Here is a 144,179-nt window from a genome sequence, read left to right as displayed (position 1 = left end):
CTGAAAAACAATCTGAGGGTTTTGAGGGGTGGGGGGGTGGAAGGTTGGATGAGCCTGGTGGTGGTTATTATGGAGGGCATGTATTGCATGGAGCATTGGGTATGGTGCATAAACAATGAATTCTGGTACACTGAAAAGAAATTAAAAAAAAAAAATGTACCTAACATTGAATCTGTTACTGCAATGGTAGTTTCCATACCTTTCCGTCTGAAAATGAGGGCAAAGGTCCATTATGAATCAATATTATTTATTCCTCTTTATGGAAAATTCTAAAAAGATAACAGATTGTGTAGTATAATGATTAAAATGTTTTGTAATCAGACATATTTGAAAATTTAATAATGTCTAACATATAGCCCTCATTAGCTCACAGTGTTCTAAGTACTTTACATATATTAGCCCATTTAATTCTTACCTATTTAAACTTACCTATAAGGTAGCTTAGTACTGTTATCTTCCTCTTACAAAGGAAAATGAGTCACGAAGAGAGAAACTAATTTTCCAAAGATTCTACCTTAGACCAGCCTTCAAATTTTTAAAGCTTCAGTTTCTGCCTCTGAGCTAGGTATAATAACATGCCAACATTTAGGTGAAGATTAAATGTGAAACAGTACCTAAACTATGGGGCATATGGTAATAATTTAATAGTACTAACTCAAAACATTGTTTTTGTTTTACAAATAATGTGATAATTCTCAATTCTAAAATATTGTCAACGAATTAGAAATCCTTTCTATTTTTTAATAATCATTGAGCAGATGAATCCTGTGCAGACCAAGGAAAAATTGTATGGGTTAAATTCAATATGTATACTCTCTGAATACCCATGTATAAGTCAATACTCATGGATACATGTTTTGGGGAAAAAAAATTACAATTCTAATTATAAATCCAGGCACATGCATGTCAAGGAGACAATCACATCCTTGTCTTTAAGAAAACCTGCAGCATGTGTCTTCCTGAGATCTGCATAACAAGGCTGTTTCTTGCCAAAGGAATATTTTTATTATCCGATCTTGCATTGTGATTTGTTTATAAGTGCCTTGTTGTTAGATGTTTGCTTAAGACTTTTCTTTCACAACTGTGGTTTGATATTAAAATGAGGTACATGGATCAGCCTGGGTGCTGTTAAAGTGACTCTGAGGGTCTTTTTTTTTTTTTTTTTTTTTTTTTACACTTTATATATTTGTTTGGTTAAACAATGCTATTGTCAAGCCGCTGGGACTGAGCACAAGACCAAAGTCATAAACAAGTCTTCCTTTCACATCCTACCAAGTTACAAATTCTATTCAGGGTCTCATTGATGACATATTTTCCTTTGATTAGTCAACCTCAATTTTGGTGGTATAAACCGTCTCCAAAATCTTGCAATAAAATTCCTTAGAGTCTTTGGGAAAGTGCTAGGTACTATTTTAAGTTCCCTGAAGAAGTGAAGGAGAAAACAAAACTCTTCAAACTTTAGAAATTAGGGTACCCTCTAATCCTTGTGCCAGGTGTTAAAAAGACAAAGCATTCAACTCTGCGATCCATCAACAAGGTTTTTAATGAGTGATTAATCTGTGGTCAGCTTGTGCTAGGATCAAAGACACCATTTTTGTTTTTAACTCTCTTGAACCCTTGAAAAGGGGCTTTAGAATTTCCTTAGCGGATGATATATATCTCAGGGGTCTCTACACCCATCCACTCTCATTCTTACTGTAGAAATCAATGTGCTGACCATACTAACGCTCTAACTCAAAACTCTTATAAATACTGGGATTCTACCCATAGACCTACAGATCGTGATAGGGTCCATTAATAATCCCAAACTGATGGTGCCAGAAACTTTTTAGAAGTTTTGAAATATGGGCCGCCTAGGTGGCTCAGTGGGTTGAGCCTCTACCTTCGGCTCAGGTCATGGTCTCAGGGTCCTGGGATCGAACCCCGCATCAGGCTCTCTGCTCAACGGGGAGGCTGCTTTCCCCTCTCTCTCTGCCTACTTGTGATCTCTGTCAAATAAATAAAATCTTTTAAAATAAAAAAAAAATTAAAAAAATAAAATATATATGCACATAGATGACATGAAAGTATTTTATTTTATTTATCTATTTATTTATTTTTAAAAGATTTTATTTATTTATGTGACAGACAGAGATCACAAGTAGGCAGAGAGGCAGGCAGAGAGAGAGAGGGAAGCCGGATCCCTGCTGAGCAGAGAGCCTGATGCGGGGCTTGATCCCAGGACCCTGGGATCATGACCTGAGCCAAAGGCAGAGGCTTTAACCCACTGAGCCACCCAGGTGCCCCGATGAAAGTATTTTAAAGAAGAAACAAATATAATAGGACTCCACTGTAACATTTACTTACGGGACAGGAGGGTTATCCTTATTGCAGAAGGAAAGTTGAGATTGGGATATTGTTGGAATATACTACGGTAAGGAAGCCAGAAGTTCTAGATTCTTGCCTTGGGCTGTTTTGCTCCTCAGCCTCACAAGGTTCTCAAAAAACAGAAAGCACAGAAATTAGAGCAAAAGAAATTTTTAAAAAGTTTTATTTATTTATTTGAGACAGAGAGAAAGTGCATATGCTTGACCAGGGGGAGGAGCAGATGGAGAGGGAGAGAGAGAGAATCTCAAGCAGTATCTCCACTGAGCTCAGAGCTCATGATCTGAGCCAAAATCAAGAGTCGGACGCCTAAACAACTGAGCCACTCAGGTGCCCCCAAATTAGACCAAATTAATGCCAATTGTGTTATTGAACCTCAAGAATCAACAAAAATCTCAGGTGAGCCAGATTAGACTAAATAAATGAGTCTAGGGGATAAATCTAAAATCTAAATTAGAATCTAGCTGCACACGGCCTGCCAGCTCCAACAGAGAAAGAGGCAGAAACAGATATCCACTGCTATGTGCTGACCCTTTGCAGCCCAGGGGTTCCACCCTTTCATAAACACAGCCCGATCAATATTCTGAGTCTCCCCAATCAAGACAGTGCTTCCTCAACTTGGAGAGAAGTGAAGACAGGAGCATACACACAAGGTCTGGAAAGCATGCCCTTTCTTAGATGCAAACACCACTTCATAAACCCTCTAAGCTACAGGAATACATCATCCATATTTTATGAGACAGTCCCAATATCATGCAAGTATACTTTTTAATAAGAATGAATCATGAAATGGGTAACAATGTGATTTCATATTTATAGCCTATACCTTTTTCAAGGAATCAAATGTGCAAATCTAAAAACAATGTGTCTTTTGTTAGAACACATATAGACCTTAGGGGAAAAGCCCTCAGTTTTCCCCCATTGAGAATGATACTCGCTGGGGGCTTTTGTAGATGGCTTTTATGATATTGATGTATGTTCCCTCTACTCCTACACTTTGAAGAGTTTTAATCAAGAAAGGATGCTGTATTTTGTCAAATGCTTTTCCTGCATCAATTAAGAGGATCATATGGTTTTTGTCTTTTCTTTTAGTAATGTGACCTATCATGTTGACTGATTTACAAATGCTGAACCACCCTTGCATCCCAGGAATAAATCTCACTTGGTGAATAACCCTTTTAATGTACTGTTGGATCCTATTGGCTAGTCTCTTGATGAGTATTTTGGCATTCATGTTCATCAGGGATATTGGTCTATAATTCTTTTTGATGGGATCTTTGTCTGGTTTTGGGATCAAGGTAATGCTGGCCTTATAGAATGAGTCTGACCAGTTACAATGGCTAAAATTAACTAGACAGGAAACAACAAATGTTGGCGAGTATGTGGAGAAAGGGGAACCCTCTTACACTGTTGGTGGAAATGCAAATTGGTGCAGCCACTCTGGAAAACAGTATGGAGGTTCTTCAAGAGGTTAAAAATAGAACTACCCTACAACCCAGCAATTGTACTACTGGGTATTTACCCTAAAGATACAGATGTAGTGAAATGAAGGGGCACCTGCACCCCTATGTTAATAGCAGCAATGTCCACAAAAGCCAGACTGGAAGGAGCCGAGACGTCCTTCAACAGATGAATGAGTAAAGACGATGTGGAATATTACTCAGCCATCAGAAAGGATGAATACCTACCATTTACATCAACGTGGATGGAAATGGAGGTTATTATGCTAAGTGAAATAAGTCATTCAGAGAAGAACAATTATCATATGGTTTTACTCATATGTGGAATATAAGAAATAGTGCAGAGGATCATAGGGGAAGGGAGGGAAAACTGAAAGAGAAGAAATCAGAGAGGGAAACAAAGCATGGTTTGCATCTACCCGAAAGGCTATTTATTGATAGGCTCAGGGAATCAAGAGGTATCTTGCCCTTTTCTGGGTTTGCTCCCTCCTCTGGTGATCCTTTATATCCTGGGAAGCCCCCAAACCTGTCTGGACTTGCCCAAGTCCAATATTCTGTTGGCATGAGAGATTCTCGACTCCGGGAAACAAATTAGGGGAAACAAATTCTTGACTCTGGGAAACAAATTAAGCAGAAGGGGAAGTAGGTGGGGGGATGGGGCAACTTGGTGATGGGCATTAAGGAGGGCATGTGACATGATGAGCGCTGCATGTTACATGAAACTGATGGATCACTGACCACTACATCAGAAACTGATGGTGTACCATATGTCGGCTAACTGAATTTAAATAAAAGAAAAAAAAAAGGAACACATACAGAGATTTAAGAAAATGCCTTCTCTAGGTATGTGAACAAATAATTTCAACAGTTGGCCATCACTGCAGGATCACGGGTATGTCCAGACAGCAAGAGCATTGATGAAGGAGGAATTAAATTGTACGGGAGACACAGAGAGCCAGCCCTGTGAGGTGTCACTGAGAAGGTCCCATCTATTTTGAAGGAGAAGTTAGGAGTTCTGAAGGCAGATATGGGGAGAAAGGCTTGCCTGTCAGAGAAAACATAATGCTCAAAGGCTCAGAAAGGTAAAACAGCATGGTAAGTCTCACTGAGAGAAGAGCTGCTCTGTATAAACGCACATCTTGATAAATGTGAGAGGGAAGGTGGGGGTTTACATAGTTCTGTAAGGGAATAAACCCAAGACTCTATACAGCACCTTCACAAAAGCCTATTTATTATATCATCTCTGCTCTGTGTTTCGATTTGTTTCTCCAAATCCTCCGAAATGATTAGGAAGCAAATTTTTTTCTCCAGTGAGACTCTAGTATTTCTGTCTGGATTAACAACCTGCATTCTCTATGCAGAATATTCTTACGGGAAGCCAGTGACGGCTAATCACCAGCAGGAGGGTATTCTGTGGGTGGCCCACCCCTGCAGCTTGCCATACTGAGAAGTGACCAAGCTGGAAAGTTAATTACTAGAGGGAAGGGAAGGGCCAAGAAGCCCTGAGGCATAAAATAGAAGGAACCATGTTTAGGTTCTTTGGGACAGTGGGAGTCTCTCATTATTCATGCAGTTTATTCCACCAAAATTTGCCCAGCACTGCTTGGTAGTTCAAACACTGAACAGTGGAGGAACCAAACAAGCAAAACAGATTAAGACAGCTATGTTCATTACCATTCAGGACAAGTGTAAAGTCATCCCAGAACATTTTGCAATGTGTACCTACTCCATACACAAGATTAAAACAAATACCTTGCATAGTTTCAACATTAAACGTAAGTTAAAGGAATTATGGCATTGGCTTTAGCAGACTACAGATTGGCAACCAGAATATTATTCTAGAACTTTTCCATTCCGATCCAATATCACTGAATGTTACAATGGTTTTCTTGTTATTGCTGTGGGACATCATCCTTTTGTTGCTATTACTTTTAAATTGAATTTCTCTTTGAATGTTTCTAAAACCAAAAAGTAAATTAGAATATAAATAAAGATTCTCATCTTCATCCATATTTTTTCCCCACATGCTTTTGTTTCTCATGTATCCTTCCAGGTATCACATATCTGCATCTATATATGGGGCATACAAGTAGTATGTATGTGTGTGTGTACATATATAAATACACACACACATGCATGTGTGTGTGTATATATATATATATATATATATATGCATCTAAAATGACACACTTTCCTCTTTTTAGAAAAATAGTGGTATGCAAAATATACTTTTTGAAACCTTATTATTTTTCACTTGAATATAGAAACAGGCAAAAAAAGGCAGCTGTACATAATGAACCTTATTATTGAATATGGCTATACAGTATTATTTTAGCATACTAAAATTTACTTAACCGGTTCTTATTTATAGTCATTTAGGATGTTTCTACATCTTTGTCTTTACAAAAAAACACTCTAATGAATAACTTTTTCACATGTAATTTGAACCTATTTAAGAACAACTCTAGGATCAATTTAAGAAGTCTAAGTGTTGGGTGCCTGGGTGGCTCAGTTATTAAGTGGCTGCCTTCAGCTCAGGTCATGGGTCCTGGGATTGAGCCCCAGATTGAGCCCCACATGGAGCCCCTCATTGGGCTCCCTGCTCAGCGGGAAGCCTGCTTCTCCCTCTCCCACTCCCCTGCTTGTGTTCCCTCTCTTGCTGTCTCTCTCTCTGTCAAATAAATAAATAGAACCTTAAAAAAAAAAAAAGAAGAAGTCTAAGTATCATGTCGAAAGATACTTGCAATTATAAATTTAGTAAGTATTTTCAAATTGAATCCATTTTTTTGGGTACAAATTTGCAGGTCAACTAGGAGTGAGTGAGACTGTCTTTTTCCCAACATTTGGGTCTCCAAACCAACAGGTAAAAACGGTGAGGTTTTCATTCTTTATCTAAATGTGTTTGTTTCTTAGCCAGAAGACAAAGGACAACTCTCCCATGTTCCCAATTAAAACAAAGACATACAACTTCAATAACAAAAATAGAGTAAGTTTCATCTTCTATTGGAAAAAAGATAATTTCAAATAAAGACAGATAAAATGGAGTCAAAATTCTACTTCCAGCAAAAAAATATATGTTAATCTTTCACTGTGTAAGAATTTTGCTGATGACCAACCTTATTTAAGGTGAATCTGTGGGTAACAAAGGTAGATTCATGTAGCTAGAAGTTCCTTTGTTTTGTTTTTGTTTCATTGGCATCATTTTTAATAGTTTCCATTTCTCTATTGAGAATGTCATAATACCCATATTTTATAGCAACAAGCTGAATTTATGTCACATATGTCTTCCTTACCATATGGCAATGGTAAGACAAAAGGCTCTTCCTAGCCTTGAGAGCCCATTTATTAGCATCCAAGTAACAAGTAGGCAGGAAAAAGTTACAGTGAAATAATTAAGAGCAATTATCACATTATTGAGTTTTGAGAGGCATTTCAGCTTCAGGTAATTGATTTCAAACCAGCTGTGAATCAAACAGATATACTTATGACCTCCTAAACATTTCTCGTGCCTCCAAAAATCTAGCTCAGCAATCTAAAACCACTTCAGGCGTCTCAGAAAATAAAAAGAAAGATAAGCTCTACCAGGGTTTTGTTTGTTTGTGTGCCTGTTTTACCTAGTAGACAATGAGGTCATCTTGTGTCCAGGGTTCTGAATGTTAATGTGCATATTAGTCACCTACGGATTTTATTAAAATGGAGGTTCTGAATCAGTAAATCTGGAACAAGGACTGAAATTCTGCCTCTGTAACCAGCTCCAGGTGAAGTGGATGCCACAGGTTTACGGACCACATTTACAATAGCTAAGGCACAGAGAGGAGGAAGAGGTAAAAATTCAATCCTTACACCAGACTCTGAGTTTACTTGGTGTTACAACCTCTTGCTTCCTACATATTTCCAGCCCGTCCAACTGTAATCTGGGCCATTTTTACAAGAAGAACAGAAAAGTAAGGCAACTTTGCTGTCTTTCTGCATTATGAGAAAACACATCAGAAAAGAAAATTCAACAGCATCTTCTTATAAAAAGACAATACTTGTTAGTAATTATATTAGTTTGCTGCCATAACAAAGTATCACAGACTGGGGAGCTCAAACGCCAGAAACTTATTATCTTTCAGTTCTATGAGGCTATATGTCCAAAACTAAGGTGTTGCAGGGTTGATTCCTTCTGTGGGTTATAAGGGAAGAATTTCCCAGGCCTGTTGCTATGGCTTATAACTGGTTGTCTCCTTACACCACTTTCCTTTATGTAAAATTTTTGTTCCTCAATGTCCTCTTTTATTAAAGACACCAGCAGTATTAGGCTATGGCCTGTTCTAACAACCTCACATTAATCTGATCACCTCTTTAAAGGCACTATCAACAAATAAGGCTACATTTTGAGGGATCGGACTTTATCATGTAAAATTTGAGGTGGACATAATCCAAACCATAATAGTACATTCCCCCCAACAGTTGTTTCTTTCTGCCCAAATCTTCTACCTGTAAAACGGGGAAATTGTTCTATTGAAACAATGAACTAATCACATTGAATAGGCATGAACAGAGAAGGGGCATCACTCCACCAGCTGATAATTTCAAAGTTTATTAATTACTTGGAGAAAATGTTGAAATTTTCTCCCATTTAGTGGCTGGAAAGATAGTTGGGTCAATGAAATCAGAAGCATGGGTCAAATTTTTGCATCAAGCCTCTATTACTCACTAGGTCTATGCCTTTTCACTTATTATGTGAACTCCTTCAGGCTCAGATTCTTTATCTGTAAAATGGGATAAAATCTTTCCTCACGGGATAGGACCATTAAATTATTTTATGTGGCAGACTGTATTATTGTCTCTAGTCTGTGAGTCAGTCTTGCCAGGGCCGAGAAATCACCCCAATAATTAAGAATTTCAATATAAATAACTATAAACTAGTAAAAGGTGGTTAACTATGAAACAGGATAAACAGGGACTCTAAGGGGCATACCAGTAGCAAGCACAGGGAGCATTTGCTACCTTTTAGGCTGGCGGAGAGTGATCAAACTGTGTAGACGAGAGGCATCCCCACCCCCTCCCGCCTTGCCCCACCTCAAGGCTGAGATTCAAATGCTTTGGAGAGGGGGAGGCTGGCAGCACAGGAACAGGAATCTTTTTTTTTTTTTTTGAAGATTTTATTTATTTCTTTGACACAGAGAGAGACAGATCACAAATAGGCAGACAGGCAGGCAGAGAGAGAGGGAGAAGCAGGCTCCCCGCTGAGCAGAGAGCCTGATGTGGGGCTCAATCCCAGGACCCCGAGATCATGACCTGAGCTGAAGGCAGAGGCTTAACCCACTGAGCCACCCGGCGCCCCAGGAACAGGCATCTTAACTGTGGTGCAGAAGCCTGTCTGAAGGTCTGATCTGCAGCCAGTATGCAGAGAAACTTGCTGGAGGATAAAGGCTGTAGACGACCTGTGGGCCTCTGATGTGACTGCTGCCCTGTCTCCCACATACCGGATCCTCTGTCTGCTGTGTCAAAAAACAGCACCCTGGAACCAGGATCTGGTTCCCAAAATACGGTTGTCAGATAAAATTCAAATTTCTCTTGCAATCTGTGGCATATCCTTATGCTACAAAAAATTCATTATTCATCTGAAATGCAAGTTTACCTGACATCCTTTATTTTCTTTGCTGAATCTGGCCACAGTACCTAAGAAAGAAAACCTCTTGCCCCTGCTAGGGCTTTGCAATATCCTTCCAGCGCCTTCTATTGACAAAGCCTAAGGTTGAGTCCATTGGCCAAATAGATGTTTGTTTACACGGTTCAGCAGCAATATCTTAAGTCAGTCAATAAAATGCAGATTTGGAACTAAGTCAATGCACTGATAATAGTAACATTAATAATTCCTCTCCCACAACCTGTTAAAGGTGTGTAACAACCTCAACTGTTTAGGTGTAATTTGCCACGATGCCAATAGTGCACATCTCATCCCACTGATGCTGGGCTTGGTCATGTGACTTGCGCTGGCCAATGAAACACAAGCAGATGTAATGTATGCATGATTAGCGCAAAAGCTTTCAGAAGCCTCCTGAGTTTCCGCAAGTCATTATTCTTTTTATCTGCCAGAAATATAATACACCTCAAATAGTGACTGTTTCTTCGATTTAGATCCCAAAGTGAGTAAATTCATGGGTCAGAGTTTCCGCATCTCACCCACAACTGCTGACAAGTAATGTACGAGAAAAGAAATTTTTATTCTTAGAAGCAACTGAGATTTTTGTTTCTTCCTCTTATTTATTTTTTTTTTAACTGCAACAAAGTAGACTAATATACTTAACATATATAAAGTGTTGGTTGTATAGCCCACCATATTGTTCAGCTTTGGGTAAGATAAACAACACGGCTATAAATAATAACATGTATTTTGAAAGCAGAAAGATCTGCTTTCCAAACAAAATTTTATTATATACTAGTCAATGTCATTGTAATAACACATCTTAAGGGGGCAGATAACCACTGCAGGACGGTGGGCAGGAAAGTGGGATTGTCAGACTAAGCTCTAGGAAGATCACTTTATAATAGAGTGTTCAGCGAACTTTTCCTGAGAATGGTCAAATAGTAAATATTTAAGGTTTTGCAGGACATATGGTGTCTGTCGTAATTACTAAAATCTGTTACAGATGGGCGAAAGAGCCACAGACAATATGGAAATGAATACGTATGGCTGTGTTCCAGTAACACTTCATTTCCAAAAACAGGAGCTGGGCAGGATTTAACCCATGGGTCATAGTTTGCTGACTACGGCTCCAGTTCAATCTTCCTCCTTGACAGGAAATTCTCCACATGCAAGCCAGAGACATCTAGTTAAAATATAAAACAGAGTATATCGTAACCCCGATTAGTAACTTCCAGTGTCTTTCCAACATACTTAGGATAAACTCTATACTTTGTGCCAAGACTTCTGAGACCTCCAAGACTTTGTACCATGCCCCCTAGGTTGCTGGCCCTTGATGAATTTTCCTAAGTTATTGTTAACGTCACTCTGCAATGAATGGTTTATACACCATTTCTGCTCCTTTTAGATCTAGTTCTGGCCACCATTGTCAAAACCAGCTCTTGGTGGGCCCTGACTGAATTCACACAGCTACAACTTGACAGCAACTTCCATCAGGCCCCATGGTGTGTGTCACACCTCCTGCCCCATGGTTTCTCTAATGATGCTGAAGTGTGAAAAAACAGGATTCCCTCCCTGAAGCATGTACATCCCAGAAATCTAGGGAGTCATACCATGTGGTACAAACCCTTCATCAACTGGCAAGGGTAGCTGGTGGAAAATTCTCCCTTTCTCTCCCTGAGTTCCAGTTTTTCAAGTGACTTTTCAGAGGATGGCTTTTAAGGTGAAGCAAACAGTCAACTCCCAGCACAAGTTTGAACATGCATCCTCAGGGCGCCTGGGTGGCTCAGTCAGTTAAGTGACCTCCATCAGCTCAGGTCATGATCCCAGGGTTTTGGGATTGAGTCCCACATCGGGCTCCCTGCTTGGTGGGGAGTTTACTTCTCCCTCTCCCTCTGCCTGCTGCTTCCCCTCCTTGTGCCCTCTCTGTCAAATATATAAATAAAATCTTTAAAAATATATATTAAAAAAAAAAAAAAAGAAAATGCATCTTCATATTGGCTCTCCTGCCTTCTAGGTTCCACTCCCCCTGTGCCTCACTTCTCCCTGGGTTTTCACTTTCTACCAGAGGCATGCACACAGCCCTTGGCTCAGGGCCTGGTATCTGGGGACAGAGACCGAGGGCCTCCATCTCACTCATATTGTGCCAGCCACACTGCCCTGCGGCTTGTAACTGAACCTTGCAGGTTTGTGCCTACCCCAGGGCATCGGCACTTGCTCTTCTATCTGCTCCCAGGTCTCTGTATTAATGGCTCTTTCCCATCAATCAGACTTCAGCACGATGTATCAGTACCCCAGAAGAGCTTCCCCTTCTGCTAAATCTGAACAAAAGCCTTTGCACGCCGCACTACACTTTCTGCTTTAATTATTTTCATACCATTTATAACTCTATGAATAATTCTAATTGCTGTGTCTGATTGCTGTGTTTGTTATCTCTTTTCCTCCTGTGCTTCTAGCCAACTCCCAGTGGATTATAATCTCCATAAGAATGGAACCTTTCTCCTCCATGCTTACTGATGCTTCCCTGTGCCTAGACCCGTATCTGGCACCTAAAAGAACCAAGCACATATAGCTTAAAGAATAAGTATAAATCCAAACCAAGGGAGGGGGTGTGATTTGAAATCCTGCTTCACTAGAAGTTGTGAGGATTGTAGTCAAAGAATGTAAAATAGGTCGCAGATAAAGGTTATCTTTGGAAAGCAGACCCATTATTTCTGAAACGGGCACAGGTGCTAGTAGACCTAAACCAAGTCTCCCCCCACAAGTGTTCAGAGAATATCTGGAACCCTAAAAAACAAAACAAATTTTAAAAAATGGCTGTGGGAACTTGAGTCATCAGATGGGAGTATCCAGGTGGTAATCGTCACAAGAGAAGACTAAGCAAATACGTTAATTAACTCTTTAAACTAAAGTGGAAAAATGAATGCAGGATGCAGGAGAAGTAGCTTCAAATGTCACGTATTAAAGCTCTCAGAATCCATTAAACGCATCTTGAGTCATGCCTGGGAATATTAAATAAATGGTTGTGAAACTAATCTAAGCATTTGATCACTTTCAGGGAATCACTGTAAGAGCTTAAGGCATTCCAAGAAACATTTCCCTCTCATACTATCCAAGGCTTAGGTAGTGTAGGGTAAGATTACCTATGATTTCCTAAATCTCACAAAATAAAAATCCAGCAAATATCAACGTCTTCAAATACTGTCTCATTTTGGAATAGTTTATATTTTAACACTGGAGAATTGTCACAAGGAGTCTGTCCCATTTTAATGAAATTATTCCTTGATTTCCCTTTCTTCCTTATTCCCATGATATCATATTGTTTTTATCACAAAACTTGAAGTCTAACATTGTGACTGGTACATAGTAGTTATTCAATAAATGGTTCTAAAATCGGAAATTCCTTATCCAGCCTTGGATCTGATCTATCACTGCTATAGTTTAGGGGCAGTTTGGGGATGTGCACCCTAATCCCCTTCCATAATATCATCTTTATATATCAGGATGCTATTTGAACTTTTTCCCAAAGACACACAAATGATGCTCTATACCAAGGAACAGGCATATGACTATTTATGCACCAGAACATAAGCTTCTTGATTGTAGCTGTTACTGTGAATTTTAAATACCCTGGGATACTAAGAAGTCCTCTTTATTGCATACCAAGGCTCAAGTCCATCTGTTCTCAAAGACAGTAGCAACCTGACCTAAATCAAAACCCAGTCTTATTAGATGAGCCATACACAGGACACAAATCCATTAGAGAAAGTATGGAGACCATCCTTACTTAGAATAGCCGTTTTTTTCGTCCTCTCTCTCCCTACTTTTTCTGCCATCACCTCATTAGAAAGAAATTAAAGGGCTCTAAATTATGCAGGTAGGATAGTCTATAATGAAAAGACTGTTTAGGTCCTGAAAGGAAGAAACAGGTGACGCCTCAGCTGAGAGTTCCTACTTCTGTAGCACTGTGAACAGGAAAAAAACTTAGAACGAGAATTGGAGAAAAGCCCATCCTTTCCTGATATTTGGCCCTAATCTGAGTAGGAAGATTCAGAAGAACTAGAGAGAAGGAGAATAAATCATTCATAAAGCCTTTAAAAAATTCAGCCAACTCTACCTGAAAGGGGGGAAAATGTCACCTGAACATAAAGCTCTTGAATAAAACTTGGCTGAGCTATAATGACCCAGCACAGCATGGGGAATGCAAGAGCCTAATATGGTTTCACACTCGAAATCAAGAAAGTGCTCCTGGAGAATGTGTGAGTCCTTTCTTGGTATCACATACCCTCTAAGAAATTCATATTAACCCTGGAAGCAGAGCCTTCACTTTTTTCATTATCTTAGGCATCCTATCCCTAGCTAATCATGTCAACTACATTTCAATTTCAAAAAGTTAAAAAACAAAAACAAAACAAACAAACAAAATAAAACAAAAACTAGCCCCCAGCTAGTTAAATAGCTGTTTTTTAAAAATTAAAACTCTGTGACACTGTGGGATCTGGTGGTTATCGTAGTCATTGAGATCAGTAGAGAAGTTTAATCAGTTCTTAAATAATAAATCAACTTTTTGTGCCCTTAGTAATCTCATTGTAACACATTGCAATTCAAGGCCATTTCACCACATTTATCTTTAATGAATAATAAATGCTACATTGGTATTGACTGAACAAGCGATTAACCATTCCATCAGTAGCAGAACACAGCAATATTTTTAATTATTAATAAACCACAAGCTTTGCTTGTCAGGTACAATCATCTTTTGGTAAGAACAACTTATTTTCTTTCTTATTATCATACAGAAGTGTAATCAAATGTCATCTGAAACCACTTCTGGTCATTCTCCAGCATATGACTGACAACTTCTAGCCTCACTTCTTACCAGCTGAAAAGGGCAATCGGTTTGGCAAAAGAACAAAAAAATGTGAAAAAAGGTGTTCAAGTAAAAACCCAAGGAAGAGAGTTGGAAACAAAATCATGCTCTCAAATTTTTCTATACTGATTTCAAAGGATGACTATAGAAAGGTACTTGTGAAAGGTTATAAGACAAATACATAAAATTGCCAAGACTTTAAAGAAAGGCTTATACTATGTCTAGAAATGAGAGAGAGGAAGGGAAGGAGAGAGAGACAGACAGAGGAAAGGAGATAAGGAGACAGAGAGAAATTGAAACTATGTATGGAAAACAGTGGCAAGCTTGTAAGCGGATTTTAAAGGAGAGAAAATATGAAAATAAAATATTGGGAAGTATAATAAAAGTAACCCAAATAGACCATAAGGGCAATTTCCCAAGGTAATTACCACAGATATAATAATAGTGTTGGGAAGTTATAAAAATATGTATTTGACATTTTTTGAATTTCATTGAATTTTAAGACCTTAGAGATAGAAGACCATTTGTTAAGAATTCTATGATCTAAAATTTAAAAAATAAATAAATAAAACAGACATAAAACCTCAGAGTTTTTTTATAATATTTTGGAAAGGCAAAAAAGTGCAGATATAATCTAAACCATGAAATACATCAGCATACTATATTCATACTGTGTCTGGAATTTAACACAATGTCTGGCACACACTAAGAAAAATTTAAGTTAATTCAAGAATTCTTCATTCAAAAAGAATTCATTGAATATTTATTACAGGTTTCATAAAAATACTGCACATGCAAAGATAAATAAAACATCATCCTTGAATAACACACAGTCTAATGGAGGAGTGAGATAGCAAACATTTGTTGAATTAAATTTTAAAATGGGTGGTCAATGCCCATCAGGAAACCTCAATCTGAAGAATTCTAAAATGGAAAATATCACAAGAGTCATGGGAGATGGTAAGGAAACAGCGTAATGACTGTATAACTAACCACACATCATCCATTAACCATCATGTGGTTTGGCTCTCAGTAACATAAAGTATCACCAAGATGGCTTAAAAATAGTGTTTTCTTTTTCTCATCTAACAAAACATTTGGAGGTTGATAATTGTTTGTGAAGTTCCGTTGGGTCATCAAGTTTCCCTCATGATAGCAAGATGATAAGAATAGCATCATCTGAACATTCTGTTTGCATACAGTATTCAAAGTCAGAATGTAGAGAATGTTCAAAATATAGACAGAATCACCTCCTTCTTCTCACTTTCTTGAAGTTCTTCCTAAGGCACTCCCCATTAGACAGTTAGTATGTCTCACTGGTTACAATGGCTATATTCCTGCCTTTAGATAAGACCAATAACTAAGCCACTCTCTTTTGAGAAAAAATAGCAGGTTATTGTTTTAAAAGAAGAAGACAGAAGGGAGATTTTTGAGCAATACGAAATTAGTACTGGTCACAGACCCTTAGTAAACCAAAGAAGAGTCATGTATGTACACAACAACTTGAAAATGACAAGGGGGGGAAACACCGTACAATACAGATGTGTGGTCCATACCTGCAGACATCTGTAATGTGCCAGGGCCAATGTGAAGGGTATTTACCATTCTACCCTTACAGAAAGGGGAAAAGAAAAAGACAGGAAACCACTAGGGCAAATGGTGTACTTTAAGTCAACCAGTATTTATTGAGCATCCATTGTCTATAAAGATTTTTGCTAGACATTGGGCACCATTCAGAAATTTGTCTTCCTCTAACATTTTGGCTCCTCCAGTGCTCTTGCTTTCTGGAAACTCGCTATTAGTAGGAAAGGATTTGTCTGAATTATGGGACTAGATATTCTTTAAAGGTGGCTAAACAATAGTCCCGGATTTAAACAAAAAATTGAGAAGGCAGGATTCTAAATTATCCATAGCATAATTAAAGTCCTCAACTGGATGCTCAGCATGCTTGGACAGTGGGAGATCAGTGCACTGATATAATGTTTGTCTCATCCCCGGGGGTAACTACCATCAACACATTCTTCTGTATACCCCAGTGTGCCTTATGGGTATTACTGTGATGTTCCATGTGGGGGAAAGCTTCAGATAATCCTGCACAAATGACAGTCTGGTATTAGTCCCTGGAATGGATTATTAGTGCCACAGTTTGCATGCAACTGTGGAAAATAATGATCATTAAAGGTCAGCATGCATTCACTAGGACACAAACTACCAAACAAATGTTGTTTTCCTTCCACTTTAACATTTAAATAAGAAGAATACCAAAGTTAGATTCTCTAATCAGGTAATAGAAGATGAAACAATGCTCTCTAAATCCTACCAAAACACATTAAGATAAATTAACCAAACCAAACCAAGATGTTGCACTCACTCAATTATTTCTATCCACATTTTTTTTTTTTTTTCAGTTCCTGAGCTATTCTGGTCCTTGTCCCAAGACTCTGAGAATGCAGACCATGCTGCCTTGCACTGCGTACAGTCCTCTTCTGTGGAAGAGAAAGATGATGCACTGTGTCTTCATCTTCCGGCAGAGGTGGCACTGGAGTGGAGTCATAAGTGAGCCATGAGATTCCTATATGCGAGCTGGGAGGCCGGTCCAGATTGCTCTACTCATACCAATTATGATGTTTGCCTTCCATAGGAGGGGGATACTTACCTGCTAAATACTGGAATCTACAGGCCTAAGAACCAAATGACAAGGTCTGGCCAATACTAGAAGCTGGAAGAAAAGACAGATGTTCAAGGAGGGTTTCAATTTTGCTCTAGTTCCTTCAGTAAACCCCAGTTAGAGAACTGGGAGCTGTCCCACTCTGGGATCATCAGCAGCTTCCCAGAGCTTGTAGAACCAATGAGTCCTAGACCCCACCTCAAAGGCTTATCAATAGGCATTTAGGTGACCCATGAGGTGGCCTGTTTAAAAAGGGTCCTCCAAATTGTGATGACAGAAAGGAGAATTTGCATATGTCTCTGGCTCCCCCTGAGAACTAGTTTAGAAAATATACAAGAATGTACCAAAATAGAGGGAGAACAGTGGTGGATACGGGGAACAAAAGAGAGGCAGAGATGAAGGAGGTTTGATTAATAGTGGCTTTTCCATTTTACCCAACGTTGAACTGAATCCATCCAATTAGCCTCTTTTTCATAAGATGGCTAAAATAGGTGGTTGATTTCTGTACAGGAAAGAGACATCTAACTCAAAAAGAAGGACAGAGTACAGCTCAGCCTAAACAGCCAGTAGGAATGTAGTATTTCTGCTATGTTCACACACACACACTCAATCGATATCTATTAAGGTTAGACTTAGTGCTGAGCTTAATTAGCCAAACATACAATATTGTTGGAAGCAGAGTCTACAAATGCCAGGGCAGAATTTGATAAATCTCAGGAAAGCTTCCCTCATTTTCAAGTTCCAAATGGAGAAGTAGCTGCTTGTGACACCATCCAGGAAAGGTAAGACCTTGTCATTCCAGAACTATTCAATACTTTCTGTGGCCCTGTTCTTTTACACCAAGGGATGATATCACATTCTGGAAAATACGTAGTGATTAAGAGCATAAGCTACAGTAGCCCTTATTAGCTGAATGACTGCTATTTACATGTGCCTCAGTTTCACTGTCCAGAGAATAAGGAAGGCACCATTTGTCATTTAAAAATCATTTTAAAAGTATGAATGTGTACACAGAAAAACTTAGAATAACACCTGGACTATAATAAAGTCTGCTATTAACATTTACATGATAATTACACCAAAAAAATCTATAAATTTCCATCTAAGAAAAAATGTACTAACATTGGGTTCTCCTGGTTTGTGAACCAAAAACATCCTCTTAGCAAGGACATATCAGTCTCCAAAAGGACAAAGAGAGTCCATTTCCCGGAGTTTCTGAAGAATATTTCCGCCCCTGTCTTTATATCCTCATGAGAACCTACTCCCCAGCAACACTGACCTTTTCCCAAAGCATGATTCACACAGCCCTGTCTCCACTGTACACCCAGTAGAAACGTATATAAGCAATTCTGCTACCCTTTCACTCTTCTCTCTTTATGTTAAAATCTCTTCCAAATCAACAGCAGATTCTTAAAGGCAGAAACCATGTTTAATTTATCTCTGTATGTCTGGTGCCTCAAACATAATAGGCACTGCTTCAGTATTAGCTGGGTGGCATATTGAAGAATGAATGGCGAGTAACAAAAAAGTAACAAACAAATGGAGATTAACAGCAGAGAGAAACAAATAAAACAAGATGACAGATTCGGAAAAGCCGGCTGCAGGTTCTTATGGCTTTGTAGTCAGACAAAAGGATGGAATTTCAATTTCCCAACTATTTTGCTATGTGATTTGGACAAGTTACTTTATCTGGGGGAACCTCAGTATCCTCATCTGTCAAATTAGGATTCTAGAAGAATCTACATTATAGGACTGGAGTGAGGATTAAATGTGAAATCCACTGTAAGTGCCTGGAATAAGATTAGCACATAATAAATGTCAATTATTATTCTTCTGATCCTTGTTATTACCATTACTCTATCAGTGAGTGGAAAGCAGAATCTATTAGGGGATATGAAAGTATTTTAAAATATGATGAGATACGATGAAGAAAATTTACAAGCCTAAAATAAAAACTACAGATCCTATGAAAGTGCAGAATCTTAATACATTCAAAGGGATTCTGGGGAAAAAAAAAAAAAAAAGATACACATTTAAGCACCAGGCATTATAATTAGCTACTCAGTTCCACGACCTTCGTATCAGTTAGGATCCATTCAAGAAAACTGAAACCATACAATGCATTTCAATAGATATAATTTAATATAGGTAATTCCTTATGCATATGTCAGAGGACTGACAAACCAAAAAAAGCATGAAATTAACCAGCAATGGTAACTGAAGGAAATAATCTAACATCCGTTAAGGCTGGGAAATGAAGGGTAGGGGCCAAAGTTAATGAAACGTGGAAAGGCAATGAAAAAAAGAAGAAGAAGAAGAAGCTGGAGTCTGAAACAACGGCTGATACTCAGGTGAAGGGTATCTCTGAGATGCTGAGAAGACGCTGACAGGAGAAAAAAAAAAAAAAAAAAAAAAAAAGAACAAACCAGTCTCTTCTGCCCTTTCTGCCTTCCAATTTCCTACTAGTGCTCCCCAATGGCAGAAACAAAGAACAAGACGGCTGGCAAAGGAAGAGCCCCAGCATCCAGAGATTCAGAGCTGAAAGAGGACAGTTGACTACCTTAAGCTCATCCCCGTTCTAGCTTTTCTTTTCTTTTCTTTTCTTTTTTAATGGAGACAAACTTAGTTCGCCTTTACTTTGCTCTCCATTGCTAATTTCAATTCTGGCTTTTCCCCTCCTTAAATTGAAAAGGCACTTTCACATATTTGACCATACCGTCACTCATAAGCATCCTGCAATAAAGATATTATCTCCACCATAAGGCTCAAGAATATGCAACTCAGGGGCGTCTGGGTGGCTCAGTGGGTTAAAGCCTCTGCCTTTGGCTCAGGTCATGATCCCAGGGTCCTGGGATTGAGCCCGGGTATTGGGCTCTCTGCTCAGTGGAGAGCCTGCTTCTCCCCACCTCTCTCTGCCTGCCTCTCTGCCTACTTGTGATCTCTGTCTGTCAAGTAAATAAATAAAATCTTAAAAAAAAAAAAAAAGATTAAAAAAAAAGGATATGCAACTCAAAGCAGGGCCCTTCAACTTCAGGGGCAGACTAAGCACCTGGAGATCTTGTTAATATGCAGATTCTGATTCAGTAGGTCCGAGGCTGGGTCTGAGAATTTGCATTTCTAACACACTGCCAGACACATTGAGGCTGCTGGTCCAGGGACAACAATTTGAATGTAATATACAGTAAGATGGGGATCCACAAATCATATCCAGGTATTCTGATCATATAGACCAACTATACCCCACAGCAAGTCACCATTTAGTTCATTTATTTACACATACCATAACTTTCCATTAGAGTAATACTTCTCTACTATTCTACTATTACTTTCTTAGACCCTAGTTTATATTTTACATTTATTATAAATACAACTGAATATATATATACAGATGTATATGTATGCAATTCCAAAGGTCCTCTCTCATAGATAAATAACATTTAATTTAAAGTTTATTGTCAGGTAAGCATGAGATTTATGGATGCCGCCATCTTTTCTCCTAATATTTCCCTCCGGTTTTGATTCTCCGATTTGACCTATGCTTAGAGAGCAGAAAGTTATGTCATTAAAATGCAGTTATGGTCTCAGAAGTGCCACTCTCCTATTGTTCCAAAGTGCAGTTTAGTGCTGCAATTGCTGACTTTACCTACAAAAATACAATGTGCTCCTGCTAGCATTGCAAATTCTAAAGAGCAATGGGCTGGCTGCACCGAATTCAATTCTGCATTAGAATTGTCAGCACAGTCTGATGGCGGCATCTCTGCCATCTAACCAGAGGTACCTCACTGGCCAGCTTCTCTGTGAAGTAAGGAGCCATGTAGCTTAGGAAGACTAATTTTTGTACTGCAAACTCAGCTCATTAAGGGTGGATGGAATGCTTCTGTTTAGATATAGACAAGAGTCAACATCATCATTTTAATTTGGACTTGTAAAGCCAGAAAATGCATTTAAAAGCAACATTTTAAGAAGTCATCACTCACCATCTTTTTTTTTTTTAATCACAATTTAGTCTAAACAAATTAGTCCATCCTTCTTATGCACCATTAATTTAACTGTTATCATCAGAAGGAGGTTAGATAATTGGTTCATACACTATCTCATGGTTCAGAATGATATCAAAATGGTATATAATTTGTGTAGCTTTCAATAATAAACAAAGAAGACTAAACATTGATTTGAGCACAGCAGGGTTTACCAACAGTCAATCATTCGAAGATTAATCAATTTGAAGGCTATCAAGATAATGCCAGAACACTTTATTGGCCTTATTTTAATTTTCAGGTTTGTGACTTCTAAACAAAACTAACTTGGATATCAAAGTTATTTCTCCTAGTTCTGCTACTCTGCCCACTGCTAGCTGCTGTATAATTTCAGAGAAGAAACCATGCTGCACCTTCCCAATTTTCATCTGAAATCACTCTCCCATAACATATACTAAAGCAATGATCTCACTGTTTATTCCACCATGACTTTCAAACCCTTTCTAAACTGTTAACTTTTGTTTTATCTCTTTTGAAAGGTCCTCTGCCAGACGTGTTTTTCTTTTTTTTTAAACTTTTTCAAATTAATCTTTATATTTTGACATAACTATAGCTTTACAAGCAGTTGTATGAAATAACACAGAGATACCATGTACCTTTTACCAACTTCTCCCAACAGCATCATACTGCAAAACACCCCATTTCCATTACCATAAGGATCCCTCATGTTACCTTTTATAGAAAAACCATTTTGTTCCCTTTCTTCCTTCTTTAAAGGTTACTTTCTCATCTTCCTAAACTGAAACTCCATACCTGTTCAACAGTAACTCCCCATTCTCCCTCCACTAGCCTCTGATAATCACCATATTACTTTCTTTGCTCTGAATCTGACTACTGTAGGTATCTCATACAATTGAAACATACACTATCCTTTTGTGATTGGCTTACTTCACTTAGCATAGCATCTTCAAGGTTCATTCTTATTGTTAATATGTGTCATAATTTTCAGCCTTGTTGATTTCTGCTCTTATCTGCATTATTTCCTTCTGCTTACTTTATGTTTTCCTCTTTTTCTAGGGTTTGGAGATGGGAACTTAAATACAGATTTGAGTCAATAATGTAAGCATTCAGTGCTGAATATTTTCCTGTCTGCACTGATTAGCTCTGTCCCACAAATTTGGTTATGCTGTATTTTCATTTTCATACGATTTAATGTCTGTTTTATTTTTACTTTTCCTTGAGACTCCCTGCTTGACTCACAAATAATTTAAAAGTTATTGGGAAGGGGGCACCTGGGTGCCTCAGTGGGTTAAAGCCTCTGCCTTCAACTCAGGTCATGATCCCAGGGTCCTGGGATTGAGCCCCACATTGGGCTCTCTGGGCAGCGGGGAGCCTGCTTCCCCTTCTCTCTCTCTCTGCCTGCCTCTCTGCCTACTTGTGATTTCTGTCAAATAAATAAATAAAATCTTTAAAAAAAAAAAAGTTATTGGGAAGCTTCCAAGTATTGGGAGATTTTTCTGTTATTTTCTGTCATTGCTTTTTGGTTTAATTCCACTGTGGTCAGAGAATATACTCTGTATGATCTTACAATTTTTAACTTGTCAAACTTTGTTTTATGGCCCATTAGATAGTCTATCTTGGTATATGTTGTATGGGGACTTTACAAGAATGTATATTCTCTTACTGTTAGGTGAGTTTTCTATAAGTGTCAATTTGATTCAACGGTTTGAAGGATTTTGCATATTCTTATTGATTTCTTAATTTCTCTATCAATTATCATGAAAGTAATATTAGAGCTCTCACCCATAATTGTAGGTTTGTCTATTTCTCCTTTGAGTTTCATCAATTTTTGCTTTGTATATTTTGTAGCTCTGTTGTTCAGTGCATGCATATTTAGAATATGTTTTTTGTGTTAGATTGACCCTTTTAATACTAAGGAATGGTCTTATCTGACTCTAATAATTTTCTTTTGCTCTCTTTTATCTTATATCAATAGTGCTACTTTTCCTTCCTTTTAATTAATGGTTGCATGAAACATCTCCTCCCATCTTTTTCTTTCAATTTTTCTACATTGTTTTATTTGAAAAAAAATTCTTATAGTCTTCATATAGTTGGGTTAAATACTTTAATCACTTTGCCAATCCCTATTTCTCATTTACTGCATGTAGACCTTTTACATGTAATGTAATTATTAATAGATTAGTGTTTAAGTCTTCCATTTTATTGTTTTTCCTATTTTTAATCTGCTTTTATGTATCTCTTTCCTCCTATCTTCTTGCAGTTTACTTAAACTGCATATCGCTTTTCTAGAGTGTTTTTGACTATATGTTTTTATATAGATCTATTAGTGTTATACTATTACATTGTAAATATAAAACTTGTTAGTCTTCTCGTGTTGATGCTTTACCAAAGAGAAGTACTGAAACCTTATCTCCTTTTATGTACCTCATATCTACCATTTATAAGATTCTTAAATATTTTTGCCACATTGAGAATCACAATAAAAAGTGTTATGATTTTTGCTTCAAGTACCAAACATAATTTAGAAAACTCAAGAGAAGAAACATGATGTAGTTACATTTTTAGCCCTTTTTGTTATTCTTCCTTTTTGCTATCCCAAGCTTCCTTCTTTCCTTTCTGCTTAGTAAACTTTCTACAGTCATTCCTTAATGTAAGCCTGCTAATGATAGAGTCCCTTAGTTTTTCTTCACCTGAGAAAATCTTAATTTCTTCTGCATTCCTGAAAGATATTTTTGCTAGCTATAGAATTCTGGGTTGGTAGTTCTTTTCATTGGGTACTTGAAAAATGTGCTACTTCCTTCTGACCTCTGTAGTTTATGGTGAGAAATCCACTGTTATTCAAACTGTTTTTTTCCCCATAATTAAAATGTCATTTTTCTCTTACTGCTTTTAAGACTTTTGCTTTAATAGTCAAGAAGTCTGTCTATGTTGTGCTGTGGCATGAACTTCTTTGGATTTACCATTTTAAGCATAAGCTCAGCTTCTTTATAATTTTTTTAAAGATTTATTTATTTGGGGTGCCTGGTTGGCTCAGTGGGTTAAAGCCTCTACCTTCGGCTCAGGTCATGGTCTCAGGGTCCTGGGATCGAGCCCCACACCAGGCTCTCTGCTCGGTAGGGAGCCTGCTTCCTCCTCTCTCTTTCTGGGCATGTCTCTCTGCCTACTTGTAATCTCTGTCTGCCAAATAAATAAATAAAATCTTTAAAAAAAAGATTTATTTATTTAAGAGAGAGAGAGAGCGAGAGAGAGCACTCGTGCATGCATGGTTAAGTAGACTCCCCACTAAGCATGGAGCCCAATCTCGGGACCCATGAGATCATGACCTGAGCTGACACCAAGAGTTAGATGCTTAACCAAGTGAACCACCCAGGCAATGCTGAATCTTTAGGTTTGTTTATTTATTTATCAGCCCAACACTCTTTCTCATCTCCTTCTAGAATTCCAATGACATGACCATTAGATTTTTTGTCATAGTCCCACATGTCCTTGACGGTCTATTTCTTTTTGTTTATTTTCTTCCTAACTTTCAAGTGTTTTATCTTCAAGTTGACTGATTTGTTTTTCCCCTGTTCCATCCATTCTTTCATCCCCATCCATAGTTATTTATTGTGGTTATTGATTATCTTTCAGTTCTAAATTTTGCATTCCATTCTTCTTTATATCTTTTCTTTCTTTGCTGAAGCTTTCTATTTTTTTCATTTTCTTTGAAGAATATTTATTATTACTCATTGATGCAGTATGCTATAAAGGGTTAAAGATCACCTCTATAAATTCGCCCAATGTTGTTTACTTCTTCAGAGCAGCCTGGGTCCTGTTCACTTGAAAATCTGCCAGCACCAATCTTAAATATTTAAATATTTAATTATTTAAAATATAGCCCTAATAAGCAGACTGTTAGCCATTTAGAGCCTGTCTGCTTTGCATACTCCATGAAACTGTACCATTGGCTTCTTCTAATATTGTTCCAGCAGAGGAGGGAAGAGTCACAGCTATGGGAGGTCAAAGCCAAGATTCTCCACTCAACTTTTGTTCATGTTCAAAGGCTAGCTCTTCCTTACTGCTGGAAGAGTACCTCACCAGACCGTCTCTGCTTAGAGGAGAGCGCTTGCGAGGGGCATGAGTGCTTCATTACTGTTACCCTTTGGTCTTCACTGACACAATCGAAGTGGCCTTGTTATTGCTGGGTGGTGGTAAAAGACCTGACTCTACATTAGGCTTCCTTTGACATCCAGCAGGGAGAGTAGGGTTAAATGTCTCAGTTCTCTATTTAGCCTCCTCTGACACTACCTTGGTTTGTGGGGGTTAGAGCACCTTGTTAGGACTTGAGGAGTGTGGAGCTCTTGGCTTGCTCCATTCTCACACGTCACTGGTGTGGAGGATGGGAAACATAACAGTTTCCTCTGGGGTGTTTGACTGGAATAAGGCACTTACTGTCAAAACGATTCTGGTTTTACTAATATGCTTTTATTAGGTTTTTTAAATTTTATTTTAAATTTATTATTATTGTATTTAACCAATACCATTGTTATTTCTGAGTTGCCACTTTCTTTAGCCCCAAGTACGGGATGCATGAGGAAGAAAGAAAACTCAATGATTTCACCACCATGTCATTTCTCAGAGCCTGAGGTCCCTAGCCTGTCTGCATTTTTCTCTACTTTCAGTGTATGTTTGTTTTATATATCATGTGCAAGGTTTTTAACAGTACATAAGGGGATAAATATAGAAGACATTTACTCCATCCTTTCATCTTTCCAGAATGAAAACTCTCTGTTTTCTTTATCCTTTAAGACTCAAATATAAGGACCTTTCCTTTGTAAATCTTCCCAAACACTACATTTCCCTTGATATGATACTCTTTTCTCTGTAGGTTTACAGGCACTTTTATTGTAATTTATTTTCCTCTCATGACTGTCTCCATAAACTAGGCATATTAGGCTATGAAACTCCTCAGGGTACATGCTTTGCTTTATTCTCTCCTATGTTCACCTGAGACTAGCACAATAGTTTGAACATAGCAGCCAATGTTTATTAATGAAAAGGTGAATGTATGGTATAGTCTCTTAAGATTTTTTCAAGATACAGACCACCTCTTCCAGAGATCCTTCAGAATCCAAACTGAATAAGTGTCCTATGATAACTCTCACATGATCTCTTATATCCCTCTAATACTGCATCACATGATCATTATTGTTTTTGCTTCCCCTGCTACACAGAGAGGACCATATACATGACTTTCTTTTTTAAGGTTTTAGTGAAGACTCTGTAAATTGTAAGAAATCAGGGACCATTTCGGTCTTGGTTTATGGCCAACAGATATTCCAGAACTTACCACAGTCCTTAAGTACAAAGGAGATCTGCAAAAAATTTGTTGAATTAATGAATAAAATAAAATAAATGGATGAAAAGATAATAGGAACTCAACTCATTATGAATGACTCCATGTATCTATTAAATATATTACATGAAAAAGCTAACCAATTTTCCTTCCCAGAAATGTCCAATTTGTCTCTTTGGATCGCAACACTATGAGTTACATGTGTTTCTAATTATATAACTGTAACTTGTTACATAAGCTCCTTTAATCTGAACCATTTCAGAAACTAAATGATGAACTTGTTTGTGAGTTACCTATGTGGGTTTTTCACAAATGCCTTAAATGAACTTTATTGTATACATGCAACAGCTGATGAGACAGCAAGAAATGGAAAGGGAAATAGCTTTTTCATGTAATCAGTGTTAGTAAACTACACCTGAATGGCTCTGTTGGAGGCCAATCGAGATACATGGCTTCACTTACTAGTCTCATAAATGGCCAAACCTACTGTTATTCCCTTAGTAACTCAATAATGCTTCGTAAATGATTTCTTTGTATTTTATTTCCAAGCCTAAAATTCATATCTAAATCTCCAAAACCCACATCAGTAAAACTCTTCTGGAAGAGTTATTTTAAGTGTTGTAATATCCCCACATGAACACTCATCTAGCACAGTTAAATTATTTAACCTCTCCTCTCCATGCCAGTTTGTTAAGTGTTGCTGAGAATGAGTCAAATGAAAAGAGCTGTAAGGCAAGAGTATTGCTTCTTTACACACAGCTCTAAGGAGAGACAGTGGATGACAAAATGTTACAGGAGAAGAAAAAGATTCCTCTGAAATCACAATGTCACAAAAATAGAGACAGATTCTGTTCCCCTAACATAATGCATTGACAGTCATTCCATTATATGAAATTGAGGTTAGGACTTGGTGTTTGACATCTGCTCTGGAGGTTATATTTTAAAAGCTCAATCTTAAACTCATAGGATGGGAGAAATATAGATGTTTTGATACTGCCATAATCTTTATAAAGTAGACATCCTATGGGGTTCCACGAAGTTGGAACATATGAATCATATGTGATAAAATACAGATGACATTCCCCTAAAGACTCATTTATACAGATCTAACACTCTACACCAAACAGAGAAAAATAGTAGGGAAAGGAACAAAAAAACAGGAATTAGTTTAAAATTTGTATTTTACGAGGACTGATTTGTAAAAGAATTAATGAAGACTGTTAAGCATTTAACAATCAGACATTATGGGCATACTCTGTATTAGATAATTAAGAAAATGTGATCAAATAGTAACAACTTATCTTCAGACAAAATTTTCATGCCAATCACTTCTTTTTAATTGAATCACAACTGCACCTACTTGAAAGTACTGAGTAGCTGCTAAGAAGCCCTAAAGGTGTAACAAACACTCTTTATATGATTCATATTATAACATGGCCGTGTCTATTGATAACCACCCATTTGAAGATAGCTGTGCTTTTCTGCAAATAAGTACACTGAATACTCATGAGTGGCTTAAATATATTCATCGCATGTTTACTATTTTGAGAATGTAGCAAAAGTTAAGTCAGGAACAATCCGGTACATACTCCGGTAAAGGTACTGGCACTACACCACACCCTAAGCTCCTTGGGATCAAGAGCCCTACTTTCCTCATTCATAGAATCCCTGTCTTCTGATTCAGAACCAACTGAAAAGGTGGTGCTCAGTGAGAGAGATCTGTTTAGTTAACCAAATTGCCACATATGGCTCCCCAAATCTGACATGGGCCTACAAAGCCATCTGCAAAATTAAAAAAACATCTGCAATTCAACAAAATATCTTTTCACTCAATTCATAGAGAATGTCTTGTCTCCACTTCCCTTGCTGTGTTTCTGAAGGAAATTTTCTGCCTTATCTGGTAAATGATCACAGTGGTCAGCAAATCTGTTACCTTATACATTTGAGGAGTCTGAGACTTGGAAAACTAGCTCTTTGAGTAACAGCTGAGACATAGGTATAAAATGAGTAACTGCCACCCAGTAGATCCATTTATGCAATTCTCTTCCCAGTCATCATACCACCACACTCTGGTAGTTTCAAGTTGAATGATAGGCATTAACTAGAAAAAAAATAAAATCTTAGTATCGCCCCATCAATCACAAAACCTATTGAAACTACTTTTTACCACTTACTATTCAGTTCTCTACTCTAAATTGCAAATTCTTTCTGATTATATGAAAAGCCTTATTTTCTGTTCCTTTTTTTTTTTTTTTAATTACCTAGGGACCATCATTTCTTAGCTTCCTCTTGATTTTTCAGTGATTAGACTCTCATGGCTAAGTACACAGTCTCTAATGTAGAAACTATGCAGTAAAAATCATCTGACACACTTCCCCCTGCAAGAAAATGTTTCAGAAAGACCACTGTTCATGCCGTATCATCTCAGTCATTATTTTAGGTATAGTGTGCTTGGAAAGAAAAGATGCCTTTTATTGCTTAAGGAATGAACCAATTATTTAAGTGTTCACTGCCAAAAAGGAAAGCATTGAGGCCTCAAAACTAAGCCTGACAATAACTATATCTGTGAGCCACCAACATGAAAAAAATCTATGTCAAAAAAAAAAAACAAAAAAACTATGTCATAATTAAATCTTACCACAGCAAAGGACTCTGTTCCACAAAAGAAAACTGGAACAGAATGATCTAACAATGTCTGTTCAATGAGATTCGTTCTTACTGAACTTTCTAATATTCATCCTCTTCTATTAAAAACTGAGCACCCCACTCAGACAGAACTGAAGAGAACATGAAAACAGCCAATTACGTTGGGACTATATGAATTTAACCACTGGTAGAAGACACTTCCGTGGAGCTGCACGTGATTTAGCCCTCACCCGCACAACTAAAATTCCTCCTTGGGATTTCACTTAAGTCTCATCAATGCAAAGTCTCTCTTTCAGGGAGATGCCTAACTAGAGGAGCACAGGATTCCTTCAGGGGAGGTTCTCAGGAGGTTTCTCTCAAAGTATTACCACCAGGGGTGCCTCAGTTGGTTAAGTGTCTGACTCTTGATTTCAGCTCAGGTCACCATCTCAGGGTGGTGAGATCAAGCCCCACATCATGGTTGGTGCTGGACATGGGGCCTGCTTGAGTGCCCCTCCCTCCCACCCCCTCTGCAACCCCCTCTCTAAAACAAAACAAAACAAAAACAAAAACAAAAAAAAAAAGTATAGTCACCAAAACACAATCACCCCATCAAAATATTTTTGCCTAAGTTCCTAAGAAATGGAGGAAATTCAGCCAAGATTTTTGTCCAGAATTAGATGACATTCAGTTCTCAGCTCCTTCTTTCTCACCTAGGGTACAGGCTGGACTCCAGCTACACAGGGCTGACAACCACTTAAGTCCTAGAACAGTGATTTATGCTTCTAAAATACATAGAATATTTATGTGACTATTTTTGAGAGAAGTTCTGTATTTGCTCTTGAGTCCTGGCTCTCTAATTGGGTACCAAGTCAGTCCTCTGTCTAGATGTGACTTACAAAGTGTTAATTTATTACAGTGACTTCTATCTTAAAAAAGGACAGTGCAAATCAGGGGATTAGCTCTTAACTGTGTGCCCAGGAGTTATTTGAGAAGCCTAAAATATTTTAACTAGTTAGTATCAAAACACAGTCTGATCTTTCTCTGTGGTTGCAGAGGAATTGGCAATAAACATTTTTATTCCTACACATTAAAAGCAATGATTTTTCACTTGTTCCCCTTGTTTTTATTATCATTGTAATACATGCTTATCATAGAAATTTAGGAAGTACAGAAAAGCCAAAAGATGCTGAAAAAAAATTTCCCTCTACAATCACACCACACAAAACATTCGGTGTGTCTCCTTCAGCCTATTCCACTGTACATATGCTTTACATATGCTCAAATTGTATATACATTTTGTCCTGCATTTTTCATTCAACATTTTATTTTTAGTATTTGCCTTGTTTTTAAAGACTCTATATAAACATCATTTCAAGTGTTTCTTTTTTTTAATCCAGTACTATATTAGTATTCTAGTACCCTTTGCCATGCCAAACCCTGTCGGTTGTGTTGTCTCATTCGCTGGTGTGTTTCAAATGAAACAACATAGAAGAAATGAGACACTAAGGTGCCAGAGACTAAGGGTAGAAAGTGCAGGGCTTGGGTACAGACAGGTAGAAGGAAAGGAGGCCAGGGGGATTTTCTGGAATCTTAGGGAAATTAATCAAGGCGGGTTTGTTCATAGTTCCTTGGGGCGTTGGCATCATACCCAGGGAGCTACTAACATGTTAACAAGAAGAGCCCTCAAATAATCTGTGGGTTATCTCTATCATCACACCTAGACTAAACCTTGACTAAGAACGGTCTTCACAAGGCAAAGGAGGCATTTAAAAGGACAAAGAGACCAGAAAGAGATGAGCTGACTAAATCTGGCAGAAATCAGAACACATCAGGATGAAACAGAATTTGAGGCACGTTACATAAATTTGACGTAGTGAAAATGCACGTAAGGGAATAACACTTTAATTGGGTTGTTCCCAAACAATAGTTTACAACCCTACTGGTGTATCACAGAAGTAGTAACTTCATGACTGTTTAGCACACAAACTACCATCTATAGAAGACAGAGAATAATGGGTGGAAAGCATTTCACCCTGGTAATGATGAACCAACAAAGCGATCTTGTGAATATTAGCGGTTTTCTCCCTCACAAATCAATTTGTTTTTTTCTGCATTGGAAATCATATTGTACGCAGAATGTAAAAGGTGAGGTTTTGGGGAGGGGGAAGTTGCAGACTCAACTCTCCTACAATTGCGTGGCAAAACACTATTTTCCATGGCAAAACACAGAACGCTGTGCAACTCTCCCTCAGCACTGCCGGTCACAGAGTATGGACGGACCAAACAAGTGGGAGGTCCGCCGTACGGTCTAGGTGCAGGGGGGCACTCCTGGAAATCAAACCGGGTGTTGATTCAAAGCATTCCTCTGCTCCTTTTCCTATTTTCCACCTTGCTCCACTTAACAGTTCTGCATCTCAGTTTTAAAATCAATACCACTGAAAAAACATGAAAAGAAGAAAGGCTCTTCTTTAAAGATGTTCTTGGAGTACAAGATTCGTGAGGAAAAGCGCATGTATTCAACTGTACCACTCAACAAATATTTACAAACTGACAACATCTCTGTAACCAGCATCCAGTTCGAGACATAGACAGCTACCAGCACCCTAGAAGCACCTTTCAACCTGCCCCCAGTCCAAAGGAAATCCTTTCACGGACTTCTCACAGAATAAACTAGTTTTTACTCTAATTGAACTTCATGTAAATGGAATCACACATTATGTGCTGTTTTTTTATTGGGTTTCTTCTGCTCAAATTATGTTTAGCAAACGTCTCCATATTGTCACAATTGTGAAGATTTTTAATAAAGGAATTAGAAAATAGGGCAATGCTTGGTATGGAGGGGGAAAAAGCTGAATTAAAAGTTATTGCTATTGCTACAGGTATTAGATTATCATGAGTAATAATAAATGCAATAATTTTTTAGAATTGCAGTAGTAACAATAGCTCAACAGAACTTGTGAAGAATGCCAGGCTACTGAGGACAGCCCCGCCAACATACTGTAACTTCTAATCAGGGTGGTCTAAAAGTACAAGTCACCCTCTAAGAATAGATTCTGAGTATGATGAGTGTGCTTCCTCACACAGGTAATGGAAGTGGGGCAGCCTTCGTATCCAAGCTAGGCTCAGTCTCCACACGACAGGAACCCTGACATTTAAAGATATAGAACACATTTATCACAATTGTCACTTGCCATTTATTTACATTCCCTTTATGCATCTGTTCAAAAAATAATTAGGATTTTATGCTGCAGTAAATATGCTTGTTCATCCATTAGTGCAAAGCAAAAGATTAATTGCATTACAATGGGAATCAGGACGACAGCACTCGGAGCCACAGTGATAACAGTGACAGCTGGGCTGCTCACAGTACTTTGCTCTGATAAGCTTCAAAAACAAGTGTAGATGGGAAAATAATTAAATCACTGACAAGATGGCACCAGCCTTATTTTCCCTCTTCTTGCATTCTGCTAACAATCACCAAACAAAAAGATTCTCCATGTGAATTAGAAAAGGACCTTTATTTTTTTTTCTCCCTATCTCCAAATGCCCTAGTTGAATGCTGGTAATGAGCTGAACTGCTAAGAGATCTCACTTATGTTTAACCTCCTATCATTTATCTCAGCAAGCTGAAGAGGAGGTCAGGGTTGCCCTGAACCAGTCTTTCTAACTAGTCTCTACTGAGAGCCCAACAGACAGGGCTGGCCCTGGACATGTATCCAGTGCAGTCGCACACAGGGCATGGTGCTTAGCTCAAAGCTCTGCTGTCACCATGCTAAATTCTTAATTCTTTAACAAGAGGCCTTGCATTTTAATTTTCTCTTGGGCCTCACAAATGATGCAGTAAGTCCTGCCTATAGATGTATAAAGTAGTAATATAATCTCTAATATGTGTATGTCATTATTATGCAGATAATGTATCTATAATGCATGTCAAGCGGACATATGTAGACTATACACCTATTATATATATCACATATATATATATATTATTATTATGTATATATTACATGTGTATCAGTGAATACATCCACACTCAGACTTATTGATACAGCGCCCCCAAAGGAAACAAAACAAAGAGCAAACAAATTCATTCTCCCTTTCTTTTCTCTAGTCACATAGAGAAGAAAGTGGTGTTAGTGAGTAGAAACAGAACGTGTTTGAGGAAACACCTGAGAAGGAAGAGATGTGCCACACTTGTACTCCAATTGTCTCCTGACTAGGGACACTTTTTAATGGTTCAAAATATACTGATCATTGTTTTAGGGACAATGGGTGTTAACAAGCGTTTAACCTTGGGCAGGAGTTTACCATCCTTCAAGAAAACATCTGTGCAATGATCTGAATAATGATCTCGTCTTCGTCCCCTTACCCCACCCTACAACCCCCCCACCACCAAGAAAATAAAAAGAAATGGTTATAGAATAGCTCAGTTTAAAACTTCATTCTTTGATGTTTAATCAAGGTGACAACAACAGCCAGATAACTAATCTCTCTCTGACATTCCCATAGTAAGAAATAACTAACAGATGGTCATGATTGTAACCCAAATGTTTGGATAATCATCTTTGACAAATCATGTATCATGGCAGCTCCTCAGATGACAGTGACTTCTTTGGAGTCCCCTAAAAACCTGGCACATTAAAGAATTGCTTGATGACATAATGTATTTACTACTCAGCTAGAAAATAGCCGGAGTTTATCGTTCTCCATGATTTTTTAAATCTTATTTTTAAAAGTCCCTTGGATTTGTTAAATTTATTAATCGCAATTTTTCTTCAAGTTGGAGAACAAGAGAGGGACTTTTGTTATTGATAGGGGATGAGGGCTTCGAAAATAGGACAGGTACAAGACGACAGTGCTTAAAGGGAAGGAAAATGCAAATTAACTACTGTAGATGTGGGTGTTTTTGCCCTGGTAGCAGCTGCTGAATAATTAGGGCCCAAAGGCCTTCATAAAGGTTGTAAGTCTTGTTACTGTGGCTAACCAAATTTGCTTGAGTAATTTTCCTTTCACTATTGCAATTATGGGGTTTTAACTCACTAGGTAGCTGATTTTGTGGCATGTACATATTCGATGTGTCAGGGAAAATGAGCTTCCAGGGCTCCCCTCTGGACCACTTTAGAGCAATGATCATAAATCCTCACTAAAGGGAAACTGGTTCTTAAGAGAAGCAATTCTAGGGGTGGGAGTAGAGGGAAAAAAATGGGAAGAAGTAGGCAAACATTTTATAAGCAATAGGGCTGAAACTGCATTGTAGCACAACACGATAACATAATATAACATGATAGAGTATACTAGAATATGTTGTACTTTGGTGATATAATACACATTTTATGTCTCATTATTCTAATTACAGATAAGCATTCATCCTAGACTTTCCTAGACAATTTTGATAATACTTAGATCCACTTTTCCCCATAAGTCACCTTCACTTTCTAGTGTCCCCTCTTAAGAGTTGTGAAACCATGGTCCTTACATCTTTTACCTTTTCGTGTGTAACCCTGGGCATTAACTCTGTCTCATTTGTCTCATCATCAAGTCTGTCTCCTCCTATCCTGACATAATATCTGGTATTAAGATGGGATAGAGCAGTCAGTAGTGTGAGAGAAGAAACGAGCCTGATTTCTGGTGGCAAATATCAGTTCTGTAAACTGGGTAATGTGACTAATTTATCTGGACTATAATTTCCTTACTTTTGAAATGGAAAATTACTGCTTCTAGAGATTTTAGATAGACAGCAAATATAAAAATTTATGGAAAGTCCTTTTTTAATCTCAAATATATTTGTCTATCATCTTTCTCCCCCCACACCTCTTTCTCTCTCTCCCTCTCTCTGTCTCGGTCTCATTTCTCTCTCCATAAATCCTCCATCCACATATACACATTTCAATATATTTTACCTTGTCCTTAAAGTGAAGACAAACATGTCAACAGAGCTTAAACATTTCAATTCACATCTCACACAAAATACAAGGTTTATCAATAAATATTTGATAAAACTTCGAAGTACTTTTGACATTCAACAGGAAAAAAAAAATGGTTATAGAACATTGTTTTCATGTGGCCAAAGAAGGTGTTCTATCCAGAGCTAAGCATATCATGAGCCGAAGAATCGGTGCTAGGTTGGTCCTTAGACCATCAAAGGGCCACCGGTACATGAAAATGTATTTGCATCTCCACCAATTTTATATTCCATATCAAAGATCCCAGTTCAGCAAGTTCTTTTTCACTACAGGAAGAACTTTCAACAAATAATATTCTTAGATACACATATTTAGATACAAGTCTAGAATTCATGAATGCATTAATAACTTTCCCTAGCAAAATACAGTTTTAATAATGTTTTTCAGGGTACAAGTGCCTCCTACACGGTGCTTTTTTAGTTGCTGAGGCTTAAAGCACTTTGTGTTGATTAACAGTGGCTCGTTGGTAAGAGCCCTGGCCCAGTACTGTGTTAGGTTCTGAGGAATCATAGGCAGGACATGGATAGACATCTGTGGGAAGAAGGGTGCTGGGACTCAAAAGAGAGTCAGTGTCGGGGACAATTTATAATTGTGAAACCATCAGGCTTCTCCATTGTAACCTAACATAAAAGAATAACAATAAGCTTTGATGTGAACATTTGTGAAATCTTATGTAATGTGTACATTTAAAAAGTCTAAAATTACTTTCACTCTGTGCAAATGTACATGCTGTGTAAATGCAGATTTTTTTTCTTTTTCTCTTTTTTTTTTTTTTTTTAAGATTTTATTTATTTGACAGAGAGAGAGACAGCAAGAGAGGGAACACGAGCAGGGGGAGAGGGAGAAGCGGAGCAGGGAGCCTGATGCAGGACTCGATCCCAGGTCCCTAGGAATACGACCTGAGCTGAAGGCATACACTTAATGACTGAGCCACCCAGACACTCCATAAATGTAGATTATTAATCTAGAACCTCTAATCCCTGTTCCCTCCAACACACCCATGGACCAGAATATCACTCAGTGCTTCCTATATAGAGTTTCAGAAGCCAACAATCATGACAAGCCAGAATAAAATCTCCATGATAAACACAAGTTATTCATTCCATAGAGAGCTCTTACGAGGACCACATCTTAAAGGCTCAAGGAAAGGAAGATAGCAAGGTAGGGAGGGGGTGAGGGTCTTACATTACAACATCAAACAGTATCCAGCACAGAAATCTGATCTCAACCTGTTAGCTTATCTGTGATTAAGCCAGGTTGACTGAAAGAGTCATATTTGGGGTAGAGACAAGTAGAACATCTGCATCATGTGACTCTCCTCCTACCTTCTCCTGATCTAATATAGGATTGATTTCCTGTCCCCATCATCATGATAGTCCCAAAAAAGTGGAAAGGCAATATAAAATATTAGAGTTCAAATGTCAGTAGAGGACAAATGGGAACTCTGACCACTCATGAGTTTATTAACTTGAACAAGTAATTTCTTTGAAACTCAGATAAAATTAACTCTATAATGGAAATAATAATAGTACCTACTTTGAAGGATATTGTAAGGAGGGAGAAAATGTGTGCAACATTATTTGCATAGCATTTAATACAAAATAGTACTCCATAATGTCAATTATTATGATTATTATCATACAGAGAGGAAAAATCTTAAATATGGTACATAATCACATAGATTCCAAAGCCCTAAAATTGGGGCAGAATATTTTTAGCATAACTTCCCACAAATGTTTTGATCTGAAATGGCACAGACCAAGGCTCAAAGACCATTCTTGGACTTCTATCTTCTCCCTTTTCCCAGCTAAAACAAATGGATACGTGTGTGGACACATTAGTATCTACTTCCCTATGAAACCTTTCCTGATAACTCTATTCAACCCTAATTTCTCATTTTGTTGACTGCCCATGGTGTTAATTGTACAGAATATGTTAGCATACTTAATTTATTTCTGCATCACAGTTTCTCCTCGGTCTCGTGTGCATATTGCCTTATTAACACATCTGTTAAATTCTTAAAAGTCAGGGATTATGCCTTATGTTTCCCATAGGCCTCCCATGCCACATAACCAGCACATTCCGGAAAGATTCTAAGTCATATTGAATCCTAATTCTTTTAAACCTCCCATATTCACCTTATTTTTGGTACAATTCCCAGTTGAATTTCAACTACTTGCTTTCAAAAATGCAATTTCCATAATAGTATATAGTGTTCTAATAATGTCCTGATCAACGCTACTACAGGGTTACTGCTGATTATACACCTGTTTCTAAATCCCAGAGTCATCAAGTGTTTTTCTTTTGTCTTTTTTAATTTTTAAACTATTATCACTTCCCAAATATTCTGCATTATTCAGTTTATGGTCTAGTTTGATATGTGGGTTTTGGTTTATCACAATGCAGTCATTCCATAAAAATCCCTTCTTTTATCACTTGGGAACAGATACAATTATTATTCAAGGAATATCATGGTAAATTTTTCAAGAATGATCACATTTTTAAATTAATCAAAGTTTTAAATTTGTATTTCCTGTTCCATAAACCTCAAATCAAACTTGATTAATCATTTGACCAGGCAATTATTTGGAAAATCAGAGAGTGAGTGCACAAGATGCCTATGTCTGGGTGGAACTTTTTTATTTTGACTTTAAATATCTCTTTCAAAACAATTAAATGGTGACTGAAGAAAATTTGGAAAATACAGAGAAATACATATAAATCAATAAAATCCTAAAGAATCTCCTACCTATAAACATCCACTATGAACATTTTTTTAAGTTTTCATTTTGAAGTAATTTTCAACGTACAGAAAAATACAAAAACAGTTGGAAGAGTTTTCATACATCCCTCATCCAGCTCTTTCAAATGATAGCATTTTGCACAATCACACTACCAGGATCAGAAGGAATTACCATGGGTAGAATACTACTAACTTGTTGGCTACTTTTCTTCTTCCTAGTTACCACTGTCTTTACCATCCTTGCACAAATTTCCCCAAGCCATAACAGACTGGAAAGCGCACATGTGCCAAAGTAATAGTAACAAAACAGTGTTTCTCTAAATACAAACTCATCTACAGAGCTGAGAGAACTCCTGGACCTTCTCCTTCATTCATTAACTATTTGCTTCCAACTTGCTATGAACTGGGCATTATTTTAGGCTCTGGAGATACCACTACGGACAAAGTCTTTCCCTGGATGGAGCTTGCAATCTACTGTCGGGGACAAGCAATAAAAATGCATTTATACTACAATGGTAGGAGGTAGTATGGAAATAATAGAGCAGGAAATAATTGGGATAGCAATGGGTAAGGAGGCAGAATATGATTTTACATATGTGGGCAGGGAAGACCCTTCTGATGATGCAGCATTTGAGCAACGTTCTGAGTCAGCCCTTAAATAGGGAAAAGGGTTTCCAAGCAGAAACTGCAAAGCCCTGATAGAGGAACATACCTGGCATGTTCTAGAAGCAGCAAGGATGTCCTTGTGCATAGACTGAGCTAAGGGGAAGCGAGGGAAGAAATTAAGTCTATGATGTGGCTAGGCATCAGATCAAGTGTAATATGCCCAACCCAATAAACTCCTCTTGAATTTTTATGGAAACTCCCTGTGCACTTCTAAATACATTCCTCTAGGCTGCAGCAGAAATTCTACCAGGTCCTCCCCTGGGTTATAGCAATGATTTTTTTGTCAATTCTCATGACCCACTACCTTGGCTAGATGGATGTGTTCCAGGAGTCCACACTAGCGGGTGTGCAGGCTTTTACTCTAGACAGAGCTCTCAAGAGGTGTCCTGCCTCCCTGAATATCACCTGAGAGACTGAATAGATAGACAATGGCTAGATCTTCTATAAAAGAAGAACTCTGACTCACCGCTTGCAACAATCTGCCCAGGAAACCAATTCTTTACCTATAATTAAGAACCCAGGAACCCAGCCTATTATAGGTCAGACTCTCAGGAGGTCAAGTTGGTATCTCCAGGAACAATTCAAGGTAAACAGTAACTTCTGTAACAACTGGCCCAAAACGGCCAGGACTTGATTAATAACTGACAGATACCCTATTTTTGTTCCCACTTCCAACTTAGAAACAGCCAGAAAAAAATTAAATATACTCCCCTAACCTATCACGTGGGATGCTCCAATTCTGGTTAGCCTGCTTCCGGCTTTCCCATGTTCACAGCTTCCAACCAGGGCACACTTGAAGACTTCTCTTTTCCACTCTAAAGTTTTCCCACTCCTCTGCTTGCTTTTGAGTCTCTGCCAAAACATAAATGCAGTGGCTGACTCTCTTGCTAGCAAGTTCTTAAGAAATAGCTTTAGCCTTAGCTTTAGCCATGTGGCTGATTTTATTTATTTCTGCACACCTTCCTGCAACAGGGAAAACCCCTCAGCCTTCAACTTCCACAGTAATAAATTCATATACATATATATGTCTACACTGTACATGATGTGACTAGACAGTTGAACTATCTATGGGAGAAGTATGAAATGTGTGTGTATGTGTATTATACGGTCAAGCTTTATCCTTAAGATTCGGTAGAGTTTGGATGACATATACACACTTTTGCATGTAACCATTAATGGTTTATATTCCTCAAGGATTCGGTCCTAGCTATCTTCTCTTTTCCTCTCTGTATTTCCGTCCTCCATCACTCTGCTTCTGTGATGACAAGCAGTTTATAGTTCTTGCCCTTCGAGCTTCAGACCTTATTTCCCACTACTTCTTAGGTTTCCTAAAGATACTGCCTACTCAATACGAGTAGGTCGTCTTCTTCCACTGACCTGCTACTTTTCCAAGTCAGTGAATGGCACTGCCATTTACCTGGTTGGATTATCTAGAATCCCAGGTGTCATCATTGATACCTTCTTCTTCCTTTATCTTTTACCCTCCGTATCTCATCCAGTCATCTACTCCTCTCAATTTTACCTTTTAAGTATATATCACTGGACATCTGAGAGTTAGGAACTATTTCTCTGCTTTATTGCCATTTCCATCTTAGTCTGAGCTACCTTCACCTTTTACATGGTGTCCTGCAATAATATCTGTATTGGGTTCCTAGGGGGCTAATGTACAAAGTACCAAAAACTGGGTAGCTTAAAAGCACGTAAGTTTATTGTCTCATCATTTTAGAGGCCAGAAATTCAGTAACTAGCTATTGGCAGTACCATGCTCTCTGTGAGGGCTCTGGGGTGAGTCCTCCCTTGCTCTTCTAGCTTTGGTGTTTGTTAGTTATCCTAGGCATTTCTTGGCTTATAGATGCATCACTCTGGTCACATGGTTGTCTTCTCTTTGGGTCTTCATCTTATCACCTCTCTTCACATGTCTGTGTCTGTGTCTAAATTTCCCTCTTTTAGCAGCACACCAGTATGGATTTAGGGCCACTCTAACGACCTCTTTTTAACTTGATTACTTTGTAAAGCCTTAGATCCAAATAAGGACACTTTTTAAAGTACACATTCTGGAGGCTAGGACCTCAACATATCATTCTGGAGGGCACAATTCAGGACCTAAACCGGTCTCCTTGATTCTCTCAGGTTACCCAATTCCATTTCCTACTCAGTAACTAGAGTAAACTTTTCAAAGTTCAATCTGATTAATTCATTTATCAACTTAAAATCCTCCCATGTTATTCTACTAGTCTTAGGATACAAATAAAACTTTGATATGGCCCGCAAGGAACTTCTGAGTCTGGTCCAGTATACTTCCTGTACCACAACATGTTCCCTCTCAGTTCTGTGTTTAATAAAAACAAATATATATATTATATATCTATATATATATAATATATATATGTGCACATATTTGTGTTTAATAAAAAATGTATATTTTTTCTCTTCTTATTGTCTGTCATGTTCCCTCTTTCCCCAGGACTCTTTTATATACTGCTCCTTCTGTCTGGAATGCTCTTTTCTTCCTTCTTTTACCTAGTATCCTTATATGTGTTCTCAGATTCTTTTTTTAAAAAAAGGAAATCCTTTCCCAACACGTTTCCTCTCCAAAATTACAATTTTCTATCTGAATGAAAAATGTGATTAATATCTACCCCTTCAATTAGACTGAGCTTTATTGAGAGCAAGGAATAATGGTTGGATTTATTCATCAATCTATCTCTAGTTTCTAGTAAAATGACTGGTGTATCATGAATGTTCAAAGTAGTTTTTTGATTTGAAGAATACATGATTAAATGAATCAGATGTAATCAAGAGCTGTTTTCCTTAAAACTCTCTATGGCAATAGATTAGTTGATTTTTTCTCAATCTTTTGTGAAATAGAAAACTATACTTATGTCATCAGAAGCCAATGATCAACCATTTGGTGACTGGTGCCAGTACAAGGACCACACTTTGAGTAGCAATGATCTGTACATCTTCTCTAGTTGGATCATTCATTCTGAGATTTTGGAATCAAACTGACCTCTTTGTAGGACAAGGGACTTAAATAACTGATTTTTCAAAGTAAAAACATGTACACTAAAGTGCTGTTATTTAACTTATCCATTTGCCTAGAACACTGTAACTTGAACAGTGAACACGGTTTAGAGATAACTGCTAAGCTGTTCATCATTTTCCCACTCTTTCCATGGCCTTTTTAAGTGGGACCACCTCAACCATAAAGTAAGCCTAGAGATCTTCCATGCTATGAACTTAGCCTCTTAATTCTTGTCTGCTCAGCTCTCATGAGTTAAAATGGGTACTCTCTTTCTCAAAGTGGTGACAATAGATGACCTGTCTCCCAGCTTGTCAAAGGTACCAATTGGTAACCTAAGAGTAATGACTGGTAGTCTTTTTTCAGGAAGATATCTAACTAGAAAATCAAACTAGATACAGACTAAACTCTTTAAGCAGGGAATCATTTATCAGCCAACACTTCAAATTACCAATAAACTATATGACGGTTTTTCAAAACTTCAGACTCTGTATCTTAAGAATAGTCATATATATTTATTTTTTCTAACCTTGCTCTGTTTGTCAGGGTTTCTCTGAAACCAAAGTGAGTTTACCAGCCAGCTGAGTAGATGTTCTCTCTTTGTCACCTGGAATCCTGGCAAAGTTTCTGGCAGAATTTTTCTATCTCAGGGAGACCTACTCATCTGGAATAGATTAGAATTATCTGTCTGGCACAAGATTACTATTGCAGCAAGTGGTGCATTATCCAAGACATCTATGGTGATAGCTATTAGCTAAACTCTCAAACTCAAAGAGAATAAAAGGAAAATTTCTGTGTCTATACCAACTTTTAAGTCTTAAACTTTCTTCCCAGAAAATCTGGATGTCACATCAACCATAACTTTGCCAATAAATATTAACTGCATTCTTGGGCTATAAGACCCACTAAATGAGATGTAATACATTAGCCAGGGTAATGAAAGGGAAGGGATAACCTATTCTTTCCAAAACTATCAAACAGGGGTCCCTTGTTTTAGAGAATTCTGCTTAGTCCTTTTCCAGCCCATATCTCTCCCCATATGAAAAAAACTTTGTAGTCCAAGGAGTTAGGCCCTCCAGGAACCATGTCTCACTTCCAGATCATAATTCAGGTATTGGATACTCCTGAAATTTCCTACCCATATGGCTTGTATCCACTTGGAAGTTCTGCAAGGACCTCTTCAAAAGACTCAACTTGCCAAAGTACACCACCAGTATACAAACCCATAAGCTCATTCAATGAGAGGCTATATGTCTACAAATGGAGCTGGAAATACATGGGCTGGGGTGTCTACACATATGCGCATGAGGCCCCTCAAGGTGCAACATAGTGTCCACATGGAACAGATGACATCTCCATGCTTCAGCTTGGAACTCTAAGGTTCCAATAATCCTGTATTCAAACTTGGTCTTTCTGGTTATTTGTAATGAAACACTGTCAAGATAGGAGAATGGAACAATCTTTAAGCAATCTGATAGAATGATTTAAATCTTCTAAATATTTAGTCATATGGTATGTATGTCTCAATTTTTCCCTGCCCTTACCCACATATGTTAGAGAAGATCTGCAGATGGCACCCAGAGGGATGGGTAAACAGAGTTTAATGAAAGAATATTAACAAAAGTGTTACAGAAATGAAAAGAGGGCACCTGGGTGGCTCAGTTGATTAAGTGTCCAACTCTTGATTTCGGCTCAGGTCATGATTTCAGGGTCGTGAGATTGAGCCCCCATATCAGGCTCTGTGCTGAGTGTGGAGCCTGCTTAGGATTCTCTCTTTGCTTCTCTCTGCCCTTCCCTCCTGCTCTCTCACATGCTCTCGCTCTAGAAAGAGAGAAAGAAATAAAGAAAGAAAGAAAGAAAGAAAGAAAGAAAGAAAGAAAGAAAGAAAGAAAGAAAGAAAGAAATCAGTTGCTAGTAATAGTGGGAATCTACTATCTAAGGGCAAGAAAGGGATCTGTTAATGGAACCGGAGAGAAATCAGCTAAAAAGAACACTTTCCTCCAAAAGTTGAAGCCTTCAATAGAGAAATGTAGTTACTGACAACCCACAGTCTGACAGAGAGAGGCTAAATGAACACCACAAACCCATCTCTTCTGTTCTCTCATCTCCTGGTGGTATCTTCTATTGGATAAAACCAATCAGAAGCCAGATGGAAAGAGATGTTAGTAGATTCAATCCAGAGTATAGCCTCCCAGCTTTATACTGCAGAACAGAAGGGTAGAGAAAAAGAAGCAAATGGAGAATATCCAGCATATGCTGAGGACAAATTTCAAATCCAAATTCAAATTCAAGGTTTGAGCATGTTAGAAATGCACAAGCTTTGGAAACAGGTATAGCTGGGATTTTAAGCCCCAATTCTGTCACTTATAAACTGTTACTCCAAGAAAGTCATTTTACTTCATTGCACTTCTTTTCTTTTCTTTACATTAATAATAATAATAATAATAATATCTATCTTACATGAATTAGGCATATTGTTGACTATTAGGTCAATTTATACACACATAAAAATAAGTAACCAGGTATCAAGTTACAATATATACTTCCTAGAGAAAGTTTGCTTCCCTCAGAGCAACTTTTCCTCCCTTTTCTGACATTTTGTTGGCAGCTAAGCCCCTACAATCAGGAACTCTACTAAGTACATCAGGATCCAAAAGGTTGAGGATTCCAACTCTGCCTTGAGAGCAATGTGTCGAAGTAGTAAGAGAACACTGTATAGAAATACAAAATGTAATGAATTTTTAATTTAGTGAGAATGTAATAATCTTTAATAAGATCATAAGACTGAAAATTGAAAATAAAATTTCATTTTAGGAAGTGCAGTATGATACAAAATCAATACTACCCTGGAACTCACTTACAGGAATGCTTTAGAATAAACCTACTAAAAGAAAAAGTGTAAGATACACCCTGTCTTCTATTTCTCTTTCAAAATAAATTCACTTTTAAATGAATACAGAATGTTATTCAAAATCTGCCCCAGATAAAATGTCAAAAAACCTTAAAGGATAACAGGAATTTTTTAATTGGAGACAGCAGGAAAGAACAAGGAACCTGGGACTTAGCGGTAAAGCTTGACAAATCCAAATGTTAGCATGTGTTTTTTAAAAGTACCTTCTTGGGGCGCCTGGGTGGCTCAGTCACTAAGCGTCTGCGTTCGGCTCAGGTCATGATCCCAGGGTCCTGGGATCCAGTGATCTAGCCCCACATCGGGCTCCCTGCTCAGCAGGAAGCCTGCTTCTCCCTCTCCCACTCCCCCTGCTTGTGTTCCCTCTCTTGCTGTGTGTCTCCCTGTCAAATAAAGTCTTTAAAAAAATTTAAAAAATAATAAAAGTACGTTCTTCAGTATTTAGTGAGATTGTCATCCCTCAGCATTAATGGCTGTAAATGAAGCTACAGGAGAAGAGTACTTCACATGTTTAACATCTGACCTATATTCTCTAGGCCAATGTAGCAATGAGAATATCTATTTTTCCTTAGGTAACTTCTCTGTAGTACAACATTTAAATTTAACCTAATAAACATTATTGTATGAATGTTACATGAATAATACAGGCTAGATGGATACTGGGGGAAATAAGCAAATAAAACACCAGGACTTCTTGGTCTTACAATATCAAGGGAGTTAGACCACAGACACATATTGAGAAATTCTTCTAAGGTTGACTTTGGTTTTATTTTAAAATGCAACAAAAATTGAAATCAGACACTTTTTTTTTTTTTTTTTGTAAATAAAAACGTTTTGGAAAATGTGCTATAATGAGCTGATGGAAGAAGATACTAATCTTATGGTATGTGGTAGTGAAAGAGGTTCTTTGGAAGAGAGCATTCAATGCTAGCTTGGGGACAAATACAGGAGGACCTCAGGACCAGAGGTAGCACAACTGTCAGAGAGTAAACACCGCAATAAAAGCAAGAATGAATAAGGGGAAATGGATCTTCAGGGAGAAATAAGTAGTCCTCTGTGCTAATACATAGTACACTATGTATATTGGGATAAGGATTGGTAAATGATTTTTAAGAAAAAAAAATATATGAAAAAGGAGATTTTTTTTGAAATAAGAATTTTACTGAGATACTGAGATATAATTCACTACCATAAAATTAAACCATCTAAAATATATATTTAATGTGGGGTAAAAAGGAGATGTGTTTTGAAATAAGAATTGTACTGAGATATAATTCAGTACCATAAAATTAACACATCTAAAATATATATTTTCATATGGGGTATTTGGGGTTTTTTAATTTTTCTACCATATTTATAGAGTTGTTTAACCATCAACACAATCAATTTTAGGGCATTTTCTGGGTCCATGGATAATTCCTTTTTATTTCCCCCAAGCCAGTAAAAGGAATTTGATCTATTCTGTGAAGCACTGATTTACTAGGTTATCAGTGCAAAATTCTGAACTTTTTTAGTAATAGGGTGACATGATCACCATTGCGCTCATGGAAAACACCCTGGTAGCAATGTGTGGTATGTAAAGGAACCACTTAAATCTGAGGAATCAAAATTTACTTTCACATATTCTCTACTACTTTCACATATTCTCATTTCACATATCTACACTAATTCTGTATACCCGTGGAAACATCTTTCCACGAATCTGTGGATTACATCCCACAGAAATCCCTTCATGTATAACACTTCAAGCAAACTGGTAAATATTTCCTGAATAATAATGTGCTTACAACTAGGCTCCTCTCTTCCTTTGGTTTGTGTTCCCCCTTAGAACCTGACTTTAAAGCACATCAATAAGTTTTGTTTTGTTTTTAATATTTCTCAAAACTACCTGGTCGATTGACTTATACGGTAGAGTTACTGTCCCTGTTTTAAAATAAGAAAGATCAGGGCGCCTGGGTGGCTCAGTGGGTTAAAGCCTCTGCCTTCAGCTCAGGTCATGGTCTCAGGGTCCTGGGATCGAGCCCCGCATTGGGTTCTCTCTGCTCAGCAGGGAGCCTGCTTCCCCCTCTCTCTCTGCCTGCCTCTCTACTTGTGATCTCTCTCTGTCAAATAAATAAATAAAATCTTTTAAAATAAGAAAGATCACAATCAGGAGCCCCTGGGTAGTGCAGTCTGTTAAGCCTCCAACTCTCGGTTTTGGCTCAGGTCATGATCTCAGGGTCGTGAGGGCTTGGTTTCAGTGTAGAGTCTGCTTGAGATTCTCTCTCCCCCTCCCCCTGCTTCCCCCCACCCCATGCTCACACACTCTCTCTCTAAAACAAATAAATCTTTAAAAAAAAAAAAAGCTTACAATCTGAATGTTAGAGCTTTCTCGGGAGACACACAATTACCAAATGCCAAAAACATGATTGAATTCCTGGCCTTCTGAATTCACTATCAGGCCTTTTCCCACCATAGCACAGCTGTCCCCACAGCTGTTAACCATGACCTGCCCTTATTCTGAGTCAGCAGAAAAACTCTTCTCCACCCAGAAGTATGTTCGATCTAAATAATTTGGGAGGAGTTAGGATATGTGGTCTTCAAACTTGTTTTAAAAAGTTTTAGAAACCCAAATGTAGAATTAGCAAATGCATTTTGTTAAAGAACCTCAGAATATTGAATTTTCTTAGGATGAATTTGACAAGAAAAGTATATAGCACATGAGCAACAAAACCTCTTGTTAGGACAATTTAAGTCCCAGAGTAAGACTAACTAGTAGATGGACAAGCACCAATCTAGGAGCTGAAAGGCTTAAAAAGACTATTTTTAATTACTAACTTTTCACTAATAACCAATTCTGTTATTCATGTGGCCACCAACTATTAAGCATTCGAAGGCTGCCAAAGTCACCATCTGAGAGCAATTCTCCCAGCACTTCTATAAGGTAGAAAGCTAAGGCTAAGAGAAGCGGCAAAGATTTGCCCATGTCATTAAAGTAACAAGTCTTCTGACTCCAGATAACAACAGTATTTGCACAGGCTAAACACAGAATGCACATTTTCTTATTCTCCTGGACTTCCATGGGAAGGCCCTTTCATTGAACAAGGTTGAGACTAAGTTCAATGCCCAGTTCAAGCCCCTGGCATTCTGTCCTGGTCTGGTACAAGCTGAAATTCCCAGAGGTGGGTTTTCTCTCTGTTCCATGCCAGGTATAAAGAACATGAAGACAAATCATCCTTCCCTACTCAAGCCCTCCACCTTAACACCAGCCTCCAAACTGCATCAATAATATTCTGGCCTTCTGGCCTTCTTAATGAATGACTCTTTAGGAGACTTACTATCCTGAGTACTAATTACTCATTCTTTTGAACATTCATAGGAGGGTTATATGAAGAGGTGGAGATCTCTGGACTTTGAGTGGCTTTCTCACTCTTTGACACTTCCTTATTTTAGTGCTGGCTACAAAGTTTTGACCTATGGAGTAGACCACGGTGTTTCACTGGCTATTTTTGAAAGTGCTGGCAAGCATTTCTTAGGAAACATAAAAGCCACTCTAAAGAGAAAGGCCCAAAGTAAACACACAGGATCAAAACACAGGGGAATAACCTCTTTGAAGCGAGATGATGCCTCCAAAAAGATTATCAGAGTGATTTGGAAATTATCACCCAATGTTATATAATGCAGCTTCCTACCTTTGTCTCGAAAAGGAGGATGGCAGGAATGGTTTTCTCCAGGAATACCCCTAACACTGGCAAGAAAACAAAGGGAGAGTTGTTTGCCATATGTCTAAATATTTAAGAAATGGAAATCAAACTGTTTCTAAAATGTTCTATCCATGACCTTTATAATGACCTTGAAGGTTAGGTTTGAATTTAGAATTCTCAAACTCCTCAGAATTCTGTGCCAGAACCTGGCTACATGGGAGGCCTGCCCCGGACTCAGCTATCTTCCTTCTCCATACCTTGCTGAATGCCATTTGAGGACCTCTGCTGCATTTAAGCGAGACAGCTCAGCCTATAGTCCCTGGCCCTATACACATACACCCTCTTAAACAACCTCCCTTGAGGCCTAGAAGTCAACATATCACCAGTGAAGTAGAGCTTCTGGGGCAGATCCAGCCTTGGAAGATGTATTAGGATCAATGGAGGCAGGGAATTCTTGTGTTCTGATATCCACTGTATCATCTAGAAAAGGGCAAGATACAAGTATGGGCACATTTCTGGGGCCCTGAGGAACTACTACGTAAGTGGGAAAGGGTGTGACTGGAGGAAAGTCAGAACAGACCCTTTAAGGAGTAGGACAAAAGGCTTGAGCCCCTCTTGTCCAGGTCTAAAAGAGGTACAGCCCTCCCTATAAACTCCAAGCAGAAAATCAAAAATATCCATTAGCTGTCCACCCTGAAAGTCATCACGTAACTGCCTTCAGCTTCTTGTGGAAATGGAGGGGTAATGATACTGATTGAGCAGAAATTTAAGATGTCACCAGGGCCCTCAAAGCGCACAGTTAACCAGAGTACATAAGCGTAGGAAAAGGAAATCCCAAACAAATTTAATAGTGACCAAAGGCATAAAATAGTGAGCGCAGTCAAGTGAATCCCTAAAATGAATAAGTGGAGAAATAACATACATAACGACAGACGCGGAGCCACTGACTTAGAGAAGTTAAATAACTAGCCAAAAGTCACACTTACAGGGGCTGGGAGAGACTCAGTCCCGGGTCTGTCCATCACCAAAGCACAGATTTCGTCTGCTTCTTGGAAACTGTCTTTGGAGGTCTGAAGTTCGAACAGAGAGATCTGCTGGCATTTTCTTTTCTTTTTTTCTTTTTTTTCTGCAGAAATATTTTAAACAGCATCTTTTTAATAGACAGCTGTCCCTCACACGCACGCTTTACTTCCTTTCCACTGGTTCCTTTCAAACACCGCCAGGATGATTTGTTTTAGTTTTTGTTCATCTTAAAAATAAAACTGCTAGTTATTTTACCAGCAAAAGATCGGTTTATCGGGAATGACGCAGAATCACAACCCGACAAAAACAAACAGCACGGAAAACCAAAAGCACAATCGCCAGAGCCAAAGCGGAGGACGGCTCTTTTATATGGCAGGAGGAGGGTGGTGTAGAAAAGGCTGTTGTAAACAAAAAGGCCATTGGAGCAAACTGGGAATTGGAAGTATAGCGGCTTCTCATTGGCTGAACTGTGACTGTCTCCCATTGGCTGGGCTGTTACCAGGGCAGAGGAAAGCCTTTCTTGTACCTGCGAGGTCCCCTCTCTATCAGTCGGATTTGTACTGACAAGGAGTGGCGTGATGTGGGATCTCCCTCTGTCCAATATCTAGACTCCATTTTAGCGAGGCTTCTCATTATTAATTTTCATATTTTGCTCATTTTTACCTTTTTCACAACCTGTCTTCTTATTTCACTTCTTATCCCTTTTTCTCTGTCTCTAGGAATTCACTGGACTTCTAAAATTCCAATCTGTGAAGCTCAGCAGGGAATACTGCTTATCTGGGCATTTCATAGGAAAGGAGAAACTTACATTTGAATAGCCAACTCTATCTCCCCTTCATGCCTCACTTGGCTCATTACCCATTTAAAAAAAAGTTCTTCCTTGCAAGTTTTGCACTAGGTGATTATGAAAAGAATTAAGTGATGTGAATTTCTTAATCAATTTCATGCTGAGAGGATCAGCAAGTTATAACAGAAAGAGAATTTTAAGGGAATTAATACCCTATCTAGTTCGAACCTTTCTCCTCTGTTTCCACCAAGCAGTCCTAGATACTCAACATTGTCAGCAAAAATAAACAATAAATCAATGGATAAATAAAAAAGAGTCGTCCTCAGCTGTAAGACACCTTTTTGAACACTAGTTATCAGAGGTAAGACACCTTTTCGAACACTAGTTTTCAGAGGCTGTGTGTAGAATGGTAGGGACATTTACAACTATTCTGGAATGTTATTTCTTCAAGAAGGTAATATAAAATAGCTCCAGTTTGTAAAGCATTACTGGGATTCAGGTGTTTTATATTTACATTTCTAATCTCCCCATTTCTTTCAGTCATTTTTATCTTCATATAAAAGACGAGAATAAAAGATACTGCAGGTAGAGAAACTGTCCCACAATCCCACAGCTGATGAGAGGGGAAGCTGTGACTCAAAGCCATCTGCGTATGAATCCAGCTGCCACTAAGCCATCCCCCTCCTCCAAGGTAAGCCAGACTTAACTTTTAGGATGACAGAATGCTAAAGCTTAGGGTCCAGCACTTTTTCCCAACTCTGGAATAGTCCAGATTGTTCTTTTTTCATGGGTAAGGAGCCTCAGTAGTTCCTGGAGACATAGCCTACTATGGTAGAAAAGATGGAGTTCTTGGATTGAGACGGATCTGTGTTAGAACCTTAGTTCACCAATTACCTGTAAGATCTTACCAAAGTCACAAGACCTAACCTCAGTTTACTCTTCTGTGAAATGTGTATCACAGATATGAAATCAGTCCGTAAAAAAAAAAAAAAAAAAGAGCAAGAATATGACTTTCGTTTTCTCCACTTAGTTGTTTCTGTTTTTAGCTTTCATTTCGCTAAGTAGGTAGAAACACATCTGTTATTTGTCCCATCCCACTCCCTTCCTTATGTAATCTGAGAAGGCTTACAAAGGCGTCAGTGGTGAACAGTAAAGAGGAATATCCAAATATCCGTGTGTGCCAGCATCCGCTGAGGTCAGCATCATCTTGTGCTGTGATTAGACTTAGGTTCCTGGAAGTCACCACAGAGCCATCTAGAAAGGTACACAGAGGTATTATTACCTCTACGGGGCACATAGAAATTATTCTCCTGATTCCCAAAGATGCTGAGACAGGAGATCCTCTGTGACACTACAACCTCGTCCATCCCAGTAGAGTACTTGTCATTTCTCCTGTACGATCTTGCCCTTCCACTGGGCTCTAATAAGACTAAAGGCCAGCAGTGGGCATGCCTAGCATATTTGAATCCCAGAGAACTTATTTTCAAAATTCATCCCTTTTACAACAAACATATAGGATATCTTCATTTTGTAATGCCCTACTAGGATCCAGATGTTTTATATTTGCAATTTCTAAGCTCTGCATTTCTCTGAGTTATTTCTCTCCTCATATAAGAGGTGAGAATAAAATATATCGAGATGTAAAGAAATTTCCCTAAGAGTCCCCAGAATTATTGTCAGAAATAATCATACAATGACACGAATAATAACTATGGTCAGAAAAAAATGCTTTCCGTGAAAATTATCTTTTATTAAGTTTGTACATATATCATTACAAAACAGTAAATATAACAATACAAAAAAGGGGGGGAATGAAATGAATGTATACCCTTTAATTGCATTAATGTTTCCTTGGAGGAAATTTAAAATAAGTAGTGCTCTATTGCTGTGATAATATTATACTTTAATAATTATAATAAAAAGACAAAAAATTCCATGTTAAAGATAGTTACATTCAGTAAAATATTTCATGCATGAACTAAAATATATATGCAACTAACAAAAATATTATACCTCACAGTTCACGCTCTGCTTAACATTTTAAAATTTTAAGCACAAAGGAAAATTTCATTAGCCATACATTGTGACAGAAGCGAAATAATTCAAGTTTTGTTCCCTTGTCTTTACAGTTATTGCATCATCATTGTTTATTTCGAATATTCTGCATAAACGCAGTGTATAGAGGCATTAACTCTGCAGAAGGAAGCTGGGAGGACTCTGAACCTTCAGCAGTTACTCTAGGAATGAGTTTGCTTACAGTGGAGCATGTGGATGAAGCCTCTTTTCATTTCCTCGGGCTCCTGTGTCAAATTACTTGGTAGTTTAAAACAACAGAAATGTGTTCTCTCATAGTTCTAAAGGCCAGACATCCAAACCCAGAGTGGTGGCAGGACCATGCTCTCTCACAGACCCTAGGGAAGATTCTGTCCCTTGTCTTCCGGCTTCAGTGATCATCATAGTCCTGGGTTAATGGCTGCATCACTGTCATCTCTGCCTCTGTCTTCGAATGGCCTCTCCTTTGTATCTCTCTCTCCGGTGTGTCTCCAAAAAGTCTTCTTGTCATTGGACTTAGTGTCCCCTTCCCTCAATAATCCAGGATGGTCCCATTTCAAGAATGCTAATTACATCTGCAGAGACCAGTTTTCAAGATTCACACAGGTTCTGAGAATGAGGATATGGGCATATATTTTTTGGGGGGGGAGGGGAGCATTATTAACTCTCTACAGAGGTCAATTGAAATACAGGCAGCTCTCTCAATAAATTTTATGTAGAATATGATATTTATTAAAGGATAACTTTTTTTAAAAAAGCATGAACTATGGTGAGTGCTGTGAAGTGTGTAAACCCGGCAATTCACAGACCTGTACCCCTGGGGATAAAAATATATGTTTATAAAAAATAAAAAATAAATTTAAAAATTAAAAAAAAGCATGAACTAATTATAAGCTTATATAGATCATTAAAATTCAACATTAACAGCAAAAATTATTTAGAACTTAGACTAAAAAATATCTTTATCTGGGAGAAGCATTTTATTATTGACATTGTTTACAATAGCCTGCACATGGGGATAATAAAAAGCAGACTTGTAGTTGGTTTTATTGTTGCTGTTAAATTCTTGTCAATGAACCCCTTTACTGCCTGTGCCCAGGACATGCCTGGCTCCCTCCTACTCCCACAAGGACCTTTGCTACCCACTGCAGAGCACAGCCTCCCTGCCTCCTAATCCTATAAATGTATCCCATAGCTCACCACTTCCTAGGACTTGGCCCAGGGAGTGGATACAGAACCCTTTTCTTCGGGACTTAACTCCAGTTCCACTCTCCTCCCCTCAATTTCATTTTTCTCTGATCCTAGAGAATTCTTTCCTAGTGAAGGATATAGAGTGATGAGTAAACGGAAGCAAGTAAACTTGAACTTCTCATTTCATTTCTCCCCAAGTTTTCTCTCTATGCCAATAGTTAGAGTCTCTTAGGATTCTGAGCATTATAAACCATAGAGTCAAAAAAGTCATTCTCCCTGGCTTTATGTCTCACATCCTTTCCCTAAGGCATAACCCACTTTGGAGACACAGCCATAGAAAAGAGAAATCTTTATCTACAGCTCTTTTGGGTTCAGTACTATGCTTCCCCACTAGCAGAAGCAGAGACATCAGTTTAAAGCTCACTTATTTTCCCAAGGGCCTCACTTGACCAGAAGTTTACAATATTTTTCCTTGGACCTTAAACTTTAGAATCTGCTTACTTCAATTAGCCTGAGCAAGACAGGGATATGGATGTTGTTTAGATTGTAGGTTAGATTCCTGTATCCATGGTAATCACCATATATGTCTATGATGTCATGAATATGTATGATGTATTACCATGCATGTATATGACAGCTAAGTTGCAGGTTCGATTTCTATATACTAATCACCATGTGAGGGGAAGGACGTTATGATGTACAGGAACCCAGGGTTGCTTCTTCTTCCCCCACCAGGTGTCTTCTAAATGCATGGCCCCTCAGGGGCACCTGGGTGGCTCAGGCAGTTAAGGAGTCAAATCTTGCTTTGGATCAGGTCATGATCTCAGGGTCCTGAGGTTGAGCCTTAAGTCTTCAGGCAATGTGCTCAGCTGGGAGTCTGCTTCAGGATTCTCTCTCTCCCTCTTCCCCTCCTTCCCTTTGCATGTGCACTGTCTCTCTCAAATAAATAAATCTTTAAAAACAAATAAAAAAATGCATATCCCCTCAGATGGTATGTCTCCATTGGAAGTATAAGGTATAAAAGTACAAGCACAGTTCTTAAATAGGAAGGGTCAACAACAAGGAGCATGATTTCACCTCAGTTCTTCACACACCAAAGAACACTCAATGGCCTCATCTTTCCAAGCTCTACTCGGTGGGTGGCATCAGTATCTTATCTGCGTTTCCATATTGTAACTGTTAGACCAACATGACAGGGGTCTTATGCTATTTCAAAATTAAAAGTGTGAAGGAGCTTTTAAAAGGCAAGTTTTTCTATTCTGGCACCTTCCCAAGGAACATCTGTGAATGCTTAAGAAGGGAGTTATTAAACTTCTTCATTCACTTGTGTTTCATTATTCATTCACCTCAAACAGAATCTCGGTGAGGCCTACATGAGAATTCTGTGTCCACCACTGTTTCCGTTCATCTTTCCCAATTTTATTTCTTCAGTTTTCCACACACTTGCAACTTCCCTCTTTTTTTTTTTTTTTAAGATTATTTATTTATTTATTTGACAGATAGAGATCACAAGTAGGCAGAGAGGCAGGCAGCGAGAGAAAGAGGAGGAAGCAGGCTCCCGGCTGGGCAGAGAGCCCAATGTGGGGCTCGATCCCAGGACCCTGGGATCATGACCTGAGCCGAAGGCAGAGGCTTTAACCCACTGAGCCACCCAGGCGCCCCTTGCAACTTCCCTCTTTTATACTGAATTTTATTATATGGTTTCTGTAGTCTTTTGGATATTTTATTTGTAAAATATATTTGTGACAAATTTCATTGGCGGTTTCCTTGATGTCGCAATATGTGTGTTCAGGCAAGATTTGAATGGTGCTTTATGGGGAAGATGGGGAAAGGAATTTGCCTGATGGCAGCCCTCTGGAAAAAGCACAGTTTGGGGGAGAGGGGAGGAGACAGCTGCAAGTATTGTGACCAGTGAAGAGTACGTAGGGCAGTGTGTAAAGCAAACATGACCGTTAGCATTTCCTTCCAATAAAGACTGTTTGTGATACTTCAGATACAGCAGTAAGAAGAAAAAAATATTTGAAAATCAATGCCCTGCATTAAGATGTACTTAGAAGTCTAATGAAAACAGTAAGGAGGAAATAAATGTATGCCATCCTTATTTTACATCCACAGCTTAAATATAGTGTCTCCTAAGGTTTATAATAGTGTTGGGAGACAGGTGTCAGTGTCGTTTCCTATTTTACAGAGAAAAGTCTAATTAGGTCAGTTTCTCCCATAATATTATCCGTGGTGATGTTTATCGCAGTTGAGACTGTCCATTTATTTGTGGATTCTTTGATTGCCATTATCTCCCCTGTCTGTAAGCTTAGTGAAAGCAGGAACCGTGCCTCTTACATATTTGTCTATGTAAATTCCAGACAAATAAGCAAGTATTCCCAAAGTATTCCCAGAGTTCCAGACAAATAAGCAAGTATTCCCAAAGTATTCCCAGAGTTCCAGACAAATAAGCAAGTATTCCCAAAGTATTCCCAGAGTTCCACAAAGTATTCCCAGAGCCTGAGGGGAAAAAAAAGTCATACATAGTAGGTGCTTAATAAATATTTGTTAAAAGAATGAACTACTTTCATGCCTTCGTGCTAGAAAATGACAGCATTGAGATCGGGACCTCTGCCTGAGATGGGAAAATTCACCATAATAATTAATCTATTGTTGTTTTGCTCATTTACTTCTAACAATCACTTTAACTTCACAAGATGGGTTTTTAGATAGTGTTGTAAACAGATGTGATAGTATACATATGGTCTCTGGGCTGTTTGACAGTCCCTTAATATAGATGTTTTCCACCAATCCCAGGAATTCTGTCGTTAATCATGTAGCATGTTCCAAAGCTCACCTGCTAAATCTACAGTTTGTCATTATTACTCATTAAATGCCTGATTTGGGTCACAATATTGAAGCCTTGGGAGCCTTAAAAGAGACCTGTTTCTGCAGTAATGCATATGCAGATTTCCCCCTTGGCATCTACAAATATAAAACTGTGGTAACAGATGCCTTCTAAGTTTGACAGCAAAATATATATATATACATATATATATAGCTGTTTAAATATTTCACTAGGTGACTACACAAATTAAAAGGGAACTCCCATTATCTGAGGTCAAATAGCACAGGAGCTTCATAAATTTTATCTTGCTGATCGATTCATGTTAAAGGGCATATCAAAAAAAAAAAAAAAAGGCACATCTTACTTTGCACACATGCATACTCCTTCCTGCACAAAGATATGCTAGTGCTCTAAACATTTCTGGAGTTAAGAAATGTGAACCCTTACTAGTTATATTATCACTCTTCTCTTAGTCTACCTCACCATGTTTATATCCCAGCTAGGGCTGTCTCTCTAAGGATCCTCCCATCAAAGACTAACCACTGAAGAAGGAAAAGAATGGCTCCTAGCTACCTTAACTCATTACTTATTATAGGTTAAATGTATAAACAAGTTAAATATCAGAGCAGTTTAAAGTATGTTGAAAAATTATATTGTAAGGGAATTTGTAGAGAAAAATGTAAAATAAAGTCCTAAGATGGCATTCAGAAGCTGATGGAAGATGGGTAATACTAGGAACCCATCCACACTCATTCTGCAATAAACATAAATATTCTATAACACTTTCATTCACCCTCAGAAACCCTCTCTCCTGGATGCTTGAAATGCTTCAGTTAGATAGACTGATAATATCTCCACACCTTAGTTTTTTAAAAGATTTTATTTATTTATTTATCTATTTATTTAAGAGAGAGAGAGTACAAGTCAGTGGAGGGAGAGGGACAAGCAGACTCTACACTGAGCATGGAACCAGATATGGGGCTTGATCTCAGGACCCTGAGATCATAACCTGAGCTGAAATCGAGAGGCAAATGCTTAACAGAGGGAGCCATCCAGGCGCCCCATCTACACCTTTTAGTAGTCCCTACCAATATACAGAATGGGGTCACATTAGAGCCACAGTAGCTTTTGGAGTCCACTGGAATGAAATGGGATTCACATTTCTTCATTATGAAGTATAGTCAGCACAATCTGAATAGCCACTTCCAGAGTTCCAAATCTGTAATGCAGACAGGGTCCAGCTTCATATTAAATGGGGTTAAAGTTTAGGGGAAAAAAAGAGTGAATTTCATTCATGATTGCTGGGTTCACTTTGTTTATCAGTTCTCATAGCTGAGCATATCCGTGAAAGTGGGCTAGATAATGCTGCTGTAAAAACACCAAATATTGGACACCTGGGTGGCTCAGTGGGTTAAGCCTCTGCCTTCGGCTCAGGTCATGGTCTCAGGGTCCTGGGACCGAGCCCCGCATCAGGCTCTCTGCTCAGCAGGAAGCTTGCTTCCTCCCCCATCCCCCCACTCCCCCCCAACCCGCCTGCCTCTCTACTTGTGATCTCTGTTAAATAAATAAATAAAATGTTTAAAAAAAAACCACACACACCAAATATCACTGGTTTGAAGCAACAATGGAATATAGCTTACTAACACACCTGTCAATCTCTGGTTGCTTGGGCCCTCATTCTGCTCATTGTCATTGCTCTCCATGCTGGTGCAGGAACCACTGTCTGGAAATCAAAGCTTGTGGTAAGAGGGAAAAAGAAAGCTCTGGAGAACCTTTGCACAAGTGATTAAATTCTCCCACCAAAAGTGATACATATGACCTTTGCTCAGTACACATTGGTTAGGACTGCCACTCACCCACACAAACAGAAGAGTAGAAACGTAATTCAATCCAGTCGCTGCGAAGTGACAAGAGAGAAATGGTTAATAAGCAGCATTAATAACCACATTGCATGAGGCTTACAACTTCAAAAAGAAGGAAGGGTAAAGAGATGAGACAACTTCAAAATGGTGGTCCTACCATTGAATAAGACGCAGCGCAGTGTTGTTCTCAGGCGGCTTTATTTGTAGGGCTCCCATTATTCCGGACTCCTTTGTTTCACTTAATTCCCTTTTTCATTATCTAACATTCCCAATGACACTCTGCATTGCCTTTAAACTAGGAATATCTTATAGGCTCCATGGGTGATAGTTTTTCATGGCTGACTCTTTTATCTTCCTTTTATTTGCTATGTAGAGTACAGGAGACTTCTTTGGTGGTCCTGTTCTGTATTTCTCCTGAAATTTGGTGGAGGGTGGGGGGTAGGTGGCAGATACTTGCAACTCAAAGCAAAATACCTGGAGTCTAAAAATCCAAAGGACTTTGATTCAAAGAGTATCTAATGTTGATTAACTGTTTTATATCACTGGATGATTTCCTTGATAAAATGTGAAAATGGAAAGAAGGATTTGTCCATTTCTTCAGATATCATGAATCTTTAGGGAAGAGAAATCATTATTAGAAAAGGAATCAATGAATACAAATGGAAAAATGTATGTCTTTGAGCTGCAGCTGAAAGGCTGTTTTCCCTCTTCTTATAATATTGGTCAAAAACACAAGACGGAAGCATTTTTAAAGATTCTGCAAGGAAGACAAAGCTTGGTCTTTACTCTGCGTCAATTACTGGGTCACCACGAAGAGTTCAAGGTTACTGAAGGGATACAGTATCAACAAAAGGGAAATAGAGATAAGAGGAGGGGCAATTAAAATAGGGATAAAATCGAAGGGAAAATAAAATACATGGAGGAAAACACAGTAGGTTAAAAGCATTCTTTTATGGCTACCTGAGAAAAAGCCATTATTCAATGATTCCCCCACCACTTCTCCCAGTGGGTGCAAAGCGAAGTTATCGCACTCAAGGTACTCTATGCCGTGAAGGATTAACTTCTCCTAGAGAAATGTTTGGCCCTTGTTCAGACTCCTAAGAGATAATCTCTGAGCCCTTGGTACATCCTGCCTGGTAAGAAGGTCCTTGTTTAACTGGGGGAGGGGGGGGGCTATACCAGTTAAATATGTGTAACAATGTATTTTGTGTAACACTGTACATTTATGTAACAATGTAATTTGTGGCAGGGGCAAGGGTGGTTTGGACCATGCTTGTCACCTCAAATTCTAAACACCACAGCCTGGTTGAACCTCCCTGGTTGGTAATACTCCACACATATTGTTTCACACTGTTGCTTGAAGAAGAAAGCACTGTTGGCTTTCACTGAGTTCTGTGAGTCCTTCTAGCAAATTACCAAACAGGACAGTGATCTTGTAGAACACTAAACTGGCAACTGGTGTCAGCATGAGGGTGGTCTTAGGACCCTCAAACTTGTATCCTCATAATAGGTTACTGCATTCAATATGGTTCTAGGTTGTTTAGGCTCTCTCAGAATACAGAGACAGATGATGAGGGACCCTTAATCACTAGGGCTTAAGAGTAAGAACGTGTAGGAAGTAAAAGATGGTAGAAAACAGTGTTGGCTTCCTGAAAGGCCAGGCTTCATAGAGAATCAGAATATGAGTCAGTTAAAAAAAAATGCAGTTGATTTTATTAACAAAACATTATCTTTTCTTTTCCTTGGGCAATCATTCCATTCCAATACTGTTCTCATCATTTATAGTGAGTAACTCATCTCCATATCTGTTCCTACTAATTACACACTACCAACCAAGCTCTCTTTGCTCCCTCTACTGCTTGGATGGTATTCCTTCATGCATCTAGTAATTCATAATTACTCTCACACTTGCTCATTGTCTTCTCTCTGTGTGTCTTTTGACTTTAACTTCTGCTACGTAATTTCGTTAATGTTCTGTATGTCATGCATACAAAACTCTCTGAGGATTTAGTTGATGAAATTTCTCATTTGGACTATTCACACTTGCAAGGATAATTCCTAAGCCAAACCACTATAAAGGTGTAGGTGGCCTTTTCCGTGCTGTCCAATAGAAATATAATGCAAGCCACATGTGTGACTTAAAATCTTCAGTAGCCTCATTTTTGAAAGAAGGAAAAGAAACAGATATACTATTATATCTAAAGTGTTATCATTTACAAGTGATACTAGCTACTTCCTAGCCACCTACACCTGGTGGATAGTTGAAAGTCAGGTGGAATAGTGATGAATCCCAAACTTTCAAAACCTAGTTGTTATAAAGAAATGTAAGATAATGATTAATATAGAAGATATTGTACAGTGTTACATAAAATACATTGTTACACATATTTAACTGGTATAGCCCCCAGTTAAACAAGGACCTTCTTACCAGGCAGGATGTACCAAGGGCTCAGAGATTATCTCTTAGGAGTCTGGACAAAGGGTCAGATGATTAATACAGAAGATTCTGAAGGCTAACATACTTATCATTACATTTAAGCCCTATCACTTACTAGCAGTAAAGTCCTGGGGGAAAAAAAACACCATAAACTTGTAGCTGTTGGTTTCCAAATATGTAAAATAGGGTCTGTATAATATATTCCTAATTGAGTTATGTATCTTTAACGGTCTTGGAAGTAAACTGTACACTCAAAAGGCTTATAAAGTGAATACTTAAAGGAAATCAGCAAAGAATGGGACTAGAAAGGAGGAGAAGGCTTCATTTTACCACTCCATTTCCTATTGTAACCTTAAGGGGATGTTCTAACCAGAGTGAGTTAGGTTGCGAGTTTGGAGGCTTAGATGAGCGGCCACATTATAAGAACTAACAGAGCCCAAGCACCACCAGCAAGGTCAACAGGGAGCAAGGGTCCCTGGAAGCTACCCCTCTGAATTCTTCTTCCACCGTTCCATCTCCTACCAGTGATTCTCACTGGTCAAACCCAACCAGAATTAGGACGAAAACCAAAATCTGTGGAAGTCAGTCATCAGTGTAATAGCAGGGTGGAGGGTGAGTGCAGATGGGGGAGGCCAACTGAAAATAATAAGCACAGGTTATTATGAGAGTTAAATGGAGAAGAAATCCATGTAAATTATTTAGCATAGTGCCTGGCACACAGTACACACTCGATACATATTAGTTATTACTATTAATAACATTGCTTTGTTTAAGTTCTATACTTACTTTTGATCCAATCGGCTGTGATCAATGTAGTAAGGGTGAGCATGGATTAGGTATTTCCAAGAGCTGATAGCCTCTTGACTGACATGGGCCCCCATCTCGCTGACATTTCCTGTCAGATACTAAATATTCAGTCAAAACCTACTATCCCAGATTTCTCTAGTTATACAACTTGGAAGCAATCCAATGGGAGGAAAATCAATTTACTGAAAGCCTGCTCCATTTGCCAAAAGATCCATTTGTCAATGACAATATACCAAATTCACCAAAAGATACTTACTTTCTGAAGACTTGCTTCTTCTTTGTTTCTATTAATAATGTTTATGAGAATTTTTATTTAATGATTTGACAGATCCTAAGAGGCCTGCAGAGTTAGATTGTACTCAGAACCTCTACCTGTTTTTCTTAGTTCCACACATCAGTTTTCCTTCTCTCTGTCCTTTATCCCCCTTTTCTTAGTTCCTGTGTGTTCCCTGCCTTCTATGGGTTTTCAGTCTCTTGGGTCTTACTTCTCAATTGCCTCTGTGTTCCTACTTTTTATCTGTGTCAAACATCTTCCTTCCATACCAAGTTTCTTCTCATTCTCCTCTCTGCTCTAAGACTGACCTGTAGGGATGGCACTAATGGGCTCTCTCATCCCCTGGCTTTCAGAAGGATCAGGCCAATGGGGAACCACTAGCAAAAAAGTAAAAGAAAATGAAGGAGGTTGAAATATTTATTCCCCAGTGATAGCTACAGCTGGCACTATCCACAGACCAAAAGTCATAGCTCCTGTCAGATGGCTCTCCACACAGCTCTTGCATCTATAAATTCCAGAAACTTCTCCCACTCCTTTAACTTTCACAACGAGGGTGGCTCTACGCTTGGGGTATGAGTCCTGGGATACTACACTCTTCTTTGTGGTTTCCCCAACACTCTATCAACACCTTTGAAATAGTCCTTCTTTATAAGTCTTTTTGAATTATTCTCATTTGGAAATGCCATCTTTTCTCTCTGCTGAATATTCTCCTTGAGTATTTTTACACAGCACCCTTCAGTTTCCCACTTCTTTTCTGTTCAGTATTTTTCACCTTCTTTGGCAGAGAGAGGGGAGAGTTGTTGAAGAAAGAAAAAGAGAATAGATGCAGAGAGATGGAGATGGGGAAGGGTAGGAGAAAGACTGAGAGTTAGAAAAGAGTCATGAGGAGAGCAGAGAACCCCAAAACCTTGTAGCAAGCCTCCATCATGCACCCATCCATTGTGAATGGCTTAAAACTTAAAAAAACGTGCTTTATTTTTTTCATTTGGCAAAAATCACTTGTTGGACTGGTGTTTGAGCAAGTGATGATTTTTTTTATATGTTTAATTATTTGACTTTCCCTTTTTTTCTCCTTTATTTTCCTTCTGAAAACACCATTCATTGAAAATCAAAGATTTGGTTTGAGTTCCTCTAGTGTTTTGAACTCTTTGGTGATTTCTCCCAACAAGACGTACACTTCTCTAATGTCAAACTTTGTAAGGCATGTAGCTTAGCTATCAAAACAAAAAACCCACTGGACAAAGTGACACATCTAGGCAGATGTAGCTGAAGGTTACTGCAATAGGAGAAAGAACCCAGAATGCAGCTGGAACTCAACTTCACTGAAACGAAGGAGAGGGAGCTTTTTGAGAATGAGTCGAGGGGGCAGATCCCAGGCTATCTGTGTTTGTTAATTGGCCTTACCCAAAAGAAAAGTAAATGTTCATCCGTATGACAGGAGGGATTTTACAAAATGGAACAGAAGTTAGGCTCCAATCATCCCACAGAGATTTTGAAATAGGGATGTTACGTTCCTTGATGATTTTAGTGTTTTTTTTTTTAAGATTTTATTTATTTATTTGACACACAGAGAGAGAGAGAGGCAACACAAACAAGAGGAGTGGGAGAGGGAGAAGCAGGCTTCCTGCTGAGCAGGGAGCCCAATGCAGGGCCCCATCCCGGGACCCTGGGATCATGACCCTAGCCGAAGGCAGATGCTTAATGACTGAGCCACCCAGGCACTCTGATGATTTTATTTCAAAGCAATGGCTCCCAAGTCCTTGAAAGAGTCATGGGTTATAAACTGGTGAGAGACTTCTAAAAAAAGTTACGTCTCAAAGGAGTAGAAAAAGAATTTACAATTATAGATTTACTAAGTAAAGCTCCAAGAGGAAAAAAAAAAACAAAAAACAGAAAAGAGCTCTGTGATTAGACCCTCTGAATTCTATAAAGGCCAGGGCAGAGGGCAGGTTGGGGCATGGATACCCAGAGAAGTTATCTGACATTTAGGCAAGCTGAGGGAAACATTAAGGCCATCTTGGTCAGTGTTCTCTTCTGTTCAGAACCATTTGCACATCTGTCATTCCATATACTGCATTTTGAGCTTTGTGAGGACCTGAATTCTGATTGCTGCTGTTTATGTGTCTTGCAAGGGTCATTGTATTTAAAATGTAGTAATAAAGTACATATTAAACAAAAATAAATACTATGCAATGATAATGTGTGTGTGTGTGTGTTGGTATAAGGATTTTTTCTAAATTCATCCTATTACTTTCCCTTTTGAGGAACTCATTTGCCCTCTATCATCAGCAGTGTTAAAGATAGAATTCTAATAATGCTTGAAGAACTCACCCAAATTGTCTGCCACCGAGATGTGTTGACAACTAATATTAATTGCCTATTTTGCTAACATTTCTCTGGAAGTAGGTGCCATTCTCTCACAGAAAGGCTCTGTCAAAAGAGGAAGTAATGCGAGAAGATCTGTATAGCAATACTAAGAGTGAATTCGATCAGGAGACAGACCTTCCACCATCTTCTCAAATGTCAGACTTAGAAATCAGACCTTCACAGGGAAATGTGTACAGGGCAGAGACAGCGTGCTGAGCCTACAGATAAGTCCCTACAGTTATGAATCTACTCTTTTGTTTGCTGTGACTATTATCTAAAGGACTACTTAGGAAATCACTCCTCCATTATTTTTCCCTCTAATTTACATCCCAAAGCTACTGGGTATAAATGATTTGCCAGGATTGGTAGTCAGAGACTCTAAAATCTGTGCACCACCAGTGCAACAACAAACAAAAAAGAAGCTAAACAAACAAACAAATTCAAGGAGTCTTAGTCCTCCTTAAGATTATCTTTTGCAAGACTGAAAGTGTTTTTGCTCCAGCTCTGATCATTAAAGTCTTTGCTTAGCGTAAATAAGAAAACAGCAAAGGTGCAACAGAAAGTCAGTCACTCCAGAAGGTCTTGCAAATCCATTGGCCATTTGAAAGGATAAATCACCTCCAGCTGCAACCCAGATTCAGTGCAAAGGTAATCTCATTTAAAACATTTTCATTTCCAAAATGGCAACATATTGAGTTGTTTTGCTTGGAAATATGGCCAGGAAGACTTTGCTCTAGATTTTATTCATACAGTCAAGTTTTTTAGAGGCACTAATCCCTCTGGAGTTCTTTTCCTAGAGTGAATGCAAATGTAAGAGACCTTGCCTTCAGCATGGGAAAAAAAAAATTACCTTCTTTAAAGAAACAAACCCCAATTTTTTTTTCTGCTTTGTTTCTTTCTTTCTCTACCTTCCATTGAAACAGATTCACTTCGTGAAAAGATATATCTATATATAGAGATATATACACATTGTTTTGTTTTTTTAATTATTATTTAAATTCAATTGGCCAACATAGAGTACCTCAGTAGTTTCAGATGTAGTATTCAATAACTTATCAGTGGCATATAACACCCAGGGCTCATCACATCAGGTGTTTTTTTGTTTGTTTGGTTTTTTTTTTTTGTTTTTGTTTTAAGTGGGCTCTACGCAGGGCATGGAGCCCAACATGGGGCTTGAACTCAGGACCCTGTCAAGACCTGAGTTAAGAGTCTGACACTTAACAGAATGAGCCACCCAGGCACCCCTCTATTTTTTTAATTGCAGGACAAATCAAGTGAAATAAATGTTATGGGTTGAATTGTGTACCCCAGAAGATACGTTCAAGTCCTAGCCTCCACACCTGTGAATTCGACCTTATTTGGAAAGAGGTTCATTGCAGATGTAATCTGGTTAAAATGAGGTCATATTTGATAGGGTGGATTCTAATCTAATCTGTCTGGTTTCCTTGTAAGAAGAGAAAACAGAGACACCAGGAAGAGAACACCATGTGAAGACAAAAAAAGACATAGAAAGATGATAACCACATGAAGATAGAATAGATTGGAATAATTCTGCCACAAATCAAGGAGTCCTCAGGGCTATTAAAAGCTGGGAGATACAAGGAAGAGTCCTCCCCTGGGGACCTCAGAAGGGAGCATGACCCTGCCCACACCTTGATTTTAGACTTCCAGCCTCCATAATAATGAACCAATAAATATGAGTTCTTTGAAGCTACTGGGTTTGTGGCATTTTGTTACACAGCAGCCCTAGGAAACTAGCACAAGTGGCTGGTTGTTTTACTGAAAGGAAGCTAGGACATGTAACAGTATTTCCAGGACTAAACAAAATTCTTGTGTTTCAGGACCTGGAATTTCCTCCTGGCTTTTGGGAGTAGACTCTGCCTAGTGAAAGGAAGGAGGCTGACAAATCTCCATTCGAATTCCAACTCTGCTCCCTACTGGCAGAGTTATCTCAGGCTGGTGAGTCACCCTCTATGAACTTGACTCCTCTCTGTAAAAATGGATATAATAATAGCTACTATGCCCTGTTTTGTTTGGATGTTGTTTTGGTTTGTAGGATGAAAGGAGATAGTATATGTAAAACAATTGACATATTAAATGTGCGGGCGATCTCCGTCCCTTCCTTTTCTCTTCTTTTTCTTCTTAGGCACATACCTTCCCAACAACCAGCCATCAACTAATCCCCCCTGAGGTTCAAGCTGATAATAGCTTCACATTTTATATATCCCAGAGATATCTGTAATTTAACAGACAACCCTTAAAGGCAGAAAAGCCCTTGAGGCCAAAGCAATGAATTCTATTAGAAAACTTCAGGCTTTTTGATAGGCAGTGGAGTAGTTATTTTTTGAGCTAGAGAACTTTGCGGTAGGCAGTCAGATCACACCTAAAAGGCCTCTGGTCCTACTCATGTAGTTATCCCTGCTTGGTAATAGGTTCTTTTTAAAAAATTGATTCCTTCTATTTTCTAGCCGGTTGCTTCTTTTCATGCATTCATTTATTAATCAATAATTCCTATATTCATTTTCTCACTCGACTGATGAAGTGCACGATCTAGGCAACACATTAAGGAAACGGCAAAGATCAACCTACAAAGATACATACTGCTTGCCTTTAAGGAGCTTATAGTTTAGAAGAGAGGAGAAGACACTCCTATGAATAGGTCATTGGTGAGATTTAGAAAGTTCCAATATCCAGAACTGAGATTTTATTTTTGTGAGACTTTCCTAAGCAGCCCTTTAATCCCATTACTTTGTCTAGTTCTTTCCATTACCGTCTCTCCTTTTCTTCTTCCCTGTCTCTTATTATTTTTCTCCTATCCTTCAATAGTTCCAATCTCCCATTCTTCATTTTTTGTTTATCTATTTTTGAGCACAAGAGCTACTATGCCTGTCATAAGGACATTTTTCATGTGTGTGTTAATGTGTACATCTTTGCAAATCTGTAAGAGAAATTTGCCTTTTCTCTTTAAACAAGTCTAAAATATTTATACTCTTCTCATACCTTACAAGAACACGCACTGGGCATTATTTTAGTGTTTCTGTTCCATCAGCACAAATTGGTCTATCATTGCACATTTACTGAGCATCTCGTACCTGTCAGATACCATATGAAGATGCTTCTCACACTCTTTATTTCCTCTTGTCCATGTAGCATCCCTTTGACAAATTAATCCTGTTAAAATAAGTTCTTTCTCTTTGAATGACTGCTAGACTCTAGCACCAAGAAATCTGAATTTACGTTTTTCCTCTACTTTTAAATACTTGTGACATCCTCAGTAATACTAGTAATAATATTAATAATAATAATAGTAATCATAATAATTAATAATAATAAAAAAATAATAATAGCTAACGCTTGCTGGATATTTATCTATGTACTAGACACTGCGATAAAAGTCAAGGAAAGTTAGAGTACTCTGTCAGTAAGGCAAATGGAAATAGATTCAGTTTTTGATTTTTAATAGAGGCTGTCAAAGGCCCTATAGAAACAGGAGCTTTGGAAGTTAAAGGAATTGATTTGCATGAGGCAGGTGTTTCTGAAAAAACACCTAGAAAATCTATTGAAAATCAAAAAGGAAATCTCTACTGGAAGGAAGCTACAGAGTACCTATCTTAACAATAGACTAACATTGTTAATAGACTAATAAAGAAAGTAAAAGGATTAATTATGTCCGGGGAAAGGTAAATGAAGATTGTCTGAGCTGGGAAGGGGCAGGAGGCTGGAACATGAAGGGTGTGATCTTAGATACCAAGGACAATGGGAACAGACCTGGACTTTGGAGGGGAATAAATAAAAGGAGAAAGAATCAGGATTGAGAGACAGCCAGATGTTATCACCATGATCAGAAATTTGCATGTTTGCTGGTCAATGACTATGATGATTAATTTATGTGTCAACTTGACTGACCATCTGTCCCCTAACATTCACTTACCCTTTATTCATTCATGAACACATAGCTAACACAGGCACATCTTGTGGCTGTGAAATATTTTTTGGAGATCACTGGGCATGGGTGGGGGGAGCTTCTGAAACAAGGGGAGCAGGGCAGTGGAGGCCAGGAGCTCTCAGCACCGCAATTACTGGAAGAGTACAACACATTGCAGTGTGTTCTCTTAGGTACATGGGGCGGTGGGAGAAGAGAAGAGGGGCTCACAACCTAGTAATGGAGAGTCAGAAAAGGGAAATGGAGGCAGTCAAGTAGATTTTTTGTTCCTCCTAGTACTACTATTAATAAGCTGTAAGGTACCATATACATGTAAAGTGAAATGACATGATTAAGAGATCATTCATGCACCTGTTCCTCCATGAATCACCATGGCCTGCACGCTAAAGTCCAATTTTTCAGATTGTTTCTATTTATAATCTCAATGTTTATCCCATTATCCTGGAGTGAGACTGAGTTTTATACAATCAAGGAAAAAGGTACCATTCCATAGCAACATTTCATTCTATTAAAATGTGTCTTCACTCTGAGATTCAAGAAGCTAGGTTTGCATCGGAAGAAGCACACAGTTAGGAAAAAGGAGGTTCCTATTTTCTAGAGTTGGCTTTGCTATAGATTTGCTATTGTCACCCTCTCCAGGGCAGAACACCCTTCCCTTAAAATGGGCCATTTGAGCAAGATGACCTTTTCCTTCTGCTCTATAAATTCTACAAACCTCTGAGATATTTTTTTGTTGAAAATACAGAATCAATTAGTAGAAGAGAAAGCACCTTTATATTTCATTTGTCAGGCTTATATCCATGGGAACATCCCTTAATTTCCCTTCACATTATTTTCTTTTTTGTTTTTAAGTTGGAATTCTTATTTCGATATCACTCTGTTTGTGTCAGTCTTCGCTGTAAATAATGAGAACAAATCTGCTTTACATGGGCAGAAAGATAATCTGTTGAAAGCATACTGGATGGGTCATAAAGCCAAGAATGGCCAGGAATCGAGGAGAGCTCCTTGGTTGTTAGAAAGTAAAAAATGGGCAGAGTGTCAAGGAGGCTAAAGGGATTAGTACTGTGGCTGTGGTCATACCAGCAAAGCAACAACATGGCCAATACTAGGACACACCACCAGTCCAGCTGCCAGAGGCACCACTGATGCTGGGTACATCTTTGCTGCTAGTACTGAACATATTTCATTGTCATCACTGACTCCACTTCGAAGTGACATAAAGAAATATCCAAGTGGCCAAGCCTAGCTCATGTGCCTGCACTGTACCTAGAGGGGATGGGAAAAAGGAGTATCTGTGCCTCTTTGTTTCTCTAGTGGTAGGCTATGTTTTCACCAAGTTTTTCACACTGGGAAGCCATAAACAATAAATCAATTTGGCACTATACCCTTAAGAGGTTAGAAAATTCCAGAAGTCAAGTGTGGTATGTCACGTGTAGCACATAACAGATACTCAGTTCCTAGAAGTTGTATTTAGGAACCGAACTCTCTGCGTTGTCTATCCCATGAAGGGAGCGTTAAGAGTTTCTCAGCTCACTAAGAATGCTAATGGCACCCAAAACATGCAGAGTCTCATTATTCGTGAGAAGCAGATAAAGCCAACTGTCTGAGCTCAGTACAGGCCAGAGAGAGTATGTGGCTCAAGGTTTTACTAGCACTACTGCAGAAGCTGCAGCTTTGATATCCCGGTCCCTGGGGGAGACTCTGTCAGGTAATCCTCCTCTCTCCAAAGCCTGTCAGCAGAATCCATGTCCGAGATGGTGAACAGCTGTGAGTCAGAGCTCCCTGGCCACTGGGGTAAAAGCTCTGCTTAATTGTTCTCCATAATTGCACCCTTCAGGGAGCTGGCCTAAAGAAGTTGCTCACTTCCCCCTCTGTTAATACTCTAGTTACATCGTCAAACCAAATGCCTAATGTGAAAGAGGTTTCTCTCTTTCCATTAGGGATAGTAATAGCAGTTGCACTTATGAAGTAGAATTCACTTTTTTTTTTTTTTTAACAATCTGTGAAATACTTTCATATATATTATCTCGTGTCAACATCACAACACCAGTAGCGAAGATTAAGGAACAGAGAGAGGAAGCATGTCGTGCAAGGTTGCTCAGAGGAGCAGGTGGAGGACAGAAACAGGGCTGTGTAGCCCCATAGCCCTGTTATTTTCACTACTTCACCACCTTCTAAACCTGCCACAGTGTAGGACTTACGGAAGTCACACAGTAATGTCTGTAAGGCCAAAGTGAAAGAGGAATTCAGAGATGGGCTTTTCTTAAATGGATTAGCAAGGGTTTGAGAAAGAAGTCCCTGGAGGTCCTGTAATTTTGCCAAAAAAATCATTTAGGTACAAGGGCCATCTTCAAAAGACTAGGTAATCCTCTAAGTTAATGCAGTGTTTCAGAACAATCTGCATGGTTTGTGCTGTAAGGGCTTTTGCTATTGTTTGGTTTGGTTTGGTTTCCAATGGAAACAGCATGCAGAGTCTGGGATCTGAAGTGCCTAACTTGGAATCCTGGCTCTACCACTTCTCTGCTCTCTTAACCCCTTGATGCTTTAGATGTCTGAATCTATAAAACCTACATTGGGGTTGCCCATGGAAGATGCTTAACAGGACATCCTCCTTCTATGAAATTTCCTGCCTCTGAATTCCAGGGTAGTCTATTACTAGTTTCCTAATTACTTGCAGATTACACAACGAAGCCTGGCTTCCATCCCGGGGATGTGGAGGTGGCTAATTTCCTTCTGACTTGAACCTTAAATTCTATCAGATCCAAAGAAGCATATGTACCTTAGGAAGAAGGAGAGTGGTAGATTTTGATGGGGATTCAGGGCATGCCATCCTGGAATGTACTACTTTGGCATATGTATTATTTTGAGAAGACAATCAATGCCCAACTGACTTAAGAAGAACTTTCTACTTCTCCCTTAATTGCCTAAAATAATTTAGATGGGAGGCCTGTACCAGGAAGAAAGCTATTACCCGAAGTTACTTTTTATACCAGAAAGACTTACCTGCATGGCATGGCAAACATTTTTTACTGAACACTTGCTTCTCCCATCTTCCTATGAATTGTCTACCCTTTGAGGACCCAGACCCCTACCCCTTCTCCTTAGCTCAGGATGGTATATAAGCCTCAACTGCCTGATTATTGGAAAGCCTTGTATCTTTGGTGTACCCATATGAACAAAATTAAATTTTTTTTATTACTGCTAAGCTGTTTTATGTCAATTTAATTATTAGACCAGCCAAAGAACCTAAAAGGGAAAAAGGGAAAAGTTTCCTCCCCTACAATCTTGAGAGATTCATTGCTCTCTAACCATTGTCTGAATCAGAGTCAAACAGCAACATTGTCAACCTTCCTTCTTTTTGCAGAAGATTTAGGAGTTATCTTCATGTTCTTTTGATATTAACTTCCAAAGCTAGATAGTATTTCTGTAAGGCCATAAAAATGGGGCCATGGAAGATTCAAGGATAAAGCAAGCTCTATTAGGGGGTTCTATGCATTTCAATGGCTTTGATTTTGCCAGACATTTGAAGGTTTTTGAACTTAAAAGGTAATTGAGACCTCCTATCATTAGTTGAACTTTCTAGAGAAGTTCATGGAAATTTAGAGTTGTTTGATGAGCTGAAGTAGCTGTTTCCTGGGACCTCACAGTGGACAAAGTTAAACAAAGTTAAGTCCTCAGTCACATATTCTTTATGTTTTGCTGGTATTTGAACTGGAGGCACCCAGTACCCAAGGCCATGGAAAAGCGAGTAAACAGGAAAAATGCAATGATTGAGATAAGGACATCTTGATATGGCAGCCAAGAGGAAAGGATTAAAAAAAAGAAGATTCTGGTGATCTCAAGCTACTGACTTGTTCAGCAGTTTTTGCCACAAACTAGTGGAGAACAATTATCATTTCAGGTCATTGTTAACCATGAGAAACTTCACAGTTATCAATGGAGGCTGAGTCGGGCCTTGAAGTGTAGACAGGGTGTCTGTTTGTCAGTGAGTAGTGAAGGAGCATGTCAGTCAAAGGAAACAACCCGAAGGTATAAACACATACATTGGGGGCCATCTGCGAATACTTGAGTATAGGGTAATTACCATTGAATGACAGGAAATCACACCTACCTATGTTCATGACTCAATTTACAAATGACATGCCTTGGCCACAACACATGTCATGTCTAGACCTCAAATGTAGTAAGATACATGGTACACTTACCCTTTAATTGATGCTTGTGTACTTTTTTTTTTTTTTTTGATGTGTTCTACTGATCAGAAGGTTTTAAATATCCATGGTGTTATGTTTGGATGATTTAATTATGATCCCAAACCTGAAAGGAACTGACCATTTAAGAGTGACACATATGTACCATTTGCAGGTGAATACTGTAGAATCCTAGGGAGTGATGAAATGGCACATAGAGTCTAGCGCCATGGTGCTCAAAGCCTAAATCTTACACCATCAGTATTGGCATTAATTTGGATCCTGCTATAAATTCAATTCTTGGGTCCCACCCAGACCTATTGAGTCTGGGAATGGAGTCCAATATTTTGTGTTTTAACAAGCCATCTGGGTGATTCTGATGTGAGTTAAAATTTTAAAAAACCACTAGTTGAGGGGTTAGGAATACTGACTTCCTCAATTCAAACTATAGCTCTGTTATGGACAGCTGAGTGACATTAAGCAAAATAATCTTTACATGACTGTTTTCTCATCTATAAAATGAAGATAACGTGAATACCTACCTCAGAGGTTTATTGCCAGAAACAAATGAGTCAACATTGCCTGGTCCCAACTAAGCACCATATAAAGGCAAGCTCTTACCTCCAGAAGTAGAAATGGTCCTTCAGCCCTGATGTAGCCTCTCTTTTAGAACTTAGAAGTCCTATTTTTAGGATTGTTAGGCTATTTTCGATTATAAAATGAAAACAATAAATTGTTACTACCTTATTTAGCATTGGACATAGATTCTTCAATGAGGAGCTGCTTTCCTATCCTTAATTGAAAGAAAAATATCCCTCACATTCTGATGCTAAAAAAATACCCATTACCTCTGATGTACTCCTACCACAAGCCTCAGGACACATGTTTCCAGAGTGAATTACATGAGCCCCAGGAGGCAACTATTGCTCTTCCAGTAGCTCAAGAATCCATCACTCTGCCTTCACCCTTACTCTCCTGCAATTCACCTGGATGCAAAGAGCTTTCTTCTGGACTTTTTACTGAAACATTAGGAATTCAGGCCCCAAGATAAAACCCTTGTCTTCACCTGTTTAATATTTTGAAGAATCTGACTCTTTAGTATTGACTGACTATCCAAGCAGGCAATCAAAATGCTTAATCAATAACAGTCACTCATTTGGTGCCATGTTGTCCTTCCAGAGCAAGAGGTGTTTGAAACCCCCTTGACCTTCTCTTAATTAATTCCAGCCTTTATTAAGAAGCCCATTTCAAGTCTCCCTAAGCCCTGCAAAACTGCATCTCTCAGAAAGAAACTTTGCCCTTTGCGCTTTCCCAAAATCAATGAGAATAAAGCCAAAGCCACAGGAGACACAGCTGGCATGGGGATGTGGAGACTGGGGGGGTGGAGGTTGGGGAGGAGGGGGTTCCCAGGAGCTGCCCTGGCAGCTGATAGATGGAAGCCCAGACCTTGAGGTAGGTCCCTGCAGATGTCCCCACACCTGCTATTTAGGTCTGGGCAGAATACAGGAATGGCTAATTAGTATTGATACTGACTTCATTGCTTTTGCCCAGAAGCAAAAGTCATTGGAATAGGAGCAAGTGATTTGAGTTCCCAGGAGCATATATAACTCTGTGTGTGGTGTGCTCACCTAGACATCCAGAGAACTGACTGCCAACGAGGAGAAGATGTAATTTTTGCCAAGTTGCTTCTGCTGTCTTCACCTCAGTTTCTTCATCACTCAAATGACAGGATCATCCTGTCAGGTTGTTTTCTTGAGTTCCCCTCGACCTCTGATCTGTTATAATTACTTTATTTCTTAGAGTCACTTTTCTCCCTGCAGACAGAATTAACAGGACAAGATTTGTGTAGATCTGGACAAAGGCCAAATTCCATTCCCTTATGCATTGTACCATTAGCACATTACAGATGATGGACACAGCTGACCATATTTGCCTTCTCTAGTCCATAAAAATATATTCAGATTTCAAGGGCTAAAAATCCAGCATTCCACATATTAATATCTTTCATTTGGAGCATTATTTTTAGACAACAAAACAGAAGATTAAAATAAAAAGAAGAATGGTGTAACTTATAATTGTACACACCTCCTAAAATAGACACTAGTTATATTTTGTGAAATTTGCTTTGTCTGTTTTTCTAATTGTAAGAAGCTATATATTATGAATAAAGTTAAAGTATGTTTTGCTTTATCTATAGTTTTGTTCCATTCCAGGCAACGACCCTTTAATCCCTGGGTAACTATGTTTATAAATGTAATGGTTATTGTTCTAGTCTGTTGAAAAATATAGATGGATATATATCTATGGACTGATAGAAAGACAGATAGAGTCATGGATGCATAAAGATTCCTGATGGATATAGACAGGTAAATAGATAGGCAACACCTATTTATATGAGTTCATTTATAGGATTATACATGGTTTTAAATTTGCAAATATGCTTATTTTATTTATCATTCTTCAAACTGCTATTTTCTCAAAACTTGTTTTCGAGACAACATATGTTATAAAGTCTAATTCATTCCTTTTAATTGATGTCAAGTATTGAATTGTGCGAAGTACCACATTTCATTTTTTCATTCTTTCAGTATAGATTTTGGTCTGTTCTAGTATTCTGCTATTATTAACAATGATGCCATAAATATTCTTCTACAGATATTCTATTATACACGTTAGAGAATTTCTATGGGATATAAACCGTGAAATACAACTGCTACTCACAGGGTTTGCACATTATCAATTTTACTAAGCATTGTCAAATCGCTTTCCAAAGTGTTAACATCACTTTGTGATTCCATTTTCCCACATCTTTGCCAACACTTGCTACTGTTAAACTTTATTTTTACTTCTCTGATGGGTGTGAAATGGTGTGTCATATTTGTGTATTTCATTTTTGTTTGCCTCATGTTTGCAAAACCTAGATCAGTGAGGTTGAGAAAATTTTCATATACTCAATGGCATTTCAGGGTTCCTCTTATATGAATGACATATTTATAATCCTTGTTTTTTCATCCAAGTTATTTTATTTAATGATTTTTACAGAATATTTCTATACCTGGTAATTCACTTTTTGTATATGTTAGAAGGTCATTTAGATTCAACAAAAGTCAACCTCTACAGAAACATAAAGGAACTGTTATTTTGCTCTTTCTTGATTGCTACTTTCTTCAAAGGATCACAGTATGATATTCAGACACAATCTATTTTCATTCTCTAATCTGGCCTTCTGACTCTTCATGCCAAGATAGAGATTGCTGGGAGTCCCAGAATCTAAAATGGATCATTAGGCCTTTAAACAATTTCATTTCTTCCTCAATTCCACTATTAGGTTTAGTACTGACTGATTATAAATACATTTGCCAGCACTTCAATGGGCTCCCATTCCAGTGAAAATCAGAGAAGGGAGATTTTACATAGATAGCCACTACCTCTGATTAGTCTTCTTAATGTGGCTGGATGGGTAGTATCACAGTCTTGACATAAAGGGAAGTGAAGGAAGAGGGGCATACAGAGGGAAACTTATTAAACTAATATAATAATATTAGAATTTTGTTACATTCACTAATGTTATGCTTATAAAAACCCTTTAATGGAGGCATTATTATATCCACATTGTAATATACTGCATTTCCGGGTAACAGTCTCTGTGACAACAGTCACAGAGCTAGAGGTTGGCAGAGGCAGACTTTGATTCCATTCCATAACACTCATTGACATGCTCTTGCCATTACACATGCTTCAGACTGAACTGGAAGTTTGAAATCTGAACTATGTTAGCACAGTAGAAATAGCAAAAGTAGACATTGTCAACATAAATGTGAGGTTTAGTGCTTTGTGACTTTAAAAACGTTTTTTTAACCTTTACAATATATTTTACATAATCTGAATTCATAATCACAGCAAATATGAGATATAGGTGAACATATATCCAAGTTTGTCTGAAATATATACCTATTGTTTCAAGTCCTATTAAGTTCGACATTTGTCTTAGGTTTTTCATTTTTCAGTAATACATTATTAATAATAGTTGCATTAAAATTTTACTGCCAGCGCCTGCCATGATCTTGTACAATAATGGATGAAACTCATGTGCACTGAGCACAGTCCTAACTTTAACACATGGCTATCAGATTATGTCTTTTTTCACTCTCCTTTACCAGATAATATAGCATCTCCCTTTCAAAAGCAGAATTCATATTTTCTGATAAGGTAAAATGATTGTGATAGGACACTTAAGAGTTCTATTTTGCAGGTCTAGAATGGGAGTGGGAGAAGTCTTTGATCAGCTGCCCCCTGCTGGTCACTTGGAATATTAGCCATTTATTACAGAATTTGTGCCACGACCTTTGATGGAACCCATGAGACCTTCAGTTAGTCAAGTCAATATGAAATTGTAGGTTGATGTGTATTTGAGAAATGTAAAAGAAACAGTAACTGCCTGGTTTTGTAAATAACTGTGAATAGTCTTAACATTCCTGCTAAGTGGTTTTGATACTTATTGAATGTTGTAAATCTATAGATACTTATCTAATCTGTTGTTTGGTGGTATTGTATTTTATTTCATTATTGAAATAAACCTTTCTGGCAGTTAAAATCTAGACAATTAAAAGATTACTTTCAGGATTTCTGTTTCTCAAAAAGTTGGTAAGTGTTTAACTTGAATATAATATTGGTTTGATATTACTTACCATCTACTATCAGGAAAGGAAAGCTAGAGAATATGAATCTGTGGAAGAAGCATCAGTATTTATTCAAAAATGTTATTCATTTAAAGGGAACCACAAATGACAGACACGTCCAGCTTCAGAAGGCACATTAATGTAACATACCATAAAATACGACTTTTCAGGGGCATCCGAGTGGCTCAGTTGGTTAAGTGCCTGCCTTTGCCTCAGGTCATAATTGCAGAGTCCTGGAATTGAGCCCCACATTGGGTTCCCTGCTTGGGGAGGGAGTCCGCTTTTTCTTCTGTCTGCTGCTCCCCAAGCTTGTACTCTCTCTCTCTCCCACTCTCGTTCTATCTCAAATAAACAAATAAAATCTTTTAAAGAATACATGACTTTTCATTTAGATCTACTGACTCTTCCTAAGTGAATTCAAGTTTTCTTAAGCAGATAAGAAACATGAAGGAAGAGATGACACTGTTGATCCCATTAGCAGAAGAACTTCACAGTTAAATGAGGCAGGTAGTAATATCAATGTCACAGATGTGTCAGGAGAAAATCAGTTAATTCCAGTAATGGATCGATTTTATCATCTAATTCACAGGATTAAAGGAAAGTTGTACAAATTCATTTTCTTGAAATATATAACAGCAGTGTGAATGCTATTAAGATACTCAATATTAGAGATAAAATATTTAGTTTTTGGAGGAATAAAAAATATGAAAAACTAATTTGTTAGAATACAGTATTGTGGTAAAAAGAATGGTCTTACTGAAAAAACAAAACACAAAACCACTGACCAGAAGCATACTTGGAATTTCTTGTGGCACACAAGTTAATGACTGTATTGAAATAAATTAGCCAAAATATATAACTATCTGATGTACAGAGATTAAAACAACTTAATTTGTGTGTGTTTATAATTAAGTTTATGTTGCAATAAAAAACATTTCAGTATGAGTTTGTGCTTTCTTTTTTCTGCCCATCATCAGCTGGATTTTAGCAATGTTTTAAGATTTCAAGAATTACTTTGAAAATTCAACTTAAGCATTTCTAGAGTATTACTGGATTTGTCTTGAAAACAGTATCTTTAAATCTTGGTTGCATTCTATTAGAAATCAACTGAAAATCTTTACTCAAATTATTCAAGAAATGGAAAAAAATAGAAACTTTCAGCTTTCTAAGATTTAATGAATTGTAATTATTAACAATAATTCCCTGCAAACAGGGAAACATTGAAATTATTCCCACAAAAGTAACTTTGGAGCCTTTGAGCAAATTGTGAGAGAATAGAATGCAGCATAATATCAAAATTCTATTGTTAATTTTATGATATTTCAACTTTAGAAGGCATATATTCAGGGAACTCTTACTTTTAATTATAATCCCTTATTTTTCTGTTTCTGAAAAGGAATGGAATTGAGAATACCCTTCATTTTTATCATCTAAATCTAGTGAAACAAAAAAGTAAAATAAACCTAGTGAGATATTCAAAACAATCACTGAGACACATTTTTAATAAGCCTTGTCATATAAAAACATTAGTTGAAGCCAGCGTTCTGAATATAGGCAAAAAGACAATAAAAGCAGAGTAGAAAGGAGATATAAAATGTTTTGGAATCATTTATGTGACTCACTATATCAAGCTCATTCAAAGTTCTTATCCCTACTTCAGAGAGGTGAGACTACATTTCCTTATCTTTTTTAAAAAATATTTTATTTATTTATTTGACAGAGAGAGCTCATGAGCGGCAGAGAGGAAGCAGAGGGAGACACAGATTCCTCGCGGATCAGGGAGCCCAACACGGGGCTCCATCCCAGATCACGAGTATTAAATATTTCATGTAATTAACTGAATCCTATAATGAATGTGAAAATCAGAATGGTTGGCGGGGCACAGAACGGTTGTGAGTGTATTGGTCATTGACCCTCATGTTGGAGTGGCTGACTGGGAGCTGTGGCTGCTATCTTGCCTGATACCATGAGAGAGCATCCTACTGCATATTGTCAGAACAGGAAAAGATCAAAATGCAAAATTTTGGTTTTTACTGGATATGTATCACTTTCGCACCATTGTAAAGTTGAAAAATTGTAAGTTGAACCATCATGAGTCACCGACATCTGAACTTTCACTAGGTGCTTACACTATAACCATTAGAGTTGATTTCTATTTCACTCCTCAATCAACAAATCCCACAGAATCTACCCCTTAGGTGTCTCCCAATTCCCTAATTTCCAGATAATTCTAACCACTACCTTCCAGGTTTCAGTTTTCCTCATGTTCTGATTCACTTGAATAACATCTCACCGATACATTGTCCTCAAGTCTTTAGATTTCTCTGAAGCAAATTTGTAGTGTTGTAGGTTTGCTTAAAAAAACAGCAAAACAACAACAACAACAACATCTTTAGTAGTTTCCACCATGCTTCAGGATGAAATTCAACATTCTTGGTATGTTTATGAAGAACCTCATATTCTTTGTCCCTGCATGTTTTTCTAGGAAAAGTTTTCAACATGCTCCTCCCTTTCCAACAAGCCCCCATCCGCCAAGCACAGTCTTTATCCCAGTGCCATAGATTACTTTTCATTATAAACCAAATTCATTTTTTGAGATATAAAGGCTTTTAAATGTGTCTTCACTCTTTCCTGGAATCTATTTTTCCAACTTGTTCTTTTGAGTATCTTAAAGGCACAGTGCAATATTATCAGCTTCATAAAGTTGTCTTTTGTTTGTTTAATTTGGATAAACTCTCAATCTGAATTTCCAAGTATTTTGCACATATCATTACAGCATTACTCAACACTGATTCAATCTCAAATTTGTATTTGTCAGTTTCCTCCAATGAAAGATATGATCCTTAAGTGTCCATGGTTTAATCTACCAGTGTATCCCTACTACCTGACCAAACAGATACAGAGGAGATCCTTACTGGCTACTTGAGGAAAGGGAGTTTAAATAATTGCACATCCTTTGGGTAAATTATTTATATTTTATTAAAATTCTCTTCTTTTGAAATACTTGTGTTGTTTTTCCCCTTACAAAATGTCTGTTTTGCCTCTGTAAACTGCAAATTGTCCTCAAAATACAATGTTTCTCAAAACTATATAACCTACAGGGGCGCCTGGGTGGCTCAGTGGGTTAAGCCGCTGCCTTCAGCTCAGGTCATGATCTCAGGGTCCTGGGATCGAGCCCCGCATCGGGCTTCCAGACAAATAAGCAAGTATTCCCAAAGTATTCCCAGAGTTCCAGACAAATAAGCAAGTATTCCCAAAGTATTCCCAGAGTTCCAGACAAATAAGCAAGTATTCCCAAAGTATTCCCAGAGTTCCACAAAGTATTCCCAGAGCCTGAGGGGAAAAAAAAGTCATACATAGTAGGTGCTTAATAAATATTTGTTAAAAGAATGAACTACTTTCATGCCTTCGTGCTAGAAAATGACAGCATTGAGATCGGGACCTCTGCCTGAGATGGGAAAATTCACCATAATAATTAATCTATTGTTGTTTTGCTCATTTACTTCTAACAATCACTTTAACTTCACAAGATGGGTTTTTAGATAGTGTTGTAAACAGATGTGATAGTATACATATGGTCTCTGGGCTGTTTGACAGTCCCTTAATATAGATGTTTTCCACCAATCCCAGGAATTCTGTCGTTAATCATGTAGCATGTTCCAAAGCTCACCTGCTAAATCTACAGTTTGTCATTATTACTCATTAAATGCCTGATTTGGGTCACAATATTGAAGCCTTGGGAGCCTTAAAAGAGACCTGTTTCTGCAGTAATGCATATGCAGATTTCCCCCTTGGCATCTACAAATATAAAACTGTGGTAACAGATGCCTTCTAAGTTTGACAGCAAAATATATATATATACATATATATATAGCTGTTTAAATATTTCACTAGGTGACTACACAAATTAAAAGGGAACTCCCATTATCTGAGGTCAAATAGCACAGGAGCTTCATAAATTTTATCTTGCTGATCGATTCATGTTAAAGGGCATATCAAAAAAAAAAAAAAAAGGCACATCTTACTTTGCACACATGCATACTCCTTCCTGCACAAAGATATGCTAGTGCTCTAAACATTTCTGGAGTTAAGAAATGTGAACCCTTACTAGTTATATTATCACTCTTCTCTTAGTCTACCTCACCATGTTTATATCCCAGCTAGGGCTGTCTCTCTAAGGATCCTCCCATCAAAGACTAACCACTGAAGAAGGAAAAGAATGGCTCCTAGCTACCTTAACTCATTACTTATTATAGGTTAAATGTATAAACAAGTTAAATATCAGAGCAGTTTAAAGTATGTTGAAAAATTATATTGTAAGGGAATTTGTAGAGAAAAATGTAAAATAAAGTCCTAAGATGGCATTCAGAAGCTGATGGAAGATGGGTAATACTAGGAACCCATCCACACTCATTCTGCAATAAACATAAATATTCTATAACACTTTCATTCACCCTCAGAAACCCTCTCTCCTGGATGCTTGAAATGCTTCAGTTAGATAGACTGATAATATCTCCACACCTTAGTTTTTTAAAAGATTTTATTTATTTATTTATCTATTTATTTAAGAGAGAGAGAGTACAAGTCAGTGGAGGGAGAGGGACAAGCAGACTCTACACTGAGCATGGAACCAGATATGGGGCTTGATCTCAGGACCCTGAGATCATAACCTGAGCTGAAATCGAGAGGCAAATGCTTAACAGAGGGAGCCATCCAGGCGCCCCATCTACACCTTTTAGTAGTCCCTACCAATATACAGAATGGGGTCACATTAGAGCCACAGTAGCTTTTGGAGTCCACTGGAATGAAATGGGATTCACATTTCTTCATTATGAAGTATAGTCAGCACAATCTGAATAGCCACTTCCAGAGTTCCAAATCTGTAATGCAGACAGGGTCCAGCTTCATATTAAATGGGGTTAAAGTTTAGGGGAAAAAAAGAGTGAATTTCATTCATGATTGCTGGGTTCACTTTGTTTATCAGTTCTCATAGCTGAGCATATCCGTGAAAGTGGGCTAGATAATGCTGCTGTAAAAACACCAAATATTGGACACCTGGGTGGCTCAGTGGGTTAAGCCTCTGCCTTCGGCTCAGGTCATGGTCTCAGGGTCCTGGGACCGAGCCCCGCATCAGGCTCTCTGCTCAGCAGGAAGCTTGCTTCCTCCCCCATCCCCCCACTCCCCCCCAACCCGCCTGCCTCTCTACTTGTGATCTCTGTTAAATAAATAAATAAAATGTTTAAAAAAAAACCACACACACCAAATATCACTGGTTTGAAGCAACAATGGAATATAGCTTACTAACACACCTGTCAATCTCTGGTTGCTTGGGCCCTCATTCTGCTCATTGTCATTGCTCTCCATGCTGGTGCAGGAACCACTGTCTGGAAATCAAAGCTTGTGGTAAGAGGGAAAAAGAAAGCTCTGGAGAACCTTTGCACAAGTGATTAAATTCTCCCACCAAAAGTGATACATATGACCTTTGCTCAGTACACATTGGTTAGGACTGCCACTCACCCACACAAACAGAAGAGTAGAAACGTAATTCAATCCAGTCGCTGCGAAGTGACAAGAGAGAAATGGTTAATAAGCAGCATTAATAACCACATTGCATGAGGCTTACAACTTCAAAAAGAAGGAAGGGTAAAGAGATGAGACAACTTCAAAATGGTGGTCCTACCATTGAATAAGACGCAGCGCAGTGTTGTTCTCAGGCGGCTTTATTTGTAGGGCTCCCATTATTCCGGACTCCTTTGTTTCACTTAATTCCCTTTTTCATTATCTAACATTCCCAATGACACTCTGCATTGCCTTTAAACTAGGAATATCTTATAGGCTCCATGGGTGATAGTTTTTCATGGCTGACTCTTTTATCTTCCTTTTATTTGCTATGTAGAGTACAGGAGACTTCTTTGGTGGTCCTGTTCTGTATTTCTCCTGAAATTTGGTGGAGGGTGGGGGGTAGGTGGCAGATACTTGCAACTCAAAGCAAAATACCTGGAGTCTAAAAATCCAAAGGACTTTGATTCAAAGAGTATCTAATGTTGATTAACTGTTTTATATCACTGGATGATTTCCTTGATAAAATGTGAAAATGGAAAGAAGGATTTGTCCATTTCTTCAGATATCATGAATCTTTAGGGAAGAGAAATCATTATTAGAAAAGGAATCAATGAATACAAATGGAAAAATGTATGTCTTTGAGCTGCAGCTGAAAGGCTGTTTTCCCTCTTCTTATAATATTGGTCAAAAACACAAGACGGAAGCATTTTTAAAGATTCTGCAAGGAAGACAAAGCTTGGTCTTTACTCTGCGTCAATTACTGGGTCACCACGAAGAGTTCAAGGTTACTGAAGGGATACAGTATCAACAAAAGGGAAATAGAGATAAGAGGAGGGGCAATTAAAATAGGGATAAAATCGAAGGGAAAATAAAATACATGGAGGAAAACACAGTAGGTTAAAAGCATTCTTTTATGGCTACCTGAGAAAAAGCCATTATTCAATGATTCCCCCACCACTTCTCCCAGTGGGTGCAAAGCGAAGTTATCGCACTCAAGGTACTCTATGCCGTGAAGGATTAACTTCTCCTAGAGAAATGTTTGGCCCTTGTTCAGACTCCTAAGAGATAATCTCTGAGCCCTTGGTACATCCTGCCTGGTAAGAAGGTCCTTGTTTAACTGGGGGAGGGGGGGGGCTATACCAGTTAAATATGTGTAACAATGTATTTTGTGTAACACTGTACATTTATGTAACAATGTAATTTGTGGCAGGGGCAAGGGTGGTTTGGACCATGCTTGTCACCTCAAATTCTAAACACCACAGCCTGGTTGAACCTCCCTGGTTGGTAATACTCCACACATATTGTTTCACACTGTTGCTTGAAGAAGAAAGCACTGTTGGCTTTCACTGAGTTCTGTGAGTCCTTCTAGCAAATTACCAAACAGGACAGTGATCTTGTAGAACACTAAACTGGCAACTGGTGTCAGCATGAGGGTGGTCTTAGGACCCTCAAACTTGTATCCTCATAATAGGTTACTGCATTCAATATGGTTCTAGGTTGTTTAGGCTCTCTCAGAATACAGAGACAGATGATGAGGGACCCTTAATCACTAGGGCTTAAGAGTAAGAACGTGTAGGAAGTAAAAGATGGTAGAAAACAGTGTTGGCTTCCTGAAAGGCCAGGCTTCATAGAGAATCAGAATATGAGTCAGTTAAAAAAAAATGCAGTTGATTTTATTAACAAAACATTATCTTTTCTTTTCCTTGGGCAATCATTCCATTCCAATACTGTTCTCATCATTTATAGTGAGTAACTCATCTCCATATCTGTTCCTACTAATTACACACTACCAACCAAGCTCTCTTTGCTCCCTCTACTGCTTGGATGGTATTCCTTCATGCATCTAGTAATTCATAATTACTCTCACACTTGCTCATTGTCTTCTCTCTGTGTGTCTTTTGACTTTAACTTCTGCTACGTAATTTCGTTAATGTTCTGTATGTCATGCATACAAAACTCTCTGAGGATTTAGTTGATGAAATTTCTCATTTGGACTATTCACACTTGCAAGGATAATTCCTAAGCCAAACCACTATAAAGGTGTAGGTGGCCTTTTCCGTGCTGTCCAATAGAAATATAATGCAAGCCACATGTGTGACTTAAAATCTTCAGTAGCCTCATTTTTGAAAGAAGGAAAAGAAACAGATATACTATTATATCTAAAGTGTTATCATTTACAAGTGATACTAGCTACTTCCTAGCCACCTACACCTGGTGGATAGTTGAAAGTCAGGTGGAATAGTGATGAATCCCAAACTTTCAAAACCTAGTTGTTATAAAGAAATGTAAGATAATGATTAATATAGAAGATATTGTACAGTGTTACATAAAATACATTGTTACACATATTTAACTGGTATAGCCCCCAGTTAAACAAGGACCTTCTTACCAGGCAGGATGTACCAAGGGCTCAGAGATTATCTCTTAGGAGTCTGGACAAAGGGTCAGATGATTAATACAGAAGATTCTGAAGGCTAACATACTTATCATTACATTTAAGCCCTATCACTTACTAGCAGTAAAGTCCTGGGGGAAAAAAAACACCATAAACTTGTAGCTGTTGGTTTCCAAATATGTAAAATAGGGTCTGTATAATATATTCCTAATTGAGTTATGTATCTTTAACGGTCTTGGAAGTAAACTGTACACTCAAAAGGCTTATAAAGTGAATACTTAAAGGAAATCAGCAAAGAATGGGACTAGAAAGGAGGAGAAGGCTTCATTTTACCACTCCATTTCCTATTGTAACCTTAAGGGGATGTTCTAACCAGAGTGAGTTAGGTTGCGAGTTTGGAGGCTTAGATGAGCGGCCACATTATAAGAACTAACAGAGCCCAAGCACCACCAGCAAGGTCAACAGGGAGCAAGGGTCCCTGGAAGCTACCCCTCTGAATTCTTCTTCCACCGTTCCATCTCCTACCAGTGATTCTCACTGGTCAAACCCAACCAGAATTAGGACGAAAACCAAAATCTGTGGAAGTCAGTCATCAGTGTAATAGCAGGGTGGAGGGTGAGTGCAGATGGGGGAGGCCAACTGAAAATAATAAGCACAGGTTATTATGAGAGTTAAATGGAGAAGAAATCCATGTAAATTATTTAGCATAGTGCCTGGCACACAGTACACACTCGATACATATTAGTTATTACTATTAATAACATTGCTTTGTTTAAGTTCTATACTTACTTTTGATCCAATCGGCTGTGATCAATGTAGTAAGGGTGAGCATGGATTAGGTATTTCCAAGAGCTGATAGCCTCTTGACTGACATGGGCCCCCATCTCGCTGACATTTCCTGTCAGATACTAAATATTCAGTCAAAACCTACTATCCCAGATTTCTCTAGTTATACAACTTGGAAGCAATCCAATGGGAGGAAAATCAATTTACTGAAAGCCTGCTCCATTTGCCAAAAGATCCATTTGTCAATGACAATATACCAAATTCACCAAAAGATACTTACTTTCTGAAGACTTGCTTCTTCTTTGTTTCTATTAATAATGTTTATGAGAATTTTTATTTAATGATTTGACAGATCCTAAGAGGCCTGCAGAGTTAGATTGTACTCAGAACCTCTACCTGTTTTTCTTAGTTCCACACATCAGTTTTCCTTCTCTCTGTCCTTTATCCCCCTTTTCTTAGTTCCTGTGTGTTCCCTGCCTTCTATGGGTTTTCAGTCTCTTGGGTCTTACTTCTCAATTGCCTCTGTGTTCCTACTTTTTATCTGTGTCAAACATCTTCCTTCCATACCAAGTTTCTTCTCATTCTCCTCTCTGCTCTAAGACTGACCTGTAGGGATGGCACTAATGGGCTCTCTCATCCCCTGGCTTTCAGAAGGATCAGGCCAATGGGGAACCACTAGCAAAAAAGTAAAAGAAAATGAAGGAGGTTGAAATATTTATTCCCCAGTGATAGCTACAGCTGGCACTATCCACAGACCAAAAGTCATAGCTCCTGTCAGATGGCTCTCCACACAGCTCTTGCATCTATAAATTCCAGAAACTTCTCCCACTCCTTTAACTTTCACAACGAGGGTGGCTCTACGCTTGGGGTATGAGTCCTGGGATACTACACTCTTCTTTGTGGTTTCCCCAACACTCTATCAACACCTTTGAAATAGTCCTTCTTTATAAGTCTTTTTGAATTATTCTCATTTGGAAATGCCATCTTTTCTCTCTGCTGAATATTCTCCTTGAGTATTTTTACACAGCACCCTTCAGTTTCCCACTTCTTTTCTGTTCAGTATTTTTCACCTTCTTTGGCAGAGAGAGGGGAGAGTTGTTGAAGAAAGAAAAAGAGAATAGATGCAGAGAGATGGAGATGGGGAAGGGTAGGAGAAAGACTGAGAGTTAGAAAAGAGTCATGAGGAGAGCAGAGAACCCCAAAACCTTGTAGCAAGCCTCCATCATGCACCCATCCATTGTGAATGGCTTAAAACTTAAAAAAACGTGCTTTATTTTTTTCATTTGGCAAAAATCACTTGTTGGACTGGTGTTTGAGCAAGTGATGATTTTTTTTATATGTTTAATTATTTGACTTTCCCTTTTTTTCTCCTTTATTTTCCTTCTGAAAACACCATTCATTGAAAATCAAAGATTTGGTTTGAGTTCCTCTAGTGTTTTGAACTCTTTGGTGATTTCTCCCAACAAGACGTACACTTCTCTAATGTCAAACTTTGTAAGGCATGTAGCTTAGCTATCAAAACAAAAAACCCACTGGACAAAGTGACACATCTAGGCAGATGTAGCTGAAGGTTACTGCAATAGGAGAAAGAACCCAGAATGCAGCTGGAACTCAACTTCACTGAAACGAAGGAGAGGGAGCTTTTTGAGAATGAGTCGAGGGGGCAGATCCCAGGCTATCTGTGTTTGTTAATTGGCCTTACCCAAAAGAAAAGTAAATGTTCATCCGTATGACAGGAGGGATTTTACAAAATGGAACAGAAGTTAGGCTCCAATCATCCCACAGAGATTTTGAAATAGGGATGTTACGTTCCTTGATGATTTTAGTGTTTTTTTTTTTAAGATTTTATTTATTTATTTGACACACAGAGAGAGAGAGAGAGGCAACACAAACAAGAGGAGTGGGAGAGGGAGAAGCAGGCTTCCTGCTGAGCAGGGAGCCCAATGCAGGGCCCCATCCCGGGACCCTGGGATCATGACCCTAGCCGAAGGCAGATGCTTAATGACTGAGCCACCCAGGCACTCTGATGATTTTATTTCAAAGCAATGGCTCCCAAGTCCTTGAAAGAGTCATGGGTTATAAACTGGTGAGAGACTTCTAAAAAAAGTTACGTCTCAAAGGAGTAGAAAAAGAATTTACAATTATAGATTTACTAAGTAAAGCTCCAAGAGGAAAAAAAAAACAAAAAACAGAAAAGAGCTCTGTGATTAGACCCTCTGAATTCTATAAAGGCCAGGGCAGAGGGCAGGTTGGGGCATGGATACCCAGAGAAGTTATCTGACATTTAGGCAAGCTGAGGGAAACATTAAGGCCATCTTGGTCAGTGTTCTCTTCTGTTCAGAACCATTTGCACATCTGTCATTCCATATACTGCATTTTGAGCTTTGTGAGGACCTGAATTCTGATTGCTGCTGTTTATGTGTCTTGCAAGGGTCATTGTATTTAAAATGTAGTAATAAAGTACATATTAAACAAAAATAAATACTATGCAATGATAATGTGTGTGTGTGTGTGTTGGTATAAGGATTTTTTCTAAATTCATCCTATTACTTTCCCTTTTGAGGAACTCATTTGCCCTCTATCATCAGCAGTGTTAAAGATAGAATTCTAATAATGCTTGAAGAACTCACCCAAATTGTCTGCCACCGAGATGTGTTGACAACTAATATTAATTGCCTATTTTGCTAACATTTCTCTGGAAGTAGGTGCCATTCTCTCACAGAAAGGCTCTGTCAAAAGAGGAAGTAATGCGAGAAGATCTGTATAGCAATACTAAGAGTGAATTCGATCAGGAGACAGACCTTCCACCATCTTCTCAAATGTCAGACTTAGAAATCAGACCTTCACAGGGAAATGTGTACAGGGCAGAGACAGCGTGCTGAGCCTACAGATAAGTCCCTACAGTTATGAATCTACTCTTTTGTTTGCTGTGACTATTATCTAAAGGACTACTTAGGAAATCACTCCTCCATTATTTTTCCCTCTAATTTACATCCCAAAGCTACTGGGTATAAATGATTTGCCAGGATTGGTAGTCAGAGACTCTAAAATCTGTGCACCACCAGTGCAACAACAAACAAAAAAGAAGCTAAACAAACAAACAAATTCAAGGAGTCTTAGTCCTCCTTAAGATTATCTTTTGCAAGACTGAAAGTGTTTTTGCTCCAGCTCTGATCATTAAAGTCTTTGCTTAGCGTAAATAAGAAAACAGCAAAGGTGCAACAGAAAGTCAGTCACTCCAGAAGGTCTTGCAAATCCATTGGCCATTTGAAAGGATAAATCACCTCCAGCTGCAACCCAGATTCAGTGCAAAGGTAATCTCATTTAAAACATTTTCATTTCCAAAATGGCAACATATTGAGTTGTTTTGCTTGGAAATATGGCCAGGAAGACTTTGCTCTAGATTTTATTCATACAGTCAAGTTTTTTAGAGGCACTAATCCCTCTGGAGTTCTTTTCCTAGAGTGAATGCAAATGTAAGAGACCTTGCCTTCAGCATGGGAAAAAAAAAATTACCTTCTTTAAAGAAACAAACCCCAATTTTTTTTTCTGCTTTGTTTCTTTCTTTCTCTACCTTCCATTGAAACAGATTCACTTCGTGAAAAGATATATCTATATATAGAGATATATACACATTGTTTTGTTTTTTTAATTATTATTTAAATTCAATTGGCCAACATAGAGTACCTCAGTAGTTTCAGATGTAGTATTCAATAACTTATCAGTGGCATATAACACCCAGGGCTCATCACATCAGGTGTTTTTTTGTTTGTTTGGTTTTTTTTTTTTGTTTTTGTTTTAAGTGGGCTCTACGCAGGGCATGGAGCCCAACATGGGGCTTGAACTCAGGACCCTGTCAAGACCTGAGTTAAGAGTCTGACACTTAACAGAATGAGCCACCCAGGCACCCCTCTATTTTTTTAATTGCAGGACAAATCAAGTGAAATAAATGTTATGGGTTGAATTGTGTACCCCAGAAGATACGTTCAAGTCCTAGCCTCCACACCTGTGAATTCGACCTTATTTGGAAAGAGGTTCATTGCAGATGTAATCTGGTTAAAATGAGGTCATATTTGATAGGGTGGATTCTAATCTAATCTGTCTGGTTTCCTTGTAAGAAGAGAAAACAGAGACACCAGGAAGAGAACACCATGTGAAGACAAAAAAAGACATAGAAAGATGATAACCACATGAAGATAGAATAGATTGGAATAATTCTGCCACAAATCAAGGAGTCCTCAGGGCTATTAAAAGCTGGGAGATACAAGGAAGAGTCCTCCCCTGGGGACCTCAGAAGGGAGCATGACCCTGCCCACACCTTGATTTTAGACTTCCAGCCTCCATAATAATGAACCAATAAATATGAGTTCTTTGAAGCTACTGGGTTTGTGGCATTTTGTTACACAGCAGCCCTAGGAAACTAGCACAAGTGGCTGGTTGTTTTACTGAAAGGAAGCTAGGACATGTAACAGTATTTCCAGGACTAAACAAAATTCTTGTGTTTCAGGACCTGGAATTTCCTCCTGGCTTTTGGGAGTAGACTCTGCCTAGTGAAAGGAAGGAGGCTGACAAATCTCCATTCGAATTCCAACTCTGCTCCCTACTGGCAGAGTTATCTCAGGCTGGTGAGTCACCCTCTATGAACTTGACTCCTCTCTGTAAAAATGGATATAATAATAGCTACTATGCCCTGTTTTGTTTGGATGTTGTTTTGGTTTGTAGGATGAAAGGAGATAGTATATGTAAAACAATTGACATATTAAATGTGCGGGCGATCTCCGTCCCTTCCTTTTCTCTTCTTTTTCTTCTTAGGCACATACCTTCCCAACAACCAGCCATCAACTAATCCCCCCTGAGGTTCAAGCTGATAATAGCTTCACATTTTATATATCCCAGAGATATCTGTAATTTAACAGACAACCCTTAAAGGCAGAAAAGCCCTTGAGGCCAAAGCAATGAATTCTATTAGAAAACTTCAGGCTTTTTGATAGGCAGTGGAGTAGTTATTTTTTGAGCTAGAGAACTTTGCGGTAGGCAGTCAGATCACACCTAAAAGGCCTCTGGTCCTACTCATGTAGTTATCCCTGCTTGGTAATAGGTTCTTTTTAAAAAATTGATTCCTTCTATTTTCTAGCCGGTTGCTTCTTTTCATGCATTCATTTATTAATCAATAATTCCTATATTCATTTTCTCACTCGACTGATGAAGTGCACGATCTAGGCAACACATTAAGGAAACGGCAAAGATCAACCTACAAAGATACATACTGCTTGCCTTTAAGGAGCTTATAGTTTAGAAGAGAGGAGAAGACACTCCTATGAATAGGTCATTGGTGAGATTTAGAAAGTTCCAATATCCAGAACTGAGATTTTATTTTTGTGAGACTTTCCTAAGCAGCCCTTTAATCCCATTACTTTGTCTAGTTCTTTCCATTACCGTCTCTCCTTTTCTTCTTCCCTGTCTCTTATTATTTTTCTCCTATCCTTCAATAGTTCCAATCTCCCATTCTTCATTTTTTGTTTATCTATTTTTGAGCACAAGAGCTACTATGCCTGTCATAAGGACATTTTTCATGTGTGTGTTAATGTGTACATCTTTGCAAATCTGTAAGAGAAATTTGCCTTTTCTCTTTAAACAAGTCTAAAATATTTATACTCTTCTCATACCTTACAAGAACACGCACTGGGCATTATTTTAGTGTTTCTGTTCCATCAGCACAAATTGGTCTATCATTGCACATTTACTGAGCATCTCGTACCTGTCAGATACCATATGAAGATGCTTCTCACACTCTTTATTTCCTCTTGTCCATGTAGCATCCCTTTGACAAATTAATCCTGTTAAAATAAGTTCTTTCTCTTTGAATGACTGCTAGACTCTAGCACCAAGAAATCTGAATTTACGTTTTTCCTCTACTTTTAAATACTTGTGACATCCTCAGTAATACTAGTAATAATATTAATAATAATAATAGTAATCATAATAATTAATAATAATAAAAAAATAATAATAGCTAACGCTTGCTGGATATTTATCTATGTACTAGACACTGCGATAAAAGTCAAGGAAAGTTAGAGTACTCTGTCAGTAAGGCAAATGGAAATAGATTCAGTTTTTGATTTTTAATAGAGGCTGTCAAAGGCCCTATAGAAACAGGAGCTTTGGAAGTTAAAGGAATTGATTTGCATGAGGCAGGTGTTTCTGAAAAAACACCTAGAAAATCTATTGAAAATCAAAAAGGAAATCTCTACTGGAAGGAAGCTACAGAGTACCTATCTTAACAATAGACTAACATTGTTAATAGACTAATAAAGAAAGTAAAAGGATTAATTATGTCCGGGGAAAGGTAAATGAAGATTGTCTGAGCTGGGAAGGGGCAGGAGGCTGGAACATGAAGGGTGTGATCTTAGATACCAAGGACAATGGGAACAGACCTGGACTTTGGAGGGGAATAAATAAAAGGAGAAAGAATCAGGATTGAGAGACAGCCAGATGTTATCACCATGATCAGAAATTTGCATGTTTGCTGGTCAATGACTATGATGATTAATTTATGTGTCAACTTGACTGACCATCTGTCCCCTAACATTCACTTACCCTTTATTCATTCATGAACACATAGCTAACACAGGCACATCTTGTGGCTGTGAAATATTTTTTGGAGATCACTGGGCATGGGTGGGGGGAGCTTCTGAAACAAGGGGAGCAGGGCAGTGGAGGCCAGGAGCTCTCAGCACCGCAATTACTGGAAGAGTACAACACATTGCAGTGTGTTCTCTTAGGTACATGGGGCGGTGGGAGAAGAGAAGAGGGGCTCACAACCTAGTAATGGAGAGTCAGAAAAGGGAAATGGAGGCAGTCAAGTAGATTTTTTGTTCCTCCTAGTACTACTATTAATAAGCTGTAAGGTACCATATACATGTAAAGTGAAATGACATGATTAAGAGATCATTCATGCACCTGTTCCTCCATGAATCACCATGGCCTGCACGCTAAAGTCCAATTTTTCAGATTGTTTCTATTTATAATCTCAATGTTTATCCCATTATCCTGGAGTGAGACTGAGTTTTATACAATCAAGGAAAAAGGTACCATTCCATAGCAACATTTCATTCTATTAAAATGTGTCTTCACTCTGAGATTCAAGAAGCTAGGTTTGCATCGGAAGAAGCACACAGTTAGGAAAAAGGAGGTTCCTATTTTCTAGAGTTGGCTTTGCTATAGATTTGCTATTGTCACCCTCTCCAGGGCAGAACACCCTTCCCTTAAAATGGGCCATTTGAGCAAGATGACCTTTTCCTTCTGCTCTATAAATTCTACAAACCTCTGAGATATTTTTTTGTTGAAAATACAGAATCAATTAGTAGAAGAGAAAGCACCTTTATATTTCATTTGTCAGGCTTATATCCATGGGAACATCCCTTAATTTCCCTTCACATTATTTTCTTTTTTGTTTTTAAGTTGGAATTCTTATTTCGATATCACTCTGTTTGTGTCAGTCTTCGCTGTAAATAATGAGAACAAATCTGCTTTACATGGGCAGAAAGATAATCTGTTGAAAGCATACTGGATGGGTCATAAAGCCAAGAATGGCCAGGAATCGAGGAGAGCTCCTTGGTTGTTAGAAAGTAAAAAATGGGCAGAGTGTCAAGGAGGCTAAAGGGATTAGTACTGTGGCTGTGGTCATACCAGCAAAGCAACAACATGGCCAATACTAGGACACACCACCAGTCCAGCTGCCAGAGGCACCACTGATGCTGGGTACATCTTTGCTGCTAGTACTGAACATATTTCATTGTCATCACTGACTCCACTTCGAAGTGACATAAAGAAATATCCAAGTGGCCAAGCCTAGCTCATGTGCCTGCACTGTACCTAGAGGGGATGGGAAAAAGGAGTATCTGTGCCTCTTTGTTTCTCTAGTGGTAGGCTATGTTTTCACCAAGTTTTTCACACTGGGAAGCCATAAACAATAAATCAATTTGGCACTATACCCTTAAGAGGTTAGAAAATTCCAGAAGTCAAGTGTGGTATGTCACGTGTAGCACATAACAGATACTCAGTTCCTAGAAGTTGTATTTAGGAACCGAACTCTCTGCGTTGTCTATCCCATGAAGGGAGCGTTAAGAGTTTCTCAGCTCACTAAGAATGCTAATGGCACCCAAAACATGCAGAGTCTCATTATTCGTGAGAAGCAGATAAAGCCAACTGTCTGAGCTCAGTACAGGCCAGAGAGAGTATGTGGCTCAAGGTTTTACTAGCACTACTGCAGAAGCTGCAGCTTTGATATCCCGGTCCCTGGGGGAGACTCTGTCAGGTAATCCTCCTCTCTCCAAAGCCTGTCAGCAGAATCCATGTCCGAGATGGTGAACAGCTGTGAGTCAGAGCTCCCTGGCCACTGGGGTAAAAGCTCTGCTTAATTGTTCTCCATAATTGCACCCTTCAGGGAGCTGGCCTAAAGAAGTTGCTCACTTCCCCCTCTGTTAATACTCTAGTTACATCGTCAAACCAAATGCCTAATGTGAAAGAGGTTTCTCTCTTTCCATTAGGGATAGTAATAGCAGTTGCACTTATGAAGTAGAATTCACTTTTTTTTTTTTTTTAACAATCTGTGAAATACTTTCATATATATTATCTCGTGTCAACATCACAACACCAGTAGCGAAGATTAAGGAACAGAGAGAGGAAGCATGTCGTGCAAGGTTGCTCAGAGGAGCAGGTGGAGGACAGAAACAGGGCTGTGTAGCCCCATAGCCCTGTTATTTTCACTACTTCACCACCTTCTAAACCTGCCACAGTGTAGGACTTACGGAAGTCACACAGTAATGTCTGTAAGGCCAAAGTGAAAGAGGAATTCAGAGATGGGCTTTTCTTAAATGGATTAGCAAGGGTTTGAGAAAGAAGTCCCTGGAGGTCCTGTAATTTTGCCAAAAAAATCATTTAGGTACAAGGGCCATCTTCAAAAGACTAGGTAATCCTCTAAGTTAATGCAGTGTTTCAGAACAATCTGCATGGTTTGTGCTGTAAGGGCTTTTGCTATTGTTTGGTTTGGTTTGGTTTCCAATGGAAACAGCATGCAGAGTCTGGGATCTGAAGTGCCTAACTTGGAATCCTGGCTCTACCACTTCTCTGCTCTCTTAACCCCTTGATGCTTTAGATGTCTGAATCTATAAAACCTACATTGGGGTTGCCCATGGAAGATGCTTAACAGGACATCCTCCTTCTATGAAATTTCCTGCCTCTGAATTCCAGGGTAGTCTATTACTAGTTTCCTAATTACTTGCAGATTACACAACGAAGCCTGGCTTCCATCCCGGGGATGTGGAGGTGGCTAATTTCCTTCTGACTTGAACCTTAAATTCTATCAGATCCAAAGAAGCATATGTACCTTAGGAAGAAGGAGAGTGGTAGATTTTGATGGGGATTCAGGGCATGCCATCCTGGAATGTACTACTTTGGCATATGTATTATTTTGAGAAGACAATCAATGCCCAACTGACTTAAGAAGAACTTTCTACTTCTCCCTTAATTGCCTAAAATAATTTAGATGGGAGGCCTGTACCAGGAAGAAAGCTATTACCCGAAGTTACTTTTTATACCAGAAAGACTTACCTGCATGGCATGGCAAACATTTTTTACTGAACACTTGCTTCTCCCATCTTCCTATGAATTGTCTACCCTTTGAGGACCCAGACCCCTACCCCTTCTCCTTAGCTCAGGATGGTATATAAGCCTCAACTGCCTGATTATTGGAAAGCCTTGTATCTTTGGTGTACCCATATGAACAAAATTAAATTTTTTTTATTACTGCTAAGCTGTTTTATGTCAATTTAATTATTAGACCAGCCAAAGAACCTAAAAGGGAAAAAGGGAAAAGTTTCCTCCCCTACAATCTTGAGAGATTCATTGCTCTCTAACCATTGTCTGAATCAGAGTCAAACAGCAACATTGTCAACCTTCCTTCTTTTTGCAGAAGATTTAGGAGTTATCTTCATGTTCTTTTGATATTAACTTCCAAAGCTAGATAGTATTTCTGTAAGGCCATAAAAATGGGGCCATGGAAGATTCAAGGATAAAGCAAGCTCTATTAGGGGGTTCTATGCATTTCAATGGCTTTGATTTTGCCAGACATTTGAAGGTTTTTGAACTTAAAAGGTAATTGAGACCTCCTATCATTAGTTGAACTTTCTAGAGAAGTTCATGGAAATTTAGAGTTGTTTGATGAGCTGAAGTAGCTGTTTCCTGGGACCTCACAGTGGACAAAGTTAAACAAAGTTAAGTCCTCAGTCACATATTCTTTATGTTTTGCTGGTATTTGAACTGGAGGCACCCAGTACCCAAGGCCATGGAAAAGCGAGTAAACAGGAAAAATGCAATGATTGAGATAAGGACATCTTGATATGGCAGCCAAGAGGAAAGGATTAAAAAAAAGAAGATTCTGGTGATCTCAAGCTACTGACTTGTTCAGCAGTTTTTGCCACAAACTAGTGGAGAACAATTATCATTTCAGGTCATTGTTAACCATGAGAAACTTCACAGTTATCAATGGAGGCTGAGTCGGGCCTTGAAGTGTAGACAGGGTGTCTGTTTGTCAGTGAGTAGTGAAGGAGCATGTCAGTCAAAGGAAACAACCCGAAGGTATAAACACATACATTGGGGGCCATCTGCGAATACTTGAGTATAGGGTAATTACCATTGAATGACAGGAAATCACACCTACCTATGTTCATGACTCAATTTACAAATGACATGCCTTGGCCACAACACATGTCATGTCTAGACCTCAAATGTAGTAAGATACATGGTACACTTACCCTTTAATTGATGCTTGTGTACTTTTTTTTTTTTTTTTGATGTGTTCTACTGATCAGAAGGTTTTAAATATCCATGGTGTTATGTTTGGATGATTTAATTATGATCCCAAACCTGAAAGGAACTGACCATTTAAGAGTGACACATATGTACCATTTGCAGGTGAATACTGTAGAATCCTAGGGAGTGATGAAATGGCACATAGAGTCTAGCGCCATGGTGCTCAAAGCCTAAATCTTACACCATCAGTATTGGCATTAATTTGGATCCTGCTATAAATTCAATTCTTGGGTCCCACCCAGACCTATTGAGTCTGGGAATGGAGTCCAATATTTTGTGTTTTAACAAGCCATCTGGGTGATTCTGATGTGAGTTAAAATTTTAAAAAACCACTAGTTGAGGGGTTAGGAATACTGACTTCCTCAATTCAAACTATAGCTCTGTTATGGACAGCTGAGTGACATTAAGCAAAATAATCTTTACATGACTGTTTTCTCATCTATAAAATGAAGATAACGTGAATACCTACCTCAGAGGTTTATTGCCAGAAACAAATGAGTCAACATTGCCTGGTCCCAACTAAGCACCATATAAAGGCAAGCTCTTACCTCCAGAAGTAGAAATGGTCCTTCAGCCCTGATGTAGCCTCTCTTTTAGAACTTAGAAGTCCTATTTTTAGGATTGTTAGGCTATTTTCGATTATAAAATGAAAACAATAAATTGTTACTACCTTATTTAGCATTGGACATAGATTCTTCAATGAGGAGCTGCTTTCCTATCCTTAATTGAAAGAAAAATATCCCTCACATTCTGATGCTAAAAAAATACCCATTACCTCTGATGTACTCCTACCACAAGCCTCAGGACACATGTTTCCAGAGTGAATTACATGAGCCCCAGGAGGCAACTATTGCTCTTCCAGTAGCTCAAGAATCCATCACTCTGCCTTCACCCTTACTCTCCTGCAATTCACCTGGATGCAAAGAGCTTTCTTCTGGACTTTTTACTGAAACATTAGGAATTCAGGCCCCAAGATAAAACCCTTGTCTTCACCTGTTTAATATTTTGAAGAATCTGACTCTTTAGTATTGACTGACTATCCAAGCAGGCAATCAAAATGCTTAATCAATAACAGTCACTCATTTGGTGCCATGTTGTCCTTCCAGAGCAAGAGGTGTTTGAAACCCCCTTGACCTTCTCTTAATTAATTCCAGCCTTTATTAAGAAGCCCATTTCAAGTCTCCCTAAGCCCTGCAAAACTGCATCTCTCAGAAAGAAACTTTGCCCTTTGCGCTTTCCCAAAATCAATGAGAATAAAGCCAAAGCCACAGGAGACACAGCTGGCATGGGGATGTGGAGACTGGGGGGGTGGAGGTTGGGGAGGAGGGGGTTCCCAGGAGCTGCCCTGGCAGCTGATAGATGGAAGCCCAGACCTTGAGGTAGGTCCCTGCAGATGTCCCCACACCTGCTATTTAGGTCTGGGCAGAATACAGGAATGGCTAATTAGTATTGATACTGACTTCATTGCTTTTGCCCAGAAGCAAAAGTCATTGGAATAGGAGCAAGTGATTTGAGTTCCCAGGAGCATATATAACTCTGTGTGTGGTGTGCTCACCTAGACATCCAGAGAACTGACTGCCAACGAGGAGAAGATGTAATTTTTGCCAAGTTGCTTCTGCTGTCTTCACCTCAGTTTCTTCATCACTCAAATGACAGGATCATCCTGTCAGGTTGTTTTCTTGAGTTCCCCTCGACCTCTGATCTGTTATAATTACTTTATTTCTTAGAGTCACTTTTCTCCCTGCAGACAGAATTAACAGGACAAGATTTGTGTAGATCTGGACAAAGGCCAAATTCCATTCCCTTATGCATTGTACCATTAGCACATTACAGATGATGGACACAGCTGACCATATTTGCCTTCTCTAGTCCATAAAAATATATTCAGATTTCAAGGGCTAAAAATCCAGCATTCCACATATTAATATCTTTCATTTGGAGCATTATTTTTAGACAACAAAACAGAAGATTAAAATAAAAAGAAGAATGGTGTAACTTATAATTGTACACACCTCCTAAAATAGACACTAGTTATATTTTGTGAAATTTGCTTTGTCTGTTTTTCTAATTGTAAGAAGCTATATATTATGAATAAAGTTAAAGTATGTTTTGCTTTATCTATAGTTTTGTTCCATTCCAGGCAACGACCCTTTAATCCCTGGGTAACTATGTTTATAAATGTAATGGTTATTGTTCTAGTCTGTTGAAAAATATAGATGGATATATATCTATGGACTGATAGAAAGACAGATAGAGTCATGGATGCATAAAGATTCCTGATGGATATAGACAGGTAAATAGATAGGCAACACCTATTTATATGAGTTCATTTATAGGATTATACATGGTTTTAAATTTGCAAATATGCTTATTTTATTTATCATTCTTCAAACTGCTATTTTCTCAAAACTTGTTTTCGAGACAACATATGTTATAAAGTCTAATTCATTCCTTTTAATTGATGTCAAGTATTGAATTGTGCGAAGTACCACATTTCATTTTTTCATTCTTTCAGTATAGATTTTGGTCTGTTCTAGTATTCTGCTATTATTAACAATGATGCCATAAATATTCTTCTACAGATATTCTATTATACACGTTAGAGAATTTCTATGGGATATAAACCGTGAAATACAACTGCTACTCACAGGGTTTGCACATTATCAATTTTACTAAGCATTGTCAAATCGCTTTCCAAAGTGTTAACATCACTTTGTGATTCCATTTTCCCACATCTTTGCCAACACTTGCTACTGTTAAACTTTATTTTTACTTCTCTGATGGGTGTGAAATGGTGTGTCATATTTGTGTATTTCATTTTTGTTTGCCTCATGTTTGCAAAACCTAGATCAGTGAGGTTGAGAAAATTTTCATATACTCAATGGCATTTCAGGGTTCCTCTTATATGAATGACATATTTATAATCCTTGTTTTTTCATCCAAGTTATTTTATTTAATGATTTTTACAGAATATTTCTATACCTGGTAATTCACTTTTTGTATATGTTAGAAGGTCATTTAGATTCAACAAAAGTCAACCTCTACAGAAACATAAAGGAACTGTTATTTTGCTCTTTCTTGATTGCTACTTTCTTCAAAGGATCACAGTATGATATTCAGACACAATCTATTTTCATTCTCTAATCTGGCCTTCTGACTCTTCATGCCAAGATAGAGATTGCTGGGAGTCCCAGAATCTAAAATGGATCATTAGGCCTTTAAACAATTTCATTTCTTCCTCAATTCCACTATTAGGTTTAGTACTGACTGATTATAAATACATTTGCCAGCACTTCAATGGGCTCCCATTCCAGTGAAAATCAGAGAAGGGAGATTTTACATAGATAGCCACTACCTCTGATTAGTCTTCTTAATGTGGCTGGATGGGTAGTATCACAGTCTTGACATAAAGGGAAGTGAAGGAAGAGGGGCATACAGAGGGAAACTTATTAAACTAATATAATAATATTAGAATTTTGTTACATTCACTAATGTTATGCTTATAAAAACCCTTTAATGGAGGCATTATTATATCCACATTGTAATATACTGCATTTCCGGGTAACAGTCTCTGTGACAACAGTCACAGAGCTAGAGGTTGGCAGAGGCAGACTTTGATTCCATTCCATAACACTCATTGACATGCTCTTGCCATTACACATGCTTCAGACTGAACTGGAAGTTTGAAATCTGAACTATGTTAGCACAGTAGAAATAGCAAAAGTAGACATTGTCAACATAAATGTGAGGTTTAGTGCTTTGTGACTTTAAAAACGTTTTTTTAACCTTTACAATATATTTTACATAATCTGAATTCATAATCACAGCAAATATGAGATATAGGTGAACATATATCCAAGTTTGTCTGAAATATATACCTATTGTTTCAAGTCCTATTAAGTTCGACATTTGTCTTAGGTTTTTCATTTTTCAGTAATACATTATTAATAATAGTTGCATTAAAATTTTACTGCCAGCGCCTGCCATGATCTTGTACAATAATGGATGAAACTCATGTGCACTGAGCACAGTCCTAACTTTAACACATGGCTATCAGATTATGTCTTTTTTCACTCTCCTTTACCAGATAATATAGCATCTCCCTTTCAAAAGCAGAATTCATATTTTCTGATAAGGTAAAATGATTGTGATAGGACACTTAAGAGTTCTATTTTGCAGGTCTAGAATGGGAGTGGGAGAAGTCTTTGATCAGCTGCCCCCTGCTGGTCACTTGGAATATTAGCCATTTATTACAGAATTTGTGCCACGACCTTTGATGGAACCCATGAGACCTTCAGTTAGTCAAGTCAATATGAAATTGTAGGTTGATGTGTATTTGAGAAATGTAAAAGAAACAGTAACTGCCTGGTTTTGTAAATAACTGTGAATAGTCTTAACATTCCTGCTAAGTGGTTTTGATACTTATTGAATGTTGTAAATCTATAGATACTTATCTAATCTGTTGTTTGGTGGTATTGTATTTTATTTCATTATTGAAATAAACCTTTCTGGCAGTTAAAATCTAGACAATTAAAAGATTACTTTCAGGATTTCTGTTTCTCAAAAAGTTGGTAAGTGTTTAACTTGAATATAATATTGGTTTGATATTACTTACCATCTACTATCAGGAAAGGAAAGCTAGAGAATATGAATCTGTGGAAGAAGCATCAGTATTTATTCAAAAATGTTATTCATTTAAAGGGAACCACAAATGACAGACACGTCCAGCTTCAGAAGGCACATTAATGTAACATACCATAAAATACGACTTTTCAGGGGCATCCGAGTGGCTCAGTTGGTTAAGTGCCTGCCTTTGCCTCAGGTCATAATTGCAGAGTCCTGGAATTGAGCCCCACATTGGGTTCCCTGCTTGGGGAGGGAGTCCGCTTTTTCTTCTGTCTGCTGCTCCCCAAGCTTGTACTCTCTCTCTCTCCCACTCTCGTTCTATCTCAAATAAACAAATAAAATCTTTTAAAGAATACATGACTTTTCATTTAGATCTACTGACTCTTCCTAAGTGAATTCAAGTTTTCTTAAGCAGATAAGAAACATGAAGGAAGAGATGACACTGTTGATCCCATTAGCAGAAGAACTTCACAGTTAAATGAGGCAGGTAGTAATATCAATGTCACAGATGTGTCAGGAGAAAATCAGTTAATTCCAGTAATGGATCGATTTTATCATCTAATTCACAGGATTAAAGGAAAGTTGTACAAATTCATTTTCTTGAAATATATAACAGCAGTGTGAATGCTATTAAGATACTCAATATTAGAGATAAAATATTTAGTTTTTGGAGGAATAAAAAATATGAAAAACTAATTTGTTAGAATACAGTATTGTGGTAAAAAGAATGGTCTTACTGAAAAAACAAAACACAAAACCACTGACCAGAAGCATACTTGGAATTTCTTGTGGCACACAAGTTAATGACTGTATTGAAATAAATTAGCCAAAATATATAACTATCTGATGTACAGAGATTAAAACAACTTAATTTGTGTGTGTTTATAATTAAGTTTATGTTGCAATAAAAAACATTTCAGTATGAGTTTGTGCTTTCTTTTTTCTGCCCATCATCAGCTGGATTTTAGCAATGTTTTAAGATTTCAAGAATTACTTTGAAAATTCAACTTAAGCATTTCTAGAGTATTACTGGATTTGTCTTGAAAACAGTATCTTTAAATCTTGGTTGCATTCTATTAGAAATCAACTGAAAATCTTTACTCAAATTATTCAAGAAATGGAAAAAAATAGAAACTTTCAGCTTTCTAAGATTTAATGAATTGTAATTATTAACAATAATTCCCTGCAAACAGGGAAACATTGAAATTATTCCCACAAAAGTAACTTTGGAGCCTTTGAGCAAATTGTGAGAGAATAGAATGCAGCATAATATCAAAATTCTATTGTTAATTTTATGATATTTCAACTTTAGAAGGCATATATTCAGGGAACTCTTACTTTTAATTATAATCCCTTATTTTTCTGTTTCTGAAAAGGAATGGAATTGAGAATACCCTTCATTTTTATCATCTAAATCTAGTGAAACAAAAAAGTAAAATAAACCTAGTGAGATATTCAAAACAATCACTGAGACACATTTTTAATAAGCCTTGTCATATAAAAACATTAGTTGAAGCCAGCGTTCTGAATATAGGCAAAAAGACAATAAAAGCAGAGTAGAAAGGAGATATAAAATGTTTTGGAATCATTTATGTGACTCACTATATCAAGCTCATTCAAAGTTCTTATCCCTACTTCAGAGAGGTGAGACTACATTTCCTTATCTTTTTTAAAAAATATTTTATTTATTTATTTGACAGAGAGAGCTCATGAGCGGCAGAGAGGAAGCAGAGGGAGACACAGATTCCTCGCGGATCAGGGAGCCCAACACGGGGCTCCATCCCAGATCACGAGTATTAAATATTTCATGTAATTAACTGAATCCTATAATGAATGTGAAAATCAGAATGGTTGGCGGGGCACAGAACGGTTGTGAGTGTATTGGTCATTGACCCTCATGTTGGAGTGGCTGACTGGGAGCTGTGGCTGCTATCTTGCCTGATACCATGAGAGAGCATCCTACTGCATATTGTCAGAACAGGAAAAGATCAAAATGCAAAATTTTGGTTTTTACTGGATATGTATCACTTTCGCACCATTGTAAAGTTGAAAAATTGTAAGTTGAACCATCATGAGTCACCGACATCTGAACTTTCACTAGGTGCTTACACTATAACCATTAGAGTTGATTTCTATTTCACTCCTCAATCAACAAATCCCACAGAATCTACCCCTTAGGTGTCTCCCAATTCCCTAATTTCCAGATAATTCTAACCACTACCTTCCAGGTTTCAGTTTTCCTCATGTTCTGATTCACTTGAATAACATCTCACCGATACATTGTCCTCAAGTCTTTAGATTTCTCTGAAGCAAATTTGTAGTGTTGTAGGTTTGCTTAAAAAAACAGCAAAACAACAACAACAACAACAACAACAACATCTTTAGTAGTTTCCACCATGCTTCAGGATGAAATTCAACATTCTTGGTATGTTTATGAAGAACCTCATATTCTTTGTCCCTGCATGTTTTTCTAGGAAAAGTTTTCAACATGCTCCTCCCTTTCCAACAAGCCCCCATCCGCCAAGCACAGTCTTTATCCCAGTGCCATAGATTACTTTTCATTATAAACCAAATTCATTTTTTGAGATATAAAGGCTTTTAAATGTGTCTTCACTCTTTCCTGGAATCTATTTTTCCAACTTGTTCTTTTGAGTATCTTAAAGGCACAGTGCAATATTATCAGCTTCATAAAGTTGTCTTTTGTTTGTTTAATTTGGATAAACTCTCAATCTGAATTTCCAAGTATTTTGCACATATCATTACAGCATTACTCAACACTGATTCAATCTCAAATTTGTATTTGTCAGTTTCCTCCAATGAAAGATATGATCCTTAAGTGTCCATGGTTTAATCTACCAGTGTATCCCTACTACCTGACCAAACAGATACAGAGGAGATCCTTACTGGCTACTTGAGGAAAGGGAGTTTAAATAATTGCACATCCTTTGGGTAAATTATTTATATTTTATTAAAATTCTCTTCTTTTGAAATACTTGTGTTGTTTTTCCCCTTACAAAATGTCTGTTTTGCCTCTGTAAACTGCAAATTGTCCTCAAAATACAATGTTTCTCAAAACTATATAACCTACAGGGGCGCCTGGGTGGCTCAGTGGGTTAAGCCGCTGCCTTCAGCTCAGGTCATGATCTCAGGGTCCTGGGATCGAGCCCCGCATCGGGCTCTCTGCTCGGCAGGGAGCCTGCTTCCTCCTCTCTCTCTGCCTGCCTCTCTGCCTGCTTGTGATCTCTGTCAAATAAATAAATTAAAAAAAAATTATTATAAAAAAAAACAAAAAAAAACTATATAACCTACAGAATAACCATTTCCATATTCTACAAATACTCATACATACTTTGCTATAGTGGAATTAGCCTGGGACCAAACACCATACTGAGAGCGTCTATTAATATAGATTAGTCAATTTTACAAAATGGACTATGGTGTATTTACTAACATACTACAGAGTGGCATCGAGGTAATTAAAACTAAATCTATTAAAATAAATTAAGTGCAGCCAGGGCTGCACTATTCTTGCTTCTATATAATTTCTTTTTATTTATTAGTCAACCAGAAAATATGGCAATCATCCATGGCTGTTGTAACGAATTGCTACAAACTTAGTAGCTTAAAGCAACACAGATAATTATTATCTTACAGTTCCGGAGGTCAGAAATCCAAAATGGGTCTCAGGTTTACATTAAAGTATCAGTAGAGCTGTGTTCCTCCTGGAGGATCTAGGGGGAAAATCCATTTCCATGCCTTTTTTAACTTCTAGAAATCACCCCATTCCTTGACTCATTGCCTCCTTCCTCTATCTTCAAAGCCAGCAACATCTGGCTGAGTTCTTCTCACACTCCATTGCCCTGGTTCTCTTTTCTGCTTCCTTCTTCCGCTTTTAGGACTCATGTGATTACACTGGGCCCATCCATAGAATAGCAATTAATTCCACGTGCAAACTTAATTCTCTTGGCCAGGTATCCTAACTATTGCAGATTGTAGGTATTAGGATGTGAACATCATTCAGGGAATCATTCCTCCTCCTATTATAATGGAAATATGCAGGAGCAACATGGTTTTGGCTGATCTGAAATCATGATAAATCTTCCACAAAAATCTTCACAGAAGAACTGAATTCTAACAGCTGAATTGGGCATGACATAAATGACCAGATCACACATATCAAGGCTGGGCTTACAAAATGGAAAGCTTTAAAGCTTTTTTTTCCCTCTCTGCCTTCCTTTCTCTCTTTTTAAAAATCTCTTCTTCCTGAAATGTTTTATAAATGTCTATGATGTGCTAGCCCCTGGGAGTGCTGGAGTTAAAATAAAAGGACAACAAAATTCCTAAGATTAAAGAGCTCATAATGTAATGTATGAATTAACCATCAAATAATAACAATAAAGCATGACAAATGAACTGTTAGAAGTATGTAAAAAATGCTGAGGCAGAGTTTTCTGAAACTTATCTTATGGGATATCCTAGAAATCCCTCCATATAAAGAATTTCAAGTCATATATGTAAACTCCCCCCCCCACTTCTTGACACCTGTCACTTGAGAGGTTTACAATGTACATCAGCTTATTACAAACTCTAAGAATCCCTGCAATGAGAACATTTGTTTGCTAGCTTAATCCTTCACAAATTCATTTGCCTAAAGAAAATTCTTCTTTCTTTTTCCATTTTCCATAGAAGGCCTACTTGCTTCCCAAAAATTCTGTAACGCATATTACCAGGAAATCTCTTCTTGTATTGAGACAAGAAAATTATTAAGTTTACCTGGGGTCATTCAGATGTTGTGACAATCCACTAGACAATGGAAATAATTCAACTGGACTTACGCTGAAGTAGGTGGTACCCTATATATCCTATATCCTATATAGCTCTCCCATCGCACCGCCACTGCCTCTTAAATGTGCATGTCAATCCTCACATACTCTTCATATGAAGAAGAGAGTTTATTTCCCCCACCTGTGAATCTCACTTGGCCTTGTGTGTGTCCTTGAGGAAGAGAATGCAGAAGTGTTGTTGGAAGCCTTCAGAGGACAGGCAGCTTTCACGGTTTCCCCCTGGAGACTAGTTGCCAGGCCAAGAGAAGCCCAAACCATATGGAGAGGAAGTAAGTTCCCCTTGTGAGTCTCTTTGAACTGCTGCGGACGACACTATGTTAGGCAGAGATATGTTGTGCCTGCCAAGTGGGATGGTGAATTAAGCCGAAGGGAAAAATTAGGCTAAAAAATAGAAATGGGTAGAATCCAATGGAATCCTAGATTCAACTCTGTCCTGTTTAGTTAGCTGATAAATGATTTTTTTCCCTTTAAATTGGTTTGTGTTGAGTTTCTGTCACTTACAGCCACTTACAAGTTTTCATATATGCACATAATAGGATTGACTGGATTCTTTCTAGGTAGCTCTGGCTTTAGTATGGAGGAAGGCAAAACAAGGGCAGAAACTTCAGGCAAGAGATAATGAGAACTGTCCTAACCATGATGCAGAAGTGAGGAATTTATTTTTTAATCTTTCCTTCACAGTGAGGCGCTAAAGACAGTAAAAGGGAGAATAAGAACTTATCTGAATTGTCAAGTATATAATAATTCACATTTTAATCATTCACTCATTTTATTCATTCAACAAATACTGATCTCTAGCTGTTTGACCATGGATTCTCATCCCTGCTGCCTATTAAAGCATATTTCTGGGCTAAGCCTATTAGCATTTTTTTTTTAAAGATCACTAGGGAAATTTTTTTGCAGCTAGGAATGTACCTTGATAAGCCTAAAAATTACATAATAACGTCTAACTTCATGAAAACACTGATTCATTAGCTCCACCACCTAGACATTTTCTATAAGATTGGAGCAAGGTACGGGATCAGTATTTTCCCAAATGCAATACAGCAACTTCTACCTACCAGCTCTTCCCAGTCCCTGCATCATTCTTAAGCACAGATATTGGTAAATCATCAATTTCAGATCAGTCAGCTTAAGGGATCTTATCCTCATTCTGAGGATGCATCAACAAGGCAGTGGAATGGCTAATGGGAATTTTCGTTAACCTGCCTTCTTTTAAATTGGACTACTTTAAGCACAGGCTTATAGGCACCCCTTCCCAAACCCTTAACAATTCAGATACCAACCAGAATAGAAACCCTTCTCTCAGTTAATTAACTGGTTCCTGGCAGTTTATTTTGTTTGTGCCAAGAACTCCCACACTGAGAGAGTGCCTAGTTTAAAAAGAAAAAAAAAAATTCACAGCAAGATGAACAGTGTGACTGAAGCAGAATCAAAGAACAAGAAAAATCAAGAAATCAGATCAAAGAGTCAGAGGAGGGCCAGATTGTGTAGGGCCTCACAGGTGATTAAAAACTTCATCTTTACTCTGAGAGGGATGAGACACCATTGAAGGACTTTCTCTACGAACATAAGTTCATCTTACTTTTAATAGTATCTGTTTTGTCCAGAAGACTAAATAGGGCAAAGAATTAAACATAGAGATCAGTTAGAAAGCAATAACAAGGGACGCCTGGGTGGCTCAGCTGGTTAAGCAGCTGCCTTCGGCTCAGGTCATGATCCCAGCGTCCTGGGATCGAGTCCCATATCGGGCTTCTTGCTCATCAGGGAGCCTGCTTCTTCCTCTGCCTCTGCCTGCCATTCTGTCTGCCTGTGCTTGCTCTCTCTCCCTCTCTGACAAATAAAATCTTAAAAAAAAAAAAAAAAGAAAGAAAGCAATAACAACAATTTGAACAAGAAGATGATGGTGGGTTTGTCCAAAGTGATAACAAGGGGCATGACTTGAATTGGTTAGATTCTGGAAGTTTTTTTAAGAGTAATGTTAGCTGACTCTGCTAATTGAATGAAGGTGTGGCATAACAGTATAAGAGTATAAGAGACAAGAGTTCTGTATGTCCTCAAAGTCTGAGGACCATGTAACTGAGGGGACTATTCTGTACTATTCTATAGTTAATAGGGAAGACTGGAAGAAGAGAAGGTCACTTTTATTTTTAAGTTTAATTTAAATTCAATTAATTACATGTAGTGTATTATTAGTTTCAAAGGTAGAGTTCAGTGATTTATCAGTTGCATATAACATCTAGTGCTCATTCCATCAAATGCCCTCCTTAATGCCCATCACCCCCACCCCCACCTCCTCCCCTTCAGCAACTCTCAGTTTGTTTCCTATGATTAAGAGTCTCTTATGGTTTGTCTCCCTCTCTGATTTTATCTTGTTTTATTTTTCCCTCTCTTCCTTTCCCTTATGTTCCTCTGTTTTGTTTCTTAAATTCCACATGAGTGTGATCATATGTGATAATTGTCTTTCTCTGATTGACTTATTTCCTTTAGCATAATAGCCTCTTGTTCTATCCATGTCCTTGCAAATGACAAGATTTCAATTTTTTGACGGGTGAGTAGTATTCCAGTGTTGTGTTATCCATTCATCTGTTAGTGGGTCTTTCCATAGTTTGGCTATTGTGGACATTGCTGCTATAAACATTGGGGTGCAGGTGCTCCTTTGGATCACTACATTTGTATCTTTGGGGCAAATACCTAGTAGTGCAATTGCTAGGGTCATAGGGTAGCTAGAAGAGAAGATTATGAATTGAGAGATCAGAAACTCAGTTTTCTGTTTGAGATTTCTATTAGAAATACAAGTAAATATATTGAATTTTGAATTAGATACACATCTAAGAATTCAGGGGTCCCTTTTGGACTTGGAGTATAAAACTTGGGAGTGATAAGCATATAGGTAGTATTTAGGGAATGGGTTTTGATGAAATTGCCAGGGGAGGGAATATAGATGGAATTCAGGAGAGGTTTAAAGACCAAGTCCTCGGGCAGTTCCACATTAGTTCAGAGAGAGGAAGAGGAGCCAGCAAACAAGACTGAGGAGACTGCCTCCAATGAAACAAAAAACTATTCAAGTGTAGTCCTCTGAAAATCAAGAGAAGAAGCTGTCATGGAGGAAAGAATGGGCACCACATCCCAACTGCTGGTGACACATCAAGTACAGATGATCACCGAGTTTTGTCCATGTGTTTAGGAATGTATCTGTCAGTGGTTGCCTTAATGAAAGCCATTTTATAAGTGTTCAGGGTTACATCCTGGCTGAAGTGGATTCAATAAAGAATGAGAAGAAGAAAACTACAGACAATGGGTAGAAAACTGTTCTGAGAAATTTTTCTGTAAAAGCAAGTAGAAAAGTGGACATCTTATTGTAAGATAATATAAGCCTAAGAGAGGTTTATTAGTTTTTTTAATTGAGAAAATACACTTTTTCATGTGAACTTAAAAAATGAGAAAGAAAAACAATGGATGGTAGAAGAAAGAATGAATAGCTTAAAGGGTATTGATCCTTGAGAGCTAGGAAACAAATGTGCTGGTTAATCTTATGTATCAACTTTCCTGGGCTACAAGATGCGCAGATAGTTGGTAAAACATAAATATTTGGGTGTGTCTGCAAAGGTATTTCCAGAAGAGATTAGAATTTTAGTGAGTAGACTGAGAAAAAGATCACCCTCACCAGTGTGGTGGGTATCCTCTAATTCACTGAGGGCCTAAATGGAACAAAAAGTTGAGGAGGGGCAAACATTCATCTTCTTCTACCCTCAGAGACATAGATGCACCTAGTTTCGAGGCCTTTGGGTTTGGACTGGAATTATTCCACTGGCTTTCCTTGGCCTCCAATTTGTAGACAGCAAATCATGGGACTCCTCAGCCTCCATAATTATGTGAGCCAGTCCCTCACAGTAAAGCTCTTTCTATATATCTCTCTGCATCCTACTGGTTCCGAGTCTTTGCAGAACCCTGACTAATGCAGTATAAAACTGAAAAATGGAGATTTGTACAAGTTAGCGAGGCCAATGAAAGCTTTCCTGAGTATACTTCTTGAGGTGAAAAGCTTGGAATTAGGGGGAAGGGGATCAGGATGGGAAGGGCAGTCCAGACATAAGGAGCAGATTGTGCAGCCTTATATCGAGAGTAAATTCTGCTGCAGCAGAACTACAATAGCCAGTATGGTTGAAATGTAAAGGAAGAGGAAATCCAATTATAAATTTGGGCTAGAGGGGCGCCTGGGTGGCTCAGTGTGTTAAGCCGCTGCCTTCGGCTCAGGTCATGGTCTTGGGGTCCTGGGATTGAGCCCCACATCGGGCTCTCTGCTCTGCAGGGAGCCTGCTTCCCCCTCTCTCTCTGCCTGCTGCTCTGCCTACTTGTGATCTCTCTCTCTCTCTGTCAAATAAATAAATAAAATATTAAAAAAAAATTTGGGCTAGAGATGTTTCAGACTTTTTAAGGAAATTTCATTTTTTTATAAGCATTAGAAAATCTCTGAAGACTTTCAGGGCCATGGAAAACGGAGATTGAAATGACTGGATTGGATTGATGTTTCAACAAGATAACCTGGTGGAATGAGGAAATAGATTAAAGGAATACTGATGGTTATGGATCATATATTTTCTAGACCAGGGTTCTCCGCTTGACCATACTCCATTTTGAATTATTCCTTACCCCATATTAAGTCTTGCCTTCTCAAGTAGATTTTCCTCTATCCCAGGGTAGGCCATTTACCTTTTCTTTCTTTCTTTCTTTTTCATACAGCCACCAGCGAAGTCTTCAAAAAATGCTCGGATTCAATCTTAGCACACTGGTGCTTAAAATAAAGTTCATGACATTTAGTAGATGAACAAGGCCTTTTACGATCTAACCTGATATTAAGTTTACAGTTTTATCTTTTACCTTTCCAACTTTGTACATTACGTTCCCATTAATTAAACTTCTTATCATTCCTGAGGTACACCATGATCTTCTTTCACATTTTTGTAAATGTTACTGTTTATTCCTTCTTATTTGTTATCCAAGAGCCCATATTGTGACTAGCATGTTGTAGGGTTTTAACAAAATTGTTTTAAATACTTTGAGTTAAAAAAAAAAAGTAATTCCTCTTTGAACAGTGGGCACAAGAGTGTCTTAATGATGACAACAGCAGAAAGTTAGAGATCACAAAAACATAAGGAAAACACATGAAAGTCTCTGAAAAGTTGTGGCAAACTGAGAGAAGATACCATTTGCTCAGAGTAAAAAATACCATGTCTTCTAAATGATTGGCAAATTATACACATAAAATATTATGGATTTTGTGCCCTTGGATAATAATGATATTTTTGAAAATACTTATTTGCTAAACTGATAAAGGATATAGTTGCACTCACTGGATGGCAAAATGGCAAAAGGTATTCAAGGTATCTCCCCAGACCCAGTAATTTCCCAAAGAGACCCAGTTAGGCTCTGACCTTGACTGCAAGCTGCACAAAGTAGATTTTACTTGGTCTGGGAAACTCACTATGGATATTACCTATAATCATGATTTTATAGGTGTTTATTGCTTGATATTACATGGAAAATCTGCCAGCCAATGTCCAGAGCCACCTGTTCCTTCTTCATTCCTCAGCTATGAAAAAAAGAAAGAAAAAAATTGTCATAACACTTAGATAAATTCATGAATAGAAAGTTCATAGAAAATTCACTTTTTCTGTATTTCTATTGAATGAAACATTAATGAGTATTAGCTGAATAAATAATGTATTCTCAGATGTCTACTTTCTATAGTATGATTCAGAGATAGTTCACTGATGATCCATTTCCCAAACAGACCACATGTACCTACTAGATTTAAAGTTCTGGGCCAGACTGAGATGAATGAGGTATTTTGGTTCTAATAGGATGAGATCTAAGTGCCTTTTTTTTTTTTTTTTTTTTTTTTTTGGTGTTTTCAGGAAGCAGTGACTCCAAATATACCCCGCAAAAAATAAGGTTCAAAGTTGAGCCATGTTGATACAGTATTACCTTTGAGATGATGTGATGAAAACAGCCCTTTGACCCTGTGGTCTTCCTCCTAAAAACACATAACCCCAGCTTAACCAGATAACAACATTTGATAAATCCAACTGAGACAGTTTACAAAATACCTAACTAGTACAAGGGAAGTCTGAGAAACTGTCACAGCTAAAGAGGGCCTAAAAAGATAAAACAGTTAAATGTAATATAGTATCCTGAATGGTATGCTGGATCATAAAAAGGATTTTTGGCAAAAACTAATAAAGTATGACTAATAATAATAAATAATAATAATAAATAATAATAAAAAACTAATAAAGTATGAATAAAGTATGACTTCAGTTAATAATGATGTCTCAATATTAATTCATTGATTTTAATAAATGCACTATACTAATATAAGATGATAAGAAGGGAAACTGAATAAAGCTTATGGAAACTTCATGTTATCTTTGCAATTTTTCTCTAAATCTAGAACTATTCTAAAATTAAAGTTTACTTAAAATAAAATCAAATGGGATACCTAGTTAAATTTGAATTTCAGATAAACAACAAATGCTTTTAGTCTGAGTATGGCCCATGCAATATTTAGAGCACACTTAGACTAAAACAAATTTGGTTTTTAATCTAAATTTCAAATTTAACTGGGTTGCCTGTATTTTATCCAGCAGTCCTATATCTGGAGTAGGTGCTTCTCAAAATAATGTCTGCCTTCCTCAAGTTCTTCTTTCAATATCTCCCATTGCCTCTAGAACCAAAACCAGAGTCAGTGTTAATACAACCTAAGCAAGGAAATATGAACTTTGTTGCTAGATAGAAATTGCCCGCTACTAAAGGACTTATAGGACCTGACTTATGTCTACAGAATGAACCAAGATATAGTATCAGGGGTATTGTGGGGAGGGTTGGATCATGGATGGGGGAACATTTATTGAAACCACTGAAGTCAAAATTTGGATTTAGAATTTATGTCAAGAACTAGAGCTGCTTTTAATGTTTCCTAGAAGAGTTCTTTTAAACTTGAAAATGACAATTTTATAGTCAATAAGGTGGAAGTACCAACACTTTAGCAAGGAAGTATGGAAGAAGGCAAGAAGTTCAAGAAGGTTACACTGTTTTTAATGATGTTTTTAAATGCATATAGGACATGAGAACCTACCAATTAAACATGTTCCCCAGGGAATGCCTGGTGCATCCAAAGTTCTGGGGGATTTTGTTAAAATGTAAATTCTAATTCTATGTATCTGAGTTGGGACAGGAGATTGAGCTGCTGGTGTGAGAACTACATGTATAGTATCAAGGATTTAACAGACACTCTCTTTATTAAGTCTTTAAGAAATAGAGTGGTGAGTGGGGGCACCAACGTGCTTGGGAAGCTTGGTGTTGACTATCCTCTGAAGGCTGACATTTATAATAAGAGATGCTGCCATGTAACTGGTGTCACTAATACAATGGAGATGATCAGAATCCAGGATGACAGACAAGCTGACAACAAACACTTAATGGACAACAAACAATAGTGAAAATAAGGTTGCCTTGACCTGTGGGAAATGAGGCTGATAGCTAAAAGATAACAATGTTCCTATGAACAAGGTAAGTTGGCACTCAACTATGGTGTTGCTGGATTTGTATAATCACAGAAAAGAAAAAAGAAGGAAAGAAAGCAGGGAGGAGAGAGAAAGGAGGGAAAGAAGGGGAAAAGGGAAGGAAGGAACAAAGAAGGAAGCAAACGAGTGAAGAAAAAATGTTTAAGCATGTTTAAGGACACACATGGGAATATATACCTATGACCACAAAAATGAAATTCTGTATTTCTCTTCTTTCCTCCAAGATAGAAAGTTATGTTGGTATCACTCTTGAATGTGGCACTAAATTAGTTCTAAACAACTTCTAAAGAACTGGAAGGTAGAAATGCTTCTTTCTTATGTGGGTATTTCTTTCTACCCACTCTCTGATTTCCTCCTCCTTTCTCAGTGTCTTGTCTTGCTTATGCTAAATACTCAAATATAGAATAGTTTTAAGTTCTCTGAGTTTTCCTAATTTCCACAAATAATTTCTAGCAATGAGCTTAAATCATTCATTAAATAGTGAATGAAATTAAATATTAGCACTCCTGTGTTCATCGCAGCACTTGATTTTTTAAAAAAATAAAGTGGATTCCTGACATATGTGTACTGCTTTTTTAGTCCCCCCCCCCAAACACCACTTTTACTGAAGTTTAACATACATAATGGAAAGGATGGCTATCCTAATACAAGCAGCACAGTGTATTTTCACAAAGGGAACACATTCATGTAATCAGAGTGTGGAGGCCAAGAAAAACAAGGCTGTACCCACCTCGAGTCTAGCCCTGACATAAGTACAGTCATCTTGGCAAAGCGGAGGCTGGCACCTTGCACCCCGTCTCCACCTGCTCCCCTCCCCTCGGTAGTATGTGTGACATTCCTCAGCCAACCTTGGCTGCCCTAAAAGAAAAACAAATAGTTAACTTGCAGAGATCACAGTCCTGCAAGACAGGAGTCTCCCTTGGTTTACTAATGTCCTAGAGATTTACAACAAAGAAGATATCTTAACAATAGAACAATTTCCAGAGGCAAATAACTCAGTTCCTTAAGCCCTAGTGTCGCCCTCCCCACCATAAAACTGAAGGAGGCTGAGGCAGAAGGAAATGTAAATAAAGTTTAATTTCTTCTAAACCTAAATCTCACTAACACTTGATAGGAGAAATGTGAAACTTTATCTCTAAACCTCCAAGATAGTGTCAGCGATCATTCCCAAGCATATGACCCACTGATACACATCTAAAGGGTCTCACAAGAAGATTTTTATTACTAGTAATAAATAACCTTTCCCCCAGACAATAGCTAGCCTCTCAAGGTCCCGGAGACCTTGCTTCCAAAATCCTTTAGAGACTTACATCATCCATAACCCCCTTGGTCCTCACCCACCGCTGAGCCCACCCCTACTCTGCCTTTAAAAACCCTGACTATAATCTGGCTCAGGGTCCAAGTCCCTACTCCGCTGTGTCGGGTATACTTGGGCCCAAGCTTAGGCTTGCTGAATAAACCCTCGTGTGATTGCATCGGTGCTTGGCTCCTTGGTGGTCTCTCAGAAGCGAAAACTTGGAGCTTAACAAGAGCCTAAATCAAGAAAAAGAGAATCAGCTGTATGCCAAGAGTCACCTTCAGGACCCATCTCTGTTACTAGCCACACAGAGGAACTGTTATCCTACTTCAACACCATAGAATAACGTTCCCATTTTAAAATTCTATGTGAATGGAATCAGTTGGTATGTATTATTTTTGTATCTGACTTCTTTTGCCCAAGATGGCATCTATGGATTCATCCATGATGCTTTATGGAGCTGCATTTCATGTATTGTCCTTACTCTATACTGTTTCATTGTATTCACCCTTTCTGTGATTGATGGTTTGTTTCCATTACCAGTCTATTACAAACAATGGTGCTTTGAACATACTTGTATAATACTTTCTGTGAATGGAAGTAGGCAGTTCTGTTGAGCGTATGCTAGGGAATGGAGTTCCTGGGTCCTCAGTTATGAGCTCGTTTTGTTTTAGTATATCCTGACAAAGTGTTTTCTTTTATTTATTTATTTATTTATTTATTTATTTATTTATTTATTTGACAGACAGAGATCACAAGTAGGCAGAGAGGCAGGCAGAGAGAGAGAGAGGAAGGGAAGCAGGCGCCCCGCTGAGCAAAGAGCCCGATGTGGGGCTCGATCCCAGGACCCTGGGATCATGACCCGAGCCGAAGGCAGCGGCTTTAACCCACTGAGCCACCCAGGCGCCCCCTGACAAAGTGTTTTCTAAAGTGGCTATCTCAATGTATATTCTCACCAGAGAAGTAGGAACACCCCATTTGCTTCACATCCTTACTTAAGATTTGTAATTATAAAACTTTTTAATTCATTTCAGTCATTATGGTTGTTTTAATTTGCATTTCCATGATGGCTTATAAAGTTAAGCACACTTTCCTAAGTTTATTGGCCATTTGGATTTTTTAAAATGAAATGTCTACTCAAAGTTTTTTGCACTGTGGGTAAGAACGCAAAATGGTGCAACTGCTATGGAAAACAGTATGAATGTTCCCCCAAAAATTAAAAATAGAACTACCACATGGCCTAGCAATCCCACTTCTGTGTATTTACCAAAAATAATGGAAATTAAATATTAGCACTCCTGTGTTCATCGCAGCACTATTAACAATGGCCCAAATGTGGAAACAACCTTAATGTCCATCTACAGATACAATGGTATACTATTCAGCCCTTCAAAATAACAAAATTCTGTAATATTTGACAAAATGAATGAATCTTGAGGACACAGTGTTAAGGGAAATAAGTCAGTCACAGAAAGATAAGTGCTGCACTACTCCGCCTTCATGAGGTGATCTATGATAGTCAAATTCACAGAGTCAGAGGGGAATGGTGGTTGCCAGGGCTAAGGGAAAGGATAAATGCGGAGTCACTAATCAGTGAGCATTGTTTCATTTAAGCAAGATGAGGAAACTCCGGAGATCTGCTGTAAAACATTGCACCTATACTGACAATGTTGTATTGTGTGCTTAAAAATTTGTTAAGAGGGGAAATCTCATGTGAAGTCTTCTTACTACAATAAAATAAAATTAAACAAACAAAAATGTCTGTTCAAGAATGGTGCCCATTTTTCTACTGATTTCTCTTTTTTCTTATTTATTTATAAAGTCCTTTAATCATTCACAATATTGTTTTGATAGATATGTGCATGAGAAATATTTTCTCCCATATGAATTTGCTTTTCACACCCTTAGTCATATCTTCAAATTAATCTTAATGTCTGTATCAAATTCCACATCAAGTTTTCTCTTAAAATAAATACAAATTTCTGTTCTTGTTTCAGAAATCTTTGGGTACCTTAAGGTAATACAGATACTTTCAATCTTCTTTTTTCCTCAGAGTTTTATTAATTTTCTTACCCATTTAGATCTTCATATCATCCAGAATAGATTGTCATACACACTGCAAGAAACAGGGTAAGATTTATTATTTTTCTTTCTGAATATCTAGTCAATCCTACACTTTTACCAAAAAGACCATCCTTTTCCCATTGAATTATAGTGTTTCCTTTGTAAAAATTACAAGTTTACATCATGTGGATGTCTATGTCTGGATTTTCTGGTCAGAGCACCTTCTTTTTTGCCAGTTCTGCATTGTTTTAATTACTATAGTGTCATGTGTAACAGGCCTCGATATGATAGTCGTCTAACCTGTTTATTATTCTTCAATAGTCTCATAGTTATTCCGTGTTCTTGGCATTTCTATGGAAGCTTTAGATTTAGTTTCTTAGTTTTTACAAGATGCATTAAATTCTAAATGACTTCTACACACACACACACACACACACACACACACACACAACCCTACTGGTTGTTTTACTTGAAATATATTTAAATCTATAGACCAGTTGGAGAAAAATTATATCTATAAAATATTGAATCTTCTATTCCAGGCATATGGAATATCTTTCCATGTCTAAGTTAACTTCACTGTGGTATGACTTCATATAGTAACATGCACCCATGTGAAGTGTACAACTCGCTACATTTGACAGATGAATGTACCCATGAAGCCACCATCACAATCGAGAAGCGTAAAATCTTTGTCTTTTTCTAAAGATCCTCACATCTCCTTGCAGTGCATTCCTGCCTCACTTTCAGCCTCAGGAAATAACTGACTTCTTTCTCATCACTAAAAATTATTGTTAATTTGTCATGATTTTAAATAAATGGAATCACACCTTATGTACTCCTTTGTGCACAAGTACTTTTGCTCAAGATAGTGGTTTTGAGATTCATCTATGTTATAGGTATCAATAGTTAGTTCCCTTACATTGATGTGCATTACTCCATCATATGCCATTATATGGATTTAACAATTTCTTTATCCATTCACCTGTTAAGAAGAACTTTAGTTGTTTCCAATTGGGGGATACCATAGACAAGTTATTATAAATATTCATATGCAACTCTTTGAATGAATGTATGTTCATTTCTTTTAAGTAAAGACCTAGAAGTATCATCTCTGGGTTTCTTTTTCAAGAAATCACTGAGTTTTCCTAAGTGGTTATATACTTTATATCCCAGTAGGGTGCAAGAGTTCTTTCTTGGTTCAGAAGCCCTCTAATACCTTTAAATGAACACTTTTTATATTTGACCTGGCTCTCCTGTTATTTATTGGTTACTGTATAGCAATAGGCAATTTCACTTAATCTTCACAAAAATATACTGCTCTAGTTATCATTATTCTGTTTTTCACCTTTGAGGAAACTCACGTATATAAAAGTTGAGCTGAGTGCCTAAATTTTTACTGCTAGTCAATGGTGGAATTGGGATTTGAATTCATATGTTACTATTAGGGTTTAGCATTTCCCATTACATCACATCATTTCTTAAAATATGGTCATTATAAGAATGAAAGATCTAAGGATTCAATTTTGAGGGAGCATTGTAATGTTACTTAATTTTCCCCAATCTACTCTCAGAAAGGCAAAGTAGCATAGTATCTAAGAGAAGATGTTTCTGGGTTCGTAGCTTATTAGATACATATACTTGCATAATCCTTAAGACTCAATTTACTTACATTTTAAATGGTTATAATGATGCGACTTTTCTTACAGGGCTAATATGACAATTCAGAGTCATTAATACAGGTAAATGCTTATTACAAAGGAATACCAATAAGTATCACTGCCTCTAATATCCTAGTGTTAAGTAAGTAAGTAAACATATAAATAAATAAAAAGGACAATCAAACCAAAGAACCGTAAAAATAAGAGAAAAAAATCTCTTGAAGAACTACTTTATAAAATGTTTAGGATTTTCAACTCTACTTTCATATTTACATTAATAACAAGGTATATAATTATAATCAGTTCAATTTTCCTTTATAAAATCTAAATTTTAGTATGCTCTCCCTGGAGAGCAAAAGCTATAACTACTACATAAGCCTAGGTTAGCAATGGCCATATCTTACCAAATGGAAAGAGTTAAATGCAAAATAAAGCCTCAGAGAAGAAAGCTGACCCAGGATAAAGGCGGGACAAGATGTGATTGGCATCGTAAGAGTACCTGAAACACACCTTACCTGAAATGTAAGTTTTTGTTTCTGAAATACTTTGAATTGGACTGCCGGTTGGGTTATACTCAGAAGAGAGTCATCAACACACAGATTCAGTATTTTCACTGTACCCTCAATTTCCCTTTCCTGAGCTCGTCTTCTTCATTTTGGTTTAGTTATACAATCCTCCAGGGCTATCCCATTTTACTACAGATGTAGGAATCATCAATGATGAGTTATTAATAAAGAAAAAATCAATGAAGAAAAAAATAAATACTAAATTTACTCTGTGGTAGAATTTCAGAATTCTATTTCCCAGGAGTGATAACAAATGTTGGATATACCAGCAAGTGTCATACAAATGTCACTTGGGTATACTAACAAGAGTCATACAAATGATAACATGTGTCATACAAATGCTCACTCGCTGTGCTGGCAGGCCAGGCCCCATTTTCTTTCTGTGACCACGTGGCTTCTCAGGATTCCAGTAGTCTTTCTTAAAGTATTGCTCATTATTGTTCGCTGAGAACAATTTTGTTTAAGAAATATCTTAAACATACCCTTAAGTCATGTTCAGTGGGAAATTAGAAAGGGAAAGTTTCAACCCTGTTTGAGAGAGAAGCCATAGAAGACAGTAATAAAATCAAGTGTTCTCCATTAGAGAGATGAGTTCCAACAGGTCAGGACTTATATTTTGTCTTTTCTATTTTATTTATTGATTCACTCTTTTAAAAAATTTTTAAAATTTTTTATAAACATATAATGTATTATCAGCCCCAGGGGTACAGGTCTGTGAATCGTCAGGTTTACACACTTCACAGCACTCACCATAGCACATACCCTCCCCAATGTCCATAACCCCAACCCCCCTCTCCCAACCCCCTCCCCCATCAACCCTCAGTTTGTTTTGTGATATTAAGAGTCACTTATGGTTTGTCTCCCTCCCAATCCCATCTTGTTTCATTTACTCTTCTCCTATCCCCTTAACCCCCCATGTTGCATCTCCTCTCCCTCATATCAGGGAGATCATATGATAGTTGTCTTTCTCCGATTGACTTATTTCGCTAAGCATAATACCCTCTAGTTCCAGCCACGTCATCGCAAATGGCAAGATTCCATTTCTTTTGATGGCTGCGTAGTATTCCATCCCACCAACAGTGTAGGAGGGTTCCCCTTTCTCTGCATCCTCACCAGCATCTGTCATTTCCTGACTTGTTAATTTTAGCCATTACTAAATGATTAGTAATGGCTAATCACTTATTAGTAATTAGTAATTTGGCTAAATTACTAAATGATTCACTCTTAAAACCTAGAATAGTCATTAGAATGTACTGGGCAATCAACAAATATTTGTTCAGTAAAAAAATGTTTTAATCTGGGCACCTGGGTGGCTCAGTGAGTTAAGCTTCTGCCTTCGGCTCAGGTCATGATCTCAGGGTCCTGGGATCGAGTCCCATTTTGGTCTCTCTGCTCAGCAGGGAGCCTGATCCTCCTCTCTCTCTCTCTGCCTGCCTCTCTGCCTACTTGTGATCTCTGTCAAATAAATAAATAAAATCTTTAAAAAAATTTTTTTAATCTGGGGCGCCTGGGTGGCTCAGTGGGTTAAAGCTTCGGCCTTCGGCTCAAGTCGTGATCCCAGGGTCCTGGGATCGAGCCCCACATCGGGCTCTCTGCTCGGCTGGGAGCCTGCTTCCCTTCCTCTCTCTCTGCCTGCCTCTCTGCCTACCTGTGATCTCTGTCAAATAAATAAATAAAATAAAAATCTTTTAAAAAAAAATTTTAATCTGATTTTTTTCATCTACTGACTGTTTATATTGTCCTCATGTGGCAGAAGGAGAAAGGGAGCCCTCTGGGGTCTCTTTTATAAGGACACTAATACCATTCATGTGGGCCCTACCCTCATGAGCTAATCATGTGTCAAAGGCCTCCAAATACCATTGCACTGGGGACTAGGCTTCAACACATGAATTTTGGGACACCCACATTCAGTCTGTAGCACATACTATATCGTGTAGCCCCTCTTCACAGCATCAATCATGATTTCATTCTGGCACCTGAGTAGTGATTTGGTATTTGTCACACACTAGACTAGCTCCATGACGATAGAATTCTTACCTGTTGTTGGTCACTACTTTATAATCAACAACTAACACAGTTCCTCATGTATAGCAGATGTCAAATATGCATTCTTAAATGAGTGGTCTTAACACACCTCACCTCTGTATTCTTTCTTTGGAAGTGAGAACTGCACATTTCACAGTAAGACTTTTTATTCTGAAGGGAAATTTAGCCCCCGGGAATGGTTTAAGCTCCCCTATGACAATAAAATGCTGTGCGTCTTTGCCTAATTTCGGAGATATTAGAAAGAGTTTCCTAAAAAATCATATCTTGCAAACGAGTTAATTATTTTTGTTTGGATTGTAGTGATTCTGTAATTGTAGATTAATTGGTTCCATCTACTCTGTGATTTTCCAATTAACAGGTAATAGCTTTCGAAAGTCAGTTCATTTCTGACATGTGTAGGAATGTATTTAAGATGGTAATTTCCCATCCCCCTCATGCTCTCTGGTGCTTTTCTTTTCTTTTTTTCTTTTCAAGTCCTGAGGCAAATGGCACATCCTTCCTCTGTTTGTTGAGGCTTTTCCAGGACAAATCTTCCTGAACAGGGTCATAAAGTTTTTTCTTTGCATTTGGTTCTCTGGATTCATTTATTATTTGCTGCTGTTCCTAGTACTGATTAATGACAGTAATTTTTAAGGCTAGAGGTGTTTTATTATTTTTTTAATTTAAAAATTGACTGACTGTTTGATTAAGTTTCTTCCAACTGAGTTTTCATATTAATAGAGATTCTTGACTGCAGAGTACCCGCTGTAAGTGGATGTAGGAAGCAGGGAGTGAAGTGAGGGGAGCTTTCAAATCTATCTGAGCATAAATATTCAAATCCACCACTTCCTACTAGAAAATTGACCTTGAATGTCATGTTTCCTAGTTGTAGGTATTACAAAACATTTGAAGCCTTTGGACTATCTTCTCTCCTCCCCTTCATAAATGCCATCAAAGTGTAACAATTTTTAGAACCTTCTAGGTATAATTTACGTGATTTTGCTAAACAACAGTGATAAATTATGAGCTGTAAAAGAGAAACTGGTCAAGTAGTCAAAACTTCCAGTTGGATCAGTGATTCTTCTGAAAAACAAAAATAATGTACTCTAATAGAGTACAGACTGTGAAAGAATATCGCCTTATTCATTCATTCAACAAATACTTACAAAGTTTACTATATGCCAGAAACTATTCTAGGTGGTTGATGTACCTTAGTGAACAGATACCAGCTATAGATATCTGAGAAGTCTGTTCCTTTATAAAACTTATATTTCACTGTAAGATAAACAATATAGAAAATAAGTAAACTAGAGATTTCTATTTCAGGCTGTGATGAAGTAACAGAGACTGGACTTTTCTTTCTACTAAAAAACAAACAAACAAGCAAACAACAAAAACAACAAAACAAAAATCCCCAGAAAGTCAGGCAGCAAAATATTTGAAGCAAGAGTTTTCACACATTGGAAAACAAGTAGCATAAAACTGATACCTGAGAGAAAGTTAACAAGGTTAGTCCTATGTTTTGTTAAACCTAATATATGGGAGTAGTTTCTAGGGCCATGGTACAGATCAGAAGAATTCAAACAGACCAAGACAGGTTGCTGCACTGTGGACACAGAGGGAGGAACATGTAGAGGACAAGATCTGTGAGACAGAGGATTGGAGATAAGGAAGACCAAGAGGGAAGCCTGTAGAGTTTCCTCAGGTCCCTTCAGTCTTCAGCTGAGTACTAATTCACATAAGCATCAGAAACTACCCAAGACAGTGGGAGAATAACCAGAGAGCAGAAGAGCAAACAATTTCAAAAGCTAACACAGCTGAGTCATTCATGTTTTTCTGGCTGAGTGGGAAGTCATTTGTAGCTCATGAGGCCAGCGGTAAAGACTTCAGATGGGAGATCTTTTCGCCAGATTCTCTGAAAATTGTAGACAACCTGAAATCAGATGTCACCACCAACAACCAGGAAGACAGGACCATCATGTTTGACCAGTCTTTCAGCGCTCAGAGAGATGTCCAGGTGTTCAGCTTGCACGATACCAGTCTTGCTAATATGGGACCATTGTGTGTGGCTTTGCAAGTTGAAACACGTTTTGAGCAGGAAGTTGCAGCTAAGAAAAGGGGAGGTCACTGTGAAAATCATGAAGTTGGCTTCTTTGAGAAAGAGAACATGAGAGTAGTATCTAAATCAGCACTCTGGGGTTCCCTGAGTCTTAGGAGGAAGCAAACGCAGTGGCCTCACCAGCAAAAGGCAGTGAATACAGGGAGGTGGGAGGAGTAGTGGTCAGTGCTAAGAAGATAGCCTGCAGAGTTTTTCAGACCTCCAGCCTAGCACTGCAGAATAGCACATAAGCATATTTTAGAAGTCACAAATAACCTAGAACATAAGTCTACTTTAGCATCTCAAGTTTACTTGGAAAGAGCAGAAGGAGTAACTTGATCACAGATCCAAACAGTCATGACAATAACCCAAATGTCACTAGTGATTGTAGAAGGAGAACAGGGTATTTGTTTTTTTAACCCAGAGACTCTGTCTAGAGGCCAATCCTCATGGGTCCCTGGATCTCATGTGGAAAACCTATTCAAGCAGCTCAGAGTGTCCATTGTGTTAGGTCCATCAAGGGAACGGTGGCCATCAAGGGAATAAAGGTTTGAGATCTATTCTTCCTGGTTGAATTTGGGCCTCCACTTTTATTTCTCCAGGGTAATGATGGATTTCCCAAGAAGAAGGGTCCTAGGATGTTTCTCTGTTTGTTATCTGAAATATTAGGGGCTTTTACACAAAGGAGAGATAGGATCTGACTTGCATGTTGTAGTTCATGGAGAACAGACAAAGGGGTGTACCATACGGTTTCATCAGGAAAATATAACCCACATTATCTCACCTGACATCACCGCAAATGAGATCCAACCCCCGCCCCCAAGTAAGTGTAAGGCTATATAGGTCAAGGAGACCACGGGGGTGGTCAGGCCCCAAATCCTAGCCAACTCCTCAATTCTTTAACAGAAGCTTAGGAAAAGAGCCATCCTAGATGCAATGAGACATCTACAGCCTCTGAAATTCAAATCCTCACTCTGCCATTTACTGGTAGCCTCAGACAACTTATTGAATGTTTCTGGATCCTGATTTCCTCATTATAAATAAAATAACAATTGTCACAGAATTGTTAAAAATTAAATGAAACAATGTGAATAAATGCTTGTCCACAGAATTTTGTCCTATGGCTCACATTTGCCTTGAAGTAAAATCAGTATAAGCTCAGTATAAGCTCAGAAACCTCTCCTGACATTTCCTGATACAAGAGTACCTCCCCAAGCAGCTAAGATTATGAATTTACATATTAACCACAGATTGAAAAAGTGATGACTAGAAACCAAAACACTGATATTTATATAAAGGCCAGGATTTTACTTCAAATGCATATCAGCTACCCGCCCCCCCAAACAACTGAACAAGCAAAGTGTGAATTCCTTACTGATTTAAAGTTCTCTGCATTTATGGGCAAAGGTAGAGACCAACTGTTAATTGCACATCTGTGATTACTATGATCAATGTTAATTTACTATAAACCAGATTTGATTATTGATGTTTATCTAAAAACAACATATGCAAAGGGACTCCCTGTTTGAAAACATCTCTATGGTCTTGGCGAAACAGGAATTAGGAACAGATTTCAAGATAAACAAAAACACTCTCCTGTATTGATTCATATATGAAACATAGAAACCCTATAAAAATGGAAGCTGCTTCAGTGCCTAGGTTGAAAAGAGACATGATTCAAAATATTTCCACTTCCTATATACATGTGGCACATCTCCAGTGAACAACAGTTTCATGGATGTATTCATATCTCTAAACACATCAAATTGTATATATTAAAAATGTACAGGTTTTTATGTCAATCATATCACAAAAATAAAATGGTTTTTCAAGAAAAACAATAAAAGGCTAGGAAATTGGAGACATTCTTCTAAGAAAGTCAGGTAGAAGATGCTTTGAATTTTTCTTCTGAAATGTTCTCAAATTTATTCTCAAGCATCCTTAATCTGCCTAGAATTCCAAATGATCTTAACACCTCTACGGGGTGGGGGGGGGGGATGGAAAAGTCTGATTCTTTAATAGAGTTAATGTTATGTTGGATCTCTTGCTTGCTTAGTTCAAGTCAGCAATGTGGTTGAAACTGGGAAACCATGGGCAAGGACTAATTGGGGTCCTTACTTATCAAAGCATTTCTAAAGTCAAGAAATGGTCACTTTGTCCCTTTTTGGGAAGACTGAGGCTATCCCAAGACCACCAGTTAATCAGAGAGTAGAGGAAGCTTGTTAATTTCATTTCTGGTTTCTTTCCCATCAGACTGTTCCTCTCATTCATACTTGCTCCTTGGTGTCAACTCTCAAAGGTCAGAAGAGAAGGGATGTCTGGCTGACATTTGCACTAAAGGAAACCAGCAAGTGGGGATGGAGAACTAAGGTGCTCCTGAAACCACAGAAGCCATCCGTATGCATGGATAGCATCAAGTTGTAAATTCCAGATGGTCAGACCTACAAGACATCAAAGTCCATCCAGGGAAAGAAGTTCAGATTTCGCTTGAAACAGTAAAACTGCTGCCTGAAATATGACTTTTCAATTTAAGATATATTGCAGTCTTTATATTTTTCATATTTTGGATAGAAAAGTTCTGTTTCAACTATTGTCTAGATTCCATTACTGATTTAAGTTGGTCATGGTTCTTTTAATTTTTCTTCTTTCAACCAATGAGTTCGTTGTGGTGCTGGCTTTAATACAGAGAAGTCAGGTTGCCTGAGAAGTTGGCATATTTGTCTCCCTAACTTAGATAAGGTCCGTCAGAAAACATGCTTGTACCTCCTAACTACAGCCAGATTGCCTGAATTTTAGTTCAATTAATAAGAGTTTATATGCTGTTTGAAGGGGAAAAAAATCACTAAGTTATTTGTGATGCTCTAAACAGAAATAATATTTTGCTTTTTTAAGAGGTGCTGTTTTTGACATTTATCCCCATTTAGAAAGAATAATCCGTGATTTTTTTTTTCTTTTCTTTGTTCAGAATTAGGTGGTCCTCGATAAGGTGTAGGTGTGTCATAAAACAGGTTTTAAAAGTCATGTTAAAGAATCATTAAATAATTTGTGAAACTATAAAAGGGTAGCAATTAAGGAAAATTTAAGCATATATAATATCCAAATAAAATCAGAATACATAAAAGAATTAAATTGATCAAATAATAGAAAAACACAATCTAAAAGGAAGAATATTTTTCATATCTGGGAGAAATGATTCTAAAATTACAATTGTACAAAGATGGGTATGTTTGACTATATACATATACACATGATTAAAATATAACTATGCCCATAAAATTAATAAATTGAAAGACTTAAATGTTCAGGCAGTGCAAGATCTTTACCAATATATTGGTATCCGTGGGAGTACAACTATATGGAACTTGTACTTTTTAAATTACACATTTGTAGATTTCAATTATTTATAATAAAAATATAACTTTGTAATTAAAAAATAAAATTATTTTAGTCAGACAATCCAAGAATGTAATTTGGTACCCAAAATAAGGATGGATATTTAAAGTTGTGATTCTCTTTTTCTTATGAAATAATATCATTGAACTCTTCTCGACCTCTTAAAAGCTCCAGTTTTGCCTTGAGGTTTGAGTGATAACTGGGAAAGACTCATATTTTATTTGCCATTTCCATTCGTTTAATGACAGTGGAAGATGGCTTAGATACTTAACGAGAGAATTCTTGTACAAATAGGGTGGATATTTGAAGACAAGCAAAATTTGGCATCAACTGAAAACCACAGACTTTTAACAGCATTTAAATCATGTTTTAGGCCAAGTCCATTAAAATATTTACATGAAACATTAAAAAAGCCAACACTTCAAGACGAGGGAATTTGCTTTTGATTCCTTCACTGGAGTAGTTATGGATACTTGAGATTTCAAGGAGTCTATGAAAAATATTCTTTATCTACATTTGAATATTAATGAAGGCAGATGGTATTTTAGAAAGGAAAGAAAAACTTATACACTGAGTGATTTTCACTTCAATATTGCTTTTGTCTGGAACTGTAAGCTTGTATTTTTGTTCTTTAAGACCAAGTACTCTTGTATTTTGTGGTTGTATTTTTTTTTAATTTTTATTTTTTTATTTGTGGTTGTGTTTTTTAATCCAAAGTGCATGCTGAACATTTTTGTAAAATCCAGTCATTTCTTTGCAGTTAAAGCACTGGATTCAATAAAACTCAGGTAACTTTTTTTTTTTTTTTTTTTAAGTGCCCACTACCAAATAGAATCTCTGTAAGATTCTGTGGTTATAGAGATGGTTAAGACAGAGCTCCTGAATTCATGGATTTAATTCCCATCTTGGTAGCTAGAAAGTCACTATAAAGAATTCTTCAAAGCCATCATTTGTGATCTAATCCAAGATACTATCTTCAGGGTCACTACTATAAGCTTCACTTTTTTCTTCAGAGCATAGATGTTAAGGGCTGGATGGAAACTTAACATTGATAATAAAACCACAATGATAATAATATTTATGAAACACAGGAACTGTGCTAAAGAACTTAAGGCATAAATTATTCCATTTTATAAATAATCCTGTCAGAGATGCTATATGTGCCCTCATTTGACAGAAGAAGAAATGGATGCACAGATATGTTAACTAACAAATAGGGACTTTAGCCAAGAGCCATCAGACTCCAAAGACATGATAGGGTCCCTCATTTAGTTTCCTGCCAAGGCTGGTAGTAGTACTTCATGGTTAAAAGGACAATTTGGGGATTTAATCATAGTTTGTCCAAATCCCTAACTGTCCTGTGAAATCTGCATGACTCTGGGCCAGACCATCTGATTTCTCTGAGTCGTGTTTCCTCCTATATAAAACGAACACACTAACATCTAGTTAAGGGAGACCATGGGATGTAAAGGAGATGCTCTATGTCAAATACTCAGCATAGTGCCCACCCAATTTTAAACACAATACATGTGGCAGTAGTAATTATTATTTTAAATAGAATTGTATAGATACCCAAAATGAGTCACAGAAAAAGAAACTTACTTGTCCCCAGTTAGGTAGTGTCAGAGACCCAGAGCCTAAGACTCTTAAAAGGCAGGTGTGGCTCATCTCTCGAGGTAGTTATAATTTCCATGTGACTTACAGCAAAAACGTCATATATCTGTAAACATATATAAAACTCCTCTATTTCCCTGTCAGGCAGTTTCAAATATTCATATTCTTAAGGCTGATATCTGACAAAGTCTATAGATGTCAGTGTCTGACTAAGATAATTATCCAGGGTTCCATCTGCTCGGGTGGGATCTATGAAGTAAGTCAGACCCCCTGTTCATGAATGATCATTCTGCCACCACTGGATACCTCCAGTCCCAATTATGAGTCCATCCTTCTATTAGGTTTTTATACTAGTCACTTCCTGCCTGCCATCATATTTTAAACTGGTTTCCTTTCAGGGAAAATAGCTTGTACCATTGAGGTGCCAGCCCATGGAATTTCATTACCAGGGGAGAAGATGTCTGAGTCCTGGTTGAAACCAGTGCTGAAATTTTGCTCACTTTGGAAGCAAAGGTCTTAAAGATAGAGTATACCAAGTCATCATCATCATTAAAATAATAACAAAGCTGTGCCTGAATGAAAAGGAGTGAGTGCATTTGTTCGTAAAAACCTAATCTAGTAAGATTTTTTAGAATTAAAAATTTTTAGAAAATCTTGTGTACATTTAAAAATTTTCCTTTTGTGAACTGGGAGTGGTAATGCCATAGACACATTTCCTGTAGTTAGACAAATTTAGTTTTAGGTCTTAGCCTCACCATTTACCACCTGGATGACCCTGTCCCCTAAGCACAGTACATAAATATTTATAGTCTGTTTACTAAAGAAACTGTGTCTCATAGAAGATAGGTGTTGATATATTTATATCTTCTATAAGATATATTTATATATCTTATAAGTTTAGGTGAGGTGATGTCAGGAGGTTGCCCTTATATACTATAAAACCCTAAAAATGTGGAAATATAGTAGATATGGTAGAAATATCACAGGATTTGAAATCAGAAGAGGAATTCTGAGTCCATCAGGAATGAGTTAGGCGGCGTTGGACATTATCTCCCTCAATTTGTTTCATTATCTATAACGTTCATTAAAGGATATTTTAAGAATAAACAAAGTGATACATAGAAATCCTCTTAGAGCCTTTCTGAAAGGAAATATTCAATACATTTAGAACCTACAGTTGTTTTTATTTTTATTTATTTATTTATTTATTTATTTTTAAAAAGATTTTATTTATTTATTTGACAGAGATCACAAGCAGGCAGAGAGAGAGAGGAGGAAGCAGGCTCCTTGCTGAGCAGAGAGCCGGACGAGGGTCTCGATGCCAGGACCCTGGGATCATGACCTGAGCCAAAGGCAGAGGCTAAATCCACTGAGCCACCCAGGTGCTCCCCTACATTTGTTTTTAAAGTAAACAAAGTTGGGAAGTGGTTGCTTCAAGTCCTTGTTCTTGGCACTGAGCTACTAAGTGAGGCTGCATGGCTGGGATTACAAAAAGTGACAGCAATCTGGACTAGGTTTTCCCCCCGTCAGATTCGTCTCTTTGCAACAGAAAGTGAGCTCAGAAGAACATTTTCTATACTTGGTCCTAGTGCAAATCCTTCAGAAAAAGACTTTGCCTCCATCTACTGAAATTTCCAAATCATTTCATTACCTTTTGTTAAAAATTTCTCCCCTCTGCTCCAATAATGGACAGAGATTAAATTTGGCTGTGTTTCTGGAATTGTTCTATTTTCGAATGTAAATGAAAATGCCATTTGCTGTCAATTTTGATAAGTCATTTAGATGGAAACTCTCTCTCTCCAAGGCATGGCAGCTGCTTGGATACTTGATGAACCATTTAACAAGGAAAACCAAGTAGAAAGAATAAATGTTCTTTCATTTCCAATCTTAAAATATGTGTAAATAATCATTTTCATTACAATGTTCATTTGTGTTGTCTTTCATCACTAATTTTGGTTAATGTTTATTAATATCAACAAAATAAACATGATGATGAGTATTTAGAAAAGTATTTATGATATAGGTCATTACGACGAAACCATTTTACAGATGGGGAAATAAAATTTCTGGGTGTTTGCACCTATTATTGTTTGATTGCGAAATGAATGTAGAAACCAATGAGAAATCATAGAGACTTTACTACAGGAATTTACATTCTAAATCCTTAGTTCTCAAAATTTGATATGCCTCAAAATCACCTGAGGGGCTTGGTAAAACATAGATTCCTGGGTCCCATGCCCAGTTTCTGATTCAGTAGATTTGGGATGGGGCCTTAGAATTTGCATTTCTAGAAGATTCCCAGGTGTTGTTGATGTTGCTGCTCAGGGGAATCTCACAATGAAAACAATTATTCTAAATCATCCTGTTAAGCATATTAAAGCATTTAAGCATATTTAAGCATTTTAAAATAATACGAGCTAGGAAAAGGAGGACAATACATTGAAAAATTTCTCTGAATCACTTTGTTTTCACAGTAATAGGTATTTTTGTCTTGGTTTTGGAGGTGTGCAAATTAAGGTTCAGATGCATTAAACAACTTTCTCAAAGCTTTTTCAAAGGAAAGGATAAAACTGGAATTCAAAAAGAGGCCAATGGGACTCTAAAACTGGGTTGCAAAATTCAAATATTTTCTAAAAGGATTTAATATACCAGAAATAAGCCATTTTAATGATAAATATTTACTAATACTCAGCCTAAGGTTCAGGTAGACAAGAGGGAACAGTTGAGATTATGGTGAACTTGAGGGCAAATCTGTATAACTCAGAACTTGTCAGTGTTATTAAGGGGGGTGTTATAGACTGAATTGTGTTCTCCCTGATTTCATATGTTGAAGTCCTAATCCTTAGCACGTTAAGATGTAACTGTATTTTGAGTAAGGACATCTAAAGAGGTAATTAAAATAATTAAGGTGGGCCCTAATGCAATATAGCTGATATAATATAATAATATACATAATATGTAATATATAATATAAGGAGATTAGGACACAGACACAGTTGGAAAGATGACCATGTTAGAACATAGTGAGAAAGTGGCCATCGGTAGACCAAGGAAAGGCCTCGGAAGAAACCAAGCCCGCTAACACCTTGATCTAGGACTTCTAGCCTCCAGAACTGTGAAAAAAAGAAATTTCTGTTATTGAAGTAACCCAGTCTGTGGTATCTTGTTATGGCAGTTCTAGCAAACTAATACAGGGCCTATCATGTGTTTTCTTACTACAACTTCAGATTGTTCCAGAGAAGTCAGAAATCTGCATTTTGAACAAAATCTGATTTCTAAATCTTGGCAACTATTCAAATTTATTGAAAACACAAGATAAAACTCTACAGATAAAATAAATCAGTGCATATATGAAGGTCTTAGCACATAATGATTATTTAACAAATGTTACTATTCCTTTCCTTTCAGGAAATAGTAAAATTCTGTGGTATTGTTAGAAATATTGTCATTTATATTGGAGAGCTCCCCTGGAGGTCTGGGAAAAGAAACCACTTGCACTTGCTTTGTTATCTTCCTTTCCTGTCCATTCAATTTGAAGCAGATACTAAAAGACACTTAAGAGAGTTGAGATTGAGAAATGTGGGAAAGGAGTCTATTTCTGCAAATTTCTGAGAAACAAAGAAAAGCACCAAAAAGAAAGTGAATTTTTGGCAGAGCAATTTTGTTCTCTATCAAAGAGTTCCAACATGGAGGCAATGGCTGGGCTGAGTGGTTTTGCTTTTCCTTGAGATCTCTATGAACTTCTATCAGAAAGATCTGATTGGACAAGACTAGGATCCTCGCTATCGATCTTTCGAAACACAGGGAGAATGATGCTAAAGGTGACTGGGAGAAATTCTCATTTCCTTCTGACTAAAGGATGAGTTCAAAAGGTGATGGGGGGATGTGCTAAAGGTAGCATGCAGAAGTCTCAAGACAAGTTCACTGGGTTTGAAGTCTTTGAGTCTTTGGACAGGAAAAAAAAAGCACCAATTAAAAAAGTCATTGAACATCAGAGGCTCTGCTACTGACTGTCACACTGTATTCATAAAGACTGAGTTTCCCAGCTGGTTGGGTTCACTGTAACCTTGGAGAAGGGAAAAGACTCTATTTCCTCTGCAATGAAATATCATTAGAGTAGCTCTCAAACTTCTTGACTGCAACATCCCCCAAAATATTTTTACATCATTATTCCATACATATATACAGATGTATGTAACTAAAACACAGGTATTTCATGAAACAATCTCATGAAACATTGCTATACATGATCTCCCATAGTATTTGCTAGTCTATTTCATTTTTCAAAAACATTGGTCACAATCACTAAATGGATTTTTATGATCCCCTAAATAGGTTGTAACCTATAATTAAAAAATTTAAGATATGGAAAACCTGCTCTAAAAAGCTTAAGGTATTGAAAGGATCTAAGAAGAGGGGGCACAGTCTGATAACTCACTTCAATCTGTGCAAATCCCCAGAAGTTATTCTTTTTTCTTTTTCCATTTTTTCCCCCAGAAGTTATTCTTAAATTAGTGCAACTGACAGACCAAATGTTAAGATTCATGAATTAGTTGAGAGCATACTACATTCCAGGTGCTGTTCTAGGTGGTTGCAGAAATGAATATAAAGTATAAATAAATAAGTAAGTCCCTCCATCATGGGCCTTATTTCTGGTAAGAAAGCTGTTAATAACAAATAAATCTATAATACAATGATAGGTCATAATAAATACTCTGAAGAAAAATACAGCCTCATGAGACAATGGAGAATTACTGGTAGGGACATGTTTTTAGATAGGGAGGTCATAATAGAGTTTCCAAAGGAGATGACTTTTGAGAAGAGACCTGAATTAAGCAAGGGAAAAGGGTAAAGAGCTATGAAGAATTATCTAGTAAATAATGTTGAAGGCAGGAGGAACAACAATGCAAAATCTTTGAGGCAAGAATGAACTTGGTGTGTCTGGACACACAACAAGAAGGCCAATGGTCTAAAGCAGTAGGAGATGAAATTAGAGACACATGATGCAGCCAGATGATACAGAACATATCAAGCATACTTATATATTTAATTTTCAGAACAGTAACGGAAAGCCATTGTAGGATTTTGAAGAGAGAAATGGCATGAACTATCATAGATTTTAAATGTTTGCTTTGGCTACTTTGAGGATAATTAACTGTAGCAGGAAAACAAAAGACAAGGAGGCCAGTTCAGAGCCTTCATACCATTATCAGTGAGAGATAAAGTTAGCTTATTTTTCATGGCAGAAAAAAATAGATTCAGAATATATTTTGAAGATAAAGTTGACAGAATTTTCAGAGTGACTAGATATGGTTAGGGAATGAGAATAATTAAACATGAAATCAAGGTTCTTGGCCCAAGTAACTCAAGTACATGGCAGTGCTTATCACTAAAATGAGAAACATTGAGAATGAAAAAAAATATATATATATGGGTTGGAAATCAAGTGTTCTTTTTTGGAAATGCTATGTTTGAGAGGTCCATTACACTTGTAAGGGTCTAGGGAGTGGGCAGTTGTATATAGAAGCTTGAAACTGGAGAAAGAGGACACAGCTAGAGTTATATATTCAGCATATGGATGATATTTAAAACCATAAAATTAGATAAGGTTGCCTCAGGGACTAATGATGATAAAGGAAAGATGAGTTCCAAGACTGGTCCAGACATCTAACAATTATCATTGAAGAAAAGAAAGTGAGGGTAGCTAAGGATAGGGAGAAGAAAGTGTGCATAAAGTAGAAAGAAAATCAAGAGAATTTTGTGTCCCCGAAGCCAAATGAAGAAAACATTTCAAGGACAATCACTGTGCAAAATGCTATTAAGAGGTCAACAGAGACTAAGACTTGATCTTTGAGTTTGGCAAGATGGAGGTTTCTTGTGACAATATAATTTCGGTGAAGTTTTGGGGTAAAAAGCCTGCAGACGGCAGGTTCATGAGAAAATGTGAGGTGAAGAAAAGAAGACAGTTAGCATAGGCTATACTTCTGAGCAGTTTTGCTATAAAATGCAGAAGATACACAATCAGATACTTGCAGATGGTTCATGGAACAATGTTTCTAGGCACTTTGTTTTGCTTTACTTTTGATAAAACATATGGTAGGCTTGTGTTCTGAAGGACAAAACGCAGTAGAAAAGGATAAAATGATGGTACAGGAAAGGGGACAATTAATTTCAGAAGCAAAGTTTTTCTATAGGTGACAATATAAGATCCAATGAACAAGTGTAGGAATATCCTTGATAAAAAATGTAGAGTTCATTCATTGTAACAGGAAGGAAGAAAAAATGCATTGGAAGTAAGTCGAGCAGAGAGAGTCAATTATCATATGGTTTCACTTACTTGTGGAGCATAAGGAAAACATGGAGGACATTGGGAAAGGGAGAGGAGAAGTGAGTTTGGGGGAAATCAGAGGGGGAGACAAACCATGAGAGACTGTGGACTCTGAGAAACAAACTGAGGGTTTTGGAGGGGAGGGAAGTGGGGGGTTGGGTGAGTCTGGTGGTGGGTATTATGGAGGGCACATATTGCATGGAGCACTGGGTGTTGTGCATAAACAATGAATTTTGGATCACTGAAAAAAGTAAAATATAATTTAAAAAATGCATTGGTACAAGTGCAGGATCATTAATAGATTTGGGGGTTGGAAGATAAAATAGGTCACTTATGATTGTCTCCATTTTCTTAGGGAAATAAGAGGTAAGACAATCAGTCAACCATGGGAAGAAAGTAAGAAGGTAAACTGGTAGGCTTTCCAGGAAGTACTGAGATCTCTCAACTGCATGGCATGGTTATGTGTTTTTCCCCAATTATATTTTGTGATAGGAGAAGAATTGGTAGAAAGTTAGATTGTGCCAGAGAATAAGATGAAGGAGAGGAAGGGAAGGAAGACAAAGAAGCTGAAGTGTGGGAGTTGAGTTGTGTGTATAAGGGTTGATTTTCAAGATGGATGACAGAGTATTAACTGTGGAATGAGAGAGCTGAGGACCTGATGGAGTTCATGGTAAGTAACTTTAAGTGGTAAGGTCAATGAATTAGAGTAAGGATGGCATTGCATAATTACTGGACTGGGGGCTTGGAAGTTGGAAGTTTTATCATAAACGTTCATGCTTAAAACCAAGATTTTGGAGGTGGGATACCTATAGATAGTGATAAAGTCTAGTCTATATTTACTGGAAAAATAGCTAAGGCAGCATAGGAGAAAACAGAGTTTGAATTGGGGCGATCAAAAATGGGGATGCTAAATTGCTGGATGGATTATCTCTATAGATGGTCAAGCATCAAGAAGGATAGTGACCAAGTGCTAAAGCTTTCAGTGATTAAAGAATGTTCATGAAGTCTATAAATTATTTCACAAAAGAGGACTACTAGATGGTATAATCTCATGGTATGTACTCCAGAAGAGCTGCATTTTCCTCTGGAAGGAGGAAACCTTTCTTAATAAAGAATTGTAAATCAATGATGCCTACCCCAAATCTGGATCTAGACCAAATAGAGTTTGATATCATCATCATCATCATCATGACTGGTGGTAGCAGTAGTGTTGTTACTGGTAATAATACTGCACATGCACATCTCAGTTTCCTTATCTGTTAAATAAGGTTCTACAAAGTTTCTTTTAGGTCAAAATATACTAAATATTTATGAAACCATGATTCAACCTAAAAAAGAAGCACATACATTTAGCAGAGTTCTGGACATCAAGATGAGTGCATGGGTACCCAGAAAGAAGAGAGGCCCTTTCTCTAATATATTCTCTCTCAAGTCTCTACCTAGGATAGTGCCTGACAAGTAATAGGAACTTGATATACTTCTGGAAGGAAGAACAGAAGATTGAGAATCAAGAAGGAAGGAAGGAAGGAAGGTTGCAGATGAGGCATCCATGAATACTCTGTCATTTCTTTGCTTCAGCTCCAGGAGTACACTTCCCCATTGCATCAAGTGAGGATTCCATTGAGGTCAAGGCAGGGAGCTCTCATATCAAGCAACGAGGCACAGTCTTCATAAGAAAATGAAATGAACTCCCCCTGGTCTTAGAAAGTCCAAAGCTCTACTTCTAACTTTTATAAAAAAGTTTTTATTTATTTGTTTGACACAGAGAGAGAGATCACAAGTAGGCAGAGAGGCAGGCAGAGAGAGAGGGGGAAGCAGGCTCCCTGGTGAGCAGAGAGCCCAATGCGGGGCTTGACCCCAGGACCCTGAGATCATGACCTGAGCTAATGGCAGAGGCTTAACCCGCTGAGCCACAGGCACCCCTCTACTTTTAACTTTTTGAGGAACTTCCATACTGTTTTCCAAAGAGGCTGTACCAACTTGCATTCCCACCAACAGTGTAAGAGGGTCCCCCTTTCTCCACATCCTCTCCAACATTCATTGTTTCCTGACTTGTTAATTTTGCCATTCTAACTGGTGTAAGGTGGTATCTCAATGTGGTTTTGATTCGAATTTTCTTGATGGCTAATAGAGCTTCCCCATGAACCTGTAATTGCACTACTAGGTGTTGACCTCAAAGATACAGATGTAGTGAAAAGAAGGGGCATATGCACCCCAATGTTTATAGAAGCAATGTCCACAATAGCCAAACTATGGAAGGAGACGAGATGCCCTTCAAATGATTAATGGATAAAAAAAGATGTGGTTCATATATACAATGGAATATACTCAGCAATCAGAAAGGATGAACACCCACCATTTGAATCGACATGGATGGAACTGCAGGGGATTATGTTGAGTGAAATAAGTCAAGCAGAGAAAGACAATTATCATATGGTTTCATTCACATGTGGAACATAAGGAATAGCATGGAAGACATTGGGGAAGAAGAGAAAACCAAAGGGGGGAAATCAGAGGGGGAGAAAAACCATGAGAGACTATGGACTCTGGGAAACAATCTGAGAGTTTCAGAGGGGAGGGAGATGGGGGGATGGGTTAGTCTGGTGATGGGTATTAAGGAGGGCAAGTGTTGTAATGAGCACTAGGTATTATACACAAATAATGAATCATGGAACACCACATCAAAACCTAATGATGTTCTGTATGGTGACAAACAAGAAAGAAAGAAAGAAAGAAAGAGATAAAGAAAGAAAAAGAAAGGGAGAAAGAAAGAGAGAGAAAGAAAGAAAGGACGAACAAAAGATAGAGGGACCAAAGTTCTATAATGGCTGTGTTAGTTTCTTCCAGTTCCACAGGGAAGGGAATTGTGATCCTGACTTAGAGTGAGAGTCAACTTCGTTTATTTTATTTTATTTAATTAATTAATTAATTAATTTGAGAGTCAACTTCTTATTTAGCCATGGCCACTCTCAGAGCTTTATCTAGTTCAAAACTAGTTATTTTAAAGCTATTCTTGTAAAGCTTGTCCTCCCTGGTGTAGGCTTCTGTACTTTGGAGAGAAGCACTGCTCCATTCTACTCATGGAATAGGCAACTGAAATGAAGAAGCAATACCAGTGCATCTACTTACAAAACTACAGGGAGGTTGGGGCGCCTGGGTGGCTCAGTGGGTTGGGCCTCTGCCTTCGGCTCGGGTCACGGTCTCGGGGTCCTGGGATCGAGCCCCGCGTCCGGCTCTCTGCTCGGCGGGGAGCCTGCTTCCCCCTCTCTCTCTTTCTGCCTGCTGCTCTGCCTGCTTGAGATCTCTCTCTCTGTGTCAAATAAATAAAATTAAAAAAAAAAAACAAAACTACAGGGAGGGGGCATTGGAACAGGATGTGGGAGTTACGAGAGGGTGCTGCTCAACGTTATGCTAAATGTGATTACAAATTAACCATGCTATCAGTTGAACAGTGGCAACATTCCTTGAATCCCTTGGTGAAAATGATGCATTTAAAGAAACAGCATATGAGTTAATATAGATAGGAAAGAGGACTGACTGATTTGATACTAACAGATCATTAGCTCAGCAGGTATAGCTATTAAAGGATTAGACATTAATCTGTGCTAATGGCTTGCCAAGATTAAAACCCTCACTCTTTCATACATTGAACATGAAAAGTGAAATAGCTCTCCTGGTTATGATATTTCATGTTATTCTATTAAATAGTTTTTTACAGACTTATAGTTTCTATTGCTCTATGTATTTACACATTCATCCAAAAATGTGCATTGAGTGCTGGATATATACTAGGTCTTCTGTTGGACACTGATGGTAGTATGTGTAAGACAGGGAAGGTCTTTGTATTTTTTTTAAAGATTTATTTATTATATTTGAAAGAGAGAGTAGGGGGAGTGGCAGAGGGAGAGAATTTTCAAGCAGACTCCCGAATATTATGAGGCCCCATGCAGGGCTTGATTTAACGATCCATGAGATCATGACCTGAGCTAAACCAAGAGTCAGACACTTAACTGAATGAGCCACCCAGGTGCACTGGAAAGGTCTCTGTATTTAAGGGACTCTCTGTCTAGTAGAGCAGACAGTATCAAAAGGAGAAATTTTCATAAGATTTATGATTTTATGTCAGAAGAATAGGATGCTGTGGATGGGGTTAAGGGTAGATCTTAGACAAGGAAAACTTCCCATGGGGGCAAAACAATATTTAGGGGAAATGGAATGTATGCATAGGAATTAGGTAGATAAAAGGGTGAGTTTTACCTAGATCTCCTAACAGTAATAAAACCCAACTACTGGAATGTATACTGTTTGATAATTTGCACTATATCTTTACATTTATTATCAAATCAGAGATGTTTCACCCCCTCAGGAGAAAGAGGCTTGGGATTATTGTCTCATGAGAAACCTGAGAGAAAAGGAGCCAAAGAAAGAGAGAGGAGGTGAGACTTGATAGCTGAAAACAGTCAGAGCTAGAACTCAGAGTCAGAATTGGAATTCTGTTCACCGTGATAATTCCACAAAACCAGATGAAGAAATTGGCTTACTCATTTTCAGGCATGAATGAATTATAAAATTCTTTTTCCAGGACAGTACATTTAAAACCTATCTTAACCAGATGCTTAACTTCACCTTCTGCTCAATGAAATGGCCCTTTTTCTTCTGAAGGAGAATATAACATCATTGGAAATATGAACCTTTCTTTCATAAACTAGTGGTACTCTACCACCTTGGAAGTAAGGGATCCCAAGAAGGCATATTGGACCTCTTCATCAGTATAGCCAGGTAACCATGATTTTCTCAGCTTTTAAATTATGGAGAAGCAGCATAAGGTGTTATGAATGAAAAAGCTCTTATTTAAAACACAAATATCTGTGACAGTAGCAGCACGGTGTCACACAGAACTGGCCAGGGAAATTGGTTTTTGAATAATTGTTTTTAATGCATTTCCCTTCACCAACAGTAATAAATATCTCTCTGATAGAAATATACAAGGTGTCTTGGGTGTTGAACATTTTCATAAATCAGTAGTGTTACCACGGAAAGACTCAGTTTCCCAGCACCCTCCACTGCAGTGAAGCAGAGTGGGGCTGAGTAACAGCAAACTGGAGTTTGAGTTGTTTGCCTTATTCTGCTACCCTGCACCAAATGTGTTCATGTTTGCATACATAACCCAACTAGGATGTTTAGCATATCCATTCAACAGCACTCACTGAAAAACTATTTAGCTTCTCCTTTTACCAGGCTTGTTGTTTCACACTGAGAATACAACACAGAAGACAAGCACAATCCCGTATTCTAGAGGATTAGACTGATATTAATACAATAATCATGCAAATCAACGTTTATTCTGTAATGACTTGTATGAAATAAAGAGAAAAAAATGCTAGGAGAATATATAGTTGGTGAGCCTGACTTAGTCTTGGAGGAAGAATATTAAAGTCTCTCCCTGGAAAATAACTTACAGGCTGGGATGTAGAAGATGGTAGACATGACCAATCTAAGGAGGAGAGAGAGCATTTCAGACAGACATTATTCAGAACTGAGAGTCATGCATTTTTGTAGGTGGCAGTGGTTCACCGTGGGCAGCATAATCAGAGGCTTATTTGGGGGTATACTGCATTGGAGGGTAGAATTCAGCCAACTACAGCGGAGTGTCAACATACAGATGGCCAAGCCTGCAGTAACTGAGATCATATGAGTGAGTATAGATTGCTCAGGTGCAGAGTGAAGAGTGGAACCTTGAGGAAAGTAGCAATATTCAAAAAGACTGAGGCAAAAGGATCACAAGCCTAAGGTGGCACAAAAATCAAAGGAACGGAACACTTCACAAGGAAGGTGAAGAAAACAGTGACAAATAGCAGAGAGATTGAAAAGCTCTCAATAAAACTGTCAATAACTTGGTAGTTGACTTTATATAGATTTCGGCAGAGTGACAATACAAAATCCTGCAGTACAGATAATGTTATGTAAAATGCCAGAAAAGAGCAAAAAGATACTAATTTGCTCAGGATTCACAGGTAATAAGCACAAATATGAATTACCTGTCTCGTTACCTCTCAGTGACAGCAAGAGTAGAGTTTGGATTCTGCCGCATCCTACTGTATGACCTTGAATATATCAGTTAAACTCTTGTACCTCAGTTTTCACATCTGAAGTAGGTTCATAATCATGTCTGCTTCCCAGGACAGTTCTAAGGAAGAACACGGGAAGTTGAGGTTAACAGCACATTGGAAATTGTAAGGGACTCTATAAATGTCTGTTAGCATTTTCCCCCGTGAAAGCAGAGAACAAGAAGTAGATCCTATTCAGAGCTTATGGATAAGTTGTCTCAGCACGTACCAATATTTGCAGCAGTGTTTACAAAGGCACCCAAGTAGAAATTAGAACTGCTTCCCCAGCCATATCGTACTGGTAAGTGATAGACAGTTTTTACTTTTTTTGGAACAGGAATCTAGGAAAACTTTCTAAAAATACCATATATGTTTTTAAGATAACTGTAATTTCATAAGTTAAGATTTTGGAACCTGATTAAAAAAAATGTACTCGATTTCCCACTTGTCAAACGTCTCTTCATTATCATAATTTCATGACACACATAAGAATGACTCACATAACTAGGAAAGAGAATCCACGTTGTTGGTGGCATCTTTTGAAGAAGTGGTTTAGGAAGAAAGTGTCTAAGTATATTGAAGAAAATATTTTTGGAGTAACTAAGAGATTGAGAAAGGAAAACAAGTGAAATTCCTTCTTTATTTACCATTGTATATAAAAATGTTTATTATTGTGTCTGCCAAAAAAAGTAAAACATACATGCAGAAAATGATAATGAGATACCCAAGAAAACATTATTCATTTTTTCATAGTAATTATAATTAGGGAATCTTGAAGGATTTTTCTTTTATTTTTTAATTTATCTACCTATTAGGACAGTAAATTAATATGACAAGAGTTCTGGTTAAGTGAAAAAAAGGAAGACCACAAAAGGCGAGACTCTGCAACACAGAAACATTTTGTACACCTGAAGACACTGAATAATAACAACCCAAAAGAGAATAGTCTTAAAGTTGTAGGATACTGGATATTTTTGAACTTTCTTTTAAATCGTTGTTAGGTGCTAGACTTTTTATATCTTTTTGAATGAAATTTAAAAAATGTACTTTTTGATATTAGAGTTTGAGAAATTAATTAAAAGTAGGACATTATGTTGTTTTTCTGTCTATGGTTCAATTCATTCTTCCACCCCTTTCAAATCTACATGTGTCTTATCCCCCTAGTTCCATTCTTCTTCTTTTGGAAATAACCTTTTAATAGAGAGCATTGATGTCACCAGAGTGGTACAATTTCATCTGTCTGCCACCTAATCTATATTTAACCATATCTTCACCTATCTTTTCTTCTTTGTCTCCCATTAGATACAGAAGTTTTCTATCTGAAGTCTCAGAAACCCAACTCAATCCTGTTCAAAGCAGATACATCAGCTTATTCATCTGAACATATGAGGACTGAACTGACATTCATCACAAGCCGATCCAACAATATTACCGGCGCTCACTCTCAGTTTCACTCTGTGTTACACTTGTGCATATGAGCTATGTATTTTGTTTTATCACATTCTCAAAGGAGGCCTTCATTCTTCAAAAGTCTAAGGACTGCAGATGTAAATATGGGGATGATGCATGATTTGAGAGAGATATAGCATTGATATTAAAGAAATAAACTTCACATTTATCTGGCAAACACGTTGCTTCTCATTCAATTACCAGTCAGTATAAGGTGGGTAGGAAATCAAGTATGTGCTCAGCATTAAATCATATTATGAGGTCTAAGAGATAAATAACTCAGGATAGTTTTCAAAAACTCTGGGGAAAACTTTGATAGTCTCCCCCAATTTGCTGAAGTGAGCTAACTGACTTGTCAAATTTAGAAATTCAGGGCTATCAATTTCTGTTCCCCTCTCTTTCCCTTCATTAGTCTCGTCTTCCTTCCCTTATCAATGTGTACTGATCTAACTTGTTTTTAATATTTGTATATTATTTTATATTATACACTAATATGTAATTAAATCACATTTTCCCTATTTTTGCATAATCTCAGTTTTGCTGCCATATCAATACCGAAATAAATAAATTGCTTTATATATAAATCTTGATGTACCAGTGTTCTTATTTCTGTAGACCGAATTTCCCAAATGAAGGTTTTTGAAAATATTGTATGAGCAGCACAACATTTTCCCACAAAACCTATTTATAGGTTGAATGCCCAGTCTTACTAAAAGTATGAAATTCCCTCTCAACAGAACACTGTTATTTCTTAAACTCCAAAGAATTTGATTTCCAAGTTTGGTGCAAAAAATGATTATCTAGAGACAATGGGATGGTTTCATTAGAGTATTTTTAGCACGAAACTTTTAAACTGGTTCTTTGCTTATTGCTGGTCAAGGTCCGTTAGTTTTCTTCCTTCTTATGCTCTGCTTCAGAATCTGGCCAATTTCTTACTTTGGACAAAAAAAAATGAGTACTTTTGGTTCTTTTGTAACTTAGTGTCTTTCTCAGGATAAATTCACTTTAGAATGGGAACCACTGTACCATTTACCTATTTCATGTGAGAGTGCTTTGTACTCTTGTATCAGAAAATGTTTCACTCTCATGGGTAATTCTCAGGAGACAAACACCTCACACTAACTAGCTCCTGACTTTTCAACCAATCCACGATACCCTCATCTGTTTCAAATACTTTGTTTTTCTCCCATAATATTAATGATGACAATCAACATTTTATGTTTTCTAGTGTTTTGTTTTAGAACTATCTGGATTGCCTTACTCTGGTGTTGATTGGACAAATGTCCTTCTACTTAGATTAAGGGCTCATTTCTAAGTAATGGAAATCACAACACCTCTGAGTTCTGTTTCAATCCTTGATTTCCAAACGTGAAGGCTTCTGTTGATGTTGGAGCTTTGGCAATATTGTCAGAGGTCACTGTTTGGCCCTCCACCCACTACACGGTCAATTATTTCTAATTGGTGCCAACAACCTAGTCTTAATAGTGAATTGTTGGAGAAAATGTTGATTCTCACTATTAGGTCCCCTTAAGTTCTCTTATTTGATCTTTGTCAATGCATCATTACTCCAAGAAAGCTTCTGGGCTGGTGAACACATCTACCTGCCAGGAGGGAGGCACAGCCCAACTCTACAGGGACAGAAGCACCTGTGCTCTGGAACTTTCTGGACCTCACATTATAGATCTCTTCATCTGACTGTTCATTCATATCTTTTATTATATCCTTTATAATAAACTGGTGACTGTAAATAAGTGTCTCCCTGAGTCCTGAGAGCCATTTCCGTAAATTATCAAACCCAAGAAAGGACATATGTCAGAAGGACAGGTGACAGCCTGGGATTTGTGATTGGTGTCTGAAATGGGGGCAATCTCGTGGGACTGAGCCCTTAACCTGTGGGCTCTGACACTAACTTCAGGCAGATAGTGTCAGAACTAAATTGAATTGTGGAACACTTGGCTGGTATCAGAGAATTGCTTGATGTGTGGAAACCCCACACTTCTGGTGTTAGAAGTGTTGTGTGGCAGGAGCATGAGAGTAAAGGAGAAAGGCAGGAGTGTTTCCTGTGCAGATATATTAACAAACATTAGTCCTATGACTAGAATGAGTATGGGAGGAACAGGTGACATTCAGGTCTAAAGATAGTGTTGGATACAAAAGGTACCCAAGTACATAATTGCAAAGGATGGATTATTTATCGAATGACATAGGTTTGGTTTCATCTTCAGATTAACCTGTAATGTGATGTACAAATTACCTTTCTGAGCCTATTTCTCCTTATAGTGAAAAAAAGAATTAGTGCCACCTACGTCATAGGAGTTCTGGAAATTCCCTTTAAATTCCAAAATCTTTAAAGATACGTTCAGAAGCAGTTGCTTGTATTTGTTGAGTGTCTATTATATTCCAAATTCTATGCTAAGAATCTGAAAAACACTGTCAGTTTTCATTCTCAGGAAAACTCTTTGAGGCAAGTTCATTCGCTATAATCATTTTGAGGATGAGAGAACTAAAGCGCAGAGAAGTTAAGCAG

This window comes from Enhydra lutris, unplaced genomic scaffold (genome assembly GCF_002288905.1).
Source record: "Enhydra lutris kenyoni isolate GAN:26980312 unplaced genomic scaffold, ASM228890v2 scaffoldscaffold22, whole genome shotgun sequence".
NCBI lineage: Eukaryota > Metazoa > Chordata > Mammalia > Carnivora > Mustelidae > Enhydra > Enhydra lutris.
The sequence above is the reverse complement of the archived record's forward strand: the minus strand, read 5'-3'. Positions refer to the sequence as shown.